The sequence below is a fragment of the Meles meles genome, chromosome 7, assembly GCF_922984935.1.
Source record: "Meles meles chromosome 7, mMelMel3.1 paternal haplotype, whole genome shotgun sequence".
NCBI lineage: Eukaryota > Metazoa > Chordata > Mammalia > Carnivora > Mustelidae > Meles > Meles meles.
The window spans coordinates 52,235,466-52,379,644 of NC_060072.1; the positions used below are offsets into that span (position 1 = coordinate 52,235,466).

Consider the following 144,179-nt stretch of genomic DNA (forward strand, 5'->3'; position numbering starts at 1 on the left):
CTAGGCAGCTCAGTTGGTTAAGCGTCTGCCGTCAGCTCTGGTGCTGACCTCAGGGTCCTGGGATCGAGCCCATATCTGGCTCCCTGCTCTGCAGGAAGCCTGCTTTTCCCTCTCCTACTCCCCCTGCTTGTGCTCCCTCTCTTGCAGTGTCTTTCTCTATCAAATAAATAAAAATCTTTTTAAAAATAGTAATAAAATTGGGGCACCTGGGTGGCTCAGTGGATTAAGCCTCTGTCTTCAGCTCAGGTCATAATCTCGGGGTCCTGGGATCCAGCCCCGCACTGGGCTCTCTGCTCAGCAGGGACCCTGCTTCGCCCTCTCTCTGCCTGCCTCTCTGCCTACTTGTGATCTCTGTCAAATAAATAAAATCTTGTAAAAAATAAAAAATAATAAAACGAGCACCTCTGATATCTGATAGGCCTGTCGCAGTCCGTGAATCGCATGGGAATGTCATTTTGCCTTGAAAGCTCTTCCAACAGATCCTAAACTGCCCCCTCCCGAGCACCAGCTTCCTAACAAGTAACTTTCTGCGAGACCCACTGTGCCTCTGGCTCCCTTTCCTTAGGTACAAAAGAACAAAGCTGTACAAAGCAAGCTGGGGCGGTGGACACAGGGTGACACAGGGAACAGAAACTTTGTTCCTGGCCTCACCCACACCCCTACACCCTCACCGGTTGTCTTCCTTGGGACACATTCCCCTCCCCAATGCTCATAAACTGCCAATTAGAAAGTTTATCCAGAAGAAAGGCAATGGAACTCGGACTTTCCTGAAGTCCCCAATTACTGTGGCTGCCCATGTGTTCTCTCACAAGGATCTTTTCTTGATAAGGCATTACAAGTATGCCTGACTACCTAAAAGTCAGAGTCAACATGCTCCTTCAGAGATTACACATGCAAGGAAAAGTCATTTGAAATCGAAAAGACTCTGAAGACCCCATTTACAGCTCAGTATAAAACACTGGAGTTTAAGCTGTTGCTTTCCAACCAGCAATATAGCAACATTTCAAGGATTCTAGTGTGCTGCTCCAGAATTCCTGTAATTTAAACAAATCTTATCACACTTGACAATCTGAAAGCCTCGGGGTACCTGGATGGCTCGGTAGGTTAAGCTTCCAATCCTTGATTTCAGCTCAGGTCACTGGTCTCAGGTCCGTGTAAGACAGAGCCTTACGTCATGCCCCTGGTGACACTCTGCACTGGGGGGGGTGGGGGGGGTGTCCGCTTGAGACTCTCCCCCTCCCTCTGTCCCATCCCCACCCTCTCAGAGAGAGAGAGAAAACCGGAAAGCCCTTGCGAGCGAAGCCCCCGGCACCCCACTTCAGAGAAAGGAACTGCACAGGATCTCATTAATCCCTCTTGCCAACAAAGCGTGGCAAAAACAAGGGAAGGCTGCCAGAACCCCCAATCCGTGCCACTGAAGAGCCAGCTGCCTTAAAGGTGAGGCTCATTTAGAAAGGTTGAAAGGAACTATTCCACTTAAAGTAACTCCCTTCCAAAAACAAAGCCAAAACCCCAGTTTCCTTGGAAGGATACCAAGAGCCCTGGGTGTTGTGCTGTTTGTGTGTAAACATGTAAGAACGTCAGTATTCCCATTTGCAAGAGGGGAAGGAGAGGGGCACTTCGGCGGCTCAGCTGCTGCCAAGTCCTGCCTCAGCCAAACGTGAGTCACTGCTGTCTCTGGAAACTATTATTTAAGATCAAAAGGGTCTGTTCTCTTCCCTGCCATTGTTACCTTGCAGGATTAGAGGGAAAGGTCTTCCAGAAAAACAAAATGAAACCAAAAAGGTCCAACAACCCCCGCCCCCAAAAAAACCCAAAACACAACCATGCAGATGACATGGCCCTGGAAAGTTATTTATTGCTGCCACTCCTGTCCCCCTCCTTTCCTCCCCTAGTTCTTGTGCAAAGCTGCCCTTCTGCACACCCGGTTAACTGCGGTTGTGCACACGAGACAAGGGGACACTTTCAAGGCTTTCCATATTTGGTTTCCCGTGTTTCTCTGCAGAGGCCCATCCTTGGTGGGGGAGGAAAGCTCTAGCCTTTGCGAACGGAACTCTGCACTCCCCCTAAAGCGGCTCTTCGGGTGGTGCTGGGAACCATGGTACTAACCGCAGCGGGAACACCCGGAGGCTTGCTTTCTGACAAACCGCCCAGTGCGGGCAACATGTTGGGCTTCCCGCTGGCAGGTGCACCGGAAAACTGGATGGAGCTTCCGGGGGAGCGGAGCAGCAGGGCTCCTCGCCCCGGCTCGGCTGCTCTCTCAGCATGGCGGTGGGCAAGCTGCTGGACCTCGGTGTGCCGCCTCATCTGTGAGATGGGGATGTTGACCATACCTACCTCACAGGGGAGAAAAGGCATTAATACGTACTAAGGTTTGGAGAGTAAGTCCTGGCACACTGTGAACACTTCGTGTGAATTTGCCAATACAGAGACATCCCCCCGCCCCCCTTTTTTTTTAAGATTTTACTTATTAGAGAGAGAAAGTGTGAGAGAGAGCACACAAGCAGTGGGAGGGGCAGAAGAAGAGGGAGAAGCAGACTCCCTGCTGAGCAGGGAGCCCGGCACAGGACTAGATCCCAGGACCCTGATATCATGACCTGAACCCAAGGCAGATGCTTAACCTACTGAGGCACCCACATGCCCCCCCCCCCCCGTTCTTTCAAACACGAAATGCAAGATACCATTCTTGAGGATTCTGCAAAATAAGAAAATCTAAACACGTTATCATGTGCTGATAAATTCTGACAAAAAGCTTAGGGCAGGAAGCGAACTCCCTTTAAGGGATAAAAATTCAAACAAACAAAAAAACCCCTCCCCGTGCACCTTGGGTAGTAACCCAGGCTGAACTAACAAACCAGATTCCTTTGGATATTTCATCAGAGAGCTCTATACAAAGCAATCATTTTCTATCATAATATTTTCACTTCTCAAACAGCTATGGTATTTTTCTGGAAATGTTCCCCCTCACCAACAGGTGCAGCCCTGGTCCGGTTTCACCATCACCTCTAGGGGGCAGTGCAGCAGTAAAAACGCTTGCCTCGAGCAGGCACAGGAGAAGAGCACACAGAGCCTTGACCCACTCACAGATACTGATCCCCCCCCCCCCCAAATACTCCCCATCCCACCATCCTGGACAGTCATGCTGACCAAAAAATACAAACACTTTAAATGTTGAAAGTGGTCTGTTTCAAGGACAAGAGAACTAAAGGCAGGTAGGGAAGGTGAAAGGAGAGGATTTCTAAAGAAGTAATGAGACCCTCCTGTTTTTGGAAGGGGCCACAGGGCATCCACTTTATATTAATTTTTTGTTCACATGCTTTATACACTTTTGAACGTATGTATATTCCACAATCAGAACAATTGTTTTAGGAATGTGTTGTATGGGTAGACACTCAGTGAGGGTTTCCTTCCCCAGAGAGTTAAGACAAAGGCAAAGCAACACTTGAGAGAACAAATGTGCCCCACTCAAACCTACTAAGTCCCTGCGTTCCCGCACGTGTCCTCGTGGGTCTGCAAAAGCAGCTTGTCTGGCTCCTGTGACCTCCTTTTACCAGGCATATTAGTATCACAAATAAAAACACATGAACACCAGCTAACAACTTCGACTTTTAATAATGGAAACAATTTGCCATTCCAGAAACAACCACAGGGAAGAAAAATCTTCCCTATAAAAATAAACACATCAAAATTATAAATATTATAATTTTTTTACTTCTGTGATTTAAAATGCTCCCCTGCAATACTACCCCCTTCATTTTTAACAACATTCTGGTACCATCACATGTTGAAGAGAAAACAGTATTACAGCAAAGCTTAGTTTAACACAAGAATTTGTACAGTGATTTTTAAAAATCTCTGGCCGTAGTGGCCTTTTCTTTTATGCATGAAAAATGCTGCTGCAGGAACCAGTGTTTGGGAGAGAACGTCAGTGTTCCAAGAACTATGTACTGACAGAATTTCAATACAGCAAGTTTTCCAAATTGCAACTTGTAGTGCACACCACAACCAGCAAGGTTCTGGATACAAGAGAGGAGGATGCCTGTTTTAGACAATCTACTTCAAGTAAAAAAAAAAAAAAAAAAAAAAAAGGAAAAAAAATTCACAGATAACCATCAGCTACTACTTTATGTTCTAACAGTGTCTTAATCTGAGAAACAAATGCTTCACAAAATACAAGCTTACTGGGTGGGCAATTCAAAGACCAGGTGGTTGATAACAGTATACTCAAACCCAAGCCACAGTCTGAACAATAAAACCAGTATAAAAAATCATGAAGGCATTCCCTGAACAATAAAGGTAAAGCGTTGGATGACAATGTCATTGAAACCTCATCGATGCGCTACAAAGAAGTCACATGCAAAATTAAACAAGATGTGCCCCATACATATTTTATAGCTAGTTCTACTTTTATTTCCCCCCCAACTCTCCTTAAAAAGCTTAGGAAGATAGGATTGTCTCAGTAACGTGTGTGCACAGCAGACCACCGCGGACACCTGCCTCCAACAAGACAGGTGCTCTCTGCAAAGTCGGAAGTGCCACCAAGAAGGGAACTTTTTAAAAGGCACAGTTTACGTAAGAGGCAAAGAAATGAAGCACCTTGGAATTTCAAAAAGAATCCATTAGGTGTCACCAAAGTGTTGACAATTCCTTGGGAATTTATAAACAAAATGTATCTAGACTTAAAAAAAAAAAAAAAAAAAAACAGATTATAAGGCCCCTTTAGAACACAGCACAGCTTTCTTGTTGTTTTCAGATTGCTGCAAAAAATGAGGTTATTTAACCTGCTTTAAGGAAGGCTTCTATTGTGCACGCCTTTCTTTGGTTGGTAGAACACGCACTTTCGTTAAAGCATTTCCAGAAAGAACCCCTCTTGTGTGGTCAGCTGGTGCATGGCAGGGCGGCAGAGGGGGAGTCCTCCCTTTCCCGCCACCCTCCTCCTCAGTCAAGTACTCCTTCTGGAAGGAGGATCTGATGGCACTGGGTCTATAACCCACATCCCTAATCTACCTTACAGAAGAACAGACTGGTTTGTGAGAGAAGGTGGGGAGAAGAGGGAAGAGTAGAGGAGGAAGAGGGGAAAGGGGAGGAAAAAGGGAAACTAGGGAAAGAAGGGAGTGATTGTCACAAAAGTATGCAGTGAGCTCTCTACTTCACAAATCTCGCAGCTAACCGGAAACTGCCACCCCCTACCCAGACTCCGTTTCCATTCAGGGAACAGCTGGGGTGGGAGACCGGGACCATATGGTAACAGGATGGTAACAGGAGCTGGCCCTCGGTCATGGCCCCACCACCCGCAGAAGCGCCCCACCCCCGCCCCCTCCAAGAAGAGAGCACCGGACCGGTACCCAGAGAGGGGGACCCACCACAGGACCCCGCTGTCTGGGCCTGCGAGGTCCACCTGGCTGGATGTTCATTCTCTGGGCAGCTAGCTGCACACTTCCCAGCTCCTCCCTCTGCTCTAGCTCCTACTTGCTTTGGCTCTGTTCCCTCGACTTACTCACCAGCACATCAAGCATTACCACAATGGGCTTAACATCTCAAAACCCAAGGCTTTCCCGTCTATAACCAAACACACCTTTCTCCCTGACCACCCGCCCCTCACCCAAACCACATTCCCGCAGAGCTCCCCACTTCCACTGGCGCCTTCTTCCAAACTTGCTCTACACCTTCTCAGTCCAACTCCTAACCAACCCTTCAATGCCTCCGAGTTCCTGGGTTCCGGGGCCTCTGAATTCCCATGGATTGCTTCCTCTGACATTTCAAGACCAAAAACAAAAACGGACAGGTAGTTTCAACACAGGACAGTATTCAGATAGATTCCTTATTAAGCTTTTTTAAAAAATCATCTGCACATCCTTCAGCTTAACTTCACCATCACATAATCAACTAAAACAAAGTAAGGAAGAAAGATAAACCAAACAAAACCCAGAGTCGTGCTTCCAAGCCGTCTAGATGGCCCCAGAGGAGACCGCAGATTCACAGCTTGCCGAGAGGTGAGCCCGCGGGGCGTCGGACGGGCGGCAGCAGCCCCGCCGGGAGAGGCCCCAAGGCGGCGGGGACTAGAGCCAGGGGTCCGAGGGGGCAGGCTCCGGCGTCACGCGGCGCGAGGACGGCCCCCCAGCGAGATAGACCCCGGCTGGGGCTGCGCACGCAGGTCCCGCGCCTCTCGGCCGGGGGCGGCAGGGGAGGGCGCGCTTAGCCGGGTGTCCGCACCTCGCTGAGGGCAGCCTCCAGCTGCTGGCGGTAGGCCGCATAGCGCCGCTTCAGGCTCTGCAGCTGCTCGTCCTCCTCCTTGTCCAAAATCCGCAAGAAATTCTGTAGCTCTGGAAGGCTGAAGGCTTCCCACTGTGCAAGGACACAAGAAGGAAAAACCCAGGTGCTGAAGTCAGATCGTGGGCCGGCACAGGTGGGGTTGGTGGGGGGAGGCGCGCACCAGCCTCCCTCCCCCAGCACCTGGGCCCTCGAGGACACCCAGGCCCACTCGCAACTCCTACCCCACAGCTGCCTCCACAGCTCTCCACAGCGGATCTCACTGGGGCCAAAGCACTCAGGGCCCCAAGCGCACCAGGCATTTTCCCTGCTGACCTGGCCCCTCTCTGACCCCACCAGCATCAGAAACCACTCTCCTCAGCCTCTCCCTGCAGTCACCGCCATCAGTGCCACATTCTTCCACTTCCCACAATCTTACCAGCTCCTACACAGCTCTCCAACTGGCCTGCTCTTCTCTACTATCTCTGCTGCCCACCTCTGCATTCACCATCCTCTTCTCCAGCCCAGGGACAAACTCGCCCATAACCTCCTTACACCACTCTTCTGTTCCCCCATCTGTTCCTAGGAGCCAGGATTTGAATATGAATTCTCTTATTCTCTGAATATGAATACTCTTCATAAAATGCAAATCTAGGCATGTCCCTCCCCTGCTGGAATCCTTCGGTGGCTTCCTCTGGTCATTCCTACTAAGTCTGAAAGACCCAGACCCCTCTAGCTCCCCTCTCTCTCTCACATTATCCCACTCATTACATTACCCTCAGTATCTTCACTCACTTCCTCCACTCTGCCTGGCAAACTCCTACTTAACCTTCAAGTCTCAGCTTAAATGCCACTTCCTCAAAGAAGTCTTCCATGATTTCCTTCCTCTGTTCCTTCTGACCCAGAAAAAACACCTATGAGAAGCTCTCACTGAGCAATGGTAGCCCTGATCACAAAAGGTTTAAAAATTGTGGGGATCATTTGCTAAGCATCTCCCTCACCTACCCTTTACCGACACTGCAGCTGTTGTGCTTCTCACTATCTGGGCTTTGCCGCTTGCCCTGGAGACTCTGAGTTGCTTCCCCAACAGCACCTGGCACCTAGCAGGCACTTTAAGAAAAAATTTTTAATTCATCAGTAAAGGTCAACAAAGATACTTGGCATCACCAGGGAGGGGTTTTGTAAATTTGTTTTCCAAACAAAACACCTTCCAAAAGGGGGCCCTGGGCCCTAGGCTGAGAATCATGGCCTTAGGCAGAACAATTTTTCCCCTAAAGGTTTATTTATTTATTAATTAGAGAGAACACGTGAGCACGTGCCACAAGCAGGGGACAGGGCAGAGACAGAGAATCCCAAGCAGACTCCTGCTGAGTGCTGAGCACTGAGCCCATCCAACGCCCCCAGGCTCAATCTCACAACCAGGAAACCATGACGGGAGCCAAAATTGAGAGTCGGAAGCTCAAGGGACTAAGTCACCCAGGGGCCCCAGGAACAGTATCTGACAGGGAACTCCCAGGGGTGTGGGGAGGGAAAGGACCAAAGATAACCTAATACCAGTAGAACAGACGGGACAAATGGAATAAAACCACCAAGTAGGCATAATGGCAGAAGGCTTTCTGGAGAATTCTGACCTGGTTATTAAAGAAAGTAAGAAACATGGAGTAGGAGAACAAAACTTTCTACATTAGAACATTCCGTTAATTGAAACAGCACTATCTTCCTAAAACTCCCCAGATCAAGCTCCAACTTAGATACATATTACAAGGCATGTTTATGTGTATTTTTAATTTGTAACTCAAAACCACCTTTAAAAGTCTTTAGTCCCACTTCACAGATTTCAAAACCGAGGGCTGAAAGACTGGAAGATTCACCCAAGGTCATACTCCTGAATTCACAAGAGGACGGTAGGAGGTGGAGTCCTGGCTTCCTAACTTTTAACCTGGAAACTATTCTCACTGCACCACACAATGTTCTACACGGACAATTCATGCCATTTCTTGTTCAGGCACAAGATGGAGACCCAGGGCTTGCCCCAAGACCCAGGGATTTACTCAAGTGTCCTTTTAAAGTTGGCAGCTGGACCATATAAAGTGCTTTTTTCAACTGAACTGGCCTAAATTCAATCCTCCCTGGAGGGAAAATGGCAAATGATGCATATATAAACATAATTTCTAAATCACTGTGGCAAGAAGAAAAAAAAAGATTCTAGAAAGTTTTATGTCTCTCGTGGTAGAGAAACTCCTGCATTTCCTTCTTTTTTTTAAAATTCCATTTCCTTTTATTTCTCTTTAAACGAATGAGCCTGGAGATGTTTGTAGCAAACATATGGAGAGTATCAACTTTCACAGTTTAGCTGCATTAGGGTAATTTGGAGGCAGAAGGAGTGAAATGGGGTCTTCGGGTGGGAAAAAGATTTCTTACTTGCTCTTTTCCCACCTCTGAAAATTATAAACCAAGAGAATAGATATTGTTTAAAAAAAAAAAAATTCTATTGCAGGCTAACCTTGGGTTCATTTCTGACAATTCAAAAACACACAGCAAGCTGTCCTCCAGACTCCTCTCCCCCTCCCAAGAGACATAGACAGGCAGCTAGACAGATGCCCACCTGGGTGCATTCTCTCTCCTCCTGCCCAACCCCCCAACCCCCCCCACAACCCAGAGGAAAGAGTCACTAGACTCAAGCAGTAAACCAGGGCCAGCTGCCCTCTACAGTGTAAAGCAAGAATGAACAATCACTTACCTCTCCAATTTCATGTTCACGAAGAACAAAACTCAGCGTGTCTGTTCTGGGCCCAGCCACCAAACGCAGGTAGAGCGGATGCTCCCGGTCCGAAAGCTTACATGCGTAGACTGAGTAAGCAAACAGGCAGTCCGTTACACAGGATCTCGTCTTTCCCCAGACCATCTGCCTGGCTTTCCAGCCCCTCCTCCGGATCAAGGCTGCACAGCCCGTGACCCAGCCACCCTGTCACCGTCCTCCCTCTCCTATCGCTGTGAACAGCCGGCAGTGGAATGGAATCTACACTAGTTCCGTTCTAGCTGCACAATACGCACTGTGCCTCGATTACAAAGGAAATAATCCTCAAGAATGAATTTTTTTTTTAAGATTTTATTTATTTATTTGACAGAGATCACAAGTAGGCAGAGAGGCAGGCAGAGAAAGAGGAGGAAGCAGGCTCCCCGCTGAGCAGAGAGCCCAATGTGGGGCTCGATCCCAGGACCCTGGGATCAAGACCTGAGCCAAAGGCAGAGGCTTTAACCCACTGAGCCACCCAGGCGCCCCAAGAATGAATTTTAATGGGTATTAGTTAGTCCAAGGATGGGCCTGTAATTCACTCTGCTCCCCCTTTTATAAAGCAAGATGATACACTTACAAAAGCATCTGCAGCCCCTTGAAGACACAGTAAAAACATACCATCCGAAAGAAAACAAAATCAGAGTGAATCTCTTTATACATTAATTTAGAATTATGAGCAGACGCAAACAAACCAAGCAGTCACAACACGGGCTCTGCTGGCTGCAGGCACAGCTGTGTGTCTCTCGCATCACATGGGGACACACACGGAGACACACACACACACAGGGTACTAGCACTCCTGCAGTGCTGAAAGATTCTGCCAGCCATGAGGATAATATTTTAATAGGATGCTATTACTGTCCGCCCGTGTGGCTCAAGTCCAGTGGGCAGGCAACGAAGCTTGCCGGATACACCATCTGAGCTCCTCTATGGTATCCTGGCACTTCTGGATATGGCCCCATCACAGGTACTGATTTCCCTGGAGATGTAAACGCCCATGCTTCGAGTCTGGTGCCTCCTGAGGGTAGGAATCTTGGCCTAGGTCCTCTTTGTATTCTGCAGGGCCCAGCCCATGGTTTGGGGTCAAAAGAGAAGTATGCACACTCAGCAACTAGCTGCATTTCCTCCCCCAACAACTGAAGGATATGTCAAGCACATCAAGTTAGTCTATTTTCCTCCATTGCTGCTGGAGGCTCTACCCCAAAAAAACAGAGGTTAAGTAGCTGGACTGCCCACACATCTTGCGCATTTCCAAACAAGCACTTGTGACTCCCAGTATCATGGTTATCCACCGCTGGTGATCAGTTTCTGCTGGAGCATGGGACTACCACGTTCAGTTTCACACAGTTCCTTACTATCCTCTTTCTACTCGCTGCATGTGGGCATGGAGTTCAGACAGGCAGACCCCAGAGGAGAATGTTATTCATCCACTGTATGTGCCTCTGGGGGGCTGGGTGCCACACTGCCCCCAGGTCACGGCTAGCGAGGCAAGCTCAGGAAACAGAAGAACCCGGCTGGTGCCACGCTCATCAGAAGTCTGCAATGTGCAGTAACACACGCGCCTGCCCATCCTCCAAGTCTCCAAGGACGCAAGTCTCCCAGACCACCCCTGTTCAGACGCACATCAAACGTGGAATGTGCTAATGAAATCTTCAATCACAAAAGCATTCTTTTTCGTCCTGAAGAGCATTAAAATTAAGGCTTACAAAAAAACTCGAAGCCATCCCCTGGTGCACACATCACAAAATCCTCCACAAATGCCCATCACATGTGGATGCCTTGGACCTCCTCAGACCCACAAGTGTCCAACTCAGGAATACGGAAAGCCAGGAAACGGGAAAAGGGTTAAGCCAGGATCACCACGGCTTCCAGAACCTGTCCCTGGGCTCTGACATACACACACCCAGCAGCGTTCCTGCTGCTCAAGACGACAAAGACGTAAAAGCAAACACCATTTTCATCTGAGGCCTGGCAACATACCTTGGTCTTCCCTATGACAACGTTTATAAAGTGCAAACTTGGCAGGGCTCTCAGTCACGAGAAACTTCTTGAGCAGGGCCTCGATCACTTCCCCAACGGTGTTCATGCTGCTGATGTGAAGCGTGTTCATACAGCCATTGCTACCGGGAGCAAGTTTTCCAGAAGTCTGAGGGGGTCTGCAGAGCTCCATCTGGACTTTAATGAAGCCAGTGTAAATCCCATTTGAATTCTGAAGCAGGAAGAAACGCACACTGTTAGATGAAAGGCGAGATACTCTTTGTCTGGGTCTGTGCTTTTACTGCTCTGCGGCACAGCTTCACTAAAGATCGCCCCGAAGGGAAGGAGCTCAGAGGGAGGTTAACACCACCCTGGCAAAGTGCTTCCAGAGATGGGGTCTGTAGGGCAGATGTGGCAATAGAAGCCTCCCCGTGCTGTGGGGACAGCGGTCCGAGATGGACGCCTCTGAAGCCACATGTGGAAGGTCAGAGCCCACTGGAGAGGTTACAGTCCACCGCAGCAGAGATCAGCCAAATCCCAAAAAACACAGGTGCCTGACAGACGGGTCGGGGCCAACTGCTGGAAGGAAACTTCTGCAGCTGGTGACCAGCTATTACACAGAAAAGGAAGGTCGTGGGGTGCCTGGCTGGCTCAGTCCATTAACTGTCTGCCTTTGGCTCAGATTGTGATCTCAGGCACCTGGGATGGAGTCCCTGCATGGGCTCCCCTCCCCGATGCATGCACATGTATGCTCCCTCTCAAATAAATAAAATCAAGGAAGGAAGGAAAGAAAGAGGGAGGGAGGGAAGGAGGGAGGTTCTCTGTGTCACTTGGAAACATCCAAACCGAGGGAACAGAACCCAAACCAGCTACCTCATTCCTAGTGCCTATCACCCCGTGTCCTAGATGATCAATTTTGCCAAAATGTTTGGACACAGCATACCCCACACCGCGCAAGGCGTGGGGCGCGTGACAATGCATCTTGGTGGCCTCGAGCAGCTACAATGCAAACTACAGATATTATAAGCACTTGTCTTTTTTGTCTTAACGTGGTATTTATATCTCCTTCTATATACTATTTTTTACCCATTTTATTGAGATATGCTTTTCATGAAAAAGAAAAAAAAAAACCCTGCACGTATTTAAAATACACAACTTGCTGAGTTCAGCACTTATCTTTGCTGATGGTAGACTTGTCTGCTCTTCACTTTTTCTTTTTACATCCAGGAAAAAAACGTATTTTAGTGTTTTATTAAAACAAAGCCTCAGGTGTTACACAGAAATGAGACAGTTGGAGCGCCTGGGTGGCTCAGTCATTAAGCATCTGCCTTCAGCTCAGGTCATGATACCAGGGTCCTGGGATCAAGCCCCTCATCCGGCTCCCTGCTCAGCGAGAAGCCTGCTTTCTCCCTCTCCCACTCACCCTGCTTGTGTTCCGTCTCTTGCTGTGTCTCCACCAAATAAATAAAAATCTTCAAAAAATTTTTTAAAAAATAAATGAGACAGTTAAAACATTTTTAAAAACCCTCCTTTTGGGTCCACTATTTGTCTTCCTTTCCACAAGATCAATTTACCATACTAATTCGACTGTTCATTCTTGTAGAAAAGTATTACACAACACTTTAAGTTTCTATTTTTGCAAGGTCATCTCCATGGGGGAGGGAAGAAGAACCGAAGGCAAGTGCATCCTTTGATGAAAAGCGCATTTGAAAACAGACAAGCATCACTGTTGGGAGTAATGAAGAATAAAGTCGCGAGCACGTGTCCCGCTTCCCCCTCTTCAAGGCATCCCACTGGGGACGAATCCTTTATCACAAGGGTTTACGTGTAGCGCTCCTCCCCAAAGGTCACAGACTTCAGCAGGGCCTGCTCTAAGCCAGTCACTCTGTCCTTGGCTGAACTGTCAGTTCACAGCCAACAGCCCAAGAGGCAGAAGTCCAAGGGCCCTGGAAATGGACACCACGGGATGGCAGGTGCCTCAAAGAAAGTCACCAAATGTGAGGACAAGCAGAGACGCCAGTCCCGTCTGAAGCACATGAATACTCTGGCTTTGCTCTGGCTCTTCTCCCCCAGTCACTATGCCCCATGCCTTCTCCCGCCTCCACCAGCTCCCCACTGAGTTCAGTGTTTGGTTCCGCAGAGCAGGAGCCCCAAACAACGTGCAGGAGGCTGAATACTACATCCGGAGGAATCCTGGCTCAATTCTATTCTAACCCACAGGCATGGAAATCCTTTTCCCAACACTTCCCAACTTACTTGCACAAGAGAAAAGGGACGTAAGCCTTATCAGAATTTGAGGTACCACCTGTATGTTAAAGAGCAATCCTCAATGCTAAAAATCTTTCGGAGGGTCACAAAACTTTTGTTTTTTAAGATTTTATTTATTTATTTGACAGAGAGAGAGAGAGAGATCACAAGTAGGCAGAGAGGCAGGCAGAGAGAGGGGGAAGCAGGCTCCCCGCTGACCAGACGGCCTGATGCAGGACTCCATCCCAGGATCCTGGGATCATGACCCAAGCCGAAGGCAGAGGCTCCACCCACTGAGCCACCCAGGCACCCCGGGTCACGAAACTTTAAAGTATTAACTGATGGGTGCGATAAAGCTACTTCAAAATATAACTCTAATGTGAAAGCTGCAGAAGTACGCCACTTCATCGTCTGGCGTACCCTGACCATTTAACGTCTGCAAATGCTACTGAGAGACTTTAAAACACATGGATGGTAAGACCAACAGTTGGTATCTGTCTTTTGACAGGTGTCGGTGCTTACCAAGGTCATCTTCAACTTGTCTGTGACAGCCAGGTTGTATTTATGGACTTTCTCTTTGATTTCCTCTTTGCTGAGGTAATTGTGGGTTTCCTTCTCTTTCTCCACATCCTAGAAGGAAAACAAAACACAGAAGAAAAATGCAGATAAGCCAGGATTTTTTTCACATTCCACACAAGAACTCTGGAGCACTTCACCTTGAAATATACACACCCTCTCACTGGGTCATCCACCAAACATGGCTTTCATTCCTTCAGACCAAGTCTTCTTGAGGGCTATATGGAATAAAACTAATAAAACTAATCTATCAGCAGCTAAAAGGAACACTTAATATTATTTTGTAAAGCTGTCCTTTTTAAATTTCCCTTCTGCACAAACACCATTCTCTAAGAGTATATGCAAGACTGGTCATTTCCATTTTAAACAGTATCCACAGACACACACCAAAAGCTTCCCTTTAACACGTTCTATGAACCTTACGGTTTTTTTTTTTTTTAAAGATTTTATTTACTTATTTGACAGACAGAGATCACAAGTAGGCAGAGAAGCAGGCAGAGAGAGAGAAGGAAACAGGCTCCCTGCAGAGCAGACAGCCCGATGCAGGGCTTGATCCCAGGACACTGGGATCATGACCTGAGCCAAAGGCAGAGGCTTTAACCCACTGAGCCACCAGGTGTCCCAACCTTATGGTCTTTATAGCTTCACCATATTTATAAGCAAAAGTACAGTAGTTAATGATGTTAGCTGGCACTCACCAATGACCCAATCAGACACAACTACCAGAGGGTAACTTACCTTCCGAACAAATCCTCATGTCAAGATACAAGTAGCCAGATCTCCCACTCTCACCGCTCCCAACCCCTCCAGTCTCACCCCAGCTCTGACCTTCCACACTGTGGATGCGACGACATAGTTGAACCCTCTTACCAGTGAAGGATTCCCCAATGGTTTATTGTCTAAAGAGCTCAACCAGCGCAGGATGGTATACAACATCCTTCTATAATATGCAGTCACGGGGGGGCGCCTGGGTGGCTCAGTGGGTTAAAGCCTCTGCCTTCGGGGGCGCCTGGGTGGCTCAGTGGGTTAAGCCGCTGCCTTCGGCTCAGGTCATGGTCTAAGAGTCCTGGGATCGAGCCCCACATCGGGCTCTCTGCTCAGCAGGGAGCCTGCTTCCCCCTCTCTCTCTCTCTGCCTGCCTCTCTGCCTACTTGTGATCTCTGTCAAATAAATAAGTAAAATCTTAAAAAACTATGCAGTCACAGGCGCCCAAACCTCAGTGTACGGGGACCCCGTGAAGCCAACTATCCAAGACGCCTGCCTTGTGCTGCATTTCACTCTCCCAACAACCTAACCAAGTAGACATTATTCCAGTTTCCAAAGGAGATCAAGTTCTAAGTAAATTCACCTGCCAGCAGACACTCAGCTGTTCCGTGGCCGCGAGACTCCCTCCCAAAGCCTACCAACCCTCAGTAACTCTAGTCCCTGAGACCTCTTGGGGCAGGGTTGTGTGACATGCTCATCTGGGGACGACCCAACTAGTTAACAGACCAAACTCAATTTTAATCGGGTCCTCTGTGTTGTTTCCACTAACACGAACAGGTCCCCACTGTCCCTGCCTGAGTCAAAGGCTACATGATCACATTCAACCCTGAGTAGCAACTCAAAGGATGAAGGGTCCTGATTTATTCCTCCACTACAGAATTTCTGAAAAGGTGTCTACCTTTTTACCGGAGGCTGCCTAAGCCGGTCTCTGCTGCCATCTTCTCATGGGGAGCTAGTACTACGAAGCCACAGAAGTGGCAACCAAAGATCTGGCAGGAACACTTTAATAAAGAACATAAAAGGGCTCCAGGAGCGCCTGGGTGGCTCCGTCAGTCAGGTGTCCAACTCCTGATTTCACCTCCAGTCAGGATCTCGGGGCTGTGAACGGAGCTTCTCACTTAGAGCAAGTCCGCGTGTCCCTCTCCCTCTGCCCCTCCCCCTGCATGTGTGTGCACATGTGCTCGCGTGCACTCGCTCGCTCTCTCTCTCTCAAATAATAACTCTGCAAAACAACACAGAACAAGACAAAAAACCAACATAAAATGGCTCTTGATCCATTCAGGAGTCAAGTCTTTTTTACTTCAAAGCCTGAACATAGGGGTACGCGGACTATAAAGTAGGTCAGTAACTTCCCAAGTGGAGCAGCGTCCTGGTGAAGTCGGATGGGTCCGTGCTGGTACTGCTGGAGAAACAGAGCATCCTCGTTCCCCAGGAGGAGGGGGCCTCAAAGTCCCTTGGGGAGCATTCTGTCTGCCAACGTAATACCCCAAAGCAATCCTATTTTTGGTGTCACTGGTTAGGAAAGGGGAAGGGGAAAAAAGCTGTAGATTAAAGTAACTTTTCAGAAGCTTCAGTGACTATTTCTAAGGAAAATCAAAACATACATTGCACCTCTCTGATTGCCCGGCTCTTTCCCATCCACAATTCACTGGCCACAGGCCACAGCTGAAAAAGATAACGAGGCTTTGTTCAGCTCTCCCCAGCAAATACTAAGAAGTGGCCAGTAAGAGGTCTCCACTTCGCAAATGTGAGATGTGGCACCAGCAGGGCATGAGGGCGCCGTGACAAAGAAGCCCAAATCCAGCAAGGCCAGGGCTCTGACCCAGAGTCTGTCGCCCACTAATCCCGTGCCCTCAGCTCAATGACCCAAGTCCACTTCCTAGCAAATAAAAGGGACCAGTGTGAATCATCTTGATCTCAAAAGTGCTTCCAGGCCTAACATGGCAATTTTGCAAAGATCTGCGGTTGCTCTCAACAGTGTGACCTATGGAGCAAGATGGTTCCACTTAGGAATCAAGGCAACCAAAGGCCCACCATTAAAAATGTACCCGGGGCGTCTGGGTGGCTCAGTCGGTTAAGCCGCTGTCTCTGGCTCAGGTCATGATCCCAAGGTCCTGGGGTCGAGTCCCACATTAGGCTCCCTGCTTGGCAGGAAACCTGCTTTTCCCTTTCCCACTCCCCCTGCTTGAAGTCTCTCTGTCACGGTCTCTTTGTCAAATAAGTACCTTTAAAAAAAGGGGGGGGGGGGCGCCTGGGTGGCTCAGTGGGTTAAAGCCTCTGCCTTCCGCTCAGGTCATGATCTCAGGGTCCTGGGATCGAGCCCCGCATCGGGCTCTCTGCTCTGCGGGGAGCCTGCTTCCTCCTCTCTCTCTGCCTACTTGTGATCTCTCTGTCAAATAAATAAATAAAATCTTTAAAAAAAAAAAAAGTTTAAAGTACCCCCCCCCACCATGGGGGGGTGGGGCGCCTGGGTGGCTCAGTCGTTAGGCGTCTGTCTGCCTTTGGCTCAGGTCATCATCCCAGGGTCTTGGGATGGAGTCCCACATCCGGCTCTCTGCTCAGCCGGAAGCCTGCTTCTTCCTCTCTCACCCCCCCTGCTTGTGTTCCTTCTCTCTCTGTCAAATAAATAAATAAAATCTTGGGGGGGAGTATCCCCCAAAGGAAAGAGGGGCGCGTGGGTGGCTCAGTCAGTTAAGCATCCGACTACTGATTATGGCTCAGGTCAGGATCTCAGGGTCATGAGCTTAAGTCCCATGTCACTTAGCATGGAGCCTGCCTGCAATACTCTCTCCCTCTGCTCCTCCCCCGCACCCTACTCTCTCTCTAAAATAAACCAGTTAATTTTTTTAAATGAACAAAATAGCTAATGGTACCAATACTGCAGCATCTGCCCACCATAGGGGCTTACTGCCTAGGTTAAGAGATAGGAGAAGCCAAAGAATGAAAAGGAGAAGAGACAAAGAAAATGATTAAGAGCAAAGAGGCAGGGTCAAGTCAATTTAGTGAGTTCCTTTTTTTCTTTGTTAAGATTTTTAAGCAATTTCTGCACCTAGCCGGGGGCTCCAACTCACAGCCCCGGGATCAAGAGCCGACCGCTCTACCAACTGAGCCAGCCGGGTGCCCCTAGGGAGTTCTTCACTGCAGATGCTTAGCTAAGCACCCATCACCCCTAGGCCTCCTCACGTCAGCATTCCCAGAAGCCTGAGGAAGTCAAAGGAGCTAGCTGGTCTGGAAAGAGAAACGTCCCCTGGATCACTCACACAGGCATAACCAAGACATGCTTGTGTGACAACCATCCTTCCTTCTCAGAGATTAAAACCCAAGGAAACCATAAGGAGCAGTTAACAGAAAGGACGGGGCCCCAAGGACCTCCAAGATCCTTTCAAGGCGGAACACCCTGTTATTAAAGGATCAACTGGAACATAGATCCCACAGAAGCAGCTAATACCTAAAAGGCTGGCACCCTGATTTTTTTTTTTTTAATATTGAGATACAACTGACATATAACACTCTTTGTTTTCAGTGCACTGCAAAGGCATCTGACATACATCTATACTGCGAAACAACCACCACAAGTTAACAAGGCTCATCAATCACCTCACATAATTATAATTTTTTGGGCGGGTGAGGAAACTTTTAAGATCTCCTCTCTTATGTGAAGTCGACGGACCTAGCACTTGCGCACCTCATGGCCACGGACCAAGGGCTGCTCTCTGAGCAAGTATTTCCTGAGCGTCTGCTGTGTGCCAGGCTCTCACACAAGCACGGGGACAGTGGGCGCCACACCTCCAGCGTCGCCGGGCATACCTTCCCGCACAGGCTGGGCAGGAGTGAGCAGGTGGGGAGGGAAAAGGCCTCTGAAATGACAACTACGCAGCGTCTGGGTGGAAGAGTCTGGAAGCTGGGAGAAAGGCAGAGAAGTCACAAGCTCGGCCCGAGTGGAGAACACTGGTTTCTTTTAGTGTTGTAACGGGAGGAAGTCTCTAGAGCTGGAAAACTTCCAAATTTTCACCCCTTTACAAGAGAGCCCCCGTCCCGCCTTTCCTCTCCCATAGAGAAGGATCCTCCTGCCCTTCCTCTGAATGCAATGCCTTTGGGAAGACGGCCTTACACGTAAGGAGGAGGAAAAAAAACATGCCACCCACAAGGGACAGAGTAGGTAAAAGGGCACTAAAGGTGAACGTAAGAAGGAGGGGTTTTTCAAAACCTGTGTGGCAAGCGCAGGAGAGAGAAAACAGTACAAACATTCACCCTGACCTGCGCTGGCAAGGACAGGAAATGCATGGGGTACCTGTGTCTGGATGTATCCTTATTGCAGGTGTCTGAATGTATCCTTATTGTTCCTGGGCTCAAAGGCTGCCGGGCCACGCCCAGGTGTGTCTGCGGGGGCGGTCACAGGTCCTCTCTTTTATAAGCCACTTTCCATTCACAGTCTCCCAACCCTCCAGAATCTCCATTCTTCCATGAAAATGATGAACCACTAGCCTCTCCTCTAGTGTTTTCATCCAGCAAGCCGGTGTTTGCCTGGTTCCTGGGTGGGGTCACAGAGCTATGCTTCACCATGAACTTCTCCCCCACTGGCCCTGCCCTGCCTAACAGCTGGTGCCCTCCCCGGGTGGGCCAACCCATGTTAAATCCAGACCGCCCTTTAAAACTCTGGGCCAAGGGTCTGAGAACTTCTTTGCCCTTCTTGCTAACTTATCTATTAACGGGAAATTTTATCTCAACTTAACATTTTAAGTTAAAAATGATCACATTTTAAGTTAAACAACAACAAAATAAAGCACCCAGAAGGACCTGCTCGCAGGTGCAAGTGAGAGGAGGGATCCCCCTTCACAGCCCAGGGACCAGATTGGCCGCCGCTGCAGGCACACTCGAGGCTCGCTAGTCTGAATCACAGCTCTGCCAAAGGCAAGCTACTTAACCTTCCGGATCTGTTTTCTCATCTCTGTAAAAAGCGTAAACCGATATGTACTTTATAGAGCTGCTGCGAAAATATAATACAACTCGTTATTCAACAATTCTATGCAGTACCTGCTGGCGCCCGGCTCGGTCCCAAGCACTTCAAGCTGGACAGTCTTCTCCACCTTCTCATGGAGGATGGCCTTGTCAAGCCTGTCCTACTCCCGCCCCACTGCCTTGCGTGTTTTCTTTAAAAAAACGAAAGTAGAGACCCTTTTAAAAACACAACTAGGGGACGTCTGGGTGGCTCAGTCAGTTAAGCGGCTGCCTTTGGCTCAGGTCATGATCCCAGGGTCTTGCGATGGAGTAGCATGTATCAGGGCTCCTTGCTCGGCAGGGAGCCTGCTTCTCCCTCTGCCTCTGCTTGCCGCTCTGCCTGCCTGTACTCCTGCTCGCTCACGTTCTCTCTGACAAATAAATTTTTAAAATCTTAAAGAAAAAAAAAGTGGTCATTAAAAAACACACACACACACAACTGGCACAGATTCTGAGTGGGGGACAACAGAGGCACAGCACCTGATGACACTCAGTAAACCGAGTCATTACCTCTCTGCCATGGGCCACCGCCCCCACATGGAGCCGCTCCAACTCCTGGCCAGGGGTGGGGGCCAGCCTGTATCTATCGGTGGAAGAGGGAAATTTACGGGGCCAAAAGATGCTTCTTCCTTGAAGTGAGGCAAGAATTCCAACTTTGAATCGCATTGTGCAGTTGTGGCAACAGGCAGTCACGTAACAATGTCCCCAACAGACGGGAGGCCCAGGGAGTGACCCAGAGGACACGAGCCTGTCCTGGGTACAGAACAAAACATCAGGTACTGCCCTGTCTCAGAGCCTGGGGCCCTGCTGCAAACGGAATGGAGGCAGGGCCAGCTCCAGTGGTAACGAGCCTTGATAACGACTTCTTCAAATGTCCTCCTTCTGGGCTCTGTTCCAACAAAGACAGCAAATAAAGTGTTGTGGACCTCACCAGAACAGAAAAATCTCTGAGAGAGCTTTCCCCAACCGTCAGGGAAAGACCTACCAGCAGAGCAAAGCAGGTTTGCGTGTAAGAAAGTCCTCTCTAGCAGCTAGGGAGCAAGCAGTTTGGGGGGCTCAAAAGAAACTCTCGACAAGTCAAGTTAGATGCTCCTGAACCTCACTTTAGCAAGAAAAAAAACTCTGCTGAAATGTCTTGTAAGTGTACACAGTGGAAACCCCGTGATGAATGCAGGAAAGGCTCTTATGCACAACTAAGGCCCCGGAGAGGGTCTTTCGGGCTGGGACTCTGCACTCAGTCGGTGCCTGTCAGGCGTTTTCACTCCTCGTCCCACAACCTCGGAGATCCAAAAGTAGGTAGAGATGCTGAGGGAGCCCAGAAAGTTCTCAAAAGAGGACCAGCCTGCTGATCTGCACCAGCGCCATCCAACAGCATTTTCTACCATGAGGGAAGCGTTCCAGACAGCACCGTGCTGTCCGGAAGAAGACTCACCGGCCCCATGTGGGCATGGGAGCACTTACACACGAAACTGAATTTTCGTTTTTATTTAATTGTAAATAGGGGCGCCTGGGTGGCTCAGTGGGTTAAAGGCAGAGCCTACCGCTCAGGTCACGATCCCAGGGTCCTGGGATCGAGGCCCGTGCATCGGGCTCTCTGGCGCATCGGGCTCTCTGCTCAGCAGGGAGCCTGCTTTCCCCCTCTCTGTCTCTGCCTGCCTCTTTGCCCACTTGTGATCTCTGTCAAATAAATAAATAAATAAATCTTTTAAATGTAAATGGTTTTGTGTGGCTCATGGGGCTCAACCGGACAACGGGAATCTAGGCTGTAGCGCGCACAGGTGTGAATGAACAAGGAGCTGGGGAAAGCTGCGCAAGAGCAACGTAAAATAACATGCTGAAGTCAAATGGATTTCCATTCCTGAAGGCACTTGTTTCTGGGGTGCCTCGTGCTGCTGTTCCTGACCTTAAAAGTCCAGGGTGCTGCTCGCTGCCGTGTTCTCACGGCATCAGCGCCGACGATCGGCTGGGTGCCACGTCTAGAGACTCACGCTTATCTTGGGGACCAGCCATGGCATGCTGATTCATCCCGGCCAGTCCAGGGCTTCCCCCACCAAATGGGAAGATGTTTATAAACAGTGGGACACAGACAGAGCTGGGGGGCTACTTCCCTCCCAGTGGGGGTTCAGGTCACTCGTTGTGCCCACCTTCAGCTTGCGCGCTCCTATGCTACCTACCGTAAAAGATGTTTGCTGTTCACGTTTCCAACACCAAAGAAAAAGGAAAAGAAAGACTGTCATGGCCCTCTACCCCTCCTTGTAGGGAGAGAGGCATCAGTGTGATCTCAAGGTAGGAGAAGCAGCCAGCGAAGGGGAAGGGCAAAGCGCCCAGCAAATCCACAGCGCCCCAGGGAACGCTGCTCCTCCAGGATGCTCACCTCCTCTCCCTCTCCCACCCTCCTTGGTGAGTCCCAAAGCACTTTAAAATGCTACAGGATCTGAGAAGAGCCGCAGGTTGAAAGAAAACAAACTCATATCCGCACACAGCAGGGAACTAAGAAAACAGACCTGTAATAGTGTTTTAAGTGTGAAATTCATTAATTAGGAGCAGATCGGTAAATTACATAAGAACAGATATTTCTTTTATTAATTATTCACTTAGTAAGTGGATCCTGTATTCATTCAGGGATATTAGCAGACCCACACCACATCTGTCGAACCTGACAATTTTAAACCACCTCTTTGTCTCCAGGCTTCTTGTTAAACAACAAAGAGAACAGCAGAAGGGAGTCTAGGTGGGTGTTTTAGATGACTTTTTTTTTAATGGACTTCAAAAATAGAACCAGGCTGTAACCTTATAAGGATGGAGCCCTGCACTAGGCCTCTCTCACACGCACTTGGGAGAGGTCAATGGGAGCGACTACTGCCTTTATATTCTCCCAGCCTCACCCTTGCCTCTCAGCCACACTTAACTCTCCCCCAAGAGCTCATGTGCACACACCACCCTGCCCCTCATCATGTGCCCCTCCTCCTTGAGGCCCACCCCACCCAGAAAGCCATCCTCCCCACAAGAGCTCTCACTTCCCTGCCTCAGCAGGCCCTAGGCCACCCCTCATCCTTGCAGATCCAGCAGCCGCAGGACCTCTTCCGTTGGCTGCTTCCTGTGTTTACTCCTGCCTCCCAATAACCTGACAGCATGTTTAAACCGTCCTCTCGGGAACACGGTGCTGGGACCAGCTCAATGCCGGAAGGCGGCCGTCGCACATTCCTTTTCAACGGACTGATTCTATCTGGTCACAGAGCCCACATCTCCAAGATTGCATTTGCAATCCATCCCCGCTTTTGTACCGCTTATCAATCTGTGTGGGGTTTTTCGGTTTGCTTCTCAAAACTAAATGCATCTGCAAGGGCACACAAAAGGCCTTTGTAACAGCAGAAACAAAGTTTTATACGCTTCTGTTCTCCATCTGCACCATCAAAGGAGCGAGGCCTTCAAAGCTTGCCCCTTAACTCCCCTCACACACGCGGGGCAGTGAGAGCAGGCACGGGCCCAGGGTGTTAATAAGATTAATTGCAGTTGTGATCCACATGAAGAGAGTTTCATCTGGGCCTTCCATGACCTCACTTTTTAAAGCCCCTGGTTACCAGTCCACAATACCCTATATGGCTGTGCTTTCAAAGCCGGGTCGCGTGCCAATCGTCCAACAGCCACTCATTTGTTTGGGGCCAGAAAACAAACTTGGAGGGGGACCAGTCTTCTCGGAGTGCCCCCGCTGGAGAGCCCGGCCTCAAGGCATACCAGATTACACTCAGACTCACAAATCCCTGTTCAACATGTTTTCAAAGGGAATCAATTAAGATGTTGTTCATTTCTGAAAGGGGATACATTTTCACAACTGGTTTAACTTTCTCAAATTCTAGGTGAGCTGGGTAACAAAGAAAGGAAAGATTATTAGAGGCCTCAGAGACAAGCACACCCAAATCCGGCTAATCAGCTTTCATAACTGGAAAAAGAATGTGGCCACAGCCCACCTCTCTGAGGTTTCCGTCAGAATGGGAGAGGCAGCGGGTTCTTGGGTTTGCAGAGGAAGACCCGTCCTCAAGGACAGCTCTGATTATTAAGAGCGCATTGGACTACTATGGTCCCTGTCCTCTTCAGCAGTGAGTTGTCTAATATTCTTTTTTAAGTTTATTTAAGTAATCTCTACACCTAACGTGGGGCTCGAACTCACGACCCCCACATCAAGAGCCACATGCTCTTCCGACTAAGCCAGCCAGGCACCGCAGTATACTGGTATTCTATCTACGCCACTGCCCTCATCAAGTGCCCGCAACAGGAACCCACGGAGGATTAGGAAAATTAACTGGAAAAAAGAAGCCATCACGGAGAAGCCAGGACGGAAGTGAGAAAGACACCACACTGGTAAGTGGTGACACAGTGCCCACCCTAGATCTAGATTAGAACAGCTCACTGCTGAAGACTCTGAGGGTCCTCCAGCAGCCAGCCACTGCCTTTGGCTAAGAGCCATTAAAACCGTGGCTCCTGAGCCACAGCCCTTGTTCTTCAGGTTAGCACAGGGGTGCCAGAGGCTCTTACAAAGGTCAGAGTTTGCAGATCAGGTCTGGGGCCTCCCCATCCTTGGATTGGTTATGGAACCTTTGAACCTTGCCTGTAAGGGGAGGGAGGTTCCAGAGAAAGGAAATGAGCAAGGCTCATTTGGAGGTGAGCCAGACAGGAAGCATGAGGGAATGCGGCAACAACCAGGAGGAGGCAGGTGGAGCCCATCTGGGAAGCTGAGCAGGCTCTGGGCTGCTCTAGCTCCGACAAGAGCAGGAATCTGAAAATCAAGGGCAGAGGTCTTGCAAGTAGGAGTCATAACCTAATTTGACCAGAAAAACAGAGTATCTCAAGAAAATTAGAAATGTCTATGGGCCAGCACGCCAAGAAAAATTATCAGAAACAAACTTATCCAAAAGATACTTGGTATTCTTCCTTGCCATTATAAGAGGAAGTCAAAGTTAACACCACATAAAAAAAAGATGTGAAAGCTATTTAAGTTCTATGTTTTCAGACAACAGAGTTAAAACGTGTGGATGATAGTAATTTGCTGACGGCAATGTCCAGGAAGTCGCATTTAACTCCTTAAGGCCTGGATTTCTAAATCCTCAATTCTTAATCATTGCAGCCTTACTAATGTACTAGTCCAAACACACATGTAACATTCACTCTCATACCATCTGACATACAGAGGTGGCACCCTGAGAGGAAGGGAAAGATCGTCAGTCCTTTCAGGCCAGATTTCCAGACCAAGAAAGATATTAACTAGACAAACTTGAAATTCTGAAGCGGGCCCCAGGGTTAAAACTGTTTTCTATTGCCTTGTTCCCATTCGTTCACTCCACCCTCTCTCCTGAAGTATCTTCCCTACACTCCACTCAAGGCTGCTCTTTTGAGTAAGTCTGTTCATAGCCCTTAAAAAAGGCCTGACTGGCTCAGTGGGTTAAAGCCTCTGCCTTCGGCTCAGGTCATGATCCCAGGGTCCTGGAGTCACATCCTGCACTGGGCTCTCTGCTCAGCAGGGAGACTGCTTCCTCTCTGCCTCTCTGCCTGCTTGTGATCTGTCTAATAAAAATAAAATCTTAAAAAAAAAAAGGCCTGGGGCGCCTGGGTGGCTCAGTGGATTAAGCCGCTGCCTTTAGCTCAGGTCATGATCTCAGGGTCCTGGAATCGAGCCCCGCATCGGGCTCTCTGCTCTGCAGGGAGCCTGCTTCCTCCTCTCTCTGCCTACCTCTCTGCCTACATGTGATCTCTCTGTCAAATAAATAAAATAAAAAAATTAAAAAAAAAAAAAAAAAGGCCTGACTGAAGGACCACGTGTAGAAGGCCTCATTCTTCCACACTACAGGCAACCCACGATGAAGGACAAAGAAAGACTCCCCACTGCTGCCCTCCACTCTCAGTAGACACTTCCAGATCTAGCTTCCCCTCAGCAGCCCCCTCCCCTTTTTTTTTTTTTAAACAAATGCAGCCCCAGGTGCTGGTTTTATCTGAGGATTCACCTTTCATCTTCCTACCAAGATGGTGAAAGTACTCTGAAGTGAAAGATGTTAGAGCAATTCAAATAGGTATCAGGTGCATTGTGACCTTGAAGGGCTTCACATAAGCATAAACATAAAGATAACTTTTCTCTACAGAAATCCTCTCCTGCCCTCCTGTTCAGTCATAGATGGGGTGAGAAACACAAAAGTCCTAGGAAGCGTGTCAGGGAGATACAAGGCTGGTCACAGCACACCCAAACTGACCCAAAGGCCAGAAGAAGAGAGACCAGGGAGACAGAAGCCCCTGCAAGAAGAGTGCACCAGGGTCTCGCCCACCCTCACCCAGGCCAATCCCAGCCCAGACCGACCGCCTTGAGGGTTCGACCGCCTTGAGGGTTCTGACGACAATCCCCGGAACAAAGAGTTGAACTTTCCCTGCACTTAGAAAGAGAAAAATAAAGGTCTTCTCAATATACCTCCCCCATTCCGCTTCCCTTTCCTTTCTGGCCACTCTTCCAAAACCAGAGAGCAGAATTAGCCAACCCAAATCCCTGGGAGTTACTGAGGGAGGGAGGAAGGTGACAGTAGCTGCCCTTAGTGAATCTTATCACCGAAGTCAGACACTAAGCCACCGTCTTCACAACCTGATTCTGAATTCTTGTAACAACCCTGTAGTTGGGTACACTATTAGCCCTATTTTGCAAATAGCAACGTGGGGGCTTACAAGGGTACGCAGTTCATCAGCACAGAAGCTACGCAGGGTTCATACCGGATCCATCCCATTCAAAGCCCATTAAGCCAAAAAAGCAAGAGGAGGAAAAACCAACCATGGACTGAGACAGTGAAAGCAAGATGAAAACAGATTTACGCACTCCTGGCTTCCGGAGGCTTCGCTGTTTTCAAATACTGTGTTCGACCTAAATTTTGGAGCATGAGGCACTAATACAACTAACAATTTATTAGAGAATTCGTAATCTGGGAGCACCTGGGTGGCTCAGTCCATTAAGCATCTGATCTCAGGGTCATGAGTTCAAGCCCCTGCACTGGAAAGAGTGAGAGACTTAGTAATCTGGCCAGGACCACAGGTAATTTGTTTAAAAATTAGAAACTGTATTCCCAGCATTAAGGAAATAGCTCAGTAATATTTTCAAATCTCGAAGGGACTCTACAGGGGCTGTTAACATGAACACTACAGAAGAGTTTTTCATGGGAAAAGGAAAAAAAAAAAAAAAATCAGAGGAGAAACTGCACATCCAGTATGACAAACTATGTGCCTAGTTGGGACAACAAGCCCAAAATGGAGTCACCTGTGCTAAACCCAAGTCCCCAGACTAAGATTTAAGACCTAATTTACAGTCTCAGCCTCCCCCAGGAGTGGAACCTCAAACAGGTCAATCTGGAAATCACCCGGTCGGCACTAGTGAGGTCATCGGCCTGCTGGATCTCTGCTCTGCCTGAAGGAAGGTGACCTTGCTACCACCTGCTCTTTGCTTTTTAAACTTCTCCGTCATTGTCCCATCCGTCCTGCATGGGCCCTGCTCCCTGAAAATCTTTCATTTTGTGTAATTCTTCAGAGTTCTTTACTATCTGCCAGACGAGATGCTGCCCAATTCATGAATCACTGACTAAAGCCAGTAAGATCTTACAAAGTTTACTCAGTTGGGTTTATCTTTTAACGTGCCTAAAGACTAGAAAGAAATATTCCAAAATGTTACCAGTGCTTATGCCAGACTGGTGAGACTGGAGATGGTTTTCCTTTCTGCACAAAACTTGCAAAAACTTCTCCGGAAGTCTGTTATGAATGGTAAGCAGAGAAAGAAAAGACTTTCACATATGAAAAAATTTAAAATCACCCTAAAAAAGGAAAACACAAAGCAACTCAGCACTTTGTCAGCATAAAGGGCCACACTCTGATATGCTGCCCGCACCCCAGGCAGGGGACAAGCCGCCTCCATGGAGACAACTACAGCTCCCACTGTCCCCAAAGCCGACAGCCGGCTGCCCTCACAGAGACCGAGGCAGGAAGCGGCTAGGGAGAACCAACCAGAGTTCCAGGTAAAAATAGGCCCTTGTGGTCTGGGAAATAAAAGAGCCTCTCGAACCACGTAAAAACAAAAACAAAAACTGCTATTGCCAAAGACTGTCAAAAAAGGAAAGACAGTTTTTACCATCACCCTCTCACACCAACCAATTTATAAATTAAAATCTACCCTCCCCAAAAACTGCCCTGGAAATTGAGCTGCCAGTAAGGAGGTGGGGGGAGACACGTGGGGGGTGTTTACAGCATTTTAAAGTGTCTTTGTTGTGGAGGAGTGTTTGTGTTGCTGTATAACCCTGAGGGTTTGCACACCCTCCAGCTCTGTTTCCCTCCAGGCTCCGCAGGAAGTCCAAGGCCAGGAGGAAGTGCCCTCCCGCCCCACCTTTCCTCAGTGCTGGGACTCAGCAACCCCCCTCACCGCTCCCCCCTGCCAGGCGGCCAGGTCAGACCAGACTGAGGGGGGGGGGGGTGCCTCTGGCTGCCTGTGACAGCTGGGAACACATGAAAAAGCAAAAGGCAGAACTGAAATGAAAGAAGAGAAACAGAACGTTGTTTCAGGAACGTCTGAGCATTAGGGTCTGAGGCAAACGTGTGTGGATCCGAGCTGTGCCGACCCAGCTGAGTCTCGCTAGCCCGAAGATCTGGACAGGAAGCAAGAAGCAGCCGCTAAGAGGAGGTCCGCACACAGCGCTGAACACAGGATGTGCACCCGCTTAGCGCTGCAGAGGCGACCTGGGGGGCCTGGGGAGGTTTCACCCAGGACATCACAAGAAACATGGAGACTGGGCTCCATCCCATTTTACACTTTCTGGACCAGGTCCCTTGCACAAATATGTGATTTTTTCCCACCTTCACCCTTTCCCCTAGGCCCCAATCACACCCCGCCCCCGCAGGAACTTTTTCATAGTCCTCTAACTTGTATAGCAAAATCTTTTCTAAAAGATTTTATTTATTTGACAGAGAGAGATCACAAGTAGGCAGGCAGGCAGAGAGGGGGGAAGCAGGCTCCCTGCTGAGCAGAGAGCCCGATGATGATGCAGGGCTCAATCCCAGGACCCTGGGATCATGACCTGAGTGGAAGGCAGAGGCTTAACCCACTGAGCCACCCAGGTGCCCCTAAACAAAATCTTTAAACAGCCACTTAAAGAACGTCCTAGAAAAGAAGTAAGAATATCTGGAATAGAACGGCATCTGTTCCCCAAGGTTAAACAGGCCACAGTGCTCAACTCCTGGCTACAAAATCAATTCCAGGTGCAACGCAAATCCTGTCTACAGGGTGTAGGACATGTAAAATTCTTTCAATATAGCACTTTACTTTGTTAGGAACAAGAGTTTTCCTCCCAAAATATCAAAATTAAAATACTCCATTTCCAAGTCCCAATCTGCTGAGAAACACCTCCCAATCAGCAAGTTTCCCGAGGCTCTAAGCCAGGAGTAAAAAGAAAGAATGTACAGGCTGGTAAAACCTTACAGGCAAGCTGGGGTAAGCTCTGCACCGCTCAGGAGGCGGCAACGGGAGAACAAGCCCAGGTTATTAAACACAGGTTCAATCGACTGTAACCCGCCCCCCAAAGTCCCTGAGACAGAAGACTAATCCCATAGTGCAGATGGTAAACCAGTGGAAAGGTGACAGAGGCAGCATGTGAGGGGGGCCTGGCCAGCTCCAAAACCATGCCCTTTCTATGCACCAATGGTCTCTAGAGCTCAGGGGAAAAATCTGTTGCCAGCTATAGCTCTGTGACTTTAGGAAAGGACATCACCTCTACAGGTGTCATTTCCTTACCTCTTAATAGAAAAAGGCCTCCACTCTCCATCCATGAGCCTACCTCCTGGACGAGGAAGGAGCACAGGATCAGTGGGTGTGGAAGGAAAAAGTGGGTGTGCACGAGAGTCATCACATGAGGGTCCACACTCTGCTCTGAGCCTGTAGCGGGGCTATCCCCAGACCAGCACTGGAGCTCAGCCTCGGGGAGACCACCAGTCCACGCGGTAGGCCACATTCTCCATTATCAGCTTCGTCTACTGTCAGCAATAAAGCTAACGCTCATCTCCCTCTTCCTTACTCTGGTCTTCCTTCTCAACAAACTGATCCAGAACTCAGGCAGATATATGGGATGACAGGTGGTCCTTCTTGAACATCCCAACAGCTGTAAAATGGGAACATTTCTAAGACGGAAAATCTCTGAGTCTAAAAGAGAAGTTAAGACCCCTTTCTTTCAAGGGATTTGGAAGAGAAACACGCACTCCAAATTACTGAAAAACATTTTCAGAAACTGACAAACGCAAGCTAACTAAGTATACCTAACTTCCACAAAACCAATGTTGTTTCCCGCCTGAGGCAGGTAAACCACATTTTCCAAAAGCACACAGTGTTCTAGAAACAGAAACCTCAGAAGTGCCCCGTGCCATCTAGGGCTCAAGCAGAGGAAAGGTAGGTATGGAGGTGTTCTCATCAGCCTGGCCGCTCTCTACCACCACACCCTGACCTGGTCATCATTTCCCAGTCACTCCCAACTCAACTAATTTCTCTCCTGCTTTCTCTCCAACTCCCACTTCCTTAATTTTCCTGTGAAGAGATGGGTGTCTGGGAACACCACCACCTGATAGTATCTCCCTCTCTTTCTGCTCAGTAAACGGACCAGCTCTGACATTTGACAAATATTTGTTAAGTGCTTAAACATTCAGCAAAGTTGTGTGAGGCACTGGATAGAACAGGGAGCAGAGCACAGATTAGGCCCTTCAGGACAGGCAGGGCTGGGACAGGGAGAGCGGTGTTATCAGGATGACAGGCGACGGAAGAAAAGAGCACAGGGGTGCCTGGGTGACTCAGGTCAGTTGAGCGTTTGCCTTTGGCTCAGGTCATGATCTCAGGGTCCTGATCATCAGGGCTCCCTGCTCATTCTCCCTCTGCCTTCCACCGCTCACCCACCACCCCCCAAGGCCTGTGCAAGCATGCGTTCATGCTCTGTCAAATAAAATCTTTTTAAAAAGAAAGAAAAGGAGAGCACAGGACAGAAACAGCTTGGGAAGGCTTCCTGGAAGAGGTGAGACTTAACCTGGAACTAGCCTCAGATATCTGTCAATTCTTCTGTCAAAGACAGAGTCATTCCTAGTTTGCTTCCCCATCAAACATGCTACCCAGAGCTCATAAAACTAGAGAGAGGAGCGGCCAAAGCACCTAATGGAAGGATTTAGGAAACCAGACTACAGAGCTCAAATCAGCTAATTTTAGACAAAGAGAAAATACTTTCTGTGCTGGTAACGGGTATTTTTAGAAGGCAGTTTCAGTTAACCATTCTGAATGTCTCAGTAGAAAGCGGGGGGGACAAAATTTCAAATTTATATATGAAGTAAATGGTTTATTTCCTTTGTGCCTCATCTCTCTCACCCTAAACAGAAAATAAACAATCAGCATTCTGTAACTATTTTCACTCTCTGCCTGAACACTGTATTTGCTTAGCACTTAGGGAAGAAAGCAGACTATAGTTCTCACTGTACTGCTCGAGAAAACACTGAACATAAAACACATGGGCAATAGGCAATAAATGTGCACAAAATGATAAGCTTTCCCTCCTTCCTATACCACCCAAGAACGGCTTAAACAACATTTCATAACCTGAGAGTAACGCCAAACCTATCCACCAGCCTCTTAAAACCTCTACCAGCCCAGCCTGAGTGTAAACCAAATTCCAAAGTTTAGGGTGGGAAGTTCCAGAAAGCCCAGCTTTACTATGCACAGTGGCACCTGCTTATTTTCTGCAAAAACACATCAGTCTTGGAGATCTGGACTGGACCACCCAATGCCCTGCCACTCCTTTTTCAGATCTGTTAGGAACTCAGCCTGATTTCCTGAAAATACTCATGAGAAACCAGACAGACTGCCCCTCATTCTTGGATTCCTGCCAGTCAGTAAGTCTGCAAGGAAAACACAACAGCTCACTCTGAAATGGTCGCTGCTAATAGTTTCAAATGGATGTGCTAGTCACATTCTTCCCCATTTCTTCAGCAGAGTAACGCGTGCCCAGCCCTGTGCAAGGTGCTTTGGAATCTTCCCAGAGACACACCCTTGAGGACCTCAGTGAAGGGGAAACAGCAGGCAGGAACAGCACAGCCTGGTTTCCTGGGAATGGCTTCCCACTCAGCAAATACTGTGTGTGCTGCCATGGGTCAGGCCCTAGAGGTCCTCAAGGCACTTAATTCCACCCCTCTGTAGGGGGTGGGCTTCATTTATTTTTGCAGAACCATTTCTAAACTGCTGACATGAGGACACGCTACTCTTTATATCCTTAAGCATGAATCTCTGAATAAGGACATTCTCCCACATAATCAAAACACTTTTATCACACCGAAGAAAATCAGTAAGGCCCTCTCAATATCCATTTCAAATTAAGAGCCCCCCATCTGTTCCAGAAATGCCTTTTATAGCTCTTCTTGATCCAATCAAGGTGCTCATACGGGTGTGTTAGGTCTCTCATCTTAAATTAAAAACCCTGTTAAATCAACTTCTCTCTGTACTCACTGAAAGGTCAGCACTGAAAGATGAATTAAGCCCAAACATAAGAAGAAAAAAATGTTGCATTCTAGAACTTAGAATTTTCGTTTCCAAGTAATTAGGCTATCAGGCGTACCGAAAGTTCTAAATTACTATGTGGCAGGACGGCCAATTCCTGGTCCACAAGTTCCCAGCTGCCCAGAGAACCCCAGCATCAGGTCCCCTGAAGGAGAACATGCTATACATCATGACCGTCTGGGGCCCAAACTGTCTGCTGTACTGTTCCAGCCTACTTCCTTCCCTGCAAAACAGATTTCCGGCTGGTCTCTCACCTGTGGAAACCAGTCAGAAGTCACAACCAGCGGTAAGCCAGTTATTTCTCAGCTGGACAGATCCACCAAGAAGAAAGCAAAAGCAGACAGTTCCTGGCAATTGTCAGGAAGGCTATGCAACTACACCCAACCTTTGGGATGCCATCCAACGGGCCTTGAAAAGCCGGACGCTGTATGCATGAGGCGTCGTTAGGGGTCCTAGTCCCAGGCAGAGCTCAGACCTGGTTGCCGTCCCATCAAACACTGGACTGCTTCCGTAAGAAAGTTCTTACTGCCAACTGTTATCAGCAACCTCCCATGACTTTTTAAAACACATGTCCCCTTGACCAACAAAAAGTGATCTCTTAACATTTTTCTTTCAGGACTTTCTGAGTCTCTTAATCTGCTTCTTGTCAGCAAAAAAAGATTATCATAGAAAAACCTGCCCTCAGGGGGTCCCTGTTCAGAGTAACCGTGGTAACACACACAAACCACTTCACAGTGTGAGGCTGCCTACTGTCATCATCATCACCACCACTCTACTTCCGATCTCTCTCTGTCAAATAAATAAAATCTTCAAAAAAAAAAAAAGGATCACTATTCCTGAGACAAGTCAAATCAATCAGATTTCATTCTACCATCTACCCTGTGTTAGACACATATATATTTATCCATTTAATCATCGCAACCACCTTTTGAGACAATAATTACTTCGTATGTGGGAAAACGGACTAAGATCAGTCTCAAATTTTATACAATGGTTGAGAAAGAGGCTGACATCTTAACCCAGAGCCACACTAAACTGCCCACTGTATGTCACTGCTTTCCTGAATTTAGAGGATAATATAGCTCACGAAATACAGTAACTAACAAAGAACCCAGTATCTTTTAATTCTAAGCTTTTTTTTTTTTTAGCAGAGGAGGGATAGTTCTAATATTTTCAATAGACTTTTTTTTTTTAAAGACTATTTATTTGACAGAGAGATCACAAGTAGGCGGAGAGGCAGGCAGACAGAGAGGGAGGTAAGCAGGCTCCCTGTTAAGCGCGGAGCCTGAAGCGGGGCTCGATCCCAGGACCCCAAGATCATGACCTGAGCTGAAGGCAGGTCTTCAGGGTTAAACTAAAGGCAGTTTAACCCACTAAGCCACCCAGGCGCCCCTAGACATTTTTTTTTTTTTTTTTTTAAACTACTGAAACTGACTTACTGGCATAGTCAGTTAAGAATCTAACTCTTGGGTGCCTGGGTGGCTCAGTGGATTAGGCCGCTGCCTTCGGCTCGGGTCATGATCTCAGGGTCCTGGGATCGAGGCCCGCGTCGGGCTCTCTGCTCCGCAGGGAGCCTGCTTCCTCCTCTCTCTCTGCCTGCCTCTCTGCCTACTTGTGATCTCTCTCTCTCTGTCAAATAAATAAAATAAAATCTTTAAAAAAAAAAAAAAAAAAAAAAGAATCTAACTCTTGGGGGGCGCCTGGGTGGCTCAGTGGGTTAAAGCCTCTGCCTTCGGCTCAGGTCATGATCTCAGGGTCCTGGGATCGAGCCCCACATCGGGCACTCTGCTTAGCGGGGAGCCTGCTTCCTCCTCTATCTCTCTGCCTGCCTCTCTGCCTACTTGTGATCTCTGTCTGTCAAATAAATAAATAAAATCTTTAAAAAAAAAAAAAAAGAATCTAACTCTTGGTTTCAGCTCAGGTCCTGGTCTCAGGAACCTGGGATAGTGCCCCAGGTGGGGCTCCCTGCTCAGCAGGGAGTCTGCTTGAGATCCTTTCTCCCTCTCCCTCTCCCTCTTAAATCTTTAAAAAAAACAAAAACAAAAAACCACTGACTTAGTGACCACTATTAAACTGGGGCAGACATAATGTATAGAGATCTGAAATAATTAACAGTAGCCCTAAATAAATTTTTTTAAGTATAAATTTTTCATAACAGTAACAGAATCCATATTGCTTAAACTAAAAAGGCACCGTTGAGAAATAATGAGAAACTGAAGAAACTGAAGATTACATAGAATAAGCTCACATCCCTGGATGGATTTTATTTTCCTAATCTCATATACAGCCAGTCAGTAAGATAGGACTCAAGCTTAGGAAAAGTGCTGTTTCTGTTTTTTCCATCAAGGAGCATGCACCACACCTTTACTGATTTCTTATCCTCTTCTCTTTATCCAAGTACATTCATTCTTAGAAACCTGATGAGGCTTTGAGAATGTGTTTCTTCCTTCTGCCTGATTCAACAGATAGCAACACAAGATGGTCTTTGTTCCATACATCAACCACGGTTCCTGCCTTAAAAATCTGTTCCTTCAGATGGCTGCAGGGGTTCAAGAGGGGGGAAAAAAGAGATGAGAGATCTGAAGAAAGAAGTGTCCAGTGTGGGAAAACGGGGGGGGGGAGGGTCCCACATTATGTCTGTGCTCCAAATCTGACACGTTATTACCGCTTCCTAACACTGGGCAATTTTTCCAAGAAAGCAGCCCCTCTGGTTTCTATTTAAAACTTCTGAGTTTTGTAACAGAAGACACAGAAGAGCTAAACAGCATTAGCATACACGGGCTAAAATTTACTGAATGCCTGACACTACTGTAAGCACGTTCCATGATATACCCAGAGACTGCACGCACGCGCACACACCCCACTCCAACCCTTCGTTACCGGAGCCTGCATTCCCAGCCAGGCAGGACGAGAACCCACCTCCTCCCAGAAACATGCCAGGGACAGCAAAGAGTTCCACTTCCACAAAAAGGCAAGTTTTGGCCTCCAATGAGAACATAAAGACCCAATACACGTGGAAACAATATGCAGCTACATTACAGGTTAAATAACACTTATTTCCTCTCCTGCAACACACACACACCTTCCATGCTTCTTTACTCTTTTCTCCTTAGAACCTACCACTACTTAATATATCACATAAACTAGCATTTATCTAGTTTATTACTGCCTTCCCCACAAAAATCGGACAGGGGTATTTTTTTTTCCCCTTGTTTTGGTGTCCGGTACCTAGAGTGAAGCCTGGCCTACTGTGGTGCTCAATAAAGATTTCGGAATGAAAGAAACAGGTTTTGCTGGGCATAATATCAATGGAGAGAGCACTTTCTGAAAGCCTGCCATGCATCTAGTAAATCATATAATTTTACCCAAAAACCTTATTTCCCTTGCACATGAGAAACCAAGTTGAACTTGTCTGTCATGGCTACAATTCCAGAGTAGTGGGGCCAGCATCTGAACCCAGTGCCTCCCACAGGTGGCTCTTCCCCTGTACAGAAAGCCTTCTGATTGCCAAGCCCCAGACTTAGAGAAATAAACCCTAAGAACAAACGTTCCCAAGTACAAGGTTGTTGCTGTATATTCTGCTGACTTTTTATTTTTCTAAGGTTTTTAAGTAATCTCTACACTCAAGATGTAGAGATTACGTGGGGCTCAAACTCACAACCCTGAGACGAAGACAACCATGCTCTAGCAACTGAGCCAGCCATGTGCCCTTACTGGCTTTAATGTTTAACAAATGCAAAGTAAAGCTGCTTGTGCGCCCATGAAAACGAGACAGGAAGTTGATGGGGGAGGCTAGGTGACTGCCTCCCATAATCCTCCACATGCAAGAGACCAGAGAGAGGAGGCAGGAAAAGACACTGGGGTCTCTGACAAGTCGTCCACAAATGTGTCACACACAGCAGAAAGGATGGCTCATCTGGACAAAAGCAAACCAGCAGAGACAAAGCTTTCTCAAAGCACAACCAAAAATTATCCTGAAAACAGACTGCCTGAAAGGAAGAGATTTTTCAGAAACTTCTCCAGTTTTTTCTAACTTCCAAGTATTGTGCATTGAGTATGTATTATCTTAGTCACTGGGGGAAATTTATTTTAAAAAGAAATTTCCCTGCATTTAAAAGATAAAACAAATGACAGTATCACCACCTATTTAAAATCAGAAAAGATTTGTGAACTACTCCGTTAAGGTCAAGAAATCAGATTAATGACCTAGTGGTAACCTTACTTAATGAAATACAAAGTTGGATTTGTCCCTAATAGCACCTGGCCAGGTTTAGACAACAGTTTTCTTGTAATACAAGCCAACATAAACGTCTCAGTATTCATACCCTTAAACACAATGATCATTCTTTCATAATTTGCTTTTAAATGCCTATTACAGGGGTGCCTGGGTGGCTCAGTCAATTAAGCATCTGCCTCTACCTTTGGCTTGGGTCCTAATCCTGCATCCCTCATTAGGCTCCCGCTTCTCCCTCTCCCACTCCCCCTGCTTGTGTTCCCTCTCTCACTGTCTCTCCATCAAGAGATAAATTTTAAAAACCTTTAAAATAAATAAAGAAGCTGTTACAACAGCTTCTTAATGTAACTGGTAAATGATAATGGAATTAGCAAGTAGAAATATCACTTTTGGTGTAATTATTTTCTACTGTCCCTTTTCGGGGGTGGGGAACAGGATTTGTTTCCAGAAACACTGTTAATAACTTTTTTTTTTTTTAAGGATTTATTTATTTGACAAAGAGAGAGACAGCGAGAGAGGGAACACCAGCAGGGAGAGAGGGAGGGAGAAGCAGGCTTCCCGCCAAGTAGGAAGCCCAGCACCCTGGGATCATGAACTAAGCCGAAGGCAGACACTTAACAACTAAGCCACCCAGGTGCCCCCACTGTTAATAACTCTTAATCTTTAGCATTTTTCTATATTTTCTTTCAAAATTTGCTAGATTTAAAAAAAAAATTGCTGTATTTCAAATAGGTGCAACAGTGTGCTCCCCCCCATGCAGAAAAGTGACAGGGAAACAGACTGATTTACTATAAAATTCACAAATAAATCAAAATAAAGTACTCCACAAAAACTGATCCCCCCCTTATCCTAAAGTGAACTTTAAGTGGGATTCAAGCATAAGAGCTAAGGACCCCAGTTTTTCTAACCTTGTCCACTTTGACTACTTCATGACTAAGAGAGTGGCCCCAGTTGGGGGTTTAATTTAGGAGGAACTAATCTTATCAGGAAATTATTTAGTATTTCAAACTGTTCCAAAAATATCACATCCTTGCCTCACTTCACCTCGCCCCCACCCTCCCTCACCTCCTCCTCCCCCATAGAGAATCTCTTTAACAGATGAACACAGTCTCTGAGAATGAGCTCTCCCTAAAAACACTAACAGCGTCTAAAATGCGTTCTGAAACTAGACTGTCCAAGCTCATGGTCACTGACCCACTGGACTTCCCATGCTTCCCTTCCGTAACTGGTTCTTATTGATTTTCAATCACTTCTATGCGGCTGTGCTACTGATGGAACGTTTCCATCCTCCCAAAATTTTATGTTGAAGTGCTAATCCCCAGGGAGATGGTATTTGCTTCGGGGCCTGTAGAAGGTGATCAGGTCCTGAAGGATTACCACCCTCAATAAAGGAACTCCAGGGGTGCCTGGGTTGCTCAACCCTTAAGCTCAGGCTCAGGTCAGAGCCCCTCACTGGGCTCCCACTCCCCCTGCTTGTGTTCCCTCTCCTGCTGTGTTGTCTGTCAAATAAATAAATAAAATCTTAATTATAAAAAAAAAAAAGGAAAAAGAACCCCAGAGAGCTCCTTCACCCCCACGTACCACGTGAGGACACAGCAAAAGGCTGCTGTGAACCAGGAATCAGGCCCCCAGACACCCGATCTGTCAGGCCCCTGGTTTTGGACTTGCAAGACTAGAACTGTGAGAAATTCATTCCGTGGTTGCTACGCCACGTGGTCCATGGTGTTTTGTTACAGGACACTCTGTAGACACATTTTCTCTCCTGTTTGTGTTCTGGTATCCTCCATTGACCAGACCGTCAGTTCCTGAAGGAACTTGCTAGCTGTGAGTTTGCCTTCTGTTGCCTCAGGAGACAGGGGCCACCAGATAGTCGGCCTCACCCTCATCCTGGTGGCTCCTCACACGAATCCTCACACGAAGTTTCTAGCTCCTCCAGCACCATGAGGATATCTTCCTATTTCCATGAAGAATTTTCACGGTATAAACAACTCTTACTCTATAGACACTGCCTTTTTAAATAAAGAGTGCATCTGTGAGTATCAAATTTCAGCCACATACTGATTTTACTACTTTAAATGAGGTTTCCAGACATTTCACTGTCACCCCGCCCCCAACACTACCTAAATAGTGCCACCCACACTTACTACCCCAGATGGCCACTATGCAACGTGACACTTCTTTAGAAGCAAATCCATCTCTCCCAACCTCCCTCAGGATTATCAACACCTCGGGGCACACTTTCATCTTTCTCCAGTGCAGAGTTCAATTTCTGGGACACAGGAGATGATGCTCCATGATTGACAGGTGGAAGGATCAGAAAGAAGGTACAGCAGGTGGCGACCTCACTGAGCATCTGGTTTGTTCCTCACACACACTCAGGACGGTAGCAGAAACTAGGCCATTGAAACCGGTGCCCAGTCTGGTAAAGAAGCCAGACCTGTGTCCCAGCCGCTTTACTTCTCAAGTGATTTTATTTAAATTTTTTTTGAAGATTTTATTTATTTATTTATTTGACAGAGAGAGAGAAGATAAGCAGACAGAGCAGCAGGCAGAGGGAGAAGCAGGCTCCCCACTGAGCACAGAGCCTGATGTGGCGCTCAATCCCAGGATCCTGGGATCATGATCTGAGCCAAAGGCAGATGCTTAACTGACTGAGCCACCCAGGCACCTCCTATTTTTCTTTTTTTAAGTAGGCTCTATGCCCAGTGTGAAGCCCAACACCGGGCTTGAACTCAGAACCCTGGGATCAAAACCTGAGGTGAGATCAAAAACATAGAGGCTCAACCAACTGCGCCACCCAAGTGCCCCTCCAGTGATTCCACTCTTAACTGAGTTCTTCTTTGTGTGTGTTTAAATATATTTAACATAGAATTTAACAGTTTACCCATTTTTAAAATTTTTTTAAAGATTTATTTAATAGAGAGAGAGGCTGAGTGGGAGAGGCAGACAGAGGAGAGGAGAGAATGTCAAGCAGACTCCACGTGGAATGTGGAGACCGATGTAGGCTCAGTCTCACAACCCTGAGATCACAACCTAAGCCAAAACCAAGAGTTGGATGTTGAACCAGCTGTGTGTCACCCCCATGCCCCTGTTAAGTAAGTTCTATACCCAAAATGGAGCTTGAACTCATGACCCCAAGATCTAATGACTGAGCCAGCCAAGCTCCCTACACGTTAACGACTTTTAGGTACAGCTCAGCAGCATTAAGTACACTGCACACAGTTGTGCAACCACTCCGAACATCAATATCCACAATGTTTGCATCTTCCCTAATTGAAATCTGTACCTGTTCAAAATAGCTCCCCCATCTGCCTCTCCCTCAGCTTCTGACAACCACACCATCCTACTTAATGAATCAGACTACTCGAGGCAGCTCACGTAAGCAGAATCCTACATTTGCCTTTTTGTGACTGAGCTTACGGACTTTAAGGTTCATCCACACTGTAGCGTGTATCACAATTTCACTTGAGACAACTACTTTGTTGACAGCCTAGAATGGTCCAAAAATTAAAGGACCAATATCAGGAAATCCCAGATTTCCCATCAGGCATGTCTGCACGATTGTCTGATCACTTTCTGCCTGAATGAGCCTTCAGCCTGATTTTTCTTATCTCTGGTCTTACAGACTCAGGCTTGTGTAAACAACTTTCACTGCACAAATTCAGGGCCCACTCAGCATTCCCCCAACACCAGAAGATAAGAGTGTTTAATGTTTTTTATCTTTCGTTTCAACTGCTTTGGGAGATCTGGAGAGTGGAAAAGGGAAAGCAGGAAATCACAAGCAATTCTGTAATCTTCTTTGCACTAAAAATTTATTAATAAGATTTTTTTTAAACAGTGACTTAGACATAACTCAGACACCCTAAAATTCACCCATGTGAGGCATACAACTCAGTGGTTTCAGTATACTCAAAATGTATACAGACATTCCCAAGATCTAAGTTCACAATAAATATTCCCAGACCCAGAAAGAAACCCTGTCCCCGTTAAGTACTTGGACCCTACTCCTTCCCATTAAGCCACTTCCAAGTTTGTATCTAATTAATAGTCTTACATTCCAGGAGCACCTGCCTGGCTCCATCGGTGGAGCATGTGACTCTTGGTCTGAGGGTTGTGGGTTCAAACCCCACACTGGGTGAGGAGATTACTTTGAAATAAAACCTTGGGGAGCCCGGGTAGAGCAGCTAGCTGGGCATCCGACTCAGTTTGGGCTCAGGTTGTAATCTCAGGGTCTTGGGACTGAGCCCCACATCAGGCTCCTCACTCAAAAGAGTCTGCTTGAGATTCCATCTCCCTTTCCCCTCTGCTTCTCCCCCAGTTCACGTGCACTCTCTAAATAAAATAATTTTAAAATATGTAATAGTCAGACCAGTGGCCAGAGTATTGTGCCAAGGTAGAAATAACTTCTCCCAGTGCTACTAGGTTGATTTCAGGGGGAGTTAGAATGGAGAAGACGGAGGGAGAAGTGGCAAATCTGACATTAGAGCAGTAATACCCTTTTCCAAAATGAATTTGCTCTTGATCCAGAGGAGCTCCACTAACAACTGCCCTCTACCAACCTGGTGATCCTTGAGGGTAGCCCGGAGATGGAATCCACCACCATCATCCTCAGACACCGTTCCATAGATATGCCAATCGGTTACTGAAGACGTTATTTAGAGAATTACATTAAGAATTATATACCAAACCATCAGTTTTCCAAGGACTAAGCCATTAGGTAGTAAGTATGCGATTACTGTGGTAAACCAGACAAAATCCCATCGCATAGTTAAAGGAACTCTCCTAAAGTTTAGAGGGAGCAAAAGACAACCCTAAGTCAATGAAAGGAAGTCCCCAAGTCTGAGGGCTGTGCAAGCACTGGCTGGGCAAGTAAATTAATCTGTTTCTCCTGCAAAACAAATATAATTCCTGTAAAGTCATGGTCTTAGAGTGGGTTTTTACAAAATGCGTGGGGGGGGGCCCGCGGGTAACATCTGGGTGTCTCAATCAGTTAAGCGTCGCCTTTGGCTCAGGTCATGATCCCAGGGTCCTGGGATGAGTCCTACATGGGGCTCCATGCTCAGCAGGGTGCTTCTCCCTCTGCTGTTCTGCCTGCAGCTCTCTGTGCTTATGCTCTTTCTCTGACAAATAAATATTTAAAAAAAAAAAAAGAGAGAGAGACCTGCCATGAAGCCAGCCCCATGCTATACAGCATATACCGAAAGACATAGAAAGTTTAAAAACAGCACCTCTAAAGAAGTCACTGACCTGGATCTACAAAGCAAAACAAAAATACATCATCTATTCACAAAATTACGTTATTCAAGAAACCTTGGGATTACAGTGTTCATTCATCAGCACCCCAGCTCTTTCATCTGTAGCTATGATACCACCCCTCTTCGGCCCATGCAAGAAGGCAACTGCTGATACACTGCAAAGCACCATCATCTAGTATCTAACCATCAACTAGTCCGTTGTAAATTTCAAGCTGCTGCCTTAGCACTTCCAGTAATTCAGAAAGAATGTTTGGAGACACCTGGCTAGTTCAGTCAGTGGCACATGAGAAAGACCTTTGGTCTCATGGTTTTAAGTTCAAGCCCCATATTCGGTGTAGAGATTACTTAAAATCAAAATCTTACTTATACAAAACAATCATCAAGTCTACAATCAAAGATTAAATGACACCTTAAAAATAACTTAATATTTTATCTCAAAGTACCAAGGTCATTATTATGTTTATTGCCTGTCCATATATCCTCAGACTTAAATTAGGTAAGCTGCCAGTGTTCCTGACATTCATTCAGCACTTTAAATAAAGGAGAGGGGATGTCAGGGACTGGGGTGGTTCAGTCCGATAAGCATCTGCCTCTTGATTTCCGCTCAGGTCATGGTCTTGGGATCCAGTCCCAAGTCAAGAAGCTCTGGGCTCAGTGCAAAGTCTGCTTGTCCCTCTCTCTCCCTTATCCTACCTACCTTCTCAATCTCTCTCAAATGAAATCTTTTTAAAAATCTTTTCAGGGGTGCCTGGGTGGCTCAGTGGGTTAAGCCTCTGCCTTCGGCTCAGGTCATGATCTCAGGGTCCTGGGATCAAGCCCCAACATCGGGCTCTCTGCTTAGCAGGGAACCTGCTTCCCCCTCTCTCTGCCTGCCTCTCTGCTTACTTGTGATCTCTGTCAAATAAATAAAATCTTTAAAAAAAAATTAAAAAATAAAAATAAAAATCTTTTCAAGTTAAAAAAAAAAAGAGGAGGCACCATAGAGATGCATAGCCTGCTAAAGAGATTGCTTTTTCCAGTATTAGATTTACATGTGTCAAACACAGTAACGTATCCTTACTACGTTAGCACTGTACACAGTTATATGGCAGTTTCAACACCAACTTCAAAACTATTTATATCAAAGGTAACAAAGCACATATAACAAATTTCTCTTGGAAACTACTTTATAAGCATTTAAGAGATCAGTGTTAGTAGCAGTAGAGGCAAAAGGCAAAATTCCAGGGGCGCCTGGGTTAAGTCAAATCAGTCAGTTAAACATCTGCCTTTGGCCAAGGTCATGATCCCGGGGTTCTAGAATCAAGTCCCATATCAGGCTCCTTGCTCTGTGGGGCCTGCTTCTCCCTCTACCTTCTCTGTTTGCCACTTAACCCTGTCTGCGCTTTCTCTGACAAATAAAATCTTTTAAGGGGTGCCTGGGTGGCTCAGTGGGTTAAAGCCTCTGCCTTCAGCTCAGGTCGTGATCCCAGGATCGAGCCCCCGCATCAGGCTCTCTGCTCAGCAGGGAGTTTACTTCCTCCTCTCTCTCTGCCTGCTTCTCTGCCTACTTGTGATCTCCGTCTGTCAAATAAGTAAATAAAATCTTAAAAAAACAGTAAAATAAAATAAAATAGAATCTCTTAAAAAAAGGTGGGGGCTGGGGCACCTAAGTGGCTCAGTGGATTAAAGCCTCTGCCTTCGGCTCAGGTCATGATCCCAGGGTCCTGGGATCGAGCCCCGCATTGGGCTCTCTGCTCGGCAGGGAGCCTGGCCTACTTGTGATCCCTGTCTGTCAAATAAATAAATAAAAGCTTTAAAAAAAAAAAAAAAGGCTTTAAAAAAAAAAAAAAAGGTAGGGCGGGGGTGGGGGGGATGTGCCTGGGTGGCTCAGTTGGTTAAGCAACTGCCTTCAGCTCAGGTCATGATCCTGGAGCCGCAGGATGGAGTCCCACATTGGGCTCCCAGCTCCACCGGGAGTCTGCTTCTCTCTCTGACCTTCCCTCTCATGCTCTCTTTCTCTCTCTCTAATAAATAAAATCTTTAAAAATAACTAACTAAATAAATATGTAAATATATAAATAGGGGTGCCTGGGTGGCTCAGTCATTAGGCATCTGCCTTTGGCTCAGGTTATGATCCCAGGGTCCTCGGATCGAGCCCCATAGAGGGCTCCCTGCTTGGTGAGAGCCCTGCTTTTCCCTTTCCCACTCCCCTTACTTGTACTCCCTCTCTTGCTGTCTTTGTCAAATAAATTAAATCTGTTAAAAATAATAATAAAAAAAAGTAAAAAATAAGAAGAAAATAAATTGTTCCTCTTCACACTACTGCTCCTCAAATAAGACATTCCCCCAAATTAGACATTTTTACCGGCATTAAATAGAGATCATTTATTCCTCTCTCCTTATGTAGGTAAGATACTTCTGCATTTTTGAGATGGAGTAGAGGGATCACAAGTATAGACCTTGTGTATATCTGTAATTCATCTTGGATTCATCCTCTTCGTTGAGCCTATCAATTTTTTAATTTGAAAGACAAAGAGTGAGAGAGAGCATGAGAGGGGGTAGATTCAGAGGGAGAAGCAGACTCTGCCAAGCAGGGAGCCCAATGGGGGAGTCAATCCCAGGACTGTGAGATCATGACCTCAGCCAAAAGCAGTCACCCCTCAACTGAGCCACCCAGGTGCTGAGCCTATGGATCCTAACTTTTATTTGACCCACCCTCTCGCCTGTCATTCTGCCAGTGTGATAAGCAAATCTGATCCTCTCCCAGCAGAAGAGAAAGCAGAGCCGCAGAGCCCACTGAGGCAGCCTTGCCTAGATGTCCCTACCTCATGACTCCCCTAAGGTGTTCAGTTCTAATCTGACACATAAGACCAAATTCAAGTATTTTTTTTAAAGATTTTATTTATTTGAGAGAGCAAGCAAGAGAATGAGAGAACAAAAGCAGGGAGGCTGGCAGGCAGAGGCAGAGAGAGAAGCAGGCTCCTCGATGAGCAGAGAGCCCGATGTGCGGCTCAATCCCAGAACCCTGGGATCATGACCTGAGCCGAAGGCAGATGCTTAACTGAGTCACCCAGGTGCTCAAATATTTAATCAATACTTGACTCATGAATTGTCCTCAGTTGCCAAAATAAAACTGCCTTTGCACTCTAGTAAATGTTTACTAGTAAATGAATTTTAAGGGGTCTTGCCTTTTCCTGTAACTTAAAGAAGCAGTTTTACTAGACTTACACCAAAATGACTGGCCATTTTGTTCTGGATGTTTCTTATTGATTCTTACACATATTTACTTACAGTAATCACTCATTGGAAAGTCCCTGCCCTTGACTATTTACTTTAGTCACAGTGTCCCATAAACCGTAGCATTAGGTAGGGCATGTGAGGTTTTATGGCTGAATTTTTGCCTCCCCCCCCTTTTTTTTAAGATTTTTTTAATTTACTTATTTGACAGAGAGTACAAGCAGGGGAGCTACAGAAAGGGAGAGGGAGAAGCAGGCTCCCCACTGAGGAGGGAGCCAGACACAGGACTCGATCCCAGGACCATGACCTGAGCCAAAGGTAGATGTTTGACTGACTGCCCCACCCAGGTGTCCCAAGAGGAACATTTTAAAGAGGATCAAAACAAAGGCTCTGAAAGCTACACAGGAGTAGTAAGCATTGCAGAGGCTGAGTATGGGGAAAGGAAACTGGGCAGTTGTGAAAACCGTCCTTATAACCAGACGACTGAGTAACCCATGCAGGGTAGACTAGGTTTGTGCTCCTTGCAAGGCCCACCCTGTGACAGCTATACACACCGATAGTTTGGCTTATTTCACCAAAAACCTTTTCTGATCTTTAAAATGGTCCCAAAATGACTGCCTAGAAAGCTGGCAAGCTCCCTGTTCTGGCAGTGTCTAAACAGGGACACCATGGCCACTTTGGAAACAAGACCTTTGGGACCCACTGAACACTGCTCTCTTGCCCATCCATATAGCAAGATTGCGGTCTTCTGACTCTCCTGCCGGTGGGATGTGAGTGTGTCCTAAAGGGGAGCCCAAGACCTACTTTCCTCACTGACTGCCACAAGCAGCACGAGGAGGGCACGGACATCAGAATAAACTGGAATGTTTTCAAAAATCCCAGTAGCTGCTGTGACCCCAGAAGCACCAATCAAAGCTCCTAGGTAGGCTCACCCAGTATATTTCCAAGAGTCTTTTGAGCAATTCTAACACCCACCCTTGGTGGACCACTCCACTCTCGAGCTCTAGCCAGGAGCCTAGGTCCACTCCCACACCTATAACCCATTTTGTGCTCATGTTCTCCAGCCCAGATCTTCCTCCTGACCTTGAGCTCTGCGGAGCCCACATCCCTGCAGTGCCATACCACTGCCCAATGAATCTTTCCAAAGTGGTAAATACCTCAAAGGTCTGACATTCAAGGAAGCACCTCCTTGACCTGGGCCAAGCCTGGGGGCCAAGTTTAGGCCTGCCAGCCATCCATCCTACGCACGCATCAAACACAAATACACGCTGGGAGCACCCACTTCATCCCCTATCCAACCTCTTATAGCGCCCACGTGTCTGAGGTCCAGACACTTTTTGAAGTACGGGTCTCATTCCTTGTTCTACACAAAGCCTGGTACCAGCGTATCACCAAGACTTTTCTGCTGCACTTTCTAGGTCATGGACAGCCATATGCATTTAACTTGGGTACCTCATACAGCACTCTTGAAAACTGGACTTATTTCCCACTTACACTGTTTTATACTCCTAAAGGGACCAAAAAAACAAAACCAATGAATCAAACCAATATGGGCTTCAGTATATTTCTGATGGTGATATATCACATGTGGGTGAATCACATGACATTGCTTTGGGCAAAAGATACCAGGGGCAGAAAGAGCACATACTGGATACCTCATTTATATGAAGTTTGAGATGAAGCAAAGTTAATCGATAGTAACAGAAATCAGAATAGTGATTCTAGCCAAAAGGTGAAAAGATTACGGATTAGGAAAGGACACAAAAGTGCTCACTTCAGCAGCACACAGGCTTTAATCAATCAATCAACAAAAAGAATGGACACAAAAGAACCTTCTGGGGTGCCAAAAATGTACTCTATTTTAAGCTGGAGGAGGGCAGCTGCGGGGGAGGGAAAGAAAGTGAAGGAAAGAAAACCTTATTAAACTAAGATTTAGACATTTTACTTATTCTAGCTATACCTCAATTTTCAAAATGCAATTATCTACATAAAGAAAGACAAAGGTTCTGTGTCTGAAGATAAAATATGCTCCATACTTAACCTCAAGGACAAAATATTTTTTCCTTTTTTGTTGAGATAGAAGGAAAGCTAGTAATACAGTTTCACTTAATAAAACATATTCCTAACACAAACCTAAAGCACACAAAAACTTCCAAAATGAAAATTTTTTTTAAAGAAAAGGTAACTTCAGGGGCGCCAGAGTGGCTCAGCGGGTTAAGCCTCTGCCTTCGCCTTGGGTCATGGTCTCAGGGTCCTGGGATGGAGCCCCACTTCCGGCTCCCTGCTTCCCTCCCTCTGCCTGCCTCTCTGCCTGCTTGGGATCTCCATCTGTCAAATAAAATCCTTTTTTAAAAAAATTTTTTTAAAAGGGTAACTTCATCTGTAATGTACTGTCCTATAAATGAAAGTGAAGAAGAAGGCCTATCTCACAGGGTTGCTGTGATGTAATAAAAGCACTTAATACAATACTTATTCAATACGGCACAGACTCAATCACTTTATGGATCTGCCATAATTCTCTGTCCACTTCCTTCAATCTCTCTGAGCCCAACCCTCAAAGATTCTCAGGTCAGCAGGCATTTGATATTGGTAGAATAAACCTGGAAGCTCCCTCAAAGCATGCAAACCATCAACAATTCCCATCTGATTCCATATAAAAAACCCCACACTCTCTAGGCTATGCTTCCCATACTAGGACCCATACAAACCTCTGGGCAGGCCCAGGTGCACCGAAGGTTGTTGGGATCCATATGGCATATATGCCTGAGATGGGCACACTTAAAACTAAGAAAAGAGATCTATACCTAAGCAGACATTAAGACTATGTTTGCTGGGGTGCCTGGGTAGCTCAGTCAGTTAAGTGTCTGCCTTCGGCTAGGGTCTGGGTTTGAGCCCCACATTGGGCTCCCTGCTCAGTGGGGAGCCTGCTTCTCCCTCTCCCTCTGCTGTTCTCCCTCCCTCTCTCTGATAAATAATCTTAAAAAAAAAAAAAAAAAGACGACGACAACCAGGTTTGCTAAGAGAACACACAACGCTGCTGAGAAGTCTTGGGCTCCCAGCAGCCAGCACTGCAAGTGTGGTTCGCTGGCCCTCACTCTTCCTGACCCACTCATGGACCTTCACTACAGGAACAGTTTTAATACCACAGGCCACGGGAATTTAGAATATTCCTGGCTTTCTACCTTAGAAACCTCTAATCAAGGTACACCTGGCTTTTTATGCAATTTTAATTGATAATGGCTTAGGCCATTTCCTTGAATTATCAACACCACTCTGTCTGGCTTACTAACCCTCCAAAGAAAAATATTTTCAGTTTAATGTTGACATGCAAAAAATCCAAAGAACAGGAAACTACAGTTAAGAAAAACAAAATACCACAATAAGGTTAACAAACTATATGCAATTTTAAGGCTACCCTTAGGAAGTGGCCATTGTAAGAGTATTTTGGACACAACTGTGTACATGCCATAATCAATCTTTATGTAAATAATTAGTCAAGCAAAGGGAACAAATGAAACTCTAAGATAAAGTGAAAAATCAAATTGTCCTTTTTAGGATTAACAGACCAGGAACCTCTGGGTGTTTCTACCACAGACACCAGAATAAAATCATATGCAAATTTTTTTCTATTACAAAAGAAAAACAAGACAATTACCAGAGGGAAAAAAACACACAAGTCAAATGAGATTATCCGGGGCACCTGGGTGGCTCAGTCCTTAAGTGTCTGCCTTCAGCTGGGGTCATGCTCCCAGAGTCCTGGGATGGAGACCCACATGAGGGAGCCTGCTTCTCTCTCTGCCTACCATTCCCCCGGCTTGTTGCTCCCTCTCTCTGTCAGATAAATAGATAAAATCTTAAAAAAAAAAAAAAAGAGAGAGAGATTATCCTATCGCCCGGAGAGGTAAATCCTTTGGGAGTTTTTTTCTATTCTTTTATTTAAACTATACATGCCATTTTTAAAAATTTTTCTGAGTATCTGTGTATTAAATACTGTAACAACAGCTAATGTTTGTTGGTCCAAGGGTACAAAGTTTCAGTTCTGCAGGATGAGTTAAGTCTAGAGAGCAAATGGGCAGGCAGGCAGGATAACTATAGTTAATATTGTACTAAACACAGGAAATATGCTACAACAGATTTCAGGTCCTAATCATTACTAAAAAAAAATGGTCATAAGAGGAAATGACATGTTTATTAGCTTGACTGTAATAATCAGCCCACTGTGGATATCAAAAGTCATGCTGTAGATCTCACATACACAAAAAAGTTTTTTTAATATTTATCTGTCAGACAGAGAGAGAGCGCACAAGCAGGGGGGCGGCAGACTCCCTTCTGAGCAAGGAGCCCGACGCAGGACTTGATCCCAGGACCCTGAGATCACAACCTGAGCCAAAGGCAGATGCCCTTAACCAACTGAGCCACCCAGGTGTCCCCATAAAATTTTTACTTAAATAAAAATATATATGATAGACAGTGTTTGAGTGTTACTATGGACCAGGCCCAGGCTAAGCTTTTTACATGCATTAACTTCACTGACATTCAGAATGACCTAAAGAAAGCTGTGATTACAATGAACAATTCCATTAAGAAAGTGGGTGGCTCAGTCGGTTAAGCGAGTAACTCTTGGGTTTCAGCTCAGGTCATTATCTTAGGATGGGGAGATCAAGTCCCACTTCCGCTCGGTGTGGAATCCGCTTGGGATTCTCCCTCTCTCCCTCTCCCTTTGCTCCTCCCCACCACCATTTGCACTCTCCGAAATAAAATCTTTTTTTTTTTTTAAGTGTTGAAAGGGTAAAATTTATGTTAAGTATATTTTACCACAATTTTAAAAAGAGAAAAACAAACTCGCCCAAGGTCACACAGCTCCAAGTAGCAGCAGCAGAAGCAGAATTCAGAGTCTGGATCCAGAACCTGTACCACTGTTCTCTACAAATACTTTTTTTTTTTTTTTTTAACAAGGTTATGTTTTTCTAAGTTTTGTTTATTTAATTATCTAAGTAATCTCTATACTCCACGTGGGGCTCAAACCCACACCCTCAAGATCATGCTCCTCCAACTGAGCTTGCCAGGTGCCCCTCTACAAACATTTTTAGATAGTTCAATGTCTATACATACGTGACAGATTTAATGTTGGACCTTTAAATTGTTTCTAAATTTCCCACTATTAAAAATAATGCCTTGGAGCAACTGGCTGGCTCAGTCAGTAGAGTGAATAACTCAATCTCACTGTGTGAATTCGAGCCCCACATTGGGTATAGTGATTACTTAAAAAAATGTTTAAATCTTTTTTTTTCCCCCATGATTATTGGGATTATTTTCCCATGATTATTGGGTGGCTTAGTGGGTTAACCCTCTGCCTTTGGCTCAAGTCATGATCTGGGATCATCCCATGCCTGGGATCCAGCCCACATCAAGCTCTCTGCTCAGCGGGGAGCCTGCTTCCCTCTCTCTCTCTGCCTGCTGCTCTGCCGGCTTGTGATCTCTGTCCAATGAGTAAATAAAATCTTTTTTAAAAAATTATCTATTTGTCAGAGAGAGAGAGAGAACATACAAGCAGAGGGAGTGGCAGGCAGAGGGAGTGGCAGGCAGAGGGAGAACCAGGGTCCCCACTGAGCAAGGAACCCTATGTGGGACTCGATCCCATGACCCAGAATTCATGACCAAGCTGAAGGCACTCAACTGACTGACCTACACCAGGCATCCCCAAAACACTTTTAAATCTTAAAAAAAAAAGAGAATGCTTTAATGAAACTCTTGTAACAAACCTTTTCATATATCCTTGGATTTAGAGGGGTTTGTTGTCTTTTTCTTTTTTAATTTAAGGACAAATTTTTAGAAGTAGAATTGCTAATTCTGAGAAGAAAACAACTTTAAATAAAGTAGGTGAGGGGTGCCTGACAGGCGCAGTCAGTAGAACATGGGACTCTTGATCTCAGGGTCATCAGTTCAAGCCTCACGCTGAGCGTGAGGCCTATTTTAAATAAAAATGTATTACATATATATGTATGTGTGTGTGTGTGTGTGTGTGTGTAAATAAATAAAAACGGGTGAGCTATCACCCAGAGTTTATTTTGATCAGCTTATAAGAAAGCCTAATACAGTAGAAAAGAATTTGCAACAAATAACTGTGATCGGATAGCTCTGAGTACCTGAATTAAGAGTCACTGAGCACTTCAGGGAATCAAAAAGGCCACACAGAACTAAGGAAATGCCGCTGTTCAAGAACAGATGACCTGCCCACTGAATGTCCCTAGCAGTCAAGTCACTTGTCAAACCCAGTCTTGACAACTGTATACTCATGAGACCCCATATCCACAGGATTTCCCATTTGCTCTCTATTTCAAGGAGAACCTGCTTTAAAGTTCTTAGTCTAAACCAGCAGGAAGGGCACCTGGGTGGCTCAGTCGGTTAGGCGTCCGCCTTTAGCTCAGGTCCTGATCTCAGGGTCCTGGGATATAATCCGATCGCTGCTCAGTGGGGAGCCTGCTTCTCACTCTCCCTCTGCAGCTCCTCCTGCTTGTGCTCCCTTGCTCCACCCCTTATCAAATAAATATGTGAAATTTTTAAAAATAAGTAAAAATTTTTGGGGCGCCTGGGTGGCTCAGTGGGTTAAGCCGCTACCTTCAGCTCAGGTCATGATCTCAGGGTCCTGGGATCTAGTCCCGCATCGGGCTCTCTGCTCAGGAGGGAGCCTGCTTCCCCCTCTCTCTCTCTGCCTGCTTGTGATCTCTCTGTCAAATAAATAAATAAATAAAATCTTTAAAAAAAAAAAAAAATTTTTTAAAAATAAACTAGCAGGTAAGTGGAGAATATGTGAGAGGCCCACAAAACCTCTGATGAAATCAGTAGTGATCAACATTAAATCTGCATAAATGCAAAGCTTGCCCCTCGCCGCCTCCTAGGATGCCAAGATCTTTCATGCTTTATTCTTGCAAGAAGTCCCTATCAATAATGACACGACACATGGCAGAACTTGTAGCCAAGGTCCATGAGAAGTGGCTCTCTTACTGATTCCTGCCAGAACGAAATAAATGTTTGGAGATTAACTAAGCCATAATAGCAAATGGTTTTTGGATCTTACTGAAAAGACAGCTACACAGAAGTTCTTTAAAAAGTCACTGGGGAAGGTGTCCTTGGGTGGCTCAGTCGCTTCGCGAGATCAAGCCCCACGTCTGGCTCCTGCTTGGGAATCCCCGCTTGGAATTCTTTCTCCAGCTCCCTCTAACCCTCCCCACCAAATTGTATTTAAAACAAAACAAAAAAAGCAGTGGGGGAAATATGAAGGAACTGATTAGGATCAGCTAAAGCCAGTCCAACGAGTCTCTTGGAAACCACAAACTAAACCTAGGCAACCTGAAGAAGACTAAGGTAAGAAAACAGAACCCTCTTTCACCCCAAGGGAGCATGCCAGGTTACTTCAGAAAGATCCCATCAGGATTTATGCCATTCTTTTTTTATTTGGTTTTTTTTTTTAAGATTTTATTTATTTGTCAGAGAGAGAGAGAGAGCGCGCGCACGCAAGCACGTGAGTGCACAAACAGGCAGAGCAGCAGGCAGAGGCAGAGAGAGAAGCAGCCTTCCTGTCAAGCAAGGAGCCTGAATTCGGGACTCGATCCCAGGACCCTGGGATCACCACCTGAGCCAAAGGCAGTCACTTAACCGACTGAGCCACCCAGGCATCCCGAGGATTTAAGCCATTCTACATTCATTCCATTCTGCTTGATCACGGACATAGAGTGAGGGCTGAGAAGAGATTTTCAGTATAGCGCTGGGCCAAAATTACAAACACTGCGGCACATACTTGAAAGCAGCTCAGAGAGCAGAAGTTAAGGTACTCAAGCCCTATGCTCTCATGACAAGAAAAAAAAATCTGTAACAAGGTACGGTGACTTAATGATCATTTTGGAACACATACAGATATTGAACCATTAAGTTGTACACCTGAAACTAATATATGTCAATTACACCTCAATAAAAATGTTAATACCCACCCCCAAGCCACACTCCGTGTTAACTTCAGGAGAGCACAGATAAACAAAGAAATACAGTTTTGTTATTTCTTTTTTTACAGCCTTTCATTGTGATCCTAGGTGAAGATATAAAACCATATAAAATTCATTTAAATGGAACTTTACACAAATCACTAAAATTACAAACTATTAATAACACACAGTAAATATTACCTGTTGTGTATTCCAAATTTTCCCCAAACCACACATTTCCATAGGTCCATTATGGTTTCAAGAAAATACTAACACAGAAGTTAAAAATAATTAAATCCTCAAGCTGCCCAATTCAAAGATGGAACTGAAGTACCTGTTCAATCAACATGAAGATACACATTCCCTTCTCCACAACTAAGCAAGTCCACTCCTGGGATTATAACCTACCCAGAGTCTCACACTCGCTCGCAAAAGGAGACAGGTAAAGAACTGTATCACAATGTCATTTGTAACAGAGAAATATGGAAGGAAATATTAAATGTCCATCAGCAGAAAAATGGACACACTAGAGTGTTCAGCACTTAAAGAATGAACTGGAGTAGCAAGAATCTCAAAAACAAAGTTGAACCAAAGTGAGCTACAGAAGAAAACATGGAATGACACCACATTCACAAGTTTGGTTTTTTTTTTAAGATTTTGTTTTTAATTAAAAAAGATTAATCTTTTTTTGGAAGAGTTTATTTATTTATTTTACAGATCACGAGTAGACAGAGCAGCAGATAGAGCGAGAAGGGGAAGCAGGCTCCCGCTGAGCAGAGAGCCCAACTCAGGGCTCAATCCCGGGACCCTGGGATCATGACCTAAGACGAAGGCAGAGGCTTAACCCACTAAGCCACCTAGGTGTCCCATCACATCCACAAGTATAAAAAAAAACAAAACAAAACAAAACACGTGAAGTAACACTAACTATTGCTAATTAATATTTACAGAGACACCAGTAATAAAAGTATTAAATACATGGATAGCAATGATTAAAAAAAAGAACTGGAGAGATAAGAACCGGAGAGAAAATGGGGCCAGGAAGACCCAGGGCCTTCAAAGACACCTGCAAAGTGTTATCTTTACAGCTGGATGGTCAGGGTCCTTGGGGTGGTTCAGTAGGTTTAAGTGTGCAACTCTTGGTTTCAGCTCAGATCATGGCCTTGGTGTGGTGAAACTGACCCAACACCGGCTGGGCACATAGTCCAGAGTCTGCTGGGGATTTTCTCCCCACCTCCCCTCACCCCTATACATGCACAGATATGGGGGTGCCCACTCTCTCTCAAAATATTTTTTTTTAAGATTTTATTTATTTATTTGACAGAGAGAGACACAGCAAGAGAGGAAACATGAGCAGGAGGAGTGGCAGAGGGAGAGAGGCAGGCTTCAGGCTCAGCAGAGATCCCAGGACCCCGGACCATGACCTGAGCCAAAGGCAGACGCTTAGTGACTGATCCACCCAGGTGCCCCTCTCAAAATCTTTTTAATTTTTTACGATTTTATTTATTTATTTGACAGACATCACAAGCAGGCAGAGAAGCAGGCAGAGGGAGAGGAGGAAGCAGGCTCCCTGCGGAGCAGAGAGCCCGATGAGGGGCTGGATCCCAGGACCCTGGGATCATGACCTGAGCGAAAGGCAGAGGCTTTAACCCACTGAGCCACCCAGGCGCCCTCAAAATCTTAAGAAGAAAGCTGGGTGGTCAGCTATAAAGGTAATCACACTACTTTTACATAACTACCGCATTGTGAACTATCCCATACGTGTCAGGCTCAGCACTGGGGCTAGTGCTTGGGATTCTCTCTTCCTCTCCCTCGGCCCTTTCCCCCCCTCCCCGTTCACAGGTGTATGCTCCCTCCTTCTCTCAATAAATAAATAAAAATCTTGGGAAAAGTAAATGTTTGTTGATACCATAAAAGCAGCACTCTTCTACACCATTACATCCAAATGATGTGCAGGCAGTTCAGAAGAAGCATGGGCTTAGGGAAAACCTGAGCCACCTACAGCTCCAAATTCTAGAGCACCCACCACACTGCTGCAACTTCCAAAGAATCTAAAGCCTTTACTTCCCCTCAAAAAAGGGGGGGGGGGCTGGGTGGCTCAGTGGGTTAAGGCCTCTGCCTTCGGCTCGGGTCATGGTCCCAGGGTCCTGGGATCGAGCCCCATATCGGGCTCTCTGCTTGGCAGGGAGCCTGCTTCCCCCTCTCTCTGCCTGCCTCTCTGCCAAATTAATAAATAAAATCTTTAAAAAAAAAAAAAAGTGGGGGGGGTTCCTGGCTGGCTCAGCTGGAAGAGCTCTTGATTTCCAGATAATGACTCTGAGCCCCATGCTGGGTATACAGATTACTTAAATAAAAATAAAACTTAAAAGAAAAAAAACATAATAAGGACTGCCCGGGTGACTCTACTGATTAAGCGGCTGCCTTCAGCTCAGATCATGATCCCGGGGTCCTGGGATCCAAGTCCTACATCAGGTTCCCCGCTCAGTGGGGAGCCTGCTGCTCCCCCTACTTGTGCACGTGCGCTCTCTTTGGCAAATAAATTTAAAGAAAGAAAAAAAGAAAAGAAAAAAAAAAAAAAAGGATTTCAACCTAACAGTTAAAAAAAAAAAAAAACTAGAAAGATAAAAACATTTCTGTTGAGGGGTGCCTGGGTGGCTCTGTCACTGGGCGTCTGCCTTCTGCTCAGGTCCTGATCCGGTCCTGGGATGAAGCCCCACATAGGGCACCCTGCTCAGCAGGAAGCCTGCTTCTCCCTCTCCTCCCCCCACCATCCCACCCCCGCTTGGGTTCCCTCTCTCGCTGTCCCTGTCAAATACATAAAATCTTTTAAAAACATTTCCTTCAATTTATTTCCTAACATCCTTCTGTCATTAAATTTTGAGCTATTGGAGGGCACACATCCACATTCTGATCAAAGACTTTATTCTAAGAAAGTTAATAATATGCTGAAATGGTCTGAGAAGTTTATTTTTTTTTTTTAAGATTTTATTTATTTGACAGAGAGAAATCACAACTAGGCAGAGAGGCAGGCAGAGAGAGAGGAGGAAGTAGGCTCCCTGCTGAGCAGAGAGCCCGATGCGGGACTCGATCCCAGGACCCTGAGATCATGACCTGAGCCTAAGGCAGCGGGTTAACCCACTGAGCCACCCAGACGCCCCAGAAGTTTACTTTTTATAGTCCATATCCACATGAAGATTTATTTTTCTCTTGTTCCTTCAAATAAATTTTACCACTTCCAATTCAAGGATGATGATCTCATGCCTCCAAATATGCCTCTAGCAGAGAGAGACCTCTTTCCCGAGCTTCAGACCCCTCATTCTAGTCGCCGACTGGACGCTACACAAATGTTCAGAAAACGTGCCTTAAAATCCAACGGTGCCACCTCGCCAGACTGGCTTATCTTCCTGCTGGTTCCACAGGGGCAGGACGGTCTTCAGCCACCCCAAACACATACCTGTCTCCTCCCCTCACCCCACTTGGCCCAACAGGTGCCAATCTATCCAGTCACCTTCAGGAATCCTCACCTCTCCCACTACGGCTGCCCCATTTCAAGCCCTAGGATCCTCCCCCAGGTTGCCGCAACAGCCTCCAAACAATACCCCCGTCTCTGCGTTAAACTGCTCCCCGCTGCAAAATCAGAGGTCTAACCTGTGACTTCTCCTTACAGGGCTCCCCCTTACCCAGAAAATGAAATCCAACAACCCCGTTCAGCCTGGCAAGCAAGGCCCTAATAGGGCCCGCTTCCTCTCCCAGCCTTTCACCACACCCATAGGTGTGTCCTTCCCCATCCGCTCCACCCACAGCGACACCTGGTCCTCCAGCCCCACCTCCCTCCTGCTAGTTTATTTATTTTTCTGTCTCTGGGCCCCTGGCTTTCTCGCCACACAGCCGCACCCCTGCCTGGCCGATCAGTCCCCATTTGCCATGACTCAAAGTCCTACTCACCATCACCTATACCAGGAGCATGTTTTCCAGACTTAACCCCTCCCCTCTTCTCCGAGAGGAGCCATCTTCTTTCTAAGTAAACAGTCCTCCCCCACTTCAGGTCCGAACACCATTCCTTCGGCGGCCAAGACAGCCATCTCCTTCAAGGAACCTTTGTCCCCCACCTGTATCCTCCAATACCCATGGGCTTTCTTTCCGCTCAAGTGTCTCATCTAAAAATGATGACAACATGCCAACGACTCCCTCTACCCCACGGCCTCATTTTAGGGCATGGTGCTTTCCTTCCCAGCCATGCCCTGGAAGAGCAGTCTCCTTCACAACTATTCATTCTTCCCCTCTCTGCAGTCAGACTGCCTCTCCAGTCACTGAAGAGACGCTCCTCAAGGTCTCCAGAGTCTCCTCCTGGGTCAACTTCAGTCCCTGGGTCCCTGGCTTTTCTGTATGCTCCACTTGTCCTACTGACCAAGCCCCCTGTTCCTGAGGTGGGCTCCTCCTGGACTCTTAGGACTCCACTCCCCTGGCTTTCTTCCCACCTCTCCAGCCACTCACTTTACTTATCGCTAGGGACACACCCTTACCGTTTTAAATTCCAGCGTGCCCTCCTTGCCTGGGTCCTCCTCCTCCCAGGCTTCAACAAATCCCAAAGCTCTTTCCCCAGCTCAGGTCTACCTCCTCTATCTTATGGAAAAGCCTGGGAAATACTGATGCCCTACAGACAGCTCAAAAAACTACATCCAGATTCATTCATTCCTTTTTTATTGACAGCCTGCAGCCAATAGGTTGTCTGAACTTACCCTACCTCCCAAATCTGATTTTTCTTCTACATTCCCTTTCTTGGTGAGTGACATCACCTCCTGAGTCACCCAAGCCAAGAAAGCCAAGAAAGCCACAACTCACCCCTGTCCTCGCTTACCACATCCTGAGTTACCAGATCCCCCCAATTGACCAGTATCTGTAACCTGGCCCCACTTCCACATCACCCCCATTCTCGCTGCCTTCATTCCACCTCAATCACCACCAGCCACTGAACCCTGGCTACAACTCACTCCTCCGAGTCCTAACAGCCACAAAGAACAGGTCAGTATTTTGAAGAAGCTTTTCAACTTTATGGGTCTACCTTTTTTGATGACATCAATTATACAGCTGGGGGAATCTATTTATAGTTCAGCCCACATTCTCCCTTCTGATCACAAAAACTGTTAAAATCAATCAGTGCTTAAATAAACGTAATGCCTACATGTAAAATGAGATACTTCAAATAATATTTAATAACGAACATTAACGGTCTGGAGTCTTGGTACTCCACTTGCCACAAAATGCCAATGCAACATTTTAGTTCACACAAACCATTCTGACACAATACTCCTTTTCTGCAGCCAACATTTCAAATTAAAATGAACACAAAACGTGAGCAGCCTCAAAATCTGCCATCCGTACTGTCACACCACATTTTCCAAATCTAAAATGCACCACATAATTTCAGGGACACTAGGATGTACTTAATGGAAATAACAGGAGTCACTAGAAAAGTAATTTTTGTGTGATTTCCATAACTAAAAACAAAACTTCCTATAATTCTGCACTTAAGGATGTTCCTTCTAGCTAAAAGAAAACCTCAGACTCTTCACATTAAAAGGAACCATTCCACCCAGCCATACCTTTAGAGTTAGTTATGTCTTTCTAAATTTTCAGTAATCTCTCAAATGTTTAGAAGTCCAATTTTAAGGAAGTATCTTTCCCTACAGGGTCTTGCTGAAGTATCTCCTGAAATCTGTATGAAATTAGAAACAGATAAAAGTTCTAAGTAAACTGCTCAGACTAAAAATAATTCTTCTTAGGAAACACAATGTGTCAATAATGAATCAAGTTAATCATCACACTCACAAATCATTTGATATGGCCTCTATAAAGCAAAGACCCCTGGCCCTCAGGAGGTTTCATTCTTGTCAGAAAGGCAATGCTTAAAATAGCTGTAGCAATCAGAGGACCAGACATTGTAAGAAATGAGCCTTGAGCTGGACATACATGAATCAGCGAAATGGAGAGGCTGAGTAAAAAAAAAAAAAAAAAAAAAGAAATTTATCTAGAACATTTACCGGGCAACAGTAAATGCAGACCAACTGGAATAAAAGACTGGAAACAAGAGACAAAATTTCATCTTCCAAAGGAAATGAATACACTTCCTCACTCCCAAATGGACATGTGCACCTGCCCACAAGCACTCATCCTTCAGGAAGCACAATGACTAAACTACCCCCACTGCCTTAGCATTCTCCATGAGCAAAGGACTCTCATACATTCATCCTGCCCTGTTTTCAAGGAATGTGGCGCCGCTGGTGAGCTCGTTCTTCAAACAGTTCTTGACACTGTGTTTGTAACTCCTGCAGTATAGAAGCTCAGAACAACTAAGTGATCCCTTTGGCTTGTGCAAAACCCATCTATGCTAGCAATATACTGGGATGAATTCAGTAAACCACCAGGATCCCCTGATTTCTTTCCCAAGACTTCCCTCTTTAGGAAAAGAAGTAATTCTACAGGGTGCCTGGGTGGTTCAGTAGATTAAGCATCTGCCTCTGCCTCAGATGATGATCCCAGGGTCCTGGGGATAGAGCCCTGCTGTGTCCCCTGCTCAGTGGGGAGCCTGCTTCTCCCTCTGCCTGCTGTTCCCTCTGCTTGTGTGTGTTCTGACAAATGAATAAATCCTAAACATACATACATACATACATAAATAAAACAGTTACTATAGAAGGGTTAAGGAAGATAAAGTGTGTGTAAAGTGTTCCTAGGTGGGGCATCTGGGTGGCTCAGCGGGTTAAGCCTCTGCCTTCGCCTCAGGTCATGATCTCAGGGTCCTGGTATCGAGCCCCACATTGGGCTCTCTGCTTGGCCGGGAGCCTGCTTCCCCTTCTCTCTCTGCCGCCTCTCTGCCTACTTGTGATCTCTCTGTGTTAAATAAACAAAATCTTAAAAAAGAAAAAAAAAAGTATTCCTAGTTTATAAAATGTTACATAATTGCAAATATGACTGCATCACCAGTGTGTTTAGAGACGCCTACAAAACTGTTTTCTTAATATAGATTATCTAAAAAATTGATTTTGATTTTTCAACCTATGGTAGCATAGGAGGGGACACTTGATAGTTACTGAAAAATGAATTTATTTCCCCCATCTCACTCATGTATTTATCTGCAAGGTAGTGATTTGTTTTGGGTTTGTTTTTTGCTTTAGATTTTATTGGAGACAGTGCGGAAAAAACACAAGCAGGGGAGTGGCAGGCAGATGGTGCAGCAGGTTCCCTGCTAAGCAAGGAGCCCAACGCAGGACTCAATCCCAGGACCCTGTGATCACAACCTGAGCCGAAGGCAACTGCTTAATGGACTGAGCCACCCAGCCACCCCATAACAACTGTTTTAAAGATTAACAAGTTGAGGGCTCCTGAGTGGCTCAGTAAGTTAAGCATCTGCCTTGATCATGATCTCAGGGTCCGGAATCCAGTCTGAGCTCCTTGCTCAGAGGAGAGTCTGCCTTTCTTTCTCCCTCTGCCCCTTTCCTCTCCCCCTTCTCCTGCTCCCTCGCTCGCTCTCCTCTCAAATAAATAAAAATTTTTATAAAGGGGGGGTGCTGGGTGGCTCAGTTAAGTGCTCCCAGGATCACACCCCACGTTGGACTTCCTGCTCAGCAGGGAGTCTGCCTCCCCTCAGCTCATGTTTTCTTTCTCTCTCAAATAAATAAATAAATGAAATCTTTAAAAGAAAAATTAACAAGCTAATACTCAAGAAGTTAAGGAACCTATTCAAAACTCCCAGAGCTGGTAAATGACAGATTCAAACCCAAGATGATTTCCCAATTCTACATCCCTGATTCTTCCAGCAAATCACACTGGGTAAAATCTCCTAACAAATTGTTTTTAATACTAATAAACTAATGCTAATACTACTAGAAATAACAGTTAACCTTTACTGAGCATGTACTCACATGCTAGTGGGTTAAAGCCTCTGCCTTCGGCTCAGGTCATGATCCCAGGGTCCTGGGATCGAGCCCCGCATGGGGCTCTCTGCTCAGCGGGGAGCCTGCTTCCTCCTCTCTCTCTGCCTGCCTCTCTGCCTACTTGTGATCTCTGTCTGTTAAATAAAATAAAATCTTTAAAAAAAAAAAAAAATATTCACAGCGGCATTAAGAATCTAAAGCCAGGGGGCGCCTGGGTGGCTCAGTGGGTTAAAGCTTCTGCCTTCAGCTCAGATCATGATCCCAGGGTCCTGGGATCGAGGCCCACATCGGGCTCTCTGCTCAGCAGGGAGCCTGCTTCCTCCTCTCTGCCTACTTGTGATCTCTGTCAAATAAATAAGCAAAATTAAAAAAAAAAAAAAAAGAATCTAAAGCCAGTTTTAGACCACCAATTTATTGTAAGAAACACAACCAAAGGAAGGGGAGATTGGGTACAGAGAGGGAATAGCAAACCCCAAGAGGCTCACGTGGTCCAAAGGAAGAGGCTTCCCACCAGATTCCAACACTCATGCCAGTTTTACAGAGCATAAATGAACTGGGAGGAGTGCACCAAGCAGATCACGTGACTCACTGGGCAGCTTTAAAGCCTGTGTTCTGACGCGCTGGGGCCTTGTTTCTGAACAGTGGCTGGGTCCAGCTGACACACTGTGGGTGGGAAACCAGGGGGCTGGGAACGAGATGGGATTCTGGAGATGGGATTCGAATGACAGCCGCAGCACCCCCTTTGCAGTGACTTACACAGTTAAATACATTACCTCATTCTATCTGATCTCCTGAAAACCAGAAACAAAACGGTGACTAAGTCCCTAAACAATGAGCACAAGGTGATTTACACCTTCTGGAGGAAAAAGGAAAGCCTCCAGGAAGAATCCAAATTTGTCAGCAGGTCAAGCCCTGCAGCCTTGAAGAAAACTCTGCAGCCAGAGGCAGGTAAGGGAGAACAGAGGAAGTTGAAAGAAAAAGAAAAAACCCTTTGGTTTGTTAACTTATACATAAACTCTTAAAATGAGCCCATTTTCACAGGCCTGATCATTCTCTTTCCACCCGAGTGGCTTGCTTTAAGGGAAAAAAGAAGTTGGTGAAGACTTTGCTAGGTGGCTTCAGGCTTGGTCAGGAGACAACCACGCCTTTACCAGAAAACAAAGGAACTACAGTGAGACTGAAAGTGGCTTAACAAAGAAAAGCCTCCAAGAATGACTGAATCTTCTTGATCAAGGACAACGAGGATTCCCAGTTCCTTTTGGTCAATAAAACCAGAGAGACACACCTAATTTCTTGCCACCTTTCATTCTTGGCTTCGAATCTCCCTTCCATGGTCAGTTCTCTGCTCAGCCCAAAACTCAGATGAAGTGCATGACCCTACACAGAAGAACCTTTCAAGGATAAATAGCTGGTTCTTTAAAATTGCTAATACTCATTACAGCTTCTTATGTGCCAGGCATCCTGCTACTTTACAGACTGAAGCTTAAAGAGGTGCAAGGACTTGCCCAAGACACTGACTGGCGAGCATGGATTTAAAACCCAGGCTGCCTTTCACAGCTGCTTGTCATCCATCAAGAACACACGCCCTTTTAGTCCATTACAAAATCCAGCATCCTTTTTTTTTTTTTTAATCTTTTTTTAAATCTTTTTTTTTATTTAAAGATTTTTTTTATTTATTTATTTGACAGGCAGAGATCACAAGTAGGCAGAGAAGCAGGCAGATCCTCAAACGATCAAGATCCAGGATGCCTGGGTGCTCAGTTGGTTAAGCGACTGCCTTCAGCTCAGGTCATGATCCTTGTGTCCCCGAGTCCCACAATGGGCTGCCGGCTCAGCAGGGAGTCTGCTTCTCCCTCTGACCCTCTCCCTCTCCCCCTTCTCACACACTCTCTCTCTCTCTCTCCTCTCTCAAGTAAATAAATAAAATATTAAAAAAAAAAAAAAAGAAAAAAGACGGGGCACCTGGGTGGCTCAATGGGTTAAAGCCTCTGCCTTCGGCTCAGGTCGTGATCCCAGAGTCCTGGGATCAAGCCCCGCATCCGGCTCTCTGCTCCGCAGGGAGCCTGCTTCCTCCTCTCTCTCTGCCTGCCTCTCTGCCTACTTGTGAGCTGTCAAATAAATAAAATCTTAAAAAAAAAAAAAAAGATAAAGATCCACTGTTAATTAACATGCACAGAACAAGATAGGACTGGGGAGGGAGACAAACCATGAGACTCTTAATCTCAGGAAACAAACTGAGGGTTGCTGGGGGGTGGGGGGAGAAGGGGTAGAATGGCTGGGTGATGGATATTGGGAGGGTATGTGCTATGGTGAGTGCTGTAAATTGTGTAAGACTAATGATTCACAGACCTGTACCCTTGAAGCAAATAATACAGTATATGCTAAAAGAAAGAAAGAAGGAAAGAAAGAGAAAGAAGAGATAGACAGATGCACAGAACTACTTCCATCAAAAGTTGATTCTCAGGGCGCCTGGGTGGCTTAGAGGGTTAAAACCTCTGCCTTGGGCTCAGGTCATGATCCCAGAGCCTGGGATCAAGCCCCGAACCCAGCTCTCTGCCCAGCGGGGGGCCTGCTTCCCCCTCCCTCTCTGCCTGCCTCTCTGCCTATTTGTGATCTCTATCAAATAAATAATGATTCTCTGATACTGGTACTATGTTTGCCTTTTTGAGAGGTACTACCTTCCCCTAGAGGACCTAACTCTGATCCTTTACACCAAATGGCAGGAATAATTGGGCTTTGGGTACAGTCCACAGGCCACATTTCCTCTAACAGAGCCTCACAGGACAGCCAAGAATCACACCCCAGCTCAGCACAGCAGCCACAGCCTAACCAACCACACTCCTTCCAACCGTCCGCACCACGTGGCCAGCTCCAGTCATCAGAGAAAGCAATTTTCAAACTTCAGAGAGATCTGAAAGGGCAGTAACTTCCCCCCAAAGGAAAACTGGCAAGAAAAAGCGATCCACAAGCCTGTTTAAACAAACAGAAACATGCCTTAAATGGACACAAGTAATATTATTGTTTCTTTAAACCACCTACATAATATTTACATTTTCCCATAGCTGGGAAATGACAGACTCCAGTCAAGTATCCCTGAATTCACCTCTGCGATACCATTAAAACCTGAAATCTACAGAAAGTCTACAGCAGTAAAACTTCTGTTGGTTTAATTTCTCATCTCCAAGTTCCACTGAAATTAGAGTCCAAGTAAATCAACTGCATTTTAAGTCCCCTGGAATGCTCCCTAAACTGTAAAACACTGTGGAATGCTAAACTTCTTTTTTAGTATTGGTATTTTTTTTCCTATATAATGCATACAGCTGTTTTTTCTATTTTCATGCAAATCTTTCAGGTTTTGGTTTGCTGTTTGAGAACTGTGATCAGATACACATAAATTTCTATGACTTCTCTGGCAAAGTACCGAAAAGGATTCCTCAAAACAAGTAAACTTGAGTTTACTCAGAATAGGAGGATGAAGGAGGGTTCGTGATCTATCTAAAGTCAGAATTTCTTACATCTCTCTAAAAGATTCACTTAATTAAAATATTCTGAAGAAAAAATTAAATGAAGGCAAACTAGTAGGAGTTAATCAGATTATAAGAGATTAAGCAAAAATTTTTGACACGGGAAAGACTTAAAAAGTATCGATGCCAAATTCCATCTAATTGCAATGTTTCAACAAAAGACAAGAAGCTTGCAAGTAAACAGTATAAAAATCCTTTTTGGTAGGTGGGGTTTTTAGTAGTTTGTCCTACAATCCTTTCTTCAATACCTGGTCTATTTATATAGTTCTTCTGAATTCTACCAGGGTGGTTGGAACAGTGGCACTAAATTTACTGAAATTCTAAATAAATAATTTATTTATTGAAATTCAAAGATAAACAGGCACTTTCGGTCACTTTTTTTTTAACATGGTTAAAGACATATCACCCAGCTCCCACACTCTGTAATTCCAGTGTATTCATAGGACACTGACGCTTTCTTAGTAATGCCTTTCCTGTGTCATAATTATAGAAGTTAAGTGGTTTTGTGTTTAGTTTTGTTTCAATGATGTCAGCCCGAGACACATGCTAAAGTATTTCAAAATGCCAGAATATGTAATGTCCCTTTGGAACAAACACAGTAAGTCAAAAATAACCTGAAGTTTAGCTGACCACAAAAAAAGGGGAACCATCTACCCAGCTAAACATGCACAGGACTCAAGAACAGGCTCTCTGGAGATTTCCTGCCTACCTCGCAAATGGTCAAAGGCCACGAACAATGCTCATACCAAGAGGAAGATCCACTTAGAAGTGCAGAAAAATATTAAATTTACTGCTTAAAGGAATGCAATTAACTAACAACGAGGTGCCTTTACAAAGCTTTTCCTCTGTTTTTTAAGTAAACTCTAGGCCCAAAGTGAAGCTTCTTGAACTTACAAACCCGAGATCAAGAGTGGCATGTTCTACTGACTGAGGCTGCCAGGGGCCCCAGTTTTCTCTCTGTTTTAATGACTACACCCAAATGGAGCTAAGGGCACAATGAAACTGGTTAAAAATGCAGCCTTCAATTAGTGCAAGAGAACAGGTATAAAAATGGCCATACCATCATTGCTTAAGTAGAATTCCATTCTGTACATCTATCCTGAGGTTAATCCATATTAGGAAAGGTCTCTCCCGCGAAACATTCACTACACTGTTACACATAGCAGAAAAAAAAAAAAAAAATCGGGAACATCTCAGTGTTCCAAAATTTAGAAAATAATGCCTATTCAATAAAATCCAAGGCAGACATGAAACGATAGCTGTGCTAGCTGTAATCAATCATTCAGCAAGAGCTCATTAATCCTAAGTCTAAATAGCAAGATTCAAATTTATGAGGACAGGAATTCCTTTAAAAAATTAAAAATATAACTACTGTATGATTCAGCAATGCCATCTGCGGGTATAGATGTACTGGAAAGAATTGAAAGCAGGGTCTCTAAGAGCTATCGGTACACCCATGTTCACTGCACCATCATTCACAATAGCCAGGAGATGGAAGCACCTAATTAGCCACCGGCTGACAAATGGATAAGCGTAATGTGGTATATACAGCGGAATATTCCATTCAAGGAAGGACATTTTAGGGGTGCCTGGGTGGCTCAGTGGGTTAAAGCCTCTGCCTTCGGCTCAGGTCATGATCCCGGGGTCCTGGGATCGAGCCCCACATCGGGCTCTCTGCTCAGTGGGGAGCCTGCTTCCTCCTCTCTCTCTGCCTGTCTCTCCGCCTACTTGTGATCTCTGTCTGTAAAAAAAAAAAAAGGGAAGGACATTCTAACAAATGGAACAGCACGGATGAACCTTAATTAAGGACATCGTGCTAAGTGAAATAAGCCAGTCACAAAAAGACAAAAACTAATAGTGTATGATTTCACTTATATGAGCTATCTAGACTAGTCAAATGCACAGAAACAGAAAATAGAAGGCCGACTGCCAAGAGTATGGGGGGGGTGGGGTGCAGTTTAACCGAGACAGAATTTCAGTTTCCAAGATGAAAAAGTTCTGGCAATTGGAGACACTAAAATGAAAAGATACTTTAATACCACTGAACACTTCAAAATGGTTAACATGAACTGTCTAGATGGCAAATTTCAGGTTAGGTGTATTTTACCGCAACTTTAACAGGATTTTCAAAATCAGTATGATTATAAAGTATGTAAAAGCACAAATGAGGGGCACCTGGCTGGCTCAGTCCATAGCATGCAACTCCTTATCTTGGGGTCAGGAGTTCTAGCCCCACACTTGGGGCAGAAATTACTTTTTAAAAAAAGGAAGGACAAATGAAAACACTAGGAAACAATTCTAAAAAATTTAATGCAATATTCCGTGGGAATGAATTCAGAAAACTACCTTACTATCTTTACACACACACTGTCTAGACCTCATTAATTTCATGAAAAATTTTGTGCTGATTGCATTCTAAAACCTTTTAAATCCTTATCTTCTCAATCTATTCTTCTGGATTCCAATTCCCAAATTCATCCTTCTTCCTCCTCCAATTATCTCACTTTGTTTAGCATCTGGGGGGGGGGACTGAGTGCTGCAGTATATAATTAGTAAATTATTCTTAACTGACTGGATCATGTAGCAGCAGTTAGCAATTACATTCTATAAAATGTGTATTACTCTTGCTGTGTTAGTACTCTATGAATTAATGAACCCCATTCTCTGTAAACTTAAGGCAGGGTTGCAGTTTGAAGTGACTTTAGGACAGTTTTATCTATCAGCTCATAGGTCAGATAAAAGGGAAGTTCCCCACACACGGGTTTCATAACCTCAAAATGCTAGTATGCATGACCCAAGAGAGGCTGAAAAACCATTCCCAACAGTAAAGGGCGAGTTCCTCTTTATGAAGAAAAATCTTCCCAGGGTGCCTGGCTGGCAACCGGTCTGTCCCTCTGCAGCCACCAGAGGATGGAGATCGAAGCCCCTAGCAAACAGCACTGTCCAGCAGAAAACAGAATGTGAACTGCATATGTAATTTTAAATTTTCCTGTAGCCATGCTAAAAAATAAACAGGTAAAAATTAATTTTATTCAGCTCAGCTTATCCCAAATATTGTTTCAACATATAAGCAATATTAAACAAGCACTCTGGTATATTTTAAAAATTTTTTAAAGATTTTTATTTATTTATTTGACAGACAGAGATCACAAGTAGGCAGAGAGGCAGGCAGAGAGATTAAGAGGGAAGCAGGCTCCCCGCCAAGCAGAGAGCCCAATGCGGGACTCGATCCCAGAACCCTGAGATCATGACCTGAGATGAAGGCAGCGGCTTAAACCACTGAGCCACCCAGGCGACCCCACTCTGGTATATTTTATATTTTCTTTCCTTTGACCTGGAAATCCAGTGTGTATTTCATACTTACAGCACCTCTCAATTCAGGCCAGCCACATTTCAAGTGCCCAACAACCACATGTGGCCAGGAACTCCCATACTGGACAGTCCAGCTTTAGAATGATGGGCTCTTCTAGGGGTGCCTGAGTGGCACAGTTGGTTAAGCATTCGACTTGGTTTCAGTTCAGGTCATGGTATCATGAGTCGTGAGATCCAAGTGGCATCCTCAGCAGGACTCTGCTTGAAGATTCTCTCCCTCTGCCCCTCCCCCCACTTGCATGTGGGCTCTCTCATGCACTCTAAAATAAATCTAGAATGGATGGTCTCTTCCATTCACAACATTTTTACATGCATATCACATTTAAATCATTGATTATGGGCTTGGACATCCTACTGCATCTCTGGCCCTATCCATTAAAAAAGAAAAAATTAAACAAAAATCACTTTACTAGCCACAGATACCCAAACCAGTGTTAACTATTAAGAAAATCTTGGGGGGTACCTGAGTGGCTCAGTCAGTTAAGCAGCTGCCTTTGGCTCAAGTCAGGATCCCAGGGTCCTAGGATGGAGCCCTATATCGGGCTCCCTGCGCAGCAGAGCGCCTGCCTTTCCCTCTTCCTCTGCCTGCAGCTCTGCCTGCTTGTGCTCTCTATCTCTGTCAAATAAATAAATAAATAAAATATTTAAAAAAAAAAAAAAAAAGGAAAGGAAAGAAAAACCTGGAAAATTAACTTCATTCAAAAGAGTGGTTAAGAAAAAAAAAAAAAAAAAGAGTGGTTAAGGAGGGGCACCTGGGTGGCTCAGTGGATTAAGCCGCTGCCTTGGGCTCGGGTCATGATCTCAGGGTCCTGGGATCCAGCCCCGCGTCGGGCTCTCTGCTCCGCGAGGAGCCTGCTTCCTCCTCTCTCTCTGCCTGCCTCTCTGCCTACTTGTGATCTCTCTTTCTGTCAAATAAATAAAATAAAATCTTAAAAAAAAAAAAAAAAAAAAAGAGTGGTTAAGGTCTGATTAGTGGTATTAACATTAACTCTGTTTAATGCATTTCATATCCTTGAGGATGATGAGGTTTCTATGGAACACAATCATCTATAGTTTCTGGACAAATGTCAACAGGAAAATGTGACTTGTTTTACAGGGATACACCTCAGTAAACTTTCCATCCAAACAGATGTATAGCTTTACCACACTCTATCTACACAATAGACATGGTTCCCTGGAAAACCATCAACACGTAGGAGTTTCCTTTGTACTAAAGGAGCAAGCTCTTTAAAGAAAAATTAGAGAGCTGTCTAGTTGGTAAGCTTTTAAAAAATATTACTAAATGGGGGCACCTGGATGGCCCAGTCGGTGGAGCATGCGACTCCTGATCTCAGGATTTTGAGTTCAAGCCCCAAGTTGGGTGTAGAGATTAAACATAAAATCTTTAGGGGCACCTGGGTGGTTCAGTGGGTTAAGCCTTGGCCTTCAGCTTGGATCATGATCTCAGGGTCCTGGGATCGAGCCCCCCCATCAGGCTCCCTGCTCAACAGGGAGCCTGCTTCCCACTCTCTCTCTGCCTGCCTGACTACTTGCCTACTTGTGATCTCTGCCAATCTGCCAAATACATAAATAAAATCTTTAAAATAAATAAAAATAAAATCTTTTAAAAAATAAAACTAAAACAAAACAAAGTAGGCACCCCTCCCCCTCTTAATGCCCTTTGCTCTCCAGGAACCTGGGCGGCACAGAAAGTGTCTGTCTCTGGTTTAGGTCAAGATCTCAGAGTTTTGGGATCAAGCCCCTCACTGGGCCCCTCCTCAGGCTCCCTGCTCAACAGGGAGTCTCCTCCCTCTGCCTCTACCCTTCCCCCCCCACACGCATGGGCACTCTCACACACTCTAATACATAAAAACAAAAAGCTTTACAAAAACGCTCTGCTCTTTCCTTCACAGCAAAAATAAACTGTTTATAAAATAAATTCAATAAATTACTGAATAAATGAATGATAGGCTTTCTTGAAATAAGGGGGAAATATATGAAGTGAATAATATATAAAGTAGTAATAACACCTATTACCAGTATCATCTATTTTTAAATGACACTAATGTGTAAGATACCATGGAGGCTTATGGTCTAGTTGGGAGAGGGGGGAAATTTGTGTTCATTTGTATATAAAGAAAAACTCACAGTACCCAGTACCGCAACTTCCATCCAAAATTAGTAAACTTTCATTCCTTCGCACACCAAGCATGGAGCATTTACTTTATGTGCTCCCTGAACACGGGAGTCTCTGCCCTCGTTAAACTAAATATAACAACATATTATAATCTTTGCTATGAAAGGAAAGAGCAGAGGGCTTTAAGAGGGGAGGGGTACCTACTTCAGGCTGGTGGTTCAGAAAGATCTCTCTGAGGGGACAGATAGATTAACATGGGAAGGAGAATGGATGGCAGCAATCCCAAGGGCAAGGTTCTGCAATGGGGAACCGCGTGGATCTTGAAAAAAAGTGAGTCTGGTATGACTACAGTCCTCATCGCACGTGGTTATTTTGTAAGTTGTATCAGCGAGTGAACAAGAAGCAGGGCCTTGTCACACTGCTAATGCTTGCTTACAACTAAACTTCTTGGGGTGCCTAGGTGGCTCAGTCCGTTAAGCGTTTGCCTTCAGGTCCTGTCCAGCATGCGGCTCCCTGCTCAGCAGGAAGCCTGCTTCGCCCTCTTCCGCTCCCCTGCTTGGGTTGCCTCTCTCACTGTCTCTCCTTCAGTCAAATGAATAAATAAAACCTTAAAAAAAAAGAACTAAACCTCTTCCTAGGCACTGTACGGAGCTCTTCAATGAGACAAGGATACAAGCAGGCCGGGGCGCCTGGGTAGCTCATAAAGCCTCTGCCTTCGGCTCAGGTCATAGTCCCAGGGTCCTGTACGGCTCTCTGCTCAGCAGGGAGCCTGCTTCCTCCTCTCTCTCTGCCTGCTTCTCTGCCTACTTGTGATCTCTGTCTGTCAAACAAATAAATAAAATCTTTTAAAAAACAAGAAAAGAAAAGACAAGACTCTGCCTTTGGCTCAGGTCATGATCTCAGGGTCCTGGGATCAAGCCCGGCATTGGGCTCTCTGCTCAGTCGGGAGCCTGCATCTCCTCTCTCTCTCTGCCTGCCTCTCTGCCTATTTGTGATCTCTGTCAAATAAGTAAATTAAACAACAACAACAAACTTAAAGGATACAAACAGGCCAATTTAGCCAAAATGCATTATACAACAGCAGCTCCTTCGCACGCATCTATCCCGTTATCTTGTTCTGTCATTTCACCATTGCCTCTAAAGAGCAACCCCCTTCCCAGATAATGGCGTTGAGCCAAATCAGAAGTGGAAAGCCAAGCCTCAAACCAGGACAGGACATCAAAAGACAGTTATGTGGGCAACTGGGCGGGGAGGGGGGGGAAGGGGGACACGATGACGACAAGAACTGAGGCTCAGGGCTAAGAGCTGCGGACCAAGCATTTAGTCTGCCTCATTTTTTTTCTCCCAGAAAATGAATGTTTACAGTATGACATGCACTGACTGCCAAAGGAAGTCTAAAAAGAATAAGCACATTATTGGATATTTTTAGCTTCTCTTTTCATAAATGTTTTGTGTCACTGCTTTCCAAATAACTCCAAATCTTACAAGTTAGCCAGAAGAAGAAACAGGGTAGAGATGTATTGTTCATAAAAGAGGTGACTAATTTTCTCTTGAAGTTGAGTTAAAAGAATGTGTCTTTGTGAGTTCTGCCCACACAAACACAAAATTCCAATGGATTAATAGGTACTGTGTAAAAACAGAATTTATCAGACATGAAGACAACATGTGCAAATCACCACACACCAGGCCAAAGGACTGGTAGGAATGTTTGCATTCAACAACATAGGGATCAAAACTGAGTGCAAGAGCTAGTACAATCAAAATACCTTTGAGGTTTTTAAATCACTATTCTTTTACCCCAGTGATTTATCACCAAAGCTTCTAATGGACACACTGAATAGAACAGTGCAACTCCTTACTGTTGATTCTAGCAGCAAGACACAGAACCAAATAGCCAGTCAGAAAAATATTTAAATTATAGTAAGGAAAGGGGCACCTGGGTGGCTCCATGCGTTAAAGCCTCTGCCTTCAGCTCAGGTCATGGTCCTGGGGTCCTGGGATGGAGCCCCACATCAGGCTCTCTGCTCAGCGGGGAGCCTGCTTCCTTCTCTCTCTGCCTGCCTCTCTGCCTACTTGTGATCTGTCTGTCAAATAAGATGTTTAAAAAAAAAAAAAAAATTATAGTAAGGAAAGTACCCATAGGGTGAACTTGAGACCTGTTCCGTGGAGTCATACAGGCCTTGCCTTATTAAACAAGTCTTCAGTATAACTCTTTCAGAAGTGTGAGTGGTCCAGAAACAATTTTAAGACTTCTTGGACTATTCGGGGCACCTGGGTAGCTCAGTCAGTTAAGCATCTCTTTCAGTTGGAGTCATGATCCCAGGACCCTGGGATCAAGCCTGGCATTGGGCTCTGGGAATCTGCTTCTCCCTCTGCCCCTACCAGTCCCCGCAACTCATACTCTCTCTCTCACTTGCTCCCTCACTCAAGTGAATAAATAAAATCTTAAAAAAAAAAAAAAAAAAAAAAATTCTTGACTATTCTACTGCTAAAGCAAAAAGAGTGTCTCCTTTCCTTATTCCTATTAACTAGCCAAGGCTCAGAAAGAAAAGGGATTACCTTAGCTATGGAGTAAGATATGTTCCAACAGATCAAAACAGTAAGTTTAATTCACTCCTACTATTGGAAGTCTGAATGTGTAGAAAAGGAGAATTATAAATTACAGAACCGTCCATTCTCCGCTCTACATGACAAAAACCAACAGTGGATCCACAAGCAGGAGTTAAGAACACTGTAACGAACAGATGTGCAGAATAGGGGGTCAACCTTTTAAGAAAATCCTGAATTACAGATGTCCATATTTGCAAAGAGAAAATCAGATTTTTGAAATGGGGGGGGGGGCACCTGGGTGGCTCTGCTGATAAAGCATCTGACTCCTGATTTCAGGTCAGGTCATCTCAGAGTTGTGAGATCAAGTGCCCTCCCCTCTGAGGGTAAAGTCTGCTTAAGGTCCTTTTTTTCTTTTTTTTAATTTTTATTTATTTTTTTAATTTCTTTTCAGTGTTGCAGAATTTATTGTTTATGCACCACACCCAGTGCTCCATGTACTATGTGCCCTCCTTAATACCCACCACTAGGCTCACCCAACCTCCCACCACCCCCCACCGCCCCTGAAAAACCCTCAGATTGTTTTTCAGAGCCCAGTCTCTCATGGTTCATCTCCCCCTCCAATTTCTCCCAACTCCCTTCTCCTCTCCATCTCCCCATTTCCTCCGTGTTATTTTCTGCTTAAGATTCTCTCTCCCCCTCTACCCTCCCCCTTCCTGGGACACACAGGTGCATGTGCTCTCTTTCTCTCTCAAAAAAAAAAAATTAAAGATAACAAATACAGAAATAATTTTGGGGGGTGGGGCTGAAAATTAACCAAAAGGAAAGTATGTGGGCCCTTCAGTGACACACTTAACAAGGCCTTACCTTTCCTTAAGTTTTTTCCAGAGGGCTCTAGAGAGACTCATTATCATTAGATAGCATACATTTGAAAAACCTGCAATGAGCCAATTATTACCAAACCAGGAAAGCATTCATTCATACAACTAACATTCACTCAGCAATCACCTTGTGTCCAGTACCAATGGACGCCCCAGGGATACAGCAATAAACAGGTCACCAAACTGCCACCAAAAATGGCCACCTTTCACTCCTGTTTCTACTCTCCAGACAGGTTTGTAAGCCTTTTTCTTTTTTTTTTTTTAAAGAGGGTACCAACATAAGGAAGAAAACGGTAACATTTTCTTTATATCCATAAGATTTTTTTGTTGTTGTTGTTGGAGACAGAAGTTGGGCTATGTTCCTTGTCTGGCAAGAGAAGAAAAGAAATTCTTCATCCCACTCCCCACTTTTTCTCCATCCTGCATTTACCATAAACATCTTGCTCTCTCTGGATATTTTCAGTAGTCCTACAAACTGAATTTTCCTGGCTTTTTCACCAGGTGGTTCAGCACCAAAAAAAAATTTTAAATTACTATTATCAGTAATAGATCCTTATGGCAACATCTCTTTCCACCTTTCTAGAGAAAGGATAAATTTCACTTTTATGCTTTGTTAGAAATGCCTATCTTATTCTTAAAATCACCAGCATAATAAAACGAAAAAGACAGGGCTGGCTGGCTCTTGATCTCAGGGTCATGACTTCAAGTCCCACCGGGGGTATGTCCCACTATAAAATATAATATATAGAAATATAAAATAATAATATAATATAAAGAAAATAAATAAAATGAAAAAGGCTTACCTATTATCCAATGTAAGGTTAAAGAAATGTTCTATGCTTAGAATGCCTTGCTTTATATTTGTAAGTTTTACTTTTTTTTTTTTTTTAAAGATTTTATTTATTTGACAGAGAGAGATCACAAGTAGATAGAGAGGCAGGCAGAGAGAGAGGGAAGCAGGCCCCTGCTGAGCAGAGAGCCCAATGCGGGGCTCGATCCCAGGACCCCGAGATCATGACCTGAGCCGAAGGCAGCGGCTTAACCCACTGAGCCACCCAGGCGCCCCGTAAGTTTTACTTCTTTAACTCACAAATCTCATCAGGAATTTAACACACTCATTCCATCAATTTAACCAAAATGCTCACAAAAATTCAGTTTCAGGGGCACCTGGGTGGCTCCGTGAGTTAAGCCTTTGCCTTTGGCTCAGGTCATAATCTCAGGGTCCTGGGATCCAGCCCTGCATCCGGCTCTCTGCTTAGCAGGGAGCTTGTTTCCCCCCGCCCCGCACCCCCCACCTGACTACTTGTGATCTGTCACATAAATAAGTAAAATCTTAAAAAAAAAAATTCAGTTTCAAACGCTGTGGCCAACCGGCATATAAGTCCCGTAACTCAGCACCTTGCGTGTATTATGTTAGGAGGGGGAATGCACAGGCAATAATGCTTCAGAATATACAGAACCAGTCCTTCAAGTGAAGAACTAGGTCTTACTGTCTTGACTTTCACCTCAATACTGCAAAATACATATTCATGTTAAGCTAATTCTAAAAGCGAAATAAGTTACATTATACAATATATATGCTAGATTAATCAACAGAAACACTGTATATCTCAACCCCCCCCCCCCCGCCGGGGTGGGGGGGGAGGTTTTATTTTTAAAGCACTAACACATTCTCCCGAAATTCTAACCTGGATATTCTGGCCCTCGTGAAGGACTAACACACACCTGGACAATCTGAGAACCAGCAAGTTCTCTGGAGAAGAGCCACCTCTGGAATCAGCTTGAAACGAATGCAACCTGTCATGTTCTAGTCAAACGGTGACAGCAACAGAAGTGGCAGGAGAAAACAAAGTAGAGAAAGACAGGAGAGGCCAAAAGAAGAACCAAGTGAGAGAAGCACAAGGAAAAGCAACTCTTCCCTAACGGACAGAGAGGAAGAGTATGTCTGCCTTCCAAACCTCAGAGCAAACTCATGCCCTTCAAATACACTCTACTGGGGCACCTGGGTGGCTCAGTGGGTTAAGCCTCTGCCTCCCCTCAGGTCATGATCTCAGGGTCCTGGGATCACGCCCTGCATTGGGCTCTCTGCTCAGCAGGGAGCCTGCTTCCCCCCTCTCCGCCTGCCTCTCTGCCTACTTGTGATCTCTGTCAAATAAATAAAAATATTTTAAAAAATAAAATACACTCTACCGAAAATAGAGGATCAGTTGCTACCAACTGAATGTTTGTAGACCCCCACTCCAAAACTCGTATGAGGAAGCCCTAAATGCCCAAGGATTTGGAGGTGGGTCCTGTGGGAGGTAAGGAATGAGGCCATGAGGGCGGCCCCCATGATGGGATCAGCGTCCTTATAAGTGGAAGAAAGCTAGCCCTTTCTCCATGGGCGGTCACTGCAAGGAGTCAGCAGTCTCCAAGCCAAGGGGTGCTTGCCAAAACCGAAGCCACCAGCCAGGCACCGAGATCCACCTCCAGCCTCCAGAACTAAGAGAAATATTTGTGTTTAAGTCATTTGTCTATGGTATTTGCTACAGCAGCCTGAGCTAAGCCATCGCTCAAAGTGACTAGTAAATAGAGCAGCCCTAAGCCTTAGAAACAATAAAGAGGGCAGACTGCCGCCCGAACTTCACTCGGAATTACCTGCTACCGAATAAGGGCGCTTGACTTTTCACTCTCGCCCTTCACTGTCCCCCGTTCCCCCGTTCCGGTTTGGGAGTTAAGAGGTTGAAAAGATTAGAACTTCCGAATCATAAAAAGAAATGTGACCTCAGAAAGTGGTTAAATAAACTTAAAAGGTCTAGCGAGGAAACCCTGACACAGTCCTCACCCCTCCCAGAACTCATCATCCGGCCCTGAACGATTTTCCTTGCCTCCAGCCTCAGGACGAAGTCTAATAGCAATGGTTCAGGGAGCGCCTGTTGTTGAAGAGCAACAAATTTGTTCCATTACAGCCTCGCACTAATCTGATGCGAGCACGGCCGGGCTGGCAGAGCTTCCTGGTGCGGCTCCCAGGGCCAAGAGGCCGCGGGTTCACGCGCGGGGCTGAGAAGTCCACCCCAAGTGGCCCGTTTCGGGAAAGCCTTCCAGGAAAACACGGTCGGTCCGGGTCGGCCAAACCTGCCCAAGTTCCCTTCTCATCTTTTCCCAAGTCCTAACTTCCCACGGCATGCTTCCTCCAAAAAAGGAAGAAACCGGCCTAAGGCTCAGCTCTCGGCCGGCTGGTATTTACCTAGCACCGGAACTTGTTTGCAAAACACTGAAGGCACTCATAAACTTGACTCCGCAGGAAACGCACCACCTTGACTCCCGCACCCGAGATCTGCCGAACGCCTGGTGTCGCCCCCGCCCCCGCCCCCACCCCCAGCGTGCTGGACCCGGAAGGTAGCGGAGTCCAGGTCACCAAAAACACCTCGTGGTCCCCAAGCCACTCGGGAGTTCCCTGCCCGTGGACCGACTCCCAGTGGAGGCCGGGAACAGGACCCCGACCACCGACAGCCGGGGAGCAGAGGAAACGCCGGGAGTGGCCCGGGACTCCTCCACGCTCTCAGGACTGCTCACCCGCAGCCCGAAGCCGGGCGGCAGAGGCCATCCGGCGCCGAAGGCAGGAACAGGCCCTCGACCTCCCGCCCTTCCAGCTCCTTCCCTCGCCCTGGCCGCCCCCCGCGCACGCCCGCACGCCCACGTGCACGACCTCCAGGCACGACCCCGGGATCCCAAAAGCCAGAAGCCTCTTCTCAGCCACCCCCCTCCTCTTTTCTCGCGGGCATGCCCGGCGCGCCCCACAGATATACGTGGATTCGGGGATCCCGGGGGCTATGGGCGCCTGCTGCAGCGCCCTGCCGCGCCTGCCACTCACTTGCTGGCCGGCGCGGGGCTTGCCCTGGGGCGCTCTCCTGAAAAAGGAGGTCCTGGCGGTGAAGAAGAAGTCCTCGGCGTCCTCCTCCAGGCTGCTGTAGCCGCTGCTCATGCTGCTGGTCCCGTCGCGCGTGGGCCGCCTCCCCCCCAGGCGCAGGCGGCCAGGCAGGGGGTGCCGCGCCCGCCCGCCCCGCGAGGTTCCCGGCGCGCGGCCCCGAGCCGCCGGCGGGCCGTCCTGCTGCAGCTGCGGCCGCCGCTCACTCCCGCCCTCCCGGCCCCTCCTGCCGCCTCCCCACCGGCCTCCGGGCGCGGCTTTAGCCTCCTAGCGCCTCGCGACCCCCGCCTCCCGGGGCCCCGCCCTGCCCCGCGTGCCCCTCCCCGGGAGGCGCGGGGCTGGGCCCACGCGGTCCGGGCACTCCCCGCGCGGCCGCAGGTGGGGGTGGTGCGGCCGGCCCTCCCTGGCGCCTGCTCCTTCTCAGCAGAGTCTGCTGCCCAGAACGCCCACTTCGACGACTGGGTCGGGCCGGGCTGTGCCCCGGGGCGCTCCCCCAGCCTCCCGGAAACTGCCAGGTCCTCTGTGATCCGACTACCCGCCCCCCGCTCCGCTAGCTCGGGTTTTGGGGAGGACCCGAGCAGTACAGGGAACTTTCGTCGCTGCCCCCGCCCTGCTTGCGCCTCCCGGGAGTCCAACGGGCAGCAGTGGAGATCGCCCCGCCGAGGAGCCCCCAGCCCGTCGGGCCTCTGGCGGCCGTTTCCCCTCGTCCTGAACCCCAGCATCTCGCCCCTCCAGAAGGGCTAAAAGTTAGGGGAGAGGAGCGGGGAGGTAACAACTGGGTAGACTATTCAAATGAAAACATCCTTTCTGGTAATTCAGTTGAGCTGCGGTCTTCCCTCTCCCATTCTCTAGCGAAGGTTCTTCCTCAGATAAGGACGGCCAAGGTCGTTAAGATTTAGAGGCCCCTTGGTGAAGGCGGTGAGGGTTGAAATCGTTCTATGGTTCAAGAACTTATTAATTAAATGTGCGTTTTCCATGTCCCCTCCCACAGTCCACAGGCATGGTTTCTCTGTCGGGGTGATGGGTTCAGGGAATTCACCCTCCTACCAAAAAAAAAAAAAAAAATTCCATATTTTCTGAAATCCTTCTGGTTAATCCTTTTTTAGAATGCAAATTGTTTTGCAAGTCGCCTGTGGGTACCAGTCATTTACACCTTGGTGTTATAGAATTGATTTAAATCATACTAGTTTCCTTGCAGAGATCCTGACCGAAAGGAGGTTGTTTCAAAGGTTCACCGCCACTGCTGACGTGAGCAGGCTTTAGAAGAGGTTTCATTTAAAGGAGGAAGACAAGGGTTAGAAAAGAGAATTTTACCCACGAAAAAAAATTTTTTTTCACCCATTATCGCTGAACTTTCTATGCAAGAAAGAGAGATAATGCATATTTCCTTTAAACCTCAAAACAACTCGGGGCACCTGGGTGGCTCAGTGGGTTGAGCCTCTGCCTTCCGCTCAGGTCATGATCTCAGGGTCCTGGGATCTGCCCGCATCGGGCTCTCTGCTCAGCGGGGAACCTGCTTCTTCCCCTCTCTCTGCCTGCCTCTCTGCCTACTTGTGCTCTCTCTCTGTCAAATAAATAAATAAAATCTTTTAAAAAAAAATAAACCTCAAAACAACTCTAAAGTGGTTAGTACTGATGTATGCTCATTTTACACCCAGAACAGCTGAGGTTGAAAGAGGAAAGTACTGTAGGTGGTAGGGCTGGTCCGTTCTGATTTGCTTTCTGTTTGTCTGAAGGTCTGCAGAGAGCCTTAGAGGTCCTCTGCTTGGTCCCCAGTCAGCTGTGCCTGTTTGTGCGCTAGTGTAGGGGGAGAGCTGGCTTTGAGCCAACCCTCCCCCAGGCAGAAGGAAGGCTTGCAAACCTGCTCCACCTTCAGGCTTACCCCACCAGCTTGCAAAGCTGTGCACTACCCCCAGTGATTCACCACTGCAAGAGGCAGGCCTCAGAGTTATGCCCATTTTACAGATGCTGCAATATTAAGGCCTTCTCCCCAGCCACACAGCTACTGAATAATTAGAAACCGGGAATTCTAATTCCATAGTGTTTTACCCAGTCTAAACTGATCGCTGCTGCGGGGCACGTAACCCAACTTAAGAGAATAAGACAATTTACTTACTTTATGATAGACTTGTCATTTGGTTTCTGTTATTACATTAACCTAATCCTTACTAAATAGCTCCAATTTAAGGATAATGTATAGAAAAAAGAGTAATATATAGGTTAAAGAATTTAAGTAATTGGTTTTATTGTGGATGGGAAAAGGGAAGTAACCCAACCTGAGCTCAAGTTTCTCAATACCTGCAAGAAAAATATTAAAATGAAAAATATCTTAAGGTTTTTTATGGGGCGCCTGGATGGCTCAGTTGGTTAAGAGTTGGTGGTCACCACAGGTGGCGATCCCAGGGTCCTGGGATAAGCCCTACACCAGGCTCCCTGCTTAGCAGGGAGTCTGCTTCTCCCTCTACTCCTCCCCACCGCTTGAGCTCTCTCTTGCTCTCAAATAAATAAAAACTTTTAAAGAGTTTTATAAGAGCCCCTTATAGGGGCGCCTGGGTGGCTCAGTCATTAGGCATCTGCCTTCAGCTCAAGTAGTGATCCAGCAGTCCTGGGATTGGGCCCCCGCATCGGGCTTCCTGCTCAGCGGGAAGTCTGCTTCTCCCTCTCCCACTCTACCTGCTTGTGTACCCTCTCTCACTGTGTCTCTGTCAAATAAATAAAATCTTTTTAAAAAAATCTTTATAAATAAATAGTGGTTTTTTTATGATCCAACATTTTTTATGATCCACCATACCATAAAAAGGATTTTATTCGTGATATTATTTTTAAGGTCCAAAGGACTAGATGTTTATATCTGTAAGAACACCATCAGAATCAGTTTTAATAAAAAGGCATAACTGAAAAAAAATAAAAATAAAAAGGCATAAGTGAATGATGAAGTAGAAGTGCTTTTAAGCAACAAAAAGTAAAGAAGGAAGGAAGGAAGAATTGGCATTTTGTTTCCTAAAAGCAGCATAATAACCCTATTTCTAAATTTTTCTGATGGTATTCTTTTTTTTTTTAGCTTTTATACTTCCTTTTTTTTTTTCTTCCCAAAGATTTTATTTACCTCTTTGACAGAGAGAGACACAGTGAGAGAGGGAACACAAGCAGGGGAAGTGAATGAGGGAGAAGCAGACTTCCTGCTGAGCTGGACACCCATTGCGGGATTTGATCCCAGGACCTTGGGATCATGACCTGAGCTGAAGGCGGACACTTAACAACTGAGCCACCCAGGCGCCCCTAACTAAATATATTTAAAGGTAAAATTTTTCTTTTGTAAACTTGTCCTAATAAAGCACAAAATCACAAAGGAAAAGATTTGTAGATCTGCATAAATTTTAAATATTTTTAACATACATAATGGTAAAAACAGGGAAAAAAACTAAGGGAAATATTTGCCATACAACTGCTATCTTTACAACATAAATAATTCGTACAAATCAATAAAAACTTTGAACAATAGAAAAATAAGCAAACGGCATGACAATCAGTTTATAAAAGGAAAAATACAAATAACTTATCAGTCTTTTGTACATTAAAATTTTCACTCAGTAGGGGCTCCTGGGTTGCTCAGTCCATTAAGCCTCTACCTTTGGCTCAGATCATGATCCCAGGGTCTTGGGGTCTTGAAATCAAGCCCCCTCATCAGCCTTCCTGCTCAGTGGGGAATCTGTTTCTTGCTCTCCCTCTGGCATTCCCTCCCCCTGCCCCCCTCTCCCCCTCCTGTGCTCTCTCACACCCGTTTCTCAATTTTATTTATTTATTTGAGAGAGAGCAATCATGAGAAGGGAAGAAGGGCTGAGGGAGAAACACTCCCTACAGAGCAGGGAGCTCGATGCAGGACTCTATCCTATGACCCTAGGACCATAACCTGAGCCAAAGGCAGATGCTTAACCAACTGAGCCACCCAAGTGCCCATATAAATAAATAAAACTTAAAAATAATAAATTGTTCACTTAGACAACAAATATTTAAAGAGCACATACTATCTGGCCAAACACTGACTTCAATACAAAGGCTATATCGCCGGACAAAACAGACAAAAATGTTTGTCCTAGTAGAGCATATGTTTTAGTGTAGTTTAGAGGGAGAAAGGCAAAACAAAGAGGAGAGTTTTACAGTGTATTAGAAGGTAATGAATACTCAACATAAATCATGAACAAAGATAAATAATTTTTTTTAAGATTTTATTTATTTATTTGATAGAGATTGCAACTAGTCAGAGAGGCAGGCAGGGAGAGAGAGGAGGAAGCAGGCCCCCCGCTGAGCAGAGAGCCCGATGCAGGGCTCGACCCCAGGACCCTGGGATCATGACCTGAGCTGAAGGCAGAGGCTTTAACCCACTGAGGCACCCAGGCGCCCCTAAAGAATGTTTTTTGTTTTAACATTTTATTTATTTGAGAGAGAGAGAGTGAGAGAAAGAGTGCAAGAAGGGGAGGGTCAGAGGGAGACGCAGACTCCCTGCTGAGCAGAGAGCCTGATGCAGGACTCCAGGATCATGACCTGAGCGGAAGGCAGTCGCTTAACCAACTGAGCCACCCAGGCACCCGAAAGATAAAGAATGTTTTGTATAGACTTGTTATTTAAGCTCTCACTGAGAAAGTCACTTTCAGCTAAGACATGTAGGAAATAAGGGAACTGACTGCGTAGATATCCTTGGGGAAAGGCAAAGAGAACAGCAAGTGCAAAGTTCCTGAGGTAGGAATGCGCTGGTATATTTGAATAAGAGCAAAGAAGCCAGTGTGTCTCAGTAGGCAACTGGAAGAGAAAATTGTAGGAATTTCAGTACGAAGGGTAACAGGGAGAAAGCTTAGAGTTCCTATAATGCCATAAGAGTATTTATAGGGGCTTTGATTTTATTTTTTTACTCTGAGATGAATGATGACTGGAGATTTTAAGCAAATGAATGGCATGATTTGACTTACTTTTTTAAAGGACTCCCTTGGTTGCTGGGTGGAGAATAGAGTTAAGACTTATGAAAACTCAAGCAAATTAAAACAAGGTACATTTTCTACACATGAAATTATCAATATCTCACAAGGTGCCTGGGTGGCTCGGTTAAGCATCTTACTTTGGCTCAGGTCATGATCCCAGGGTCCTGGGATCTAGCCCGCGTCAGGCTCCACTCAGTAGAGAGTCTGCTTCTCTATCTCCCTCTGCCACTCCTCCTGCTTGTGCTCTCTCTCTCTCTCAAATATATAAAATCTTAAAAAAAAAAAAAAAAAGAAAGAAAAAGAAAAAGAAATTGTCAAGGTCAGGGAGAGAGGGTTGGTATTTTTCTATTCTTATTTTAAAAAAGCTCTATGTCGGGGGCGCCTGGGTGGCTCATTGGTTTAAGCCTCTGCCTTCAGCTCAGGTCATGATCTCAGGGTCCTGGGATCGAGCCCCGCATCGGGCTCTCTGCTCAGTGGGGAGCCTGTTTCTCTCTCTCTGCCTGCCTCTCTGCCTGCTTGTGACCTCTCTCTCTGTCAAATAAATAAATAAAATATTAAAAAAAAAAAAAAAAAAGCTCTATGTCGGGGAGCCTGGGTGGCTCAGTGGTTTAAGCCTCTGCCTTCAGCTCAGGTCATGATCTCAGGGTCCTGGGATCGAGCCCCGCATCGGGCTCTCTGCTCAGTGGGGAGCCTTCTTCCTCCTCTCTCTCTGCCTACTTGTGATCTCTCTCTCTGTCAAATAGATAAATAAATTCTTAAAAAAAAAAAAAAAAAAAGCTCTATGCCCCATGTGGTGCTTGAACTCATTCATGACTCAGGACCCTGAGATCAACAATCTCTTGTTCTACCCACTGAACCAGCAGGTGCCCCTGAAATTGGCAAGTTTTTTTTTTTTTTAAGATTTTATTTATTTATTTGAGAGAATGGGAGAGAGCGAGCGAGCAGGAGCAGGAGGAGGGGCAGAGAGAGAGGGGAAGCAGACTCCCTGCTGAGCAGGGAGCCTGACACTAGTCTCCATCCCAGAACCCTGAATTCATTTTTTTTTTTAAGATTTTATTCAGTTATTTGACAGACAGAAATCACAAGTAGGCAGAGAGGCAGGCAGAGAGAGAGAGGGAAGCAGGCTCCCTGCTGAGCAGAGAGCCTAATGCAGAGCTTGATGCCAGGACCCTGAGATTATGACCCAAGCCAAAGGCAGAGGCTTAACCCACTGAGCCACCCAGGCGCCCCAGGACCCTGAATTCATGATCTGAGCCAAAGTCAGATGTTTAACCCATTGAGCCATCCAGGCACCCCAGCAAGTATCCTTTTTTTTTTTTTTTTTGGCAGAGAGAGACACCAAGAGAGATGAACACAAGCAGGTGGAGTGGGAGAGGGAGAGTAGACTTCCCACTGAGCAGGGAGCCCCATGCGGGCCTCAGTCCCAGGACCCTGGGATCATGACCTGAGCTGCAGGCTGATGCTTAACAACTGAGCCACGCAGGCACCCCCCTGCAAGTATTTTTTTAAGGCTTGTCATGAAACAACATAGAATTGCATTTGTATAACTATAACTGTAGGCAATATTCTTTTTTCTTTTTTAAAGATTTTATTTATTTATTTGACAGAGATGACAAGTAGGCAGAGAGGCAGGCAGAGAGAGAGAGAGAGAGAGGAGGAAGCAGGCTCTCTGCCAAGCAGAGAGCCCTATGCAGGGCTCTATCCCAGGACTCCTGGATCATGACCTGAGCCGAAGGCAGAGGCTTTAACCCACTGAGCCACCCAGGTGCCCCTGTAGGTAATATTCTTAACATGTGGTAAGAACTAAGACAATTTATCAGGGAGATTTATCATAAAGATCTCACTGACCAGTAACTTACTTTGATGCCTATATCATATAGAAAAATGTGGACTTCGAAGTCAGGCCAACCTGAGTGTGTTACTTAACTCTTCTTTGACCTTTAACAATTTAATAATCTTATGTGTGCCTCAGGTTCATCAGGAATAAAATAGGAATAACCATGTTCCATTTTAGGGCTCCTGGGTAGTTCAGTAAGCGTCTGCCTTTGGCTCAGGTCATGACTCTGCAGTCCTGGGATCAAGTCCCACAAGGGGCTCCCTGCTCAGTAGGGAGTCGGCTTCTACCTCTCTCTCTCTCTACCATGCTCATTCTCCCTCTCTCACCTGCTCTCTCTCTCTCAAGTAAATAAATAAAATCTTAAAACAAACACAACAACAGAAAAAATGTTCTGTTTTATTCTCTTAACTTTCTGTAAGGACCAAGCAAGAGAATCCCTGTAAACAGCCCCTTGGCATAGAATAGGGCCACGAAAATATTAGTCTTTTTTACCCCAAATATTTGACCCTGTTGCATATTCAACACCCATCACCCACTTCCTTGTTAATCAAACAAGGACTCTAGTTCAGAAATCCTCCCCTCTCAAGGAAGGAGGGCCAATCCCAGGTCAGAAGTAAAGACTGATTTCACTCAGTTGGCAGTGGTCCCATGACACCTGCTGGGGATTGCTTTAGGAGTGAGCAGGTCTCAACAGCTGTTAAGACATTGAGACCTGGGGTGCCTGGGTGGCTCAGTGGGTTAAAGCCTCTGCCTTCCAGGACCCTGGGATGGAGCCCCACCTCCGGCTCTCTGCTCAGCAGGGAGCCTGCTTCCCTTCTTCTCCCTCTGCCTGCCTCTCTTCCTACTTGTGATCTCTCTCTGTCAAATAAATAAATAAAATCTTAAAAAAAAAAAAAAAAAAAAAAAAAAGACACTGAGACCTGACAGAAAGTTGGCTGCATAGCTTTTGGAAAAAGTTTCCTCACCTTGAAAAGAGACTCAAGGGGCACCTGGGTGCCTCAGTGGGTTAAGCCTCTGCCTTCAGCTCAGGTCATGGTCTCAGGGTCCTGGGATGGAGCCCCCAATCCGGCTCTCTGCTCAGAGGGGAGCCTGATCCCGCCCCCCGGCCCTGCCCCTGGGCCTGCTTCTTTGCCTACTTGTGATTTCTCTCTCTGTCAAATAAATAAATAAAATCTTTAAAAAGAATGGACTTAAAGAAGAAAATAAATGTGCCAAAATTTTTCTCAAAATTTCTGTGATAAAGATGATAGGAGTTAGTTACTTCAGGGCCCGTACTTAGAAAATATGCACTGGGCAGTTAGTATCTCCTACGCTTTGTCAGAAACAGTGCCTGTGGCATCAACAACCACTCTGGTTACTTCCATTTTGTTCATGACAGCAACAGAAATAACGACTGTAGTATCTAGAAGACAGTGTGCTTCCCGGTTAAAGATGGGGGCTTAGACACTGCTGGGGATGCCTTGCTGGGTCAGAGGGCAGAGCATGTGACTCCTGATCTTGGAGTCCTGAGTTCAACAACCGTATTTAGCACAGAGCTTACATTTTTTTTTTTTAGAGATTTTATTTATTTATTTGACAGACAGAGATCACAAGTAGGCAGAGAGGCAGAGAGGCAGGCAGAGAGAGAGGAGGAAGCAGGCTCCCCGCTGAGCAGAGAGCCTGATGTGGGGCTGGATTCCAGGACCCTGAGATCATGACCTGGGCCTAAGGCAGAGGCTTTAACCCACTGAACCACCCAGGCGCCCCTTTTTTTTTTTTTTTTTAAGATTTTATTTTTCATTGAGAGAGATACAGAGACAGAGAGCACAAGCAGGGGGAGAGGCAGAGGGAGAGGGAGAAGCAAACTTCCCGCTGTGCTGGGAGTCTAACATGGGGCTCAATCCCAGGACCTGGATGGAGATCATGACCCAAGCTGAAGGCAGAGGCCCAACCATCTAAGCCACCCAGGAGCCCTTAGAGCTTACATTAAAAAGAAAATCAGACCACTATGTTGAAATGTAGGCAAACACAGTGTGACCCATAGCAACTTGTCTAACCTGGTTAAGGCTCAGTTCCACATCTGGAAAGTGGGGGTAACCACACGTTTGGTGTCTGTGTCCAAGTAGATCTCATCTTAGGCTTCTGCATCCCCTCATTACTCTGACAAGAACTGGCCAAGGAAAAGCACCTATCTGATGAAAAAGTCCTTCATCATTCTGATACTTAATCATGTTACCTAATAGCTTAGACCCTCAAAGCCCTTGACCTTAACATTCTCATTAAGTAATAATTGCCTGTCTCCATTCAAAGATGAAAAAACAAAAGACAGAGATGGGAGGACTACACCCCAAATTTGGGAGAGGAAAGGGAAGATGAATGGGGAGCAATTTCTAACTAGAGCTGTGGCATCTTATTTTGTTAAAAAGAAAAAGGATGAAAACAAATATGGCAAAATGTTAATGTGTATTTTATGTGGGTATTGGAAACATTTTTTTGTTGCAGTATTGTCCATATTTTTTATATGCTTCAAATACTTCTCAATTTTATAATAATAAAACCAAAGGACAGAGAAAAAAACTGCAATTTTCCAAATAATTACATTCTTTAAAAATTAATTACATTTTGGGACGCTGGGTGGCTCAATGGGTTAAGTGAATGACTCTTTTTTTTTTTTTAAGATTTTTCTTTATTTTTTTGACAGAGATCACAAGTAGGCAGAGAGGCAGGCAAAGAGAGAGGAAGGGAAGCAGGCTCCCCGCCAAGCAGAGAGTCCGATGCGGGGCTCGATCCCAGGACCCTGGGATCATGACCTGATCTGAAGACAGAGGCTTTAACCCATTGAGCCACCCAGGTGCCCCTAAGTGACTGACTCTTGAAGTTGGCTCAGGTCATGATCTCAGGGTCCTGTGATCTGCGCCCCACATCAGGCCATGCACTCAGCATAGAGTCAGCTTGGGTTCTCTCCCTCACCTTCTGCCTCTGCCCCCAAAGAAAACACTAAGAGCGAATCATTTTGGCAAACATACAGGACTTTCAAAGGGCACTTGAAACTGAAACTTAATTTGGTGGGTTGTTCCTCAAATAGTTGGGAATTTTACTGAGTAAACATACTTTGTTTGCCTTTAAAGTACTAGTTTATTCATACGCAATGAAAGAAATCCTCTAGGACAAAAACTGAAGCAACTGGGTGTTGTGGTTTTTAATTTCTAAGACCTTATTCCTAAAGAAGATCCCTCAATAAGGAAAAAAGTGATAATAAAATTCATTGACCATTTACTGAATTCCTATGTGCTAGATCCTGAGGGCTCGGTCTGAGTTCACGCACTGACTTCTCACAACAGCTTTCGTTCTCCCCTCATGAAAGAGAAGCTGGCAGTACCCGTTACAGCTACCACATGGTGAAGCTGCCATAGGTCCTAAATTCCCTGCCTAACCATAGCCGACACTGCCTTCTGTGCTCAACCAGTCTAGAAGGGAAGTAGAGTCAGACCGTCTCAGAGAACAATCAGGTTCTGTCAGTCAGAAAGAATTTGCAGTGAATTAATTTTAATAGAGTATATTGTTGTGAGAGAAATGTGCTATTTGAAGTTCGAAACGAGAGAGGATTTAGCTCTCTGTGCCTTATTTTAGATACAAGGAGGAAGAACCTTCATTCATTTTGCCATGCGGTAAGTCACCATTATTTTTTTTTAAGATTTTTTTAAAAAAAGATTTTATTTACTTATTTGACAGAGAGAGACACAGAGAGAGAGGGAACACAAACAGGGGGAGTGGCAGGCAGAGGGAGAAGCAGGCTTCCCACCTGAGCAGGGAAGCTGATGTGGTGCTCCATCCCAGGACGGTGGGATCGTGACCTTAGCCAAATGCAGCTGCTTAACCGACTGACCTACCCAGGCACCCAGATTTTCTTTCTCTCTCTCTTTTTAAAAATATTTTATTTGACAGAGATCACAAGTAGGCAGAGAGGCAGGCAGAAAGAGAGGAGGAAGCAGGCTCCCCACGGAGCAGAGAGCCCGATGCGGGGCTCCATCCCAGGACCCTGAGATCACGACCTGAGCCAAAGGCAGAGGCTTTAACCCACTGAGCCACCCGGCACCCTCAAATAAATAAAAGCTTAATAAACAAATAAATAAATAATAAAGATTTTATTTATTCATCTGTGAGAGAGACAGCACAAGCAGGAGAAGAGGGAGAGGGAGAGGGAGAAGCAGGCTCCCCACTGAACTGGGAGCCTGACATGGGGCTCCATCCCAGGACCTGGAGATCATGACCTGAGCCAAACGCAGGCACTTAACTGACTGAGCCACGCACTTGCCCCTTTTTGCCAGTTTTCCTTGAGATTTCATTAATCTCCGGAGGCTGGGAGGTGGAGGAAGGAATGAAGAAATAAAAAGTGTTCTGTGGCTAAATATGGACAATTTATCAAATACAAGACAGAAATCTGACGACTCCTTTTTAATAAGGAGTACCTATACCCAGAGCCCAAGTTATCTGACTTTGAAATCTGTGTCTCATAAGACTGCGGCTTTAGATATACAGAAATGCTTTTTTGTGCAGGAAAGACATTCCAGGGAGATAATGATCCTTCTTAATAAATACAAATAGAAACCTAAAGGTGGCCTCAGAGTTTCTACAGAGGATGCCTGAGGGGCAGTTGAACTAGGCTCTAAGAATTGTCCACAAGGAAGAGGAGAACAATTGCTGATGGAGAGATATTTCTGGAGGAGCACTAAGGCTCCCCTGCTCTCTTCTGGTGCTCAGCAACCTCCATTTTCTTCATTACATTAAGTATTTCATTCAGGGGTGCCTGGGTGGCTCAGTTGGTTATAGCATCTGCCTTCGGCTCAGGTCACCACCCTGGAGTCCTGGGACAGAGTCCCACATCAGGCTCCCTGCTCAGTGGGAAGTCTGCTTCTCCCTCTGCCCCTCACCCTGCTCGTGCACTCGCTCTCTCTCTCTCTCTCAAATGAATAAAATCTTTTTTAAAAGGGGGGGGGTGGTGCTTGGGTGGCTCAGTGGGTTAAGCCTGTGCCTTTGGCTCAGGTCATAATCTCAGGGTCCTGGGATGGAGCCCCACATCGGGCTCTCTGCTCAGTGGGGAGCCTGCTTCCCGCCCCCCTCTCTGCCTCTCTGCCTCGTTGTGATCTCTGTCAAATAATAAATAAAATCTTAAATAAATAAATAAATAGTATTTATCCACAGACCTCACTATGTGCATAGCACCACAGAAGCTGGTAAGGTACAAAGCTAAGTGTCAGGTAGATTTGCTGCCCTCCAAACCCTTGTCATTTCCATCACATCCAACGGAACAAGTACATAAACATGACACACTACACTCAGGCAATCAATAAATTTATGAAGAATGCATCAAAATGCAAACCAAAGACGAGGAAGTGGGAAGAGATTTGGTGAGTCCTAAAGGAGGTAGGTAGAGAGGAGGAGAACACGAAGTTGAGATGAGAGGAAAGGTCTCCTGTAAAAACTCAGTGGGCACAGCCTGTTCTCAGGCTGAATCAAACACCTGAGGTTGAGGTAAGTTGACCAGAGAGGTGAGGGCCAAGGTGTTGAAAGAGAAGCTGAGGAGTTAAAGACTTTACCTGCAAAGAATTGGGGAACTACCAGTGAGGTGACGTGAAGAGTGTTGGGGGTGGGGGGTGCTGTGTTGTAACCCCAACCCGGGAGGAGCAGACAAACAAGCTTGCCCACCTCTTGAGAAACTTCCTGTGGTTTTCTGAGGGACTCGCTGCACAGACGTTGAGCACTGGCTGAGCATTGGGAAACACAACTCCAAATCCTTGAACTTTGCTATTACTGACTGTTGTTGTTGAAAACAACAAAGCAAAATTCAATCTTCCACTAAACTCAAAGCATTCAAGGGATATGGGCAGTGGAGAAACCAAGAAACTTTTTCCTCCACCCTCTGAGGTGCATTATCTGGGGCCCCCCAGTTTAAATTGACAAAAGATAGGTTAACAGGAGAGAAGGGCCCACTGCATACGCACACAGAAGCTTCTCAGAAGAAGAGCGAGAACCCCGGAGCCTGATAGACCTAGCACTTCCGTATCTTTAAATCAGGGTGGAGATGCAGGGTGTGGGCTGTAGGGAGGTGACTAGGAAACATCTGGTAAATCAGGGTTGTTTACAAGGTTTGTTAAGCAGACTCCAGTCATCCCAGGTGATAAAAGCCGTTTTAGGAGCCATTCTCTTTCTAGAAAGGGAGAGGAAGACAACTTTACAAATGAAAAATGGCCTTTATAAATGTAAATATCCTTTACAAAAGGGAAATTTATACACTGGTTTTAGAGTTGCCCACCCCACCCCCACAGTTGGCCGGTGATCAGTCGCCTTCAGCTCAAACAATTCTTGTGCCAAAGGGGCATATTCTGGAGTGGCTATCCAGATCCCCTTCAGTACCATGCTGGAGGTACCATCAGCTTACTACTTGCCCCATAATTCCACAAATATAAAAGAGCAATCCTATTCACCTTTGCTATAGAAACTTGTAACTTTTGGGGGCTCCTGGGTGGCTCAGTTGCTTAGTGTCTACCTTTTTGGCTCAGGTTGTAATCCCGGGGGGGGGGTGCTGGGGCTCCCCTAACAGCAGGGGAGTTGGCTTCTCCCTCTTCCTCTGCCCCTGCTGCTGTGCAAGCTCTATTATTCTATCTCCCTCAAATAAATAAATGAAGTAAAATTTTTTTTGAAAAAGAGAAGAAACCTGTAACTTTGAAGTAGTAGTTCCTTTAACAGAAAAAAATGCATTTTGTTAGTTATATGTGTCTTCACCTCCCCAAGTAGAATATATATTTAGGTTTTATAATGTTTGTTCAAAACCCAGGGGAATTATGAAATATTTGTTGGAAGAAACTGTTTACATTAAGTCATGCTTATAGTAGCTAAGAAAAAGTACAAAATCATGACAAAACAGAATACGATAGGCGGAGTCAAAGCAAAGGACAGGAACAGTTCTAAATCTTGACTGAGATTGTGGTGGATTACACAATGGTTATTCATTTATTAGAACTCGCTGGACTATGCTCTAAAAAGGATGAGTTCTACTGTGTATAAATTATGCTCTCATTTTTCTTTTAAAGATTTTTTATTTATTTATTTGACAGAGAGAGATCACAAGTAGGCAGAGAGGCAGGCAGAGAGAGAGGAGGAAGCAGGCTCCCCACGGAGCAGAGAGCCTGATGCGGGGCTCGATCCCAGGACCCTGAGATCATGACCTGAGCCGAAGGCAGCGGCTTAATCCACTGAGCCACCCAGGCGCCCCTATGCTCTCATTTTTCTTTAAAGATTTTATTTATTTATTGGACAGAGAAAGAACGATCACATGTAGGCAGAGAGGCAGGCAGGGGGCGGGAAGCAGGCTCCCCGCTGAGCAGAGAGCCCATGCAGGATGCAGGGCTTGATCCCAGGACCCTGAGATCATGACCTGAGCCTAAGGCAGAGGCTTAACCCACTGAGCAACCCAGGAGCCCCTGCTCTAATTTTTAAAAGAGGGGAAATGTAATTAACGAACCAAGAAAAGATCTTTGCGAATTTTGTCACAGACAGCAAATAACCATAATCCATAGTCGCTTAACTTTAAAACATCAAGAAGAACAGTAACTCAATTGAAAAATGGGCAAAAAATAAGGTCATAGAGTTCACAGAAAAATGAGGAAAAGAGCCCTAACACAACAACAACAACAACAAGAATTTCAGTCACACTCATAATAAAACTGGAAGTTAAAACTACTGTAAGGAGGGCGCCTGGGTGGCTCAGTGGGTTAAGCCTCTGCCTTCAACTTAGGTCATGATCTCAGAGTCCTGGGATGGAGCCCCACATCAGGCTCTCTGCTCAGTAGGGATCCTGCTTCCACCTTTCTCTCTGCCTGCTTCTCTCCCTACTTGTGATCTCTGTCAAATAAATAAATAAAATATTTTTAAAAAATAAAACTACTGTAAGGAGCTCGTGGGTGGCTCATGTGGAGAGCCTCCTGCCATTGGCTCAGGTCATGATTCCAGGGTCCTGGAATCAAGTCCCACATTGGCCTCCCTGCTCAGCAGGAAGCTTGCTTCTCCCTCTGCCTGCCGCCCCCACCCCCCACTTGTGTTCCCTCTCTCTGTGTGTCTCTCTGTGTTAAATAAACAAATTAAAAATCCTATTAAAAAAAAAAGAAAGAATGAAATATATTTTGAAGTATGTATGGATAAAATGACCTGATGTCTGGGAATTGCTTGAGCAAGAGGAAGAAAAAGAATGGATAAAATGAGGATGGCAAAATCTTGACAACTGTTGACTATTAGTGATGGGGACATGGGGATTCATTATATAATTCATTCTCAGGTTATGTTTCAAAATAAAAAATTTTTTAAAGAAGCATAAGATCTCTATTTTTAGTAATCCTTTTTAGTAATCCTACTGAAATACAGTTATCAATCCCTTACACTATTTAAAACCAAATTCAGTTGGGATCTGAGCTCCTAAGAAGAAACCTCTCAACATCCTTTCATCTTCAAAGCTATTTAAAAATCTCAAAGATAAAGCTTTGCTATGTCATTGAGTGGTATTTCAGTTAATTGCCCATTTCTAAATAACAGGAGGATAATAATAATAGCGTGGTGTATCTGGGGCCATGCTTTTTCAAATGCTTAGGACACTTTCTCATATAGTTATCTCAGCTTCACCTAAAGGCTCTGTAATTACTGACACTTCACAGATGGGAAACTGAGTCTGGGAGACATGAAGTGATGTGTCTATGATCACAGTTGAACCGAAACTGGGACTCAGGTTTCCTATCAGCCAGCTTAACTATTGTATACAGACTACAGAGGAAATTAACATCAAGAGATGAGATTAGAATTCATAATATTTTAGCGTTACTACTGTGGTTAAATAGTATACATATTCGATCAACTTTTTTTAAAAAGATTTTATTTATTTATTTGACAGAGAAAGAGAAATCACAAGTAGGCAGAGAGGCAGGCAAGGAGAGGGAGAAGCAGGCTCCCTGCTGAGCAGAGACCCCCCCCCCCCCCACGCAGGGCTCAATCCTAGGACCCTGAGATCATGACCTGAGGCACCCCTCAACCTTTTTTATTTAAAGATTTTATTTTGGGGGGACGCCTGGGTGGCTCAGTGGTTTAAGCCTCTGCTTTGGCTCAGGTCATGATCCCAGGGTTCTAGGACCAAGTCCCACATGGGGCTCCCTGCTGAGCGGAGAGCCTGCTTCCCCCTCTCTCTGTCTCTGACTGCCTCTCTGGCTACTTGTGATCTCTGTCTGTCAAATAAATAAATAAAATCTTAAAAAAAAAAAGTACTATGCATTTAGGCACTCTGTGTGTGTGTGTGTGTGTGTGTGTGTGTGTGTGTGTGTGTGTGTGTCCCTCTGTCTCCCTTTTCATTACTAGGAAATCAGGGGTGTCCCTTCTACTTTATTTGAAAGTCAGGCTTATGGGTTATGTCTACAAAATAATCACGATGGGAAAGAGTGATTTTTTAAAAGATTTTATTTATTTATTTGGCAGAGAGAGAGAGAGAGATCCCAAGTAGGCAGAGAGGCTGGCAGAGAGAGAGGAGAAGCACATTCCCCACTGAGCAGAGAGCCGGGTGCAAGGCTTGATCCCAGGACCTTAAGATCATGACCTGAGCTGAAGGCAGAGGCTTAACCCGCTGAGCCACCCAGGTGGCACAGGACAGAGTGATTATTGAGAGTGTTTTGCTGTCTTGACCTAATTCCTTCCGACAGAGAAGAATTGAGCTAATAAATTCATGTTCATCAAGTAGTCACAGAATGCATTGTTACAGGGCAAGCCCTGAATAGTTTTTCTTTATGGGAAAAAAAAGTTAATTTAAAACAGTATCCATAAATGTTTTAAAAGTATGCTCATGTTTGCTGGAGCAATACTGGTATGTGGGAAGGCCCTAACTATAGGACTACTATCTTTAGACTTTAATTATGGAGTGTCATTTTTAACTATTTGATTACTCTGACACTTTAATGTGAAAAAGAGAATTAACTTTCAACCTAAATTCCCATGTTGCCCTTGTTCTTTGATTTATGGGGCACATTTGGTATTATTTGAATACTTTGTTTTATTATATTTCAAAAGACACTCTAATGGTTTCTCATTTTTTTCCTTCAGGTTTTCTTATAATTTGGGTTGAAGCAGCTTTTTGCAGATTGAAAACTAAAAAGAAGACGTAAAAAATACAGGGAAAAAAAGATATACATTTTGACTCCATTAAATATATTTAACCAGGGCACCTGGGGGGCTCAGTGGGTTGGGCCTCTGCCTTCCGCTCAGGTCATTATCCCAGGGTCCTGGGATCGAGCCCCACGTCGGGCTCTCTGCTCAGCAGGGAGCCTGCTTCCCTCTCTCTCTGCCTGCCTCTCTGTGTACTTGTGATCTCTGTCAAATAAATAAATAAAATCTTTTAAAAATACATATATATATAAATTTAACCACATTGCAAGTTACATTAAAATAGGCTTTGGCGGGGTGCACCTGGGTGGTTCAGTGGGTTGAACCTCTGTCTTTGGCTCAGGTAATGGTCTGAGGGTCCTGGGATCGAGTTCCGCATGGCGGGGGGAAAATCTTTGCTTAGCAGGGAGCCTGCTTCCCCCTCTCTCTGCCTACTTGTGATCTCTCTCTCTGTCAAATAAATAAATAAAATTTTTAAAGAAAAATAGGTTTTGGGAGGCACCTTGGTGACTCAGTCAGTTGAGTGTTAAACTCTTGGTTTCAGCTCAAGTCATGATCTCAGGGGCCTGGTATCAAGCCCTGTGCTGGGCTCCAGTGGGCTCAGTGTGGATTCTGTTTCTCTCTCTCTGTCTCCCTATACACCACCCCCCACCCTACCCCCTGTCACAGGCATGTGGGAGCACACACTCTCTCTGTCTCTAAAAAAAAAAATAAATCTTGGGGCACCTGAGTGGCTCAGTGTGGGTTAAGCGTCAGCCTTCAGCTCTGGTCCTAATCTCAGGGTCCTGGGATAGAGCCCCGTGTAGGGCTCCCTGCTCATCCAGGGGCCTGCTTCTCCTTCTCCCTCTGCAGCTCCCCCTGCTTGTATTCTCTCTTTCCGTGTCAAGTAAGTAAATAAAATCTTAAATAAATAGATAAACAAATCTTTATTTTTTTAAAGGATTTTATTTATTCATATGACAGAGAGAGAGAGCAAGAGCGAACAAGCAGGGGGAGCAGCAGACAGAGGAAGAAGCAGGGTCCCCGCTGAGCAGGGAGCCTGATTTGGGGCTCAATCCCGGGTCCCTGGGATCATGACCTGAACTGAAGGCAGCCACTTAGCCAACTGAGCCACCCAGGTTCCCCAACAAATTTTTAAAAAAATAAAATAAAATAGGGTTTTAATGTTTCTATTATGTAGACATTAAAATCATCTTATTTTGGGGTGCTTGGGTGGCTCAGTGAGTTAAGCCTTTGCCTTCGGCTCAGGTCATGATCTCAGGGTCCTGGGATCAGGCCCCAACATTGGCCTCTCTGCTCAGCAGGGAGCCTGCTTCCCCCTCTCTCTCTGCTTGCCTCTCTGCCTACTTGTGATCTCCCTCTGTCAAATAAATAAAATCTTTTAAAAAATCACCTTATTTGAAATTATGGAAAAATATTCATGAATTAATATCAAGTAAAAAATGTAGGATGCAAAACAAAATATTCAGCAGGACCCCAATTGTCTAAAAATAATTTATGCTTAGAAAGAAAGGCTAGGGGGCACCTGGGTGGCTCAGCGGGTTAAAGCCTCTGCCTTCAGCTCAGGGTCCTGGGATCCAGCCCCACATCGAGCTCTCTGCTCAGCGGGGAGCCTGCTTCCCCCTCTCTCTCTGCCTGCCTCTCTGCCTACTTGTGATCTCTGTCTGTCAAATAAATAAATAAAATTAAAAAAAAAAAGGCTAGAAGGTAAGATATTCATAAATGTCACCTTATCCTGTTGGAATTATAGGTCATTTTTATTTTCTTTTGCATGTTTTTCTACATTTAATTGATTTTCTTCGTATATATATTTATTTATTTATTTTCAGAGAGAGAGCGAGAGAGAGCACGTACGAGCCAAGGGATCTGGAGTGGGGGGGTGGAAGAAGGCAGAGAGAGAATCTTACATAGGCTCCATGCCCAGCTTGGACCATGAGGCAGGACTCCATCTCATGGCCCTAAGAGCATGACCTGAGCCAAAATCAAGAGTTGGACTCTTAACCAATTAAGCCACCCAGGTGTCCCTTAACAGTTATTTATGTAGGGGTGCCTGGGTTGTTCAGATGGTTAAACATCTGCCTTCAGGGGTGCCTGGGTGGCTCAGTGGGTTAAAGCCTCTGCCTTTGGCTCAGGTCATGATCCCAGGGTCCTGGGATTGAGCCCCGCATTGGGCTCTCTGCTCAGCGGAGAGCCTGCTTCCTCCTCTCTCTGTCTTTGCCTGTCTCTCTGCCTACTTGTGATCTCTGTCTGTCAAATAAATAAATAAATAAAATATTTGAAAAAACAAAACACATCTGCCTTCAGCTCAGGTTGTGATCTCAGGGTCCTGGGATTGAGCCCCACCGTCAAGGTCCCAGCTCAGCAGGCAATCTGCTTCTTCTTCTCCCTCTGTTTCTCCCCCTACTTATGCTCTCTCTTTCTCAAATGAATAAATAAAATCTTTTCAAAAATAGTTATTTATTTAAGTCATTCTCTATAGCCAATGTGTGGCTCAAACTCATGACCCCAAGATCAAGAGTCTTGCTTTCTATTGACTGAGCCATTCAGGCGTCCTGTACCAGATTTTAATCTAAAATAATAAAAGTTTTTAAAAAGATTTTATTTATTTATTTGACAGAGAGAGAAAGCACATGCAGGGGGAGCAGTAGGCATAGGGAGAGGGAGAAACAGACTCCCACTGGGCAGGGAGTCTAAGGGGGCGCTCGATCCCAGGACTCTGAGATCACAACCTGCACTAAATCAGACGCTTAACCAACTGAACCACCTAGGCACCCCTAAAATAATAAAAAAATATTTAAAGTTTTTTTTTGTTTATTTATTCTAAAGATTTTATTTATTTATTTGTCCGGGGTGGGGGTAAGCACAAAGCAAGGTGATGTGGGACTTTATCCCAGGACCCTGGCATCATGACCCCAGCTGAAGGCAGGTACCTAACCAACTGAGCCACCCAGGCTCCCACTCTAATGGAGATTTTTTAAAAAATATTTATTTATTTATTTATTTGACAGACAAAGATCACAAGTAGGCAGAGAGAGGGGAGGGGGAAGCAGGCTTTCTGTGGAGCAGAGAGCCGGATTCGTGGCTCCATCTAGGACCCTGGGATCATGATCTGAGCTGAAGGCAGAGGCTTTAACCCGCTGAGCCACCTAGGTGCCCCCATAATGGAGATTTTTTATAATAATTATATAGAGCTCCCGGGGTGCCTGGGTGGCTCAGTGGGTTAAAGACTCTGCCTTTGGCTCTGGTCATGATCCCAGGGTCCTGGGATGGAGCCCCACATTGGCCTCTCTGCTCAGCGGGAGCCTGCTTCCTCCTCTCTCTGCCTGTCTCTCTGCCTACTTGTGATCTCTGTCTGTCAAATAAATAAATAAAATCTTAAAAAAATATATATATACAGAGCTCCCAGCAACTCTGTGGCAAGCAGAAATGGACTACTAAGTTGTGCAATTGACTTAACTGCTCAACAACTCACTCTTCCAATCTTCAATCCATCATAGCAAACAAAGCCCGAATGCAAAGAAAGATTGCCTTGTGACATTTTCCTTCTCTTCTCTCTCTATATTCTCAGTAGCCATGTGAGCAAAACTTGGAATAACTAGCTCTTTCCTGATGTACTCCTTTAACAAATGGATTTTGATAAATATAGAAATCTAAAGATGCAGCCAGGGGGTGGTGGTCATTTAGTTAACACCATGAAACAACCAAACACTATAATCTCTGCTTGGTGGAGAGACCATTGTCTATGCTGAAGTATTTTTAACCGGGACAAAAATAGAACTGTTACAGTTTCCATATTCTTCAAACAGTTACATGTTTGTAAGTGGCTGGAATGATAAAAACCAACCAGGACCTTACATCTTAGTATAGAGGCCACAACTGTGGAAGCTCAGCCGCCCTCCTCGCAAATACCAACAGAATACCTCTCTGCACTAGAAGCATTTGTCCCTTACCGCCCCCCCACACCCTGCAAGGGAAGGCGGGGTGGGGGGGTGAGGGGGGGTGGGGGGTGGGGGGGTGAGGGGGGGTGGGGTGGTAGTGACTGTGATACCACCAGGCTTCAGATACATTAATCCTATGGGTAGTGACCCACTAACAAAACCTAGTCCTTTCACTTTTATTTATTTATTTTAGATATCTTATTTATTTATTTATCAGAGAGAGAATGTGCACACACAAGCAGGGAGAGGGAGAAACAGGCTCCTTGCTGAGCAGGGAGCCCCATGTGAGGCTGGATCCCAGGACTCTGGGATCACCCCCTGAGCGGAAGGCAGACACTTAACCAATTGAGCCACTCAGGCATCCCAAAACCCTTAATGGAACATTAACTTTATTCCCCCCCCCCCTTTTTTTTTTGCTTTGTTTTCCTTACTTAGACATTTTTAGTAGAAGGCAACAAGACCTTTGCGGGTATGACCAGCAGGCAGGAGAAGCCAAAAGGGAAATGTGGGAAACAGGGAGAGGTTTGAGCTCTCCCGGACAAACCACCTCATAATTTTGCCTGACTTTGGCTCCATAAACAAAAGGCCCCTCTTCCCCTCTGGGCAAAAGAGTCAGGCAATCAGAATAATTAAATGTACAATGTTTGTTAGATGTCAAGTACCTGCATTTCAGCTGAGAAAAGAGGAGCTATAACGTGGAAATTTCTCTGCTTAGACCTGCCTTGCAGAAATCAAGCGGGCACCACAGTCTGCCGTGTTTCCTCCTGAGTTTTGCTGCAAACCCTAAGTTATAATCAGAGGAAGGAAACGCCCGAGAGATCTGAAGGTTTCAATCGTGGCTGAGTGCACATGGCTTGGATCACCACACAGCAATGCAGCTCAAGCTCAAGGTCAGTGTCTCCCTCTGTAATCAGCACCTCCATATATGATTTCAGTCGGACCCCGCCATTTCTGTGCAAGAACTGTGCCGCTCCATGTAAGCCAAGTTAAAGCCTGGACAGAGATTAAAATGTAAAGTCATCAGAAACTGACTGCGCCCATAAATCCACCATATTCTTTACGCAAGATAACACCTTGTCAGGGAGCTTCAAACCAACACAGGAAGGAGACAGCATGGAGAGACAAGAAGTAAAGAAAAAGGCGGCAGCAGGAGCCCCGGTTTCTTCCAGCCTAGTCCGGTCAGGGCTGATGGGATGGAAGACCTGGAGGGCGGGGCATGGAGACCCGCCACGTGTGCCTGGAGCCTGCAGAAATCGTGTCCAAGACTGAAACACAAGTCTGACTTTCCCTACCGGACAGGGAACATTTGAACTTTCATCCCATTCACAGAGAGCAAAAAAAACACCGATCCTTTTTAATTTCAGAAAAGGTCCAAACAAATCATCTGAATTAGCTGTGCCAGAGGGTAGAGACTGCTTTGTTCCAACCTGGGGACAAAGACCCACTACTTGGAGGCTGTGTGTGTTCCCCAAGCACCTCCCATTGCCTGGGGGAGAGATTAGGGTGGAGGTGGGGTGAGATGTGGTGAGATAGATCTCCCCAGGCGCAGGACTGTGCGACATTGCGCAAGAGAGCGGAGGGTGGAAGGCTCCTTTCGACACCGGTGCTCAGAGACCCAAGCTTTCGGCCCCTGTGTACCAGCACTGAGCAGACACTTTAGACCGACTAGTGCCTCTGGGAAGCTCCTTCTCTATTTGTTCAGCCTCCCCATGCGAGAGTTGAAAAAATAAATGCTGGTCCCGATCTTAGGAAAATGACCAGCAGGGGACAGTCAGAACTCTGGCTCACCCCTCAGTAGCTATCTTGTAGGGTGAAGCCCACAGCACAGCCAGGAGTCGTGAAACACCCCAGGCCTGCTCCCCCTTGGAGAAGCAATTTAAGTGGTACTGACTGCTTCACAGTTGTGAAGGTGGGAGGCGGAAGGGAGGTTGTTTCAGAATTCAGAGATCCATACCTTCTTTCCTGTCATTTTAAGATGTACCCCTCTGGCTCCTCCCAAAATACAAGTACCACCCCACCCCCACCCCACCCCAGCAGGGAGTCTCAGCGGGTAATGATTGTCATTGGTAGGACTGTTTCCAACCTGAATGTCCTGGAGACACAAAAAGATTCCCTTACTCAAAGTGCCTTTCAAGTTCTAAAAATTATGTTCGGGCGCCTGGGTGGCGCAATCAGTTAAGCATTTGCCTTCAGCTCAAGTTATGATCCCAGGGTCCTAGGATCTAGCCCCGAGTTGGGTTCAGCGGGGAGCCTGCTTCTCCCTCTCTCTCCACCCCTCCCCCTGCTTGTGTGCTCTAGCTCACTTTCTCTCTCAAATAAATAAAAATCTTTAAAAAACAACAACAACAAAAATAAAAGTACCTTTTAAAAAGATTTTATTTATTTATTTGACAGACAGAGATCACAAGTAGGCAGACAGAGAGAGGGGGAAACTGGTTCCCTGCTGAGCAGAGAGCCCAATGTGGGGCTTGATCCCAGGACCCTGAGATCATGACCTGAGCTGAAGGCAGAGACTTAACCCACTGAACCACCCAGGCGCCCCTAAAAAGTACCTTCTACCAGTAAAATAGTGAAGCCTTTCAAAATGAAAACAGGCATAATGATTTGTTTAGAAATCACCTAAGGAAAGATCAGTCTAGGTAACTTTTTTTTTCTCACTAGGATGAGCAGGCTGGTGAGGAGCAGAGGAGGGAAACAGGATGAATTCCAAAGAGCAGAGTGACCTGGCAAGGTAAGGATTCACAGTTTTACTTAGACTCTACTGTATTGGCTGGAGCCTTTGCCCTAGCTCATTGTTCTGTCTTTTTTTGTTTGTTTGCTTTTTGTTTAAGATTTTATTTTAGGGGCGCCTGGGTGGCTCAGTGGGTTAAAACCTCTGCCTTCGGCTCAGGTCATGATCCCAGGGTCCTGAGATCTGCTCAGCAGGGAGCCTGCTTCCTCCTCTCTCTCTCTGCCTGCCTCTCTGCCTACTTGTAATTTCTGTCTGTCAAATAAATAAATAAAATCTTTAAAAAAATTTTTTATTTTATTTATTTGACAGAGAAAGACACAACGAAAGACGAAACACAAGCAGGGGGAGGGGGAGAGGGAGAAGCAGGCATCCCACTGAGCAGGGAGCCCGATGCGCGGCTGGATCCTAGGATGCTGGGATCATGACCTGAGCGGAAGGCAGATGTTTAACAACTAAGACACCCAGGCACCCTGCATTGTTCTGTCTTTTACAAAAATGTCTTCTTTTCTTCCTTTCTTTCTTTTTTAAAATTATTTTTATTTTGTTTATTAACATATAATGTATTATTAGCCCCCGGGGTACAGATCTGTGAATCGCCAGGTTTACACACTTCACAGCACTCTCCATAGCACATACCCTCCCCAATGCCCATAACCCCACCCCCCTCTTCCTACCCTCCTCCCTCTGCAACCCTCAGTTTGTTTTGTGAGATTAAGAGTCTCTTATGGTTTGTTTCCCTCCTGATCCCATCTTGTTTAATTTATTCTTTTCCTACACTCAAACCCCCAACGTTGCATCTCCCCTTCCTCATATCAGGGAGATCATATTATAGTTGTCTTTCTCCAATTGACTTATTTTGCTCAGCATAATACCCTCTAGTTCTAATCAAGTCATAGCAAATGGCAAGATTTCATTTCTTTTGATGGCTGCATAGTATTCTATTGTATGTATATATATCTCATCTTCTTTATCCATTCATCTGTTGATGGACATCTAGGTTCTTCCCACAGTTTGGCTATTGTGGACATTACTGCTATAAACATTCGGGTGCACGTGCCCCTTTGGATCACTACATTTGTATCTTTTTTTAAAAATTTTATTTATTTATTTGACAGATAAGAGATCACAAGTAGGCAGAGAAGCAGGCAGAGAGAGGAAGGGAAGCAGGCTCCTGGCCAAGCAGAGACCCGGATGCGGGGCTCAATCCCAGAACCCTGGGATCATGACCTGAGCGGAAGGCAGAGGCTTTAACCCACTGAGCCACCCAGGCGCCCTACATTTGTATCTTTAAGGTAAATACCCAATAGTGCGATTGCTGGGTGGTAGGGTAGCTCTATTTCCAACTTTTTGAGAAAATTCCATGCTGTTTTCCAGAGTGGTTGCATCAGCTTGCATTCCCACCAACAGTGTAGGAGGGTTCCCCTTTTTCCGCATCCTTGCCAGCATTTGTCATTTCCTGACTTGTTAATTTTAGCCATTCTGACTGGTGTGAGGTGGTATCTCATTGTGGTTTTGATTTGTATTTCCCTGATGCTGAGTGATGTGGAGCACTTTTTCATGTGTCGGTTGGCCATCTGGATGTCTTCTTTGCAGAAATGTCTGTTCATGTCCTCTGCCCATTTCTTGATTGGATTATTTGTTCTTTGGGTGTTGAGTTTGATAAGCTCTTTATAGATTTTGGATATTAGCCCTTTATCTGATATGTCGTTTGCAAATATCTTCTCCCCTTCTGTCAGTTGTCTTTTGGTTTTGTTAACTGTTTCCTTTGCTGTGCAAAAGCTTTTGATCTTGATGAAGTCCCAATAGTTCACTTTTGCCCTTGCTTCCCTTGCCTTTGGTGATGTTCCTAGGAAGAAGTTGCTGTGGCTGAGGTTGAAGAGGTTGCTGCCTGTGTTCTCCTCAAGGATTTTGATGGATTCCTTTCTCACACTGAGGTCCTTCATCCATTTGGAGTCTATTTTTGTGTGTGGTGTAAGGAAATGGTCCAGTTTCGTTTTTCTGCATGTGGCTGTGCAATTTTCCCAAAAAATTTGTTGAAGAGACTGTCTTTTTTCCATTGGACATTCTTTCCTGCTTTGTTGAAGATTAGTTGACCATAGAGTTAAGGATCTATTTCTGGGCTCTCTGTTCTGTTCCGTTGATCTATGTGTCTGTTTTTGTGCCAGTACCATACTGTCTTCCTGATGACAGCTTTGTAATAGAGCTTGAAGTCCGGAATTGTGATGCCACCAACTTTGGCTTTCTTTTTCAGTATTCCTCTGGCTGTACGAGGTCTTTTCTGGTTCCATATAAATTTTAGGATTATTTGTTCCATTTCTTTAGAAAAAAATGGATGGGACTTTGATAGGGATTGCATTAAATGTGTAGGTTGCTTTAGGTAGCATGGACATTTTCACAATTTTGTCCTTCCAATCCATGAGCATGGAGCATTTTTTCCATTTCTTTGTGTCTTCCTCAATTTCTTTCATGAGTACTTTATAGTTTTCTGAGTATAGATTCTTTGCCTCTTTGGGTAGGTTTATTCCTAGGTATCTGATGGTTTGGGGTACAATTGTAAATAGGATTGACTCCTTAATTTCTCTTTCTTCTGTCTTGTTGCCGAATCTGCTGGAACTTGTACAGGAATTCAGTAAAGTGCCAGGATACAAAAGTGTCTTCTTGGGGCACCTTGGTGGTGGTGCAGTCAGTTAAGCATCAGACTATTGCTTTCGGCTCAGGTCATGATCTCAGAGTGCTGATTTAGGGCTGAGTTGGGCTCTGAGCTCCGTGCAGTCTGCTTAAGGCTCTTTCTCCCTCACCCCTTACCCCTCCCTGCCCCTGCCCCCATATATTCTCTCTTTCTCAAATAAATAAATAAAATCTTTAAGAAAATGCGGGGGCACTTAGGTGGCTCAGTCAGTTAAGTGGCTGCCTTCAGCTCAGGTCATGATCTTAGGGTCCTGGGATGGAATCCCACCTAGGGCAGGCACCCTGCTCAGTAGGGAGTCGGCTTCTCCCTCTCCCTCTGCCCCTCCCTGTCCACTGTGCGATCTCTCTCTCTCTCTCTCTCAAATGAATAACTAAAATCTATTAAAAAGGAGAAGAAATGTCTTCTTGAACTCTTTTGAAAGGTTTTCAGTTATAAAAAGACTATGCATCCTTCTTTAGGCTTTGGCATTGAGACCTTCTTCAGATATAACATTTAAGATGTGCCTTTAAAACTAATCATTATGGGACACCTGGGTGGCTTAGTCATTAAGCATCTGCCCTGGGCTCAGGTCATGATCCCAGAGTCCTGGGATCAAGCCTTACATCGGGCTCTCTGCTTGGTGGGAAGCCCACTCCTCCCTCTTCCACTCCTCCTGCTTGTGTTCTCTCTCTGGATGTGTCTCTCTCTGTCAAACAAACAAACATAAAATCTTTTAAAAAATCAATCAAACAATAAAACTAATTTTTACAAAATCTGCATCCTCTTCATCACTAGGTATAACTACTTTTTTTTTTCTTTAGGCATGACTACTTTCAAGTCATATAATAATTTGTTCCAAAAGAGCAGTTACTTGCAAGAGTTGCAACTAAAAAACCATCCTGTGGTTTCAGGTGCTTGGTTAGGTCTCTTGTGAGCTATGTATGCAGTCCTAATAAATTCTTCCCCATAAAATCCTTGCCAACATTCAGAATGATCCAGAGCCCCACTGGGTGTCTACGGAGACAGCCATTTGTTGGGGGGCTCAGGATAGTCCCAATTACTACTGGCAAGTTATACAGAAAGTTTAAGAACTGGATGAGTGCTTAAGCAGTATTTATCAAGCTATATTTTTTAAAGTAATCTCTACACCCAGTGTGGGGCTCCCACTCAAAACCCCTTGATCAAAAGTTGCACATTCCAGCCATGTGCCTCCAAGATTTTTTTTTTTTAAAGATTTTATTTTTTATTTATTTGACAGAGAGAGAGATCACAAGTAGGCAGAGAGGCAGGCAGAGAGAGAGGAGGAAGCAGGCTCCCTGTGGAGCAGAGAGCCCGACGCGGGGCTCGATCTCAGGACCCTGAGATCATGACCTGAGCCGAAGGCAGCGGCTTAATCCACTGAGCCACCCAGGCGCCCCCAAGATTTTTTTAAAATTACAAATAATATTAATTTTTTAAAAGATTTTATTTATTTATTTATTTGACAGACAGAGATCACAAGCAGGCAGAGAGGCAGGCAGAGAGAGAGATCACAAGTAGGCAGAGAGAGAGGGAAGCAGGCTCCCTGCCAAGCAGAGAGCCAGATGCGGGGCTCGATCACAGGACCCTGAGATCATGACCTGAGCCGAAGGCAGCGGCTTAATCCACTGAGCCACCCAGGCGCCCCACATATGTATTTTTTTTAATTTTTTTTATTTTTTTGATAGAGAGAGATCACAAATAGGCAGAGAGGCAGGCAGAGAGAGAGAGGAAGAAGCAGGCTCCCTGCTGAGCAGAGAGCCTGATGTGGGGCTCGAAGGCAGAGGCTTAACCCACTGAGCCACCCAGGTGCCCCACACATATTTTTGACTTATGAACTTAGTTCATAACTTGTTTGACTTATTAACTCAGTTCATAAGTTTTACACATATGTGTGTGTATATATGTATAGATGTGTGTGTGTGTGTGTGTGTGTGTGTATAGTTATGGGTTGAATTGTGTCCCTCCACCCCAAAATATGTTGAAGTCCTAACACTTCGTACCTGTGGATGTAACTATTTGGAAATACGGTTTTTGCAGATGTAATCAAATTAAGATGAGGTCATTGAGGTGGGCCCTAATCAAGTTTGACTGGTATTCTTCCGGTGGGGGGACATTTGGACAGAGACACACACCCAGAGGGGAGGCTATATGATGACTGGCAGAGACTGGGGAGTTGCAGCTGCAAGCAAAGACGGGCAAGGATGGCTGGCTGCCCTCAGAAGCAGAAAGAGAAAAGGTGAGATTCTACCCAGAGGTTCGGAGGGAGCACAGCCATAGTGATATCTTGATTGTGGACTGCTAGTTTCTGGAGCTGTGAAAAAATAAAGCTCTGTTACTTTATTTTTCTTTAAGATTTTAATTTTTCATTTGACAGAGAGGAGGAGAGAGTGTGAGAGAACACAAGCTTGGGGAGTAGCAGGCAGAGGAAGAGGGAGAGGGAGAAGCAGACTCCCCACTGAGCAGGGAGCCCTAGGAGGAGCTCAGTCCCAGGACCCTTAGATCATGACCTGGGCCAGAGGCACACTGAGTCACCCAGGCACCCCTCCATTGCTTTATTTTTTTATTTTATTTTTAAAAGATTTTATTTATTTACTTGACAGAGAGAGAGAGAGAACAGGAGGGAGAGTGAGCAATGGGGAGGAGCAGAGGGAGAGGGAGAAGCACGGTCCACGATGAGCAGGGAGTCCAATGTGGGCCTTGATCCCAGTGTCCTGAGATCATGACCTGAGCTAAAGGCAGATGCCTAACCAACTGAGCCACACTCCTCTGTTGCTTTAAACCAACAGTCTGGATACTTTTTTTTTTTTTAAAGATTTTATTTATTTATTTGACAGAGATCACAAGTAGGCAGAGAGGCAGGCAGAGAGAGAGACAGGAGGAAGCAGGCTCCCCGCTGAGCAGAGAGCCCAATGTGGGGCTGGATCCCAGGACCCTGGGATCATGATCCGAGCCGAAGGCAGAGGCTTTAACCCACTGAGCCACCCAAGCGCCCCAGTCTGGGTACTTTTTTTGTGGGAGTCCTATGACACTAATATGATAATTAAAACAAAAGTTACTTTTTTTAAACAAAAGTTTTGCTAAATGATACTTTTACATATACACATATATTGAGTTTTACTCTATTCTTTTAATTTTTTGTGAATGCTTATCATAACTAGTCCATTGATTTTACAACCTCTAAGAGGTTGGGATCAACAGTATGAAAAATATCAGACTACAAATGTTCTTTAAGTTCCATCCATCCTTCCTTCTCTCCCTTCCTTCCTTTCTTCCTTTTTAATATTTTATTTATTTGAGAGAGAGAGAGCAAGAGCACGTGTGCACATGAGTGGAGGGAGGAGCAGAAGGAGAAGCAGACTTCCTGCTAAGCAGGGAGCCCAATGAGCGGCTCAGTCAGGACCCTGAGATCATGACCTGAGCAGAAGGCAGATGCCTAACACGCTGAGCCACCCAGGCGCCCCACTTTCTTTCTTTTTTTAAAGATTTATTTCTTTATTTGAGAGAGCGTGGCGGGAGGGGCAGAGTGAGAGAATCTCATGTGGACTTCCCACTGAGTGGGGAGTTAAGGTTCTTTCTAAACTTGAGAGTCTGTGACTTTAGGAGACATAAATGGGGTGTAGCTCAGGAGAACCAGAACACAAAAAGACCTAGTTGTGTATCGTATTCTCCTTTTAGCTGATCTTTAACCTATAATCCCTTCTAGATTCTGGAAAGAAGACAAGTATTTTAATAATTGGCAACACAGGGGTGCCTGGGTAGCTCAGTGGGTTAAGCGGTGGGCTCTTGGTTTTGGCTCAGGTCGTGATCACAGAGTCCTGGGATTGAACCCCACGTGGGGCTCTGTGCTCAGCGACGGGTCTTCTTGAGGATTCTCCCTCTCCCTCTGCCCTTCCACTTCCTGCACACACTCTCCTTCTCTCTCAAATAAATAAATCTTTACAATGCAAAGTTATAGCATTAAAGATTGTTTATTGGGGTGCCTGGGTGGCTCAGTGGGTTAAGCCGCTGCCTTCGGCTCAGGTCATGATCCCAGAGTCCTGGGATTGAGCCCCGCGTCACATCGGCTCTCTGCTCAGCAAGGGAGCCTGCTTCCCCCTCTCTCTCTGCCTGCCTCTCTGCCTACTTGTGATCTCTGTCAAATAAATAAATAAAATCTTAAAAAAAAGAAAAGATTGTTTATTAATGACTCCTTGCTCATAGTTCCTTTTCCCCCAAATAACAAATATTAAAACACTTAATTGTAAACTAAATGTGATGACTTTATCCCACCATTCTAGATTAACTGACAGTTTCAGAGATGTTGGACAAAGGGTATGAACTTGCAGCCAGAAGGTAAGTTCTCAGGATAAAGCACAGCACTGTGTGGAGTGTCCGGCTGGCTAAGTCAGTGGAACGCACCACTCTTGATCTGGGGCTGTGGGTTCAAGCCTTGGTGTTAGGTGTAGAAATTACTTAAAAAAAAAAAAAAATCTTAAAAATACTACTACTACTAATAATACAAATAAATGAATAAAATGCCTCTGAAACTGAGTCTGGATAAAAAAAAGTACTGACTTTCCAGTCTGGCTATTTGGCTAACAGATTTGATTAGTCTCCTATCAAAAAGGCATCATGGGGCACCTGACTGACTTAGTAGGAAAAGCCCGCCACTCTTGATCCTGGAGTTGGAAATTCAAGCCCCACGTTGGATGTAGAGATTATTAACAAAAAAACGAATAAACGTTTTTAATTTTTCCACTTCTTTTTTTTTTTTTTTTTTTTTTTTTGACAGACAGAGATGACGAGCAGGCAGAGAGGCAGATAGAGAGAGGGGAGGGGAAGCAGGCTCCCCGCTGAGCATGGAGCCAGATGTGGGGCTCGATCCCAGGATCCCGGGATCATGACCCGAGCCGAAGGCAGAGGCTTTAACCCACTGAGCCACCCAGGTGCCCCATGAATAAACTTTTTTTAAAAAGGTATCATTCTGTAGATCAGAACTTATGTACAGGTTAATTGATGGGTTGCAAGCTAGCTGAGGAAGACAGTTATGCTAATGCATGGGCAGCAGTATATGAGAGTGATAAAGAACTTGTACTTTTCTTTTTAAGTTTGTTTATTTATTTGTGTATGTATGTATGTAATCTCTACACCCAGCATGAAGCCTGAACTCATGACCCCAAGATCAAGAGTTGCATACTCTACCAACTGAGCCAGCCAGGCACCCCATAATTTACTTAATTCTTTTTTTTTTTTTTAAGGTTTTATTTACTTGGAGAGAGAGTATGTGTGAGTGTGAGAGAGAGAGCATGAGAGGGGAGAGGGTCAGAGGGAGAAGCAGACTCCCTGCTGAGCAGGAAGCCTGATGTGGGACTTGATCCCAGGACTCCAGGATCATGACCTGAGCTGAAGGCAGTTGCTTAACCAACTGAGCCACCCAGGTGCCCAGCTTATTTCTTAAAATGATGCTAATAGGGGCTCCTGGCTGGCTCACTTGGTTGAGCATGGGACTCTTGATCTCAGGGTCGTGATTCAGGCCCCACATTGGCTGTAGAGCTTACTTAAAAAATAAAATAAAATGATACTAATAATCCTCACCTCCCTAAAATTTTGGGACTAAATAAATTCATTACATATTAATTAATACATAGTAATGATAAATAATACATAATTATCTTGCACAGAATGAAGGTACATAAAACACTGTCACATTGTAAACCGTTAATAAATATTAGATATATTTTTTAAATTTTTATTTGTTTTTTTAAATTTCTTTTCAGTGTTCCAGAATTCATTGTTTATGCACCACACCCAGTGCTCCATGTAATGCATGCCCTCCTTAATACCCACCACCAGGCTCACCCAACCTTCCACCCCCCTCCCCTCCAAAACCCTCAGTTTGTTTCTCAGAGTCCACAGTCTCTCGTGGTTCGTCTCCCCCTCCAATTTCCCCCAACTCACTTCTCCTCATTCTGTTTTCTTTTCTTTTTTTTTTTTTTTAAATTAACATATAATGTATTATTAGCTCCAGGGGTACAGGTCTGTGAATTGTCAGGCTTACACACAAATATTAGATATTTTTATCATTGTAAGATTGTAAGCTCCTTGAAGGCAGAAACCCTAATTTAAACATCTTTGTGTATACTTCATAAGTCCAAATACTGTCCCTTGCTTATGGAGGCCACGCAATAAAGTTGGTTGAAGGAATTCACTTCTAACAACCCGCCAGTGCTCCTACCATTTCTTCCTCCTTTATAAACATTTGTCAAAGACTATAATCTGAAATACCAGAGTGAGCTTCATGGGCACTAAATGCATCTCACTGTTTACATGACAGCAGCAGGTGGAAAGGCTCTCAGCTTCAGACATGGGAGAAGCTTCAAGGACGTGCGTGAAGTCTATCATTGTGCTGTCAGAATTCCCAACAGCACAGCCCAGATGAGGTGGGCTAGTCTTTTTTAAAGAACTTCATCAGAATTCAGCTTAAACCATGGTACTTTTGGGAGGCCTGGATGGCTCAGTGGGTTAAGTGCCTGCCCCCCTGCTGGGATCATGGTCCCAGGGTCCTGGGATCAAGTCACATGTTAGGCTCCTTGCTCTGCAGGGAGCCTGCTTCTCCCCCTGCTTGTGCTCTCTCTCTCTCTGACAAATAAATAAGTAAAATCTTCAAAACTATGGTACTTCCTAGGGAAAATGGGATATTTTCCAAGGGTAGGAAGGCTTTCCTTTCTTTTTTAGTTCGTCATTCATAGAAGGTCATGCAACGGTTTTAGGGATCATTTTGAGAAAAGAGAAAATGATCACGACTCTTTGTTTTTGCAAAACATCTCTCCATCCTTGGTCAGAGGCACTCTTGGTTTGCATATTTGCCAGTATACCATGCATGTCTCTGTGCATCCTGCCTCCTTTACTTTGCATAATAGCAGTGATCTTTTTCCTGTTTCCACATTTCATCAAAAAGGTCGTTTTTTAAAAAAATATTTTATTTATTTATTTGACAGAGAGAGAGGTCACAAGTAGGCAGAGAGGCAGGCAGAGAGAGAGGGAGAAACAGGCTCCCCACTGAGCAGAGAGCCCAATGCGGGGCTCGATCCCAGGACCCTGAGATCATAACCTGAGCCGAAGGCAGAGACTTAAACCATTGAGCCACCCAGGCACCCCAAAAAGGTCGTTTTTAAAAAAGATATATTTATTCACTTGAGACAGAGAGAGCATGTACATGTGCAAGTTAGGGGGGCACCCAGGAGAGGGAGAAAGAGAATCCCCAAGCAGACTCCCCACTGAGCGCAGAACCGGACATGAGGCTCAATCCCAGGACCCTGAGATGACAACCTGGGCCCAAATCAAAAGTCGGGTGCTGAACTGACTGAGCCATCCAGGTGCCTCAGAAAGATTTTTTTTTAAATTAAAAAAAAATTTTTTTAAAGTAGGCTTTATGCCCAATGTGGGGTTTGAATTCACTACCCCCAAGATCAAGAGTCACATGCCGTACTGACTTAGCCAACCAGGTGCCCCTATTTTTTGTGTTTTAAATTGGTTTTCAGAGGCTAAGTATACATTCACAACAGCATATATCCAATTAACTCCTTTCTGAGCCGAAGCAAGCTTATGAACATTTAAGATATTAGACTAACTTGTAAATAAAGAAAAGCCGTCCCGGTCACCAATTATTTTCATTTACCTGTTTCTCACAACCAAAGCAATTAAGTAAGTATTTTCACTAACTGAACACACTACTTCCCCCAGAAGATTGAATTTCCCCCTTAAAGAAATGAAAGGTGACAGAGCAGACAGAAGGGGGTGGTGATTAATGTTTTTTCTGTCCCCATTTTTCATCAGTATGTCGTGGCCTTTGTGGTTTTCTCCCCAAAGCCACTGCACCTTTCTTTACTATGTAACAGCCTTTCAGCTTTGGTGGGATGTGCTTCAGCTCCAAAAGTTTTTCCCAATAAGTGTAAAGGGATTGTTTTCAAACAAAGCAGAATGGGCTCCCCACCACTCCAAACTGGGAAATGGTATGTGTGTGGGTGAAGTGTATAGTAGCATTTAGTGTTTGGGGAGCCAGGGGTGCTGTGGGACAGTCTTACACTGTGAAGATCTATCTTCCCAAAATGCCAACAATACCCCAGTTGAGAAATACTTGGGTACAGTCAGTCAACAGGTCTCGTCACCCTTGCCACAGTGATTGGTTGAGGTGTCCAGTCTTCAGCCAATCAGAACTTGGCATTAGCCTGCGCTCAGCCCAGCAACTCACTAGTGAAGATTTATGATTACAGTGTAATTTACATGCGTAAAAGCACATAATTCTTAGGAGTACAGATCAATGAATCATCACAAAATAAATACACCCACGCAACCACCACTTAGATTAGAAAATACAACGCTGACAGCACCAAGCTTCTTAGGTTCCCTCCCAATCAAGAGCCCTTTCCCCTTCTTCAAAGGGAACCACTTTATGGACTTTTGACAACACGGATTCATTTTACCCGACTTTAAATTTATATTTCATATTACATATTATACATTATATATATCACATATATACACCATTTATATTAAATTGAAAAAATATATAAAATATAAAATAAAAAATATATGGTTGTATAATATTCCATTGTATGACTATGACAATTTGTTTGATTACTGATGGACATTAGGATTGTTGCAAATTTAGGCTATTATAAACAATGTTATCAACATCTTGTACATGAGTTTTAGTGAACACATGTTTATTCATTTAGGATATACGTAGGAGTGGAGATAACGGGTTATAGTACATATATATGTTCACCTTTAGTAGATACTACTAAACAGTTTTCAAAGTAGTTGTGGTAATTTACACTCCCACCAGCAACTTATGGGAGTTCTTGTTGTTCCATAGTCTTATCATCATTTGATATTTTCAGTCTGTGTAATTTTAGTCATTCTTGGGAGTGTGTACTTATATCTCTTTATTTATTTATTTTTAAAGTAAACTCTCTGCTCATCGTGGGGGCTTGAACTCACAAGACCAAAATCAAGAGTCAGATATTCCACCCACTGAGCCAGCCAGGTGCCCCTATTTATTTTAAGATTTTATTTATTTGAGAGAGAGAGAGAGAGAGAGAGAGTATGCACGTACAGCAGCAGAAAAGAGGAGCAGGAGGAGAGAGAGAGAGGGAGAAGCAGACTCCTGCTCATCAGGGAACCTGATGTGGGACTTCATCCAAGGACTCTGGCATCATGACCTGAGCTGAAGACAGATCTTAACTGAGCCACCCAGGTGCTCCCTTCTTTATAGTTTCAATTAGCAATTTCTTGATCTGCATTTCTTGACTCATACTATTCAGCACACTTTTTTTTTTAAAAGATTTTATTTATCGGAGAGAGAGAGAGTGAGCACACAAGTTGGGGGGGTAGAGGGAGGAGAAGCAGACTCCCTGCTGAGCAGGGAGCCAGATATAGGGCTGGGTCCCAGGACCCTGGGATCACAACTGAGCCAAAGGCAGAAGCTTAATCCCTTGAGCCACCCAGGTGCCTGTGTTCAGCACATTTTAATGTATTTATTGGGTATTCTTTTTTTGATGCAAATATATCTATTTATCTCTTTTCCCCATTTTTCTAGTTTTTTTTTTTCCCCTTGTGAATTTATAGGGCTTCATAATATGTTCTGGATAGATCTTTGTTAGTTACATATATTTTTCCCACTCAGAGACTTGCCTTTTCTTTTTTTTCTTCTTTTTTGCCTTTTCACTTTTGAGATTTTATTTTTAATTAATTAATTAATTAATTTGACAGAGAGAGAGAGATAGCTGGAGTATGCAGCTGAGTGGGGGCAGGGCCAAGTTGGGAGGGGCAGAGTGAGAGGGAGAGACAGAATTTTAAGCAACCTTCATGCCCAGGGTGGAGCTCAGTCTCACAACCCTGAGATCATGACCTGAGTCAAAATCAAGAGTTGGAAGCTTGGAATGCGTGGGTGGCTCAGTTGTTCAAGCATCCCACTCTTGACTTCAGTGCAGGTCATTATCTCTGGGTTGTGATTGCCTGGCGTGGAATCCAGTCCTGAATTAAGCTCCATGCTCCCCATGGAGTCTGCTTCGGATTCTCTCCCCGCTGCGCGCTCTCTCTTTCTCTCAAATAAATAAATAAATAAATAAAATGTTAAAAAAAAAAAAAGTCAGATATTTAACCAACTGAGGCACCCACACACCCCTCTTAAAATTTTATTTTATTTTATTTATTTTTTTAAAGATTTTATTTATTTATTTGACATAGAGATCACAAGTAGGGAGAGAGGCAGGCAGAGAGAGAGGGGGACGCAGGCTCCCCGCTGAGCAGAGAGCCCGATGTGGGGCTCGATCCCATGACCCTGGGATCATGACCTGAGCCCAAGGCAGAGGCTTTAACCCACTGAGCCACCCAGGCGCCCCTAAAATTTTATTTTTAAGTAATTGCTATCCTGGGGTGCCTGGGTAGCTCAGTCCTTAAGCGTCTCCCTTCAGCTCAAGTCATGATCCCAGCATCCTGGGACCAAGCCCTGCTTGGGTTCCCCACTGGGCAAGGAGTCTGTGTAAGGGCCTATTTAGTCAGAGCGATTCCATCCGGTTAAATAGTAATTTTATTGTTTATGCAGTAAAATTTAACTGACCCTGCCCCCCCCCCCCCCCCCCCCCCCCCCCCCCGGGAACTTACTTAAAAGCAAGATGGGGAAACCAGTTCCAGGTAACAAAGCCCAAATACAAGGGCGGGTCAGGCCAGGTAGAGACATCCAATCAGTGGGGCATGCATATTGTTTCCCTAGCTACCAAGGAGTGTAGGTCCCCCTTTTTGGGAGCCAATTCTGACCAAGGTGATAGGCTAGTTCAAATGTCTACTAGGGTAAATTGTAATTCAATTGGTCAATCGTGTGTGACCTAGCATGACTGTGCAACTTTCTCTGTGTGTTGCAATCTCATTGGCCACCTGTGTGTAGCCAAGCCCAACCACATGGCCTTTGCTCTATAAAAGCTAGTCTGTAAGGCTGAGAGGGGTCGTCTCTTTGTAAGAGATGGCCCGGGCTGGTCTGTTTGATTCTTGATGCTTGGTGGGAAATAAAGCTTTGCTTGACCTTTGCTTTGTATCAGTCTCATTCCTTTGATCGTGGACCCATTATTGGGGGACCTTTCGGTCTGCTGCTTCCTCTCCCACTCCTGGTTCTTGTGTTCCCTCTCTAGCTGTCTCTGTCTCTGTCTCTCTTGCTGTCTAATAAATAAATAAATAATCTTAAAAAGAAAAAAGTAATCTCTATACCCAGCATGGGGCTCCAGTCAAGAGTTGCAAGCTCCACTGACTGAGCCAGCCAGGTACCCTGGTTTATAATTACTTATATTGATTCAATATTATTATATAATAATTATACTGGTTTGACTTTCTTTTAAAGATTTTATTTATTTATTTGACAGACAGAGATCACAAGTAGGCAGAGAGGCAGGCAGAGAGAGAGGAAGGGAAGCAGGCTCCCTGCTGAGCAGAGAGCCCAATGCGTGGCTGGATCCCAAGACCCCAGGATCACGACCTGAGCCGAAGGCAGAGGCTTTAACCCACTGAGCCACCCAGGTGCCCCCTGGTTTGACTTTTTTGAGAAAATTAAATCTTCCCATATTAGTTTTTCAAGATTTACTTAGTTATTCTTGACCGTTTTGCACTTCCAAACATATTTTGAAATCAATATGTAAATTTTCACAAAAGACTTTTTGGGAATTTTATTGGACTTGCACTAGGGAAATCAATTTGGGAATAACTGACATATTTAATATATAGATTCTTGGGGTGCCTGGGTGGCTCAGTTGGTTAAGTGTCTGCCTTCAGCTCGGGTCTTGATCCCGGGTCCTGGGATCAAGCCCCACATTGGGCTCCCTGCTCGGCGGGAGGCCTGCTTATTCCTCTCCCTCTGCCTGCTTCTCACTCTGCCTGTGCTCTCTATCAAATAAATAAATAAAATCGTAAAAAAAAACAAAACAAAAATAAAATATAGGGTCTTCTAATCCATGAACATGATATAACCCTCTTTTTGTGTTTGTTTTAAAATATAGCTTCATTAGTTTCTCTCAATAGTTTTCCATTCAGAGATGTTAGAAATCTTTTGTTTTACTCCTAGGTATTTGATTATTTTTCATACCATTGCAAATGTTACGTTTTTTAAAAAAATTTTATTATTTAATAAGCACTGGAGTCAGTGGGCTAGCTTGGGTTGATCCTTCTCATAGTAAATGGTAGAACAAAAGGGCAAACTGCAGTAGGCAATCCCACCTCAGAACTTTGCTAGAAGCACATTTGCTAATATCTCAAATACTTTTGCCAAATATGACTCAGTTGAGTCAACAGTAACTTTGCCCAGGATGGGAGGATCCTATAAAGTCAGGTGGCAAAGGGTGTGGTACAGGAGGAGTGAGAAAGTGAGGCTATTAATGCAATTATCACAGGTCTTTATCAGAATAAGAGCAATCCCAGGAGCACCAGGCCAGCCCAGTCTGGTGAGGGTCGGACTCTTGGCTTCAGTGTGGGTCTTGATCTCAGAGTCCTGAGTTTGGCTTGCATTGGGCTCCATAAAAAGAAAAAGAAAAAGAAGGAGAAAGAGAAAAGAAGGAGGAGAAGGAGGGGGGAGGGGCAGGAGAAGGAGAAGGAGAAAAAGAACAATATTTTCCATTTCTAGTTTGTTAAGTTTTTTGTTTTGTTTCATTTTTAAATATTTTGTCTATTTATTTGACAGAGAGAGCGAGAGCGCAAGCAGGGGGAGCAGCAGGCCAAGGGAGAGGGAGAAGCAGGCTCCTTGCTGAGCAGGGAGCCCAACTTGGGGCTCAATACCAGGGTCCTGGGATCATGACCTGACCTGAAGGCATATGCTTAATCAACTGAGCCACCCAGGCACCCCGTTAAGTTGTGTTTTTTTTTTTAATCATCAATGAATATCACATTTTTAAAAATTTTATTTATTTGACAGAGATCACAAGTAGGCAGAGAGGCCGGCAGAGAGAGAGAGAGAGAAGCAGGCTCCCTGCTGAGCAGAGAGCCCAATGTGGGACTTGATCCCAGGACCCTGAGATCATGACCTGAGCCGAAGGCAGAGGCTTAACCCACTGAGCCACCCAGGTGCCCTGAATATCACATTTTATCAAATACTTTATTTGTTGAAGTGATCATATTTTTCTTCTTTGTACCATTTATATGACAGATTATACCGATGGACTTTAGGTTATTAAATTAACCTTGTTGTGGCAGGCAGTCTCTGGGATGACCTGTCATCTCCACCTCCTTGTATTCAAGTTCTTGTTTAATACCCTCTTACTAGATATGGGCTGGACATAGTGACTAGAATAGAAAATGAACAGAAAATATCAATAATTAAGTGATGGGAAGTAATTTCTGTAATTACATTACCAAGACTTTCCCTCTGATCTCTGTCTCTCTGCCTCTTTTTCTGCCTCTCTGTCTCTCTCAGCCCTTGCTCTAGGGAAAGCAAGCTGCCATGCTGTGACTACCACTATAAAGATGCCCATTTAGCCAGGAATTGTCTCTGGCCATCCGTGAGTGAGGACCTGAGTACTGACCACAGTCACATAAGTAAGCCTGGAAGTGGATCCTTCCCTAGTCAAGCCTTGAGGATTAAATGGGCTTATAAATGGAGGTAAAACATGTAGAACAATCTTGGCAACTAGTAAAAGCTTAATACAATCTACCAGTATTATTTCTGAGCTCATCTTTCTGTATCTTTTAAATGGGGGCAATAAGATCTACTTCATGGGACTGTTGTAAGTATTAAATGAAGTAATGTCTTGGTAAGCACTTAGGGAATATTCATTACTGTTATCCTAACAGTTTAACTGCTGTTTTGGTTTTTTTTTTTTTTTTAAGATTTTATTTTTAAGTCCTCTCCCCACCCAATCTGGGGCTCCAACCCATAACCCTGAGATCAACAGTCACATGTTTTACCAACTGAGCCCAGCCAGGTGCTCCTAACTGCTGTTTTTTTTTTTTTTTTTAATAGGAACTGAATTTTATTCACCTTTGGATCCCCTAATACAACAGAATAGATGGGTAACTAATACTTTCAAATTAATTGACAAATTTCATGTGTCTTCATATACATAAAACAAAAAACAAAAACAAAAACCAAGCTTCATAGACTTAGATAAATCATTTAAATTTTGTGTTTTCGTCTATTAAGTGATGACACTAGACTTATTCTCTGTGATCTTCAAGCTTCATTCATTCATTCATTCTTTCATTCACTTGTGCATTTGTTGGATAAATATTTATAGGATCCCAAATGTATGTCATTCTCTGTGCTTGGTGTTGAAAATCAGTTATGACCAAAACAAATGTGGCCTGTCCTCTCATAAAGTTTACAGTCTAATGGGAGGAAGATGTAAAATAAAGAATCGCACATAAATCTACAATTAAAAACTGTAATATGATCCATGAAAGGGAGGCACAAGAAACATTAGAGCGGGAACTGGGCCCAATCTGGGGTAACAGGAAGTTTTTTTTTTTTTTTTAAGATTTTATTTATTTATTTGACAGACAGAGATCACAAGTAGGCAGAGAGGCAGGCAGAGAGAGAAGGGGAAGCAGGCTCCCTGCTGAGCAGAGAGCCTGATGCAGGGCTTGATCCCAGGACCCTGGGATCATGACCTGAGCCAAACGCAGAGGCTTTAACCCACTGAGCCACCGAGGCGCCCCTAACAGGAAGTTTATAAATGTCATAATCTATGAATTCTAAGTGTGGTCAAAGGACTGTTGCCCTCCAGCTATCTGAAAGAATAAAGTGAAGGATTCTAGCACCAGCAGAATCTCAGAAATGACTCTGCTTGGCCCCACTGTGCTCACCAATATGGCTCTACCTGTGTTTGCACCCATTTACGGCTGGGCACGGCCAAGCACTTGGGAACCCTCGGAAAAGAGAACATAGACCATTTGAACAAAATTCACTTACGTTTTAATGTCTGCATGGGAACCACACAAAGAAAGCGTTATAAATCTCTGGAAGTGACTGGTGTGATGCTGTTAATGCCAGATCAGAGGAGGCTGCCAAGAGCTTGGCTTTTTTTCCCCCTCGTGGCAGCCAAAAAGCACAGGTGTCTTAAGAAAGTGCTGAATGATCAGGAAGCTTTTTCATGCAGAAGCCTCAGCCTGGCCCATGGATCTCCAGAAAGAACTCGCTGCCGCCACTCCATTGCCAGGTAATAGCAAGGCTTCCCAGCGGCGGGTCCAGGATTGAGGGGGGCTGTTCTCACCTCCTGATGCTGGGTGGGTCCACAGTCCTCTGAAGCCCTTGTGCTGAACACCTGACCTCTTCTCTTCTCTGTCCAGGGCTCTCAGGGGCCTGCATCCCCAACCGGCCATTAGAAAGCACAGAGCAGGACAAACTCGGGAGACCCATTGCCATTCATAAGGATATTTCCAGGGTGCCTCCTCCACCAGCAAGTTCACATCTCAAAACCTGACTCTCAAGCACTGCCTGGTTCCTACCCACCCCACTTCTCCACTCCTACAGAACTTTCCTGTTATGGATCATTCCTGTCACTGGAATTAAAAATTCTCTTGACAGGTAGGTAAGACTTTGTTGCCCCAGAGCATGTTCTGTGGGTTCTGCTTTACCTCCACAGAGCACCACTGGGGTCAGCCTTTCTGGAGTCAGAGTGTCCCCTGAGGTATAAATATTTACATGTTTCAGGAAAATGCTTTCAGATGAAGTCACTGCCAATTCCTTGAAGCCATCCTGACTGGCTTCCAAGGAGCCAGGAAGCAGACAGAGTTAAAAGGACATAACCTTGAGCTAGTTTCTAGACACTTCTTTTCACCCGGAATCTGGCTTGCCAGATGATGGGAGACAACCTAAAGCTCCTCGTCCCTCAGAACAGTACCCCCTTAAGATGGCAGAATCCTTACTGTTTCAGTGCTCACAGAACCCTGTGAGAAAGGCCATGACTGACATTAATACAAAAGCAGCTTAGATTGTTGTGAGGGTTGTTCATATAAGTGAGGGGGTGTTGGCGGGGGTGGGGTGGGGTGGGGGGCAATGCATGCAGCTAAATAGCTCTTTAGACAATTTTTCCCTTTGTTCCTGGCTGCCGGCTAGAAGTATGTTTTAATTTTCTAGTCAGCAAGTTAAGGCAGACACACACACATGGTGGCTGACAGAAAAAGAGGCCAGTATGAAAAGATATTAAAATTCAAAACACACTTCAGAGTCTGCCTTCTTCTCCAATTGCATGGTCACAGGAGAATTCATAAATCAGAAATGAGGTCAAGTGATGGTGTTGAGTTCAGTTTGTTTGTCCCTTGATACTAGGATGGTGCCCAGATGAGGAATATCAAGGAGAAAAGGCCAAGCTGAAACATCTGTTCTCCTCACCCATCAGCCACAAAACATCAGTTTCTGGGAAGACACCAAAATAAGCCCTACAAGAGGAAAAATGCATATAATCAGTGCCTGCCCACTTTTTAATTAAGTCAGTCATTTACAAAGATACATCCTCTGTGAGGAGATCAAGTTTCAAAGAAAACACTATGTCCAGAAATCTATTTTCCAAAGTTTGTGCAACTTGTAGGGCAAAGTCTGAGAGAGCCAAGATCAAATCTGAGCCAGCCACGGCCAAAGTTAGAGTGAGCCACAGACATTCACAAACTTAAGGATGAGAAGGAAGTCAAATGCATTAAAGTCAGGTCCTATGATTTTTTTTTGAGTTGGTTTTTTTGAAAAGCCCTAGGAATACATTTCCCCCATAGGAACAATGTTGTTGAGATAGTTGTGTTCTCAGGTCAGTGCACAGAATTCTATTTGACACAGTGTAATTCAAGTCATGTCCACCTCCAACCACCTTAAGATCCCCAAGGCTATGCCTTTCAGCCCCCAGGATGACACTGATGATGTGAAGGAGGTGGGTACTGGTTATAACTCAGGGCAACGTTGGGAGGAAAACTTAGCAGTCAAATGGAAGGGCCCAGCACTGCAGGTGTGGAAGTTGTGCACTGCACAAAGCACCTGACCGGGGTCCAGATGGAGGCTGAAATCTAGCCTTCTTCACCAAGGCTGCAGATGTCAGAGAATTTTCTAATTTGTGCTAAAAATTATGCCCCAGTGGAACTCTGGAGGCTTTAATAGTAATGATGAAAGATGATGGTTTTTCTATAAGGGGGTATCCAGAGTGGTGAGTAGGGATGCCTGGCTGGCTCAGTCATGGAGCATGCAACTCTTGGTCTCTGGGTTATGAGTTCAAGCCCCACGTTGTGTATAGAGATTATGCTAAAAAATGAAAATCTTAAAAAAATAAAAGTGGGGAGTAATTGTGGTTGTTAGTGAGGGAGAACCAAGAGAGAAGCTGCCATCCACATACACGTTGCTATTTCTGGGTCATCGAACTCTGGAGTGGGTATAAAACATGTCCTAACCAAAACCTCCTCTGGAAGCAAAACTTAAACCTCACCAACTGGCCTCATGTTCCTCTTTGAGACTCCCTAATTGATTGGCTACTTCCTGCTAGTTAACTTTTGGTAAAGGCTCATTACACCTTAAGGCTTGTGTTAGGTAGTGAATGAAAACAAGACACCTTTGGGAATTTTCTCTAGCGTGGGAACCCCACACAGATGAAGAAGTGCCCGTCTATAGCTCCTGCACTGGTGGAGTCAGGAAGCTGTTCTGGAAACAGAGAAGTGGGGAAGAAAGATGGCCACCATGTGCTATGTTGGGAGGTGCGAGGAAAAGTAGCTGTCAAAAATGTCTCTCGGGGGCCTGGCTGACTCAGTTGCTAGAGCATGTGACTCTTGATCTCAGGGTTATGGGTTCCAAGCCCCATGTTAGGCAAAGAGCTTATATTTAGCAAGAAAAAAAGAAAAGGAAAGGGGGCATCTGGATGGCTCAGTTGGTTGACCTTTGGGACTCTTAATTTCATCTCAGATCATGATCTCAGGGTTGTGGGGCTCCACATTTGGCCCCAAGTCTGCTTGTCCCTCTCCCTCTGCTCCTCCCCCCCTAGTTGTATGCACGCTCTCTCTCTTAAATGAATCAGTAAAATCTTAAAAAATAAATAAATAAAAACAAAAGAAAAGAAAATTGTCTTTGACCTAAGCTGAACGGGGATGTGATCCTTACCAAGGCTTAGGGCCCTGTAATATAATACAAGGAAGAAAAACAAGCAAAGGGTAAAAATGGCAAATTTTATGTTTTATGTATTTTAACACACACGTTTTAAAAAACAAACAAGCAAAGACCCACAGAGACACACCCCAGGATATGAAGGGAAAGGCATGGGAGTTTATCCAAAGAACTCTCTCCATGCCCCTGGAGTGAGAGAAGCCGCAGCACCATCACCCTGCCTGGTGGGAGACGCCGCTCCCCGCACCTCCGCGGTCCCCCACCCCTGCCCGGCTGCAGCCCCGGGAAGCAGGTACACGCTGAAGGGGAGGCCGGGAGGCCCTGCTGGGCAAGCGTCCTGAGGGGCAGCTCCCGCGTGTGGAACCACCTCTGACCAGCCAGCAGCTGCATCAGTGAGACTCTGCGACACTTTCAGGGAAGGGTTTAGTTGCAGTCCAGAAGTGTGTTATTCAGGGTATGTTAATTGTAGGAATCCCCAAATCCTACTCCAAGGACTGTAGTGAATCAGGGCCCGGCTCCTCCCACCCATGGCTCCCCCGTCCCTCAGCTGCCCAAAGCTGTCTCCATCCAGCCAGTGGATGAGAAGAGAGGGCCACCGCGACAGGTGGGAGGTCTGGGGGCCACACCTGAGAGAGGCCCACTTCCGCTCACGTTTCATTGGCAGGAACTCAGTCACGTGGCCACCCTTACTGCAAGGGAAGCTGGGAAATGTATGCCCAGAAGAAGTGGAGACTATAGATCTATGCATACTGCCAGTCACCCTCTGTCTGCAGAAAGGAGGTTCTAGGTTTCTAGGTCAGAGCGTGTGTGTGTGTGTGTGTGTGTGTATGTATGTGTGTGTGTGTGTGTGTGTGTACACATGGGGGCGGAATTCCTTCCATTTCTTTGTACTTTGTACTTGCTCAAGCCAGAGGTTTGCTCCCGCAGCTGTGACGGGTAACTTCAGGATCAAGAACCAGGCTGTGACTCTCACTCCTCGGGTTCAGGTAGAGTGTCACCCAGGTTCCTCCCCCTGGGATTCGCCGTGGTCACCCACGCCTCTGTCTTTTGGAACGGGCTTCTTCAAACCAGGCCTCCTTTGAAATCGATCTGCCACAACAGTTGCAAACCCCAGCTGCTTCTCTCCTCCTCGGCCCAGTAGCAAGAGAATCAATTATCCCTGCCCTCAGCGAATTGCGGCATCTGCTGATCCGCAGGAGGATAGGATTCAAGATGTCAGCCCTAGCCCATAAAGCTGTTCTTAATCTGGACCTAATCACGGGAACAACTGCTTTTTGCCTTTGGTCCCCACCTGGCAACAACACAAATACCACCTCCAACTTTCAAGAGTCTGCAATCCCTACCCCTCAGGGGAGATCCAGGGACAAACATGCACCATAACCTCCATTTTACAGATGCAATGTGTACAGAATGGTTAGAAAAGTGAATGTTCTCTTTGCAGGAAACCTGCCCACCATCTTTACACCTAAGTCTCACTATGGGCTTTTGACAGTATTAGCATGTGGTCTATTGGTCTCTGCCTCGGAAAATTCTTGAGTGGGTACATGTGGAAACTTCAACTCATATTGTTTTAGAGTTCTCAAAACAATGACTGAGCCATTGGGACCTAGGGATCCATCTTATTTCAAGACCTCTTCCGGACTTCTGGATCTGGTTAGTATACTTGTTGAGTTGCCCACTAGGTGCACGGCCCTGCTGGACACTGGATTTTGAAGTCAATGGCTTTACTGCCAGTGAATTCTGCTTTGGAATGTGTTTTTCAAATGCTTTGCAACAGTGCCATGCAAATGGATTAAATGATAGAATAAAAAATGTAAAACAAGATAGTTCACATTCCTTGGGAGAAGAAAGCAGAAATGTCTAGGATGGTGAGCATTCTTAGAAAAGCTTCCCTCCCCTTTTATTCTGGATAGAGTTCCATCAGTAAGACTCTTGAGTCCTTTGGGGACTGGTGATCAGTACAAAACGATGTCATCCCCCCACCCCAGCACCCTCCTGACCCATCCCCCAAACTGAAGAAATTTTTGTCTGCTCATGGACCAGCCTTTTGTTTCTTGTTCACATGATCATTGTAGTTTACCTTATTTTATTACCTATGAATACTGAATTTAGTTTTGAGGTTGTTAAAAATTTATGTGAAAGTGTTGAGACTCAACACTAATTGTTTTTCAAAGAACATGACTGCTTCTCTACTAGGGATGTCAGCTTGTATAGATGTGATAGGGGAGGGAGGCATTTACTGAATTTAGAAGTTAACAAAAAATTATCAGCCCCCAATCCAATAAAATTAGGATAGTAGACATCAGAGGGCGGGGGCTCCTCACACGTTTGTTTATAAAAGATTCTCTTTTGAAATTACACATATCCCATTGTCAAATAGCAAACATTGTCTATCAGTTGAGAGTTGAAGTCAACAGTGACAACTGACAGTGTTTGAGACAATAACCCCAGCGTTGGGATGTTGGATATTGAAAGCCAAGATCATCTAAGTCAATGACCAAAATCTACAGCAACACTGGATGTGCACAGACTGTGTACATGGAAGCCACCATTCACTCACTCAATACGGATTTGTGAGACCCCAGCCTGCACCAGGCTGGGACAGACAGGCATTCGGGATGCAGCCAGGAACTAAACAGACACAACCCCTTCTCTGATGAACCTGACATTCTAGGGGCACCTGGCTGCCTCACTGGGTAGAGCATATGACTCTTGATCTCGGGGTTGTTGGTTCAAGCCTCACATTGGGTGTAAAGATTACTCAAAAATAAAATCTTTAAAAAAGAGCGAGAGAAACTGACATTCTAGATGGGGGAGATAAGAGATAAATTAGAGTCAGCGGATGGTAAGTGGCATGAAAAAGATAAAACAGGGTAATAGAGGATAATGGTGTGATGGGCACCACTTTTGTTTGGATGGCCAGGGAAGGCCTCATTGAGAAGGTGACGTTTGAACTGAAACCTGAATCCAGGAACCAGTTGAGAGAAGTCCTGAGGAGAAAATTCCAAGCAGTGTGAAAAACAAAGGAGCTCAGGACAGAGTTTGGCATATTTAAGGGAGAGAACAAGAGTCAGCAGAGCTGTTATACAGTGATTGAATAGGGCAGTGGTAGAAGCCAAGATCAGCAAGGTAGGCAGGGCCTAGGTCATAAAGGGCTTTGTAAGGCATGGTAAGGAATGCAGATTTTACTTTTTTTTTTTTTTTTTTTAGGATTTTACTTATTTATTTGAGGGAGAGAGGGGGAACATGAGTTGGGGGAGGGGCAGTGGGAGAAGGAGAAGCAGACACTGGCTGAGTAGGGAGCCTGACACAGGGCTCATCCCAGGACCCCAAGATCATGACCTAAGCCAAAGTCATGGCCCCGAATGCATATTTTACTTTAAGGGCACTAGGGGTTTAAACGAGTGTGTGATGTAATCTGATTGACATTTTACAAATATACTCTGGCTGCTGCTGCATGTAAGAGAAGCAGGAAAAATGGTAGGAGGTCGCCCTAGTGGTACAAGTGAGAGCCAATGGTGGCTTGGACCCACGTGGCAGCAGCGGACATGGAGAAAAATGGACAGACATTGTTCGTGTTTTGGAGATAGAGCCAACTGAATCTGCTCATTAGATGTGGGGAGAAAGGGCAAGAAGAATGAGGAAGGTTCCCATGTTTTTAGTTTGGACAGGTGTTCAACTTAAGAGCGATGTCATTTATTTAGAAGGGAAAGATGGGGGCAAAGGTGGGGAAGGCAGTATGGGAAAAAGAGGAGGGGGGAAGGGGGAGATAACGCCAAGCTGAACTACCACAAAATTGCCTAGAATGGTCCTCCTCTCCAAGATGTCTGAGGAGATTTTTTTTTTTTAAGATTTTATTTATTTATTTGGCAGAGAGAGAGAGATCACAAGTAGGCGGAGAGGCAGTCCTAGAGAGGGGGAAGCAGGCTCCCTGCTGAGCAGAGACCCTGATGCTGGCCTCCAACCCAGGATCCTGAGACCATGACCTGAGCCTATGGCAGAGGCTCAACCCATTGAGCCACCCAGGCACCGCCCCCGCCCCCCCCCCCCCCACCCCCGGGGAATCTATAAACAAGATAAATGCTGCCAACATGCAGACCACTCCCCAAAGCAGGATGGGGAGGTTCCGTGGGGTATTTTTCGTTATATGGTGTTCTCAGTGTTAACACAAGTACATCATACAGGGCTCATAGCTGCATAATCATTCTGACTCTAGTATCAGTGAGCCGTTCGGTACTACCTGGGACTCCCTGCCTCCACGGAGCTCCTAGAAAGGGAAGGCACAGTTTGCCTGTCCCCACACAGCGGGTCAGGACCCCTGGCACCCAATCCTGTGGCTAGGAATATGAAATGTGTTACCTTGGGAAAGTTTATTTAAAATTTCTGAGTCTCTCTTTCTTCATCTTTTTAAAATGAGGAGATTCAATGACATCATCTCTGAGGTTCATTCCAGCCTTGTTAGTCCATGACTCACAAGACATACAAACAATAGTGATATAAGCAGCCTTCAGGGGACCTGGCAGAAGGCTGTGACCGCCAGGAAAACACGCCAGTGAGATCTCCTGCTGAGGGCGCATGCGTGACCGAGGGCCAGGGCTGCGGGCATCCCGGATCCACCCCACACTGGGCTGGGAACCACTCTTCCTACAGGCTGCTCCCAGCCAACCACTGAGCAAGGAAGGGACTAATACAAGCCCCTTCTTGCCAGACTTGACGACTCCTTTAACGAACAACTTTGTTGTTTGTTTCCATCCTTTAATTTTTTAAAAAACCATTTTATTGAGGTATGACTGGCATATTAAAAAAACCAAACTGTACCTGTTTAATGCATACAACCTGATGAGTTTGCAGATAACCATATACCCCTCATCACAATTTAGGTCATAAATGTGTCCACCACCTCCAGAAGTTTCCTCCTGCCCTTTTTATCATGATTATCTTGTGATAGGAACACTTAACATAAGATCTACCTTCTTAGCAAATTTTAAAGATTTTATTTATTTGAGAGAGAGGGAGAGGATGAGCAGGGGGAGAAACAAAAGGAGAGGCAGAGGGAGAAACAGATTCCCCGCTGAGCAAGGAGCCCCATGCAGGACTCGATTCCAGGACCCTGGGATCATGACCCGAGCTGGAAGCAGATGCTTAAACAGCTGAGCTACCCAGGCACCCTCTCTTAGCAAATTTTAAAGTATAAAATACTTTATACAGCCAGGTGCCCAGTACCTATTTATTCATTTTGCCGAACTGAAACTTTATACCCTTGGGCTAATACCTCCCCATATCCCCAGCCTCCCAGCCACCATTTTACTCTCTGCTTCCATGAGTTGGACTATTTTTATTCCTCATACAAGTGGGTGTCTGCTGTGTTTGTCCTTCTGTGTCTAGCTTATTTCACTTAGCGTAATGCCATCTGGGGTCATCCATGTTGTTGCAAATGGCAAGATTTGTTTTTAGTCCATTTTTTATTTTTATTTTTATTTTATTTTTTTAAAGATTTTATTTATTTATTTGTCAGAGAGAGAGACAGAGAGAGAAAGATCAAAGTAGGTAGAGGCAGAGGGAGAAGCAGGCTCCCCGCCGAGCAAGGAGCCTGATATGGGACTGGATCCCAGGACGCTAGGATCATGACCTGAGCGGAAGGCAGTCGCCCAACCAACTGAGCCACCCAGGCGTCCCTTTAGTCCATTTTTTAATTGACTCAAGGACTCTCAACTCAGATTTCTCAGAACTCTGTTGTAGTCTCAGGCACTTCCTACCCAATCTCACTCCTTCCCCTTCCCCTTCCTCTCCCGGTGTCTTGTCAGGTCTGCATTGCTACTGGAAGTCTCTCCCCACTTCCCCTGGCTCACTCCCCTTCACAGATGGTCCCACAGTAATTTTTTTAAAGGTTAAATTTAGGGGTTCCTGGGTGGCTCAATCAGTTAAGCATCTGCCTTCAGCTCAGGTCATGACCCCCAGGTCCCAGGGATGGAGCCCCTGTTCAGTGAGGAACCCACTCCTCTCTCTCCCTCTGTTGCTCCCCCTGCTTGCGCTCTCGGTCATGCTTTCCCTCTCAAATAAATAAAAAAGATCTTTAAGAAAAATTAAAGAAAGAAAGAACTTTAATCAATTTTTTAGAGACAGAAAGAATGCTCAAGAGCTAATGGAGTGCTCTTCAGCATGCTCAAGAGCTAGTGGTGGGGTGGGCAGGGGAGCAGGAGGGCAGAGGGGGAGGGAGAGAGAGAGAGAGAATCCTAAGCAGGCTCCCTGCCCAGTGTGGAGCCTGACTCAGGGCTCAATCTCACGACTCTGAGATCATAATCTGAGCCAAAATCAACAGCTAGATGCTTAACCAACTGAGCCACCTAAGTGCCCCTAAAGATTTTATTTTTAAGTTATCACTATAGCCAACATGGGTCTCAAACTTACAACCCTGAGATCAGTTCTCCACCAGCTGAGCCAGCCAGGCACTCCTCATAGTAAATGTCTTGCTTGTCTCATCCCATCTTAGTTTCTATTTTTTTTTTTTGAAGATCCAAACGAACAAAGAAGTGTATCATGAAGTCTCATTCATCTACTTTATGACAGAGATTTTTTTTTTTAAAGATTTTATGTATTTATTTGAGAGAGACAGCGCAAGCAGGAGCAGGGGGAGGAGTAAAAGGGGAGGGAGAGGTATAAGCAGACTCCCCTCCAAGGGGGAGCCCAATGCAGGGCTTGATCCCAAGAAACTGAGTTCATGACCTGAGCCAAAGTCAGACACCCAACTGGTGGAGCCACCCAGGTGCCCCTACGATGGAGATTAAAAAAAAAAAAATGAAAAAAAAAAAGTTTTTAAGTAATATCCACACCCAACTAGGGTCAAAATTAACAGGCACGCCATCAAAAGTCACATGCTCCCCACTGAGCCAGCCAAGTGTCCCTATGATGGAGACTTTTGATGGTAAACAAAGGTACAATCCCATTAAAAATTCTTTTTTAAAGCAAATTTAAACAGCCCGCCCCCCCATGAGGGGCTTGAACTCATGCCTCCAAGGTCAAGGGTTGCATGCTCCACTGACTGAGCCAGCCAGGTGCCCCACCAGTGATCCTCTCAAAAGAAAATTTTGAACATGTCACTCTCTATCCAAAACCATGTGGTGGTTCTCCATTTCACTCAGAATAAAAGCCAAAATCTGTCTAGCAGATTTATTCTTAGAATAATAGCCTAAATCACCCCACCATTCCCCCCTACTCTTTTCCCCTTCTTTTTCTCCCCTCCACTCCCTCTCCTCCAGCCACACTGGCTTCCAACAGGCCAGCCACACTCCCGCCCCAGCCCAGCGGTTCTCCAGCTGTTCCCTCTGTGTGCAGTCCCAGTTAGCCACGGGGCTCAGCCTCACCTTCCGGTCTTTCTCAGATGTCACCTTTGCAACGCAACCCATCCAGCCCACGCCGAAAACCACCACCCCTGGGCACTCCAGATTCTCTTACCCTTTTTCTACTACTTTTCTTCCAAAGCACTTATCAGCACCTATTGAACTCTGTAATGTAATATTTTATTTCCTGTTTATGGTCTGTGTTTCTGCCCCCCAGAATATAAGCTCCCCAAAGGCAGGGATTTTTGTCTATTCTGATCACAAGGTTGGCATTCAATAAATATTTCTAGAAAGAAGTGCCTGAAGATAAGAAGCAGGGTGCCGGGATAGAGAGTGACCTAGTGGCTATTTTAGATTAGATTACTTGCTAGGTCATGAACTCCTTGAGGACAGGGCTGTGCAGAAATCCCCAGCGTCCTACACAGAATGGAGAAGGAATAAATACTTGTTGAATCTGATCAGCTGAACTGAGCCAGAAGCCAGACCAGGATCTCCTTAAGGTGGTCCTACAGGAACTGCCAGTTTGTTGACAGCTCTTTTTTTTTTTTTTTAAGATTTTATTTATTTATTTGACAGAGAGAGAGATCACAAGTAGGCAGAGAGGCAGGCAGAGAGAGAGGAGGAAGCAGGCTCCCCGCAGAGCAGAGAGCCCGATGTGGGGCTCGATCCCAAGACCCTGAGATCATGACCCAAGCCAAAGGCAGCGGCTTAATCCACTGAGCCACCCAGGCACCCCTTGTTGACAGCTCTTAAACTCACTTGGTCATGACACCTCCTGGAAACTCCTCATTCCTGTTTTTATCTTTACTCAAATTCTGCACCCCAGAAAGGCTTTCTAGCAGATTCCTCTGCATTCTGAGAGCAGTGACTCTGAGAGCAGTGACTGCATATGTACCTCTACCTATCGATATTTTTTTAAAGATGGTATTTTAAAGGAATCTCTACACCCAGAATGGGGCTCAAACTTACAACCCTGAGATCAAGAGTCTCATGCTCTACCAACAGAGCCGGCCGTGCGCCCCTACCTGTTTTCCTTTTTTAAAGTTTATTTATCCATCTCTTTATTTGACAGAGAGAGAGACGGCAAGAGAGGAACACAAGCAGGAAGAGTGTGAGAGGGAGAAGCAGACTCCCAAACGAGCAGGAAGACCAATGCCAGGCTGGATCCCAGGATCTGGGATCATGACTTGAGCCTAAGGCAGATGCTTAACGACTGAGCCACCCAGGTGCCCTGCCCCTGTTTTCCTTATATTTTAAGAGAACAATGACCCAGAGAAGGGGGAGATGGTCAGGAGTGTGAACAAGTAGAAGTTCTGTTTTGTTCCTTGGATCAGGCATTGGGCCATTGGGCTACAACTGTAGGGAGACATAGGTTGTGGCCAGCATTTAGAAGTCTATAGCCCTAACTACACTGGAGACTCCTTAAATTAATAAGCTACCCTTTAGGGGAAATGTTGAAGTAGAGACTAGATGGTCATCTGCTTCAGGTTGTAAGTCTGACTGGGAAGGAGGTCAGGCTGACTGACACCTAAGGTCCTCTCTCTGAGATGTGGTGCTTCCGTGGGCTTGATTGAGCATCAGATGTTTCTTTCTCTCTCTCTCTCTCTCTCTTTTTTTTTTTCTGGTAAGCTTGAACTACTGAGACTCTGAGACCAAGAGTCGCATGCTCTACTGAGCACCTCAAGCTGGGCACCTCAAGCATCAAATGTTTCTTAACCCCAAATAGCATATTTCTACTCGTGAAGGACACAGGGTCCTGAAGCATATACTTTACTATAATTCTTAGTAAAAATTCCAAATTTCTTAGCCGTACTTCACGAGCAGCCCAATTTCCACAAATGCTGTTGAGTGCCAGGGGCCACGTGACCCCCACCTCGGGGGCCCCCCTCATTGTGCAGCAGTCCCGCACCCCAGAAGCCCTTAGACACACAGCCGTTTCCTTCCTATTTATTGCTCAGTTTAACTCCACAAAATCACTTGACCTCTTCTCTTTAGTGACTGAACCTAGTGTCATTATTGTGCCAGCCTTTTAAGTGTATATTAATAAAGTCCCTGGGAAGAAAAAGCTAACAACTTGCAGATCTCTAAAGCTGGTACTAAGAACATAAAGCACCATGTAACATATATATATTTTTTATAGGTTTTATTTTGGAAGAGAGAGAGCCCATGCATGAGTGAGCACAAGCAGGGAGGGGTAAGGGCAGAGGGAGAGGGAGAAGCAGACTCCCCACTGAGTAGGGAGCCTGCCCAATGTGTTCTGATCCCAGGACCCTGAGATCATGATCTGAGTGGAAGGCAGAGGCTTAACCCACTGAGCCACCCAGGCACCCAACACTGTGTAATATCTAAGAGAGCATGTAGAAAGACCAGCAGGATAGTGGTAGAAAGAAAATATTCAAATCACAGGACTTCCCCCCCGCTTTTTTTTTCCTTAAGATTTATTTCTTTTAGAGAGCTAGCCAGGCTGGGGTGGGGACAGGAGGGAGGGAGAGAGGGGGAGAGAGAGGGATGGAGAGAGAGACAGAGAGAGAGGGAATGAATGAATGAATGAATGAATCTCTGGGAAACTCCCCACTTAGTGCAAAGTCCAACGCAGGGCTTAGTTCCAGGACCCTGGGATCACGATCAGAGGCACGACAAACGTTTAACAACTGAGCTACTCAGGTGCCCCTAAATCACAGGGCTTTAGAAGTAGAATCCAAGTTGCTCATCTTGGAAAAAAGGACAATGAAGCCCAGGGCTCCAATTTCTTGCCTTAGTTCTTGACCTTCCCACCACACTTTATTTCTCCTTCTCCCTCCCCCTTCCAGCCATGACCCCAGTCCACAAAATTATATTCTCCTATATATTTATATTGCATATAAATATAAGTATATAAATTATATAAATATATAATTATATAAAATATAAATACATCTAGTTATATGAATACATTATACTAATAATATGGTATATATATTCATATCTAAATATAGTATAAATATATATATTTTATTTTCCCATATTTTAAAAAAATAATCAAAGCCTAAAGAAAATGCTAATTGTTCAGAGTCACATTATAATATTTAAGTGAGATTAACTTTAAGGATCCCCTAAATCTGGGGTCAGGGTGGGATTGTGTTATTGGAACCTCAGATAATAAACACCAGGTCTTTTCTGAAGGCTGTTGGAAGACCTCTGGCTCTTCTGTAAAGTGGGCTTACCGTGCTGCATGCCTTTTGTAATCTATCTGAAAATAATGTATCTCAATCTTGCCTACCAAAAAACTGAAAACAATTTTGAAAATATCTTGTAGTTAAAATGCTACCTGTTGAGCTTTGGCAGGTTGCTTGGCCTCTTGGAAACTCAGACTTCTCTTCCGTTAAGCACCAGCACTCAACACATCTGCTCTACGCCAGGTTCTCTGCTAAATGCTTACTTTATAGGTTGTTGGGAGAAGTAAGGAAAATGGTAGTATTAGCGAACCTTAATTGAATAGTTTTCTGCCAGCCCCTGGACTAAGGACTTTCCTATGTGCTGAACAAATCTCCACAAAAATATGAAGAATGAGATAGTACAAATGTGATGCATGAGGTTAAATGACTTAACTAAGGCCACCCAGCTAGTGGCGGGGTTAAGCGTGGATCTGGGCCTCGGTCACAGCGCTTGGGTAGTCTGAGCACATACTGTGAAGTGCCGTAGGAGGAAGGAGAGCCGCCATCTTTGAGGGCTATGGAAGGTCCTAGCATTGTCTCCAGTCTGCCCTCCGCCCCTCAGAATTTGAATAAGGGTGAAACCAAGATCAAACAGTAATTTCTGGCAAGGTTGAGGGGGAAAGGAGTCATAGAAGCAGGAGGCTGAGAAATGTGTGGGACCAGGCATGGGGACAGCGAGTTGCCCTATTGCTTTAGCAGCTGGCAGGCAGGGCTGGGGAGTTGGCTGGTGCTAGGGAATGAGCTTCAGCTTTATTTAATTTTATTTAAGATTTTATTTATTTATTTGACACACACAGAGAGAGATCACAAGTAGGCAGAAAGGCTGAGGGGGGGGGGGGGGAAGCAGGCTCCCCGCCGAACAGAGAGCCCAATGTGGGTATCGATCCCAGGATCCTGAGAACATGACCTGTGCGGAAGGCAGAGGCTTAACCCACTGAGCTACCCAGGCACCCCAAGCTTTTTTCTTTTTTTTAAACAAGGATTTACCTCCTTTGCCTTGTCAGTAGGAACAGAAAAAAAGAGGAAGGGAAGGAAAGAATGCCTAATAGAGGGTTGAGCCTGTTATTTTTCTCATTTGTGAAACCATTTGTCCTCTGTCTGCTTCAATCTCCTCGTCTGTAAAAGTAAAAATAGTATTTTGCTGCTAGAATTGGGGCCAGCATGAAAGAAATAACAGTTGGCAAGCACACGGAAGTTTAGTTAATGTTAAAAATACAAATAATAATGATATGCTATGTTTGCACCCTAGTTCTGCCCATAAATGCGCAATAAATACTAGCAATGACTACGTATTTACGGTGTTCCCCAGGAAGCCGGCAGACGTCCGGTAACCGGTGCTACAGCACCCTCTGGCGGCGCAGCTGCCACCAACAGCGCCGACTCCGCCGACCTGCCCCTCCGCAGGGCGGGAAGAGAAGCCTCCGCCCCGCTGTTAACCACAGGTCTGCGCCCGCCCGGGAAGGGCAGGGCGGAGGCCACGCGACAGGTGCCCCCGTCACAAAATGGTACCATTGACCGAGGATCATGAAGAAGGATCCCCTATTTGAGCCCCATGAAACCAGCTGCGGGTAGTCGGCCATTTCTGACCCATGAAATGGCAAGTTCATAGGGTGGAAGCTAGTAATTGCTGCTGTATGGGGAGCAAGTCAAAACGTGAGGATGTAAAATGCTGAACCCTGGAAACCAAACAGACAACGACTTAAGGATGACTTTGTGGTCTGTGGGATCTCGAGGTGAAAGAGGAACAGACAGCTTTTCACATTTTGTCAAACCCCTCAGGGATTTTGATACCTGAGGCTGTTTTTGTAATCACCTACATCTCTTTCAACACCCTTCATCCTTACGGTTTCCGCCTTGCCTCAATCAGAAACACAAGTGATGGTGGGCTTCTGTACCTTCCTTTTCTTTTTCCCCCTTTTTAAAGATTTTTATTTATCTATGTGTCAGAGAGAGCAAGAGAGCAAGCACAAGCAAGGAGAACAGCAGGCAGAGGCAGAAGCAGACCCACCGCTGAGCAAGGATGTGAACTTGATCCCAGGAGCCTGGGATCATGGCCTGAGCCAAAGGCAGACGCTTAACCGACTGAGTCACCCAGGCACCCCTGTACCTTCCTTTTCTACTAGCTCATGCAGATCCACCATTTCCTTCCCTACTTTGGAAGAAGATCTGCCCTCAGAAAATCAAGAGGACAACTAATTGTGAACCCTATATCCTTTGCATAAAGGACCTTTCTCCTTTCTGAGAAAGACCAGACTGAATTACAAAATTACCAATTTTTCTGGGTCCCAGCTTTACTAATAATCACAATTTTGAAAAATTAGAATAAACCCAACCTCATCCCTCAAATCTTAAGGGAATAAGCCGTTAAACAAATTTTGTTTTTCCCTCCCTCATCCCCACCTCATTTCCCCTATCTCATCCCCCAAATCTTAAGGGAATAAGCCTCGAAACATTTTTTTTTTTTGACATTTTATTTACTTATTTGTGAGAGACAGAAAGAGCAGGATTTCCGGGTTGGGGGAGGGAGAGAAGAGACAGAGGGGGAAGCAGACTCCCCACTGAGTAGGGAGCCTGACTCTGGCTTGATCACGAGGCTCCATCTCACAACCCTGAGATCATGCCCTGAGCTGAAATCAAGAGTTAGACGCTTAACTGACTGAGCCACCCAGGCGTCCCTAAAAAAAATTTTTTTTTAATGGAATACATTATGCAGGAGACTGCAGGTGAATTTATACAGAGATAAGTCGGCTTGGGAATGGCTGGTAAGAGTGCAAACTGACACAAACTTTCTGTTAAAGAATTTGGCAATTTGTAGCAAGAGCCATAAAGCCATTGACCAAATAATTCTCCTTAGATAATCTGTATTAAGGAAATAAATGGAAACACGTAAAAAGATTTGCATACAAATATGTTATGGCAGCTTTTTTTAAAAAAATAGTAAGATACAATATGAAAAGAAACAGTTATTAAATCAAGTATAAAACATTAATAAGATGAAATATTATATTTTTGAAATCATGTTTTCAAAGAACACAGAGTGGAAAAATGGTCACATTAAAATGAAGAGCAAAGCTATATGATATCTATTGATCAAATGCTTCCAATTTTATAAGAAATACATATAGGCAATAGACACTTTAAAAACAGGAAAGAAAGATACTGAAATACTGAGTGATCATTTTTTGGTACATCGGCTCCACACCCAACATGGGGATTGAATTCATAACCCTGAGATCAAGAGTTGCACAGGCAGGCAGCCCACTTTCTTTCTTTTCACTTTCTTACATTCTCCAAAATTTCTATAATTATCATGTATTATTTTCATAATCGCTAAACTATATGGAATATAAAAACAATTTGATTTGCAAGTCAATCAAATCTTCATAGTATTTAATATAGAAACCAAACAGGTTACATCAAAATCTAAAGATAAATAACTAAATATGTTTTAAAATATGGCTTATAGTTGAGGGTGCCTGGGTGGCTCAGTTGGTTAAACATCTGCCTTCGGCTAAGGTTATGATCCCAGGGTCCTGGGATCGAGTCCAGCATCAGGCTCTCTGCTCAGCAGGGAGCCTGCTTCTCCTCTGCTTTTTCACCCTGCTCATGGTTTCTCATTCTCTCTCAAATAAATAAAATATTTATATATATGTATATGTATATGTATATATATATATATATATATGGTTTATAGTTGAAAAGTGCTTTCCAACCATCTTTCAAAGTCCTCACCATAACAGAAAGCATCAGGAAAACAAGAGGGAGAGAATTTATTTCTAGGTTCTTTGGCCAAATTCTATGGTTTCCAGGAGATTCTGCTTGAATTGTTCTTTTCAAGGGCCTTCTACTAATTGAAACCATTCTGCAATTTCTTCTACTATCAGTGGCCAAGGCCAATAGCATTGGGGATTATAATTAAACTGAGAGATCTGGTAACACAACCAGCTGATACACACTTTCAAAAGGTTAATTTCCTGAGGTTAGAGATATTGCCAACACTCAGAATCCTGTTAATGACTTTGGAACAATTACACATCATTTTGCACATTTAAAGCCATAAGAGAAAATCAGAGTATTGAATTCCAATTTATAGGAGTAGATTGATTAGGTAGAATGTTAAAACAATGTTTTATAACACCACATTTTGGGTGTGCCTTATGAGAAGAAATATTCAGTTGTCATAAGCTTCTCATCACTGCAGCACAGGTCCATGTCACTATCCTGGAGAGGTACATACAGTGAATGATCTACTAGAGTGGCATTCCCAGTTGGAGGTTATTCTTACTCTAACACGGAGGAATTTTATACTCAGCCAGCTGGGAAGACTGTTTTCATAATGTTCAGTGTGAATCCATCTTGCAAACCAAATCTGGGACTCCCCAAAATGTCAACTTCTAAATCTTACATTCTACAATTTTGAAATTACAGAACTAAAATAAGTATCAAATTATCATTTTCTAAAACGTTTAGGGAACTCAGTATTACTTTTTAAAAAAAAATCTATACAAGAAAAAATGATCTATGCAAGAAAAGAATGTAAATGATTCAAGCACTTGTAGCTCAGGTAGCTTCTGAGAAACTTCTTAAAGCATTTGTTTAAACCTTGCACTTGAACTCTACAGCTTCCCCCCCCCCCAAGTCCAACAAGAATATATTTGTTCTCCCTAGAGCTTCTCATAATACGTCTATTATCCTCTCTGCTCGCTCCAAAGACATCCTATTAAGTTACAAACTGCATCCCTAATCCAAGCTTTTCTTCCTGAGATGAAGGCATGTTCTGAAGTTAGTTCTAAGGCTGACACAACTTTGCAGGGATTCCAATAGGCTCCAGTTGTAAAATTCACATCAGTCATTACTTAAAATGAAGCTGTCAGTTTGCCAGAAAAGCTAGTCTCCGTGCCCTTTACAGAATCCCCATTTGTGTCCTGTGCTCCTGCCAAGTGTCATTAAGTCAGATGGGAACTCCACAGATGTGAGCCACACACGCTGAACAAACTCTGCACAACAGCAGAGTTATCTGAACATGAGTTAACTTTGTTATGGGAAAAACCACGGATCGGGTCTTTTTTTTTTTTTTTAAAGATTTTATTTATTTATTTGACAGATCACAAGCAGGCAGAGGCAGGCAGAGAGAGAGGAGAAAGAAGGCTCCCTGCTGAGCAGAGAGCCTGACGCGGGGCTCAATCCCAGGACCCCGAGATCATGACCTAAGCCGAAGGCAGAGGCTTAACCCACTGAGCCACCCAGGTGCCCCCAGATCGGGTCTTTTGTACAGAGCACGGGTCAGGGAGTAATGAGGAATCAGCCTGGGCGGGTGTGTGTGTGTGTGTGTGTGTGTGCAAATTGAATATATAGTGTTATTCACATACGAAAAGAAAGCAAATCGTTGCCTACTTTCAGGAATCCTATTCAGATACAGCAGTGAGCTCCCAGAAACTGACGAGAGAATCAGAGATCATCTAATGCAAGTGTCAACTCAACCTTCTGACAATAAACAAACAAATGAACAAACAGACCAAACAATCTTGATGGGTCAGGAGAGAAGATGCTAGAAATAGTCGAGTTTCCGGAGGAGCTGGCAATAGAGCCACTTGCACCCCCTTCCTTTGGAAAATCTCGGCAAGGCAGGGGAGGACAGTGGGGTGGAGGGACTGGCAGGGACCAGGCAGGGGATCTACGGGAGTGGATCCATACCTCCTAGCTAGTGAGCCTTGCTTTGACGGACCCATGACCATGGGTGGGTTCCCCAGCAGGGCGCTCCTGAGAGGTTCTTCATCACATACAGACACAACCGACACACGTTCGCAACAAGACCCCACTCAGAGCCATGACGAGCCCCAGCTCTCATCCCAGATCGGTGGGATGAACCATCAAACCATTCTATCAGGTTATTTCTAAAATCACAACCCACAGTCGAGCTTCTGATTGGGCAGGCCCTGAGGCCAGGAGAAACGGCAGATACTGGACATGGGCTATGTGGAGCCTGTGGAGACAATCGGGTAAGCCACAGAGGTAAAAAGACCATTGTCTGGCATGTGCGAGATGGTACTCCCGAACCCAGAATGTCAGCCAACAGCGCCTACCTGAGTATGCTTTTCGCTTGAGTGTCTTACTTCACACACTGGCACGCGGCTTGGTAATTTCCCATTTGGGGGATAATCCAGATGAACCAGGTCTCGGCAGTAAGAATGACATATGTATTTACCCTCTGAAAGAGAGAACACATGAGGTTCCTGCTTAGATGCATGTGGCAGAGGGAAATGAAGCCCCCAAAACCAAAAGCCAGTGTCTGACCTGGAGCAATGAACATGTGTTTGTGAGAGGCCTGTTTGTTCACAACAGCATGCAGAGCCCTTTAAACCTGGACTAACTGGCCTTCACTGAAATCTAAATGTAATATATCGGTGAATATATTTCACAAAGACAGGGGATTAGGCTACTCTGTTTTTCTTTTTTCAATTCTTCAACTGAGATAAAGTTCACATAATGTAAAATTCACCATGTTAAAGAGTAGAGTTGTGCAACCATGATCTAGTTCCAGAACATTCCATTCACCCCAAGAACAAAACCCTTACCTGTTACCTGTTAGCAGTCACAGACTATTTCCTTATTCCTCTAGTCCCTCGCAACCACGAATCTACTTTCTGTGGATTTGCCTTTTTTGGATGTTTCCCATGAATGGAACCATATAATCTGAGGCCTTTTGTGTCTGGCTTTTTTCACCCAGCAGGTGGTGGTATGTGTCAGAATTTCATTCTTATTTTTGTTTTTGTTTTTTTTAAAGATTTTATTATTTATTTGACAGAGATCGAAAGTAGGTGGGGGGGGGAGCAGGCTCCCTGCTGAGCAGAGAGCCCGATGTGGGACTCCATCCCAGGACCCTGAGATCATGACCTGAGCCGAAGGCAGCGGCTTAAACCACTGAGCCACCCAGGCGCCCCAGAATTTCATTCTTTTTTATTGTTGAATAATGTTTCTTTCTTTTTTTTTTTAAAGATTTTATTTATTTATTTGATAGACAGGGATCACAAGTAGGCAGAGAGGCAGGCAGAGAGAGAGAGAGGGAAGCAGGCTCCCTGCTGACGTGGGGCTCGATCCCAGGATCCTTCCTGGGACCACGACCTGAGCCAAAGGCAGAGGCTTCAACCCAATGAGCCACCCAGGTACCCCCTCTTTCTTTTTCTTTCTTTCTTCTTTCTTTTTTTTAAATAATGTTTCATTGCCTGGAAGGACCACATTTTGTTTATCTGCTTATCGGTTAATAGACAATGGGTGGTTTCCCTTCCTAGGAATGGAATTGCTGGGTCATATGGTAACTCTGTTTAATTTTTTGAGGAATTGCCAACAGTTTTCCAATGTAAATGTCTTTAAAAGAGCTCTTTCAGCCATTTTACAACACATAGATAAGAAATTCTACAATTCTCTTCACCAGCAATTAGAATTCTCACAATACTAGTCTAGTAATGAATCCTTTACATTATGAAGTCCTTAAGGGACCTTATTATGAAATAACTTCACCCATTAAAGTAGTAGTATCCGGGTAAGAAAGACCCTGCAGGAAAATGTAGAGTGGGGATCCATTTCATAGTTTTTCATTCTAGCCAAGGATAAAGCAGTCTGTATCATCAAAATGTTTTGTGTGCTGATCCCCTGATCAAACCTATGGGAGGGTAACAGGGACCTGGCTTACAAAATAGCATCCAGAAGTGACCTAGAAACCAGAACCTCTAGAGCCAAACTCCACTAATTTGCAGAGACGTACTCCTCATGCAGGTAGACACTCCCTGGTGGTCTAGTGGTTAGGATTTGGCGCTCTCTCCTCATGCAGGTATACATTCTTTTTTTTTTTTTTTTAAGATTTTATTTATTTATTTGACAGAGAGAGATCACAAGTAGACAGAGAGGCAGGCAGAGAGAGAGAGAGGGAAGCAGGCTCCCCACTGAGCAGAGAGCCTGATGCGGGACTCGATCCCAGGACCCTGAGATCATGACCTGAGCCGAAGGCAGCAGCTTAACCCACTGAGCCACCCAGGTGCCCCTGCAGGTATACATTCTTAAACACATACCAAAAATGCTAGTGCCTACTTCATCCCAGGGCTTATTAGACCGTTACCGGCAGGCTCAGCCTCCGCCCTCGGCGGGAGGAATGGGTACAAGAAGCAACCCTCATGATACAGTGTGGCAAATGCGCTAACATTGTGCTGGGGACACAAAACCAGCATCTGCCCGCTTGATGAACCCGAGCTTTCCCATGCATTCCCAGGCGCGCCCCTCTACCTGAACACCCCGCCCCCCAACCATTCTCCCTCCAGCTCTGCAAGACTGAACGCATTTTTCCATCGCTCCTCAAGAAAGATTTGGGAGCTGCGGACTCAAGCTTAAAAGTCCTTGAGCCGTTTCAGGAAGAATCTGAACTGCAAAACACATGTCTTTGATATTTATAACTGGTCACAATAATGCTGGAGTTACTCTTCCATCTGTTCTGGAAAATTTAACTTACTGAGCTGTCCTGTAATAGAAAGACGCACATGGCTCTGGTGTCTCCATCCTTCACCGGACTTGTGTGAAATTCAAAAAGCACATTTGCCTCCAAGAAATAAAGCTGGTTTGGGAAGAGGCTGATAAATGAACTCAGATGATGAGGAACTGAAACAGCAGAGTCCCCTGAAGCATTTATGCCATTCCCGAAGGCCGCCTGGGTCTTTCTAGCACATCAAAGGCAGAGACAATTGAACCCACGTGGAGGCTCCTCGTCCTCCCAGCAGCCCAGGTACCGTCGGACTCAGAAACAAAGGTAACCTACCGGGTGTGTGGGTTTTCTTCACCTGCAAGTTGATTTTGCCAGAGAGCTTGTAAATGGCAGTTCCCATCTGTGAGCCTCGGGCTGGCCGTGCAGCATGAGAGACAGACAGACAAGACAGACAGCTGAGGACAACAGGCCGAGCAGGCCACCCCAGGCTGACCTGTGTGACTCAGAGCCCACCAGGAGGCCGGGCCTCCCTCCACTCCCCGGCTTCATGTATTTTCCAACTGTCCACCAGCATGCCCGACAGCTCACTCACTGGGGGCTGTCAGACGCTCCCAACCATAGCTGTGAATCACGTGAGAGAGGTCAAGGGAGGGTCTCCAGACCTCAGCCCTGATTGGAGATGCCAGTAATGTGGTTATTAATGCCTCTGGACCCAGTGGAGGGGAGCTGGGAGATCTTGAGCAAGTTCTTGAACCTCTTTGTGCCTTCATTTCTTTTAAAGTGAAGAAAACCATTGTCCCCCACTCACTGAATTCTGACAAGTGCCAGAAGTGCTTCCGGTGATGGTGTCATCAGAGTAAACGCTCCATGGGGTTAGCCGCTGATACCGTCTTGTTGGAAGAAACCTCCTACTTCTCTGGTTAGGAGAGTTTGCATTTGGGGGTGCCTGGCTGTCTCAGTCAAAAAAGCATGTGACTCTTGGCTTGGGACCGTGAGTTTGAGCCCTGATTTGGGTATAGAGATTACTAAAAAAATGAATAAATCAACTTAAAAGAAGAAAATTTGCTTTTAGGGGCAGGGTTACTGACTACCTGGAGTAGTGGTTCCTAGTACTTCCAAGAAACCCCACTTCATATGATAGACCACAATTCTCAGTATTTTGGGGGAGGTTCCACTGTAATAATGGCCTCATGGATGAGAGGAAGCAGCTTGCTCATTTGCATTTTCAATCGGGTCCATAAACAGGACTCTTTTCTATTTTCCCTAACAGTCTGTAATCCAGCCTGAGAGGATGAAGTGCTGCCTGGTGTCATCCTTGCCTCTTGTGAGAACTCTTTTCTTTTCTTTTTTCTTTTTAAGATTTTATTTTATGTATTTATTTGACACAGAGAGACACAGTGAGAGAGGGAACACAAGCAGGGGGAGTGGGAGACGGAGAAGCAGGCTTCTTGCTGAGCAGGGAGGCCTATGTGGAGCTAGATCCCAGGACCTCGGGGTCATGACCTGAGCCAAAGGCAGATGCTTAAAGACTGAGCCACCCAGGTGCCCCTTGAGAACTCTTTCTAAGCATTCTGTCCTCAGTGGCCACTTGCTGGTAGTCAGAAATCCCACACCTATTCTGTTCCTGACAGCCCCTTGCCTTTTGTTGACTTTAGGGTGATTTTTTTCCTTGGGTGAACTCTCAAGACAGCCATGTGAGGAGCGCCGTGCGGCATCACCTCCCTGGTGTCCTGAGAAGAGAAGGGATCTCACCAAAATCGGGTCTCATGGAGGGGAGGCTCCAGGATTTGGCACAAACCCTCATGGCACAAGAATAGCATTTCTTGTGTTTCAGCTGGCTCCGTCACTCACCAGCATGGGACCCGCGTTCTCGGCTTTCAAGTCTGTAAAACGGAGGGGCTTCAAGGTCATCTCTAAGATCTCTTTGAATTCTCGTTTCCTCTGAGGTTCTGAAATGGGGGTTTGAACAACCTAGGGACAGAGGGCTGCCGTGGAATCCACATAAGGCTGGAAGCTAAACATGGTCATCTTTCAGGAGCATTGACATTATTTTTTCATATTAAAACAAAACTAAGGGTCTGATGGAATGCTATACCAAATTCTCAGGTTTTTTTTAAGAAAAAAGACTAAAAGAACGTTCATTTTGGAAAAAATCATAATGATTGAACAACAGTGTGAATATAATTAATGTCACTGAACTGTATATTTAAGTGTGGTTAAAATCACAAATTTTCAGTTATATATATATTTTTACCACAATAAAACAAATCTAAAAAACAATATTCAGGTAGACGAGAGAGTCCAGAAATAACCCACACGTACTTGGTCAATGAATTTTCAACAAAGGTACCAAGGCAATTCAGTGAAGAAAGGATGCTCTTTTTAACAAATGGTTCTGGGATTGGATATTCATATGCTTTTACATATTTTATTTTATAATTTTTTTGCTTTGCATATTTTTTTTTTTTATTTATTTATTTGACAGAGAGAGATCACGAGTAAGCAGAGAGGCAGGCAGAGAGGAGGAAGCAGGCTCCCCGCGGAGCAGAGAGCCCGATGTGGGGCTCGATCCCAGGACCCTAAGATCATGACCTGAGCCGAAGGCAGAGGCTTAACCCACTGAGCCACCCAGGTGCCCCTTTGCTTTGCATATTTTAAAATAAACTGCAATTCGTACCCCTTGCCATATATAAAAATTAATTCAAAATGGATCATAGAGGGCACCTGGGTGGCTTAGTCGGTTAAGTATTTGCCTTTAGCTCAGGTCATGATCCCAGGGGCCTGAGATTGAGTCCCACATCTGGCTCATCGGGAAGTCTGCTTCTCCCTGCTCCTCCCCCCTGCTCATGCTCTCTCTTTCACTTACTCCCTCACTTGCTCTCAAATAAATAAAAAATCTAAAAGAAAAAAAAAGGATCAGGTGCCTGGGTGGCTCAGTGGGTTAAGCCTCTGCCTTCTGCCTAGGTCATGATCTCAGGGTCCTGGGATCAAGCCCCGCATCAGGCTCTCTGCTCAGCAGGGAGCCTACCCCCCCCACCTCCCCCCCCCCCCCCGCCCCGCCTGCCTCTCTGCCTACTTGTGCTCTCTCTGTCAAATAAATAAACAAAATCTTTAAAAAAAATGGACCATAGATCTAAATGCAAAGCTGAAGCAGGGTGCTTGGGTAGCATGGTTGGTTCAACATCTGACTCTTGGTTTTGGCTCACCTTTGGTTGTGATCTCAGGGTCATGAGATAGAGTCCCATGTCAGGCTCCATGCTCAGCCTGAAGTCTGCTTGAGTTTCTCTCTCCTTTTCCCTCTGCTCCTCCCCTCTTCACTCTCTCTCTCAAACAAATAACTACATCTTTAAAAAAAAAAAATGCAAAACCTAAAGTTATAAAAGTCCTTAGAGAAAACAAGAGGAAATCTTTGTGACATTGGGTTAGGTAAAAATTTCTTAGGGAAGATGTCAAAAGTATAATTAATACAAGAAAATATGGATGAGTCAGGATTCATCAAAATTTAGAACTTCTCCAAAAGACTATAATAGAGAATGAAAAGACAAATCACAGGACGGAAGATTTGCAAGTCACATATCTGGTACAAGAACAGAGATCA

The 144,179-nt window shown here is 45.2% G+C and overlaps 1 protein-coding gene across 1 annotated transcript; it reads right to left on the reverse strand.

Moving 5' to 3' along the window:
• Positions 1-3,593: 3,593 nt before the first annotated feature.
• Positions 3,594-77,393, reverse strand: RASSF3 (Ras association domain family member 3). Its single transcript, XM_046012846.1, has 5 exons — positions 77,101-77,393; positions 13,793-13,900; positions 11,027-11,255; positions 8,990-9,099; positions 3,594-6,345 (listed from the first exon to the last, which is right to left on the reverse strand). The coding sequence occupies exons 1-5, from the start codon at positions 77,209-77,211 to the stop codon at positions 6,196-6,198; spliced, it is 708 nt and encodes a 235-aa protein (XP_045868802.1). The 5' UTR covers positions 77,212-77,393; the 3' UTR covers positions 3,594-6,195.
• Between the last annotated feature and the right edge of the window lie 66,786 nt (positions 77,394-144,179).

What these genes read in the sequence shown, in the direction of transcription:
- RASSF3 (XM_046012846.1), bottom strand. Translation starts at nt 77,211, where the DNA reads ATGAGCAGCGGCTACAGCAGCCTGGAGGAGGACGCCGAGGACTTCTTC. An exon ending in ACAAGTTGAAGATGACCTTG is followed by an intron (nt 11,256 to 13,792) that starts GTAAGCACCGAC and finishes TTCCTGCTTCAG; the next exon opens with AATTCAAATGGGATTTACAC. An exon ending in TTGTCATAGGGAAGACCAAG is followed by an intron (nt 9,100 to 11,026) that starts GTATGTTGCCAG and finishes TTGCTTACTCAG; the next exon opens with TCTACGCATGTAAGCTTTCG.